This window comes from Canis lupus, chromosome 4 (genome assembly GCF_003254725.2).
Source record: "Canis lupus dingo isolate Sandy chromosome 4, ASM325472v2, whole genome shotgun sequence".
Taxonomy (NCBI): Eukaryota; Metazoa; Chordata; class Mammalia; order Carnivora; family Canidae; genus Canis; species Canis lupus.
The window spans coordinates 72,368,125-72,512,303 of record NC_064246.1 but is presented as its reverse complement, the minus strand read 5'-3'; the positions used below and the strand labels follow the sequence as shown (position 1 = coordinate 72,512,303).

The following is a 144,179-nucleotide window of genomic DNA, read 5'->3' as shown; positions in this document are numbered from 1 at the left end:
GATATGTTTTATTTTAGCTCTCAGGTTCTAGCACCCAATTCTCTGTCAAATCCCTTAATGAAGAAAATACAAAAATACTTAAAAATATAATAGTGAAATTCCTACTTAAATAAACAATGAATTTAAAAAAAAAAAATAAGTAAAGGGTTGCAGAACTTCTACCGTGAGCTGAAATGAAATCTCATGAACCAAATTACTCTCCCATCTGAAACAACTAAAAAGCCAGATAAAATGTATGGCACAATGGTTTTCAAGACATTAAACAGCAGGTTATGAAAGACAATGAACACTAAAAGAGGAGGAACAAATGAAATGAATCTACAATTGTCCCGCCTTACTATGTAGAGAAGTTTCCAGGATGTGGAAGAGGAAGGAAAAATTAGATGGAGCCAGCATCATCCCTGAGTTGAAGAGACAGAGCTGAGACTCTGAAGAGACCAAAATGGCTGAGTTTGTATGGGAGTCCTGGAAAGAGCAGAGTTTATAGATAGCTCTTGAGATCTGCAGATAGTCCACGACAAGTCTTTAGTTGAGTGGTGAGCAATATTTGTATGTCAGGAAATGACCTGAGGGAGGCTGAGGTCAGGGGAGTGGGGATATTCAATGAGATTAGAATGAACAATAGCCAAAGGTCGTACATTGCCAAAAAACAGTTCCTGGTTCCACAAACCAGAGTAAAAAACTTCATAATTCAGGGTTATCAGCATATATTCAAAAGTTTTACCTTAGTAATGGAGGAAAATTAGCCCTAGACTAAAAGCTGTTCTGGTCCTGCCCAACAAAATCTAAAAGTAAGACCCAAAAGGATCATAATGTTAGATTAGTAAGCTTAAGATAATAGAAAGTATTCAAAAAGAAAAACAGAAGAGACTGAAGATAAAGAAGAATAGAGCATCAGTGAGATCTAGGACAACTTCAAGTGGTCTGTTATATAGATAATTGGAGTTCCTGAAGTAGGAAGAGGAATAATAATAATAATAATAATAATAATAATAATAGAAATAATGGTCAGAAATTTAATGAAAACTATAAACTCACAGATCTAAGAAATTCAACAAAATCCAAGTAGAAACAAATGAACTAAAGCACATCATAATTAGATTGTATTAATAAAAAGATTCCAATGGTAGAGAAAAAATCTTAAAAGCATGTAGGAAGGTCATTATGTGGCCTATTATTAAGGTCATAATATGTAAAAAAAAAAAAAAAAGAAAGAAAAAAACCCACAAAGATAATTTACCAGATAATTATAGCACACTCCTAATGAAAAGAAGGCAAGTTAGAAGAACTAGAGCACATATTCAAAGTACCGAAATGGAATTCTATACCCAGCAAAAATATCTTTTTAAAAAAATGTGAAATAGGGATGCTTGGGTGGCTCAGTGGTTGAGTGTCTGCGTTTGGCTTAGGGTGTGATGCTGGGGTTCAGGAAATGAGTCCCACATAAGGCTCCCCACAGGGGGGCTGCTTCTCCCTCTGCCTATGTTTCTGCCTCTCTGTCTCTCCTGAATAAATAAATTAAATATTTAAAATAAATAAAAATTAAAATGTGAAATAATGGAGTGGCTGGATGGCTCATTCCTTAAGTGTCTGACTTGTGATTTTGGCTTAATCATGATCTTTTGGGTAATGGAAATGAGCCCCCAATTGGGGTCCACATTCAGCACTGAGTCTGCTTGGGATTCTCTGCCTCTCTCTCTCTGCCCCTCCCCCTGCTTGTTTTCTCTCTCTCTCTCTGAAATAAACAAAATCTTTTTTTAATGTAAAATAATTGTTTTTTTATAGATATAAAAGCCAAAAGAAGACATTGCCAGCAGACCATAACTATAAAAAATATCAAATAAAGTGATTCAAGCACATTGAAAATTTTATAGAACAAATTTTCCAAATCTATCATTATAATTGCAGATTTCAATATCTATCTCTCAATGATAATATCTATCCTCAATCATTCTACTAGGAAAAGTGGACAGAAAATCAGTTAAGATACAGACATCTTGGGCAGCCCCGGTGGTGAAGCAGTTTAGCACCGCCTGCAGCCCAGGGTGTGATCCTGGAGACCTGGGATTGGGTCCCGTGTTAGGCTCCCTGCATGGAGCCTGCTTCTCCCTCTGCCTATGTCTCTGCCTCTCTCTCTCTCTCAATCTCTCTCTCTCTCTCTCTCTCTTCCTCTCTCTCTGTCTCTCATGAATGAATAAATAAAATCTTAAAAAGAAAAAAAGATACAGAATATCTTGAACAACACTATCAGCTTGTTTTCTAGAACATTCCACACAACAACAGAATATGTATTCTTTTCAATTTCACACAGAACATAGACCACATTCTGAGCAGTAAAACAAATCTGTGTGAAATTTAAGAGGACCCATGTCATACAAAGTATTTCTCTGACCACCATGGAATTAAATTAGAAACCAATAACTCCAAGGTACCTGGAAAATTCCCAAATATTTGGAAAGTAAGTAATATACATTTTTGGCAGTTTTATTTAGGTATAATTGACACAAAATTGTATATATTTAAGGCATCTAAGTAATAAACTTCCAAATAACTTACGGGTCAAAAAGAAACCAAAAGAGAAATTAAAAAGTATTCTAAAATGAAGAAAAGGAAAACAATATCAAAACATGTGGGATGCAGCTAAAGCAGTACTTGGAGATAAATGTACAGTAGTTACTACCTATATTAGAATGAAAAAAGTTCTCAAATCAATGACTTCAGCTTCCACTTTAAGAAATTTTAAAGAGAAAAGCAAATTAAACCAAGTAATTAAAGTAGAAGGAAGGAAGGAATAAATATCAGAGCAAAAATCAATGAACAGAAACCAGGAAAACAATAGAGAAACCAATAAAACCAATACTGAGAATCTCAGTAAAATTGAAGAACTTTTAAACAGAATTATCAGGGGAAGAAAACAGAGAAAACAAAAATTAATAATATTAATTATGATAATTATATTTGAAATGACAGAGATGACTGTACCTTAAATACTACAAATATTAAAAGAATTATAAGAAAATATTAAAAGTAACTTTATGCCAATAAATTTAACAGTTTTTAAATAGACACATTCTTTGAAAGTTACAAACTTGACGGGATGAGCACTGGGTATTATTCTTTATGTTGGTAAATTGAACACCAATAAAAAATTAATTTATTAAAAAAAAGAAAGTTACAAACTAACAAAGTTCACTCAACATAGCTCTTTTTCATGGCACCTCAGAAGTAGTGGGCATGGTGGGCTGCTTTAGGGTGAAGCTGAATATCTCTTTCCCAGCTACTGGCTGCCAGGAACTCATAGAAGGGGACAACAAATGCAAATTTATGAGAAGCTTATGACCACAGAAGTCACTGCTGATGCTCTGGGTGAAGAACGGAAGGGTCGTATGGTCCCAGTCAGTGGTGGGAATGACAGATGAGGCTTCCCCATGACACAGGGTGTCTTGACCCACGGCCATGTTTGCCTGCCACCATGTAAGAGGTATTCCTGTTGCAGACCAAGGAGAACTGAAGAAAGAAAGCACAAATCTGTTCCAGGTTGCACTAAAGATGTTGATCTTAGTTTTATCAGCTTGGTTATTGTAAAAAAGAATGGGGAGAGGGATACTCCTGGACTCACTGATATTACCATGCCTTGTTACCTGAAACCCAAAAGAGCTAACAGAAGCTGCAAACTTTTCAATCTCTCTAAAAAAAACTGTGTCCACCCCTTATGTTGTGAGAAAGCCCCTGAACAAAAATCTAGAACCAAAACATGCAAGATTCAACATCTTGTTACTCCCTGAATCCTGCAACACAAACGTCAGCATGCTGCTCTGAAAAAATAGCATATTAAAAAAAAAAAAAAAAAAAAAAAAGGAAGAGACTTCAAATATGCAAAAATTTTGGCCAAGAGAATGAAGCCAAAGAAAAACACCAGGAACAGACTGCCAAGAGATGGAGGCTGCTCTCTCTGGAAGCTTCTACCTCTAAGTCTTAGTCCAGCTAAAAATGAGATTTTTCTAAGAGTAACAAATATATAAGATCAGGGCACCTGGGTGGCTCAGTAGGTTAAGCATCTGCCTTTGGCTCAGGTCATGATCCCAGGGTTCTGGTATCAAGTCCAGCATCAGGCTCCTTGCTCAACAGGGAACCTGCTTCTCCCTCTCCCCCTCCCCCTGCTTGGGCTCTCTCTCTCTGTCAGATAAATACATTAAAAATCTTTAAAAAAAATACATAAGATCAGATATATTTTAAAAAATTCACTCAATGTAGATAAATCTCAAAATAATTAGAGTAAAAGGAGCCAGACAAAAAAGAGTATACATGTGTGATTCCCTTTATATAAATTTCTGGAAGATGAAAACAAATCTAATATGAAAGAAAGCAGATCTGTGGTTGCCTAGAGTGTGGGAATGGTGTGGGCAGGGGCCAGGAAGAGGGGAGAGGGATCGGTTACAAAGGGGCGAGAGGAATCTCTTCCAGGTGAGGAGTATGTTCATTCTCTTGATTATAGTATAAGTTCATGGGCATCTACATATGTCTACACTTGTCAAATTGTATATCTTAAATAGGTACAGTTTATTTTATGCCAATAGGTAAACCATTTTTATCAATGAAACGGAGTTTGTTTTTTCTGAACGGTTGTTCTACAAATCTCAGTTCAATCCACCTGTTTTTAACGATTGACTTGGAAGGATCAGCCAGCTCTCTTGAAAGGGACCCTCTTGAAACAGGGGGGTCTGAGCCTGTCCTAGGCACATTTATGTGCAGCGCACAGAATTCTGTTCTGAAGACAGAATAGGGAGAGAAGCTGGAAGGGAGAGAAAGAGGGAGCTTATGGGCAGCAGGCCTTGCTGGCACCACCAGTAGAGCTACCAACACAAAAACCCTGCCTTGCTTGCCTATCCTCTCCCCAGGCAATACACAGGGTGCAAAGTAAGTAAAATCAATTTTCCTTACTTCTGGCCTGACATGAGTATTCACTGGCCTGGAGCAGGAGAGCTTGTTGCAGCTAGCTCGCTAGTTACACCGTCCTGGCAGGCAACAAGCTCAGCCAACTCCATTCCAAGTTACTGCGACCTGGGTAAGCCCTCAAGGGCATTGCTTGGGGCCTTGCTATAAGGCAGGCCAAAGATTTAGATTTTTTTATTTTTTTCAAGCTGGGGAACTCCCCTGAGGGGATCCGCTCTGGTGCCTGGAGTACACAGTGAAGTTTTGTTTGATCTATTAAGGCAATTGAGATGTTGTAACTCATTTGCAACTGATTTGATTTTACTCCAAAAGTAAACTCCAGCCTAGACTTGGCTCTGGGTCCTGGAAATCGGGAGAACCGTATGTGGGTAAAAAGTAAAAAGAGGTCTAATGGGCAACTGAGCAAAGAGCTCCAGGTCTCTCTGCATAGGAATATTTTAATTACTTTAGAAGCCCCGCCTCCCCCCACCCACTGGTCACCGGGGGTGTTTCCTTCCACCGGGGTGGGGAACAGAGCTGCTGGGAATGCTGCTGGGGCTCCCAGAAATGCCACCACAGTTACCCTTGGCAATCCTTTATTGTGCAATGCCCTTTCTCAGGAAGATGAATACAAGCTGTACATACCAAGTGTCAATCACACACTCAGCTACCACCGGTCTCATTAGGCAGACGCTGAAAGGACCCCAGGGAAAAATAATGCCACGGAATCTGGAGTTCAGGGAAGAAGGGAGCAAGGGAAAGAAACTTCCTGCGCTGGTGGAAGTCACTTCCAGGCAAACAACCTGACGCCTGGTACAGTACATTTCCCTGCCTCCCTGAGAGCAAGGGCTATTTTAAATTCCATCTCTGTGACAGCCTGTTGGTCAGTAAAAGCCCTCAAGTGGAAGCCACAGGCGCAGACACCTGCAATAGGTAGAGGTCTCCCCTGCGGGACAGGACATCACTTGCTTGTCTTGGAACAGACGGTGCATCTGTGGAAAGCATGATGCACCAGGGTTTTTTGGTTTTGTTTTAAATCTACCTTTTAGGAGAGAAAAACATCATTTTCCTTCTACCCGTCTGAGTTCTTAGCTGAGACGCCTGTGATGAAAGAGAGAGTAACAGGAGAAAAACGGAAGATTATTAACATAGAGACCTTATGTCATCCTGGGAGGTAGCCAAGGAAAAGGAGTCCCTTCCAGAGGTAGCTTTAGAATTCGGGATCAAATGCCATCTTAATACGGAAAGAGGAGGGAGGGAAGCAGGCCTGTGAGGGGAGAGTAAATGATTTGGAGGAAAGATGAATGGGCCCTTAGAAGAATAAACAGGAAAGGTATGAAAGCTTGTGACAAACTCTGTCTGGGGGTGGCACCAACTGCTAGTCTCTCCTGGGATGAAACCCCATCTTCCCGGTTGATGACATTCCCAGGGAAGGAGGGGCTTGAGGACAACGGAGCTCCTTTCGCACAGCCTGGCTTCTGGCAGATGAGGGGAAACCAGGAAAGCCTGTTCCTGCATTTACTGTTTTTCAAGTGCTTACAGCTCAAAATCAGTCTGACAAAACATATTGGGATGGCATGTCCTGAACGCCTACTGTGATTTCTGCTGCCCTTCAGCCTAGAATTAGTTGTGAAACCTTGTGCAAGTCACTTTACCCCCCTGAGACTCTGTTTCTCCATCTGTAAAACGAGATTACACTCTAGTTTCCCGGCCTGACAGTCATATTAAAAAGGAAACCACAGGCCCAAAATGATGTCACTTAGGTTAAGACCGCAAGTCACTAAACCAAGACTTTATACCTAACCTAACTCCAGTTTCAACCTCCCAGAAATGTCCGTTTTAACCCATCTGCATGGAATTTCCTGGTGAATATTAGAAAATTTACTCGTAGACCCTTCAGCTCCCCTTAGGAGGGCAAACTTGCCAAAGCAATGCATTCCTTGTTAATATACTCCTTTCTCCTTCCCCTTATGCCCTCCCTCTGCCTCAAAAACCTTTCTTTTGCTCAGGTCAGTGGAGCTCCCCTCTACTTGCTTGACGGGATGCTGCTGAATTAATTCATGAATCATTTAATAGAGCCAATTAGATCCTCAGACTCCCTTGCTTGAATTTTGGTTTCTAAAAGACTTGGGGGTGGCAATAGGATCCAAAGTGAACTTTCGACAGCATTCAGGGACAAGAGACAAACATGATGCCCTGCAAAGCCTTTTGAGTTCCCTTGTGCACCCTCTCTGAGACCCATCAGTGACTCCCTGTTGATTTGAGCTCTACTCTTTCTGCATTCAAGCTACCAACCTAACTGACTTCCCAGTCCATGGTTACGGGCCCAGGGTAGACAGATAGGAGGCTCTAACAGAGCACCTGTCATTAGCCCTTGGTTCAGTCCACATTCCATACTGGGGAATCCCTCTCCCAGTTCCCACCTAGATTCCACATTTACTGGCATTTACTGCTTTAGTCCTTTCCCCATTTCCATTTCCAGTCCAGTCTGGATTAATGGTGTCTGCTGACATAGTCTCTGCTGGGAATTGTGGGTGGTACCCACGGCCTTCTCTCAGTCAGGCCACAATGACATCTTCAGGTACACACATTTGTCTGTCTTGTTTTCTGTCAATAAAGCCTGAGCTAATGGGATCCTTAAATTCTCAAGAGTCCAGTGCACCACCTTTCTGCATACCTGCTTATCTCATGTCCAAAAACTGACGCAGGGAGCTGTGAGTATCTATAAAGATGGCAAAATTTTGCTAAGAACAAACTAAAATTACAATGACCATTATGGGAAATATTCCAATTAGACAATATCATTCATTTGAGAAGTACACTTGAAAGAAAGGGTTCCCAAACTAAACTGAATGGGATACCTAGTTGAATTGGCAAGCAAGTGCCTCCAAAACGTTTCAGAATTCCAAAATAGTTTGATTGAAAGATTCCTTGCAAAAGGCTAATGAAAAATTAAAGAGGTAGGAAGAATCTAAAAGACTCTAAAACTGACATGACACCTACTAGTCTACTCTCTCCTCATTTGAATACTCATTCTCAAGAACCTCTAGGCATTCACGTTTATTCCCACATATTAATGGAACATCCACTATGGGATTGGCAGTAAGGTTAAGAATTGGGGGTATAACAATTAAATAAGACGCTTCTTCCCTTCCAGGGGCTAGGAGTGACATAGGTATAAATAGTTGACTATATACAACTGTTAAGTTCTAAAATGGAGTAAAGAATCATATACCTTGGGAATAAGGGAAGAGAGAGTAGTTAATATTGTCTAAAAGTTCAGTAAAGGGAAAGTGAAGAAAGGAGTTACATTTGAGCCAAAACTTGAGAAGGCTGGGGCAATGTCTACCAGATTGGAAAGGAAGGCAGAGGTGTTCTAAGTACCAAGAGAACAAGGGCAGAAGCTGGGAGGTATAAAGGTGTATGGGGGGGTGGATATATGTTGGGTTGAATGACTCCAAAGGGTTGAACCCCTCCCACAAGGAAATGTGGACACCTTATCACCATTCTGTGGAAACTTTTCAAAGGCCAGGGAGGTTAGGTGAGGGAGGAACTCACAGACCATTTCTTTCCTAGCAGAATCAGCAATCAGCTGGATTGCTGACACCTGTGATCTAGATATTTTAATGATCTCTTACCGTCCACAGGTCCTGTGAGGGGTGAGAAGCCTGGCCATGAGTGAAAAGTTTTATAGAGAATATCCTCCCCTTTTCTTTACCTTGGAGCAAGGGGAAGGTTTCAGGTGACTAGTTTTCTACAGGTTGTTAAGTTAGACATCATGAATTTGGTGTCATTTGGGAATCCCTGCAGTAAAGATATCTATGAAAAATGGGGTAGAAATAAAATGTTTATCAATTGTGGAAGAGAGTGCTGCATGAAAAAGACAGGACTCAAGTTCACCATGAAGTGTGAGTGGGATGAGCAAGTTCACCCAGCGGAGTAGATAGTCTGTGGAGGTCAACAAGAGACATGTTGAAAGAGTGTGTGAAACTGGCCTCCAGTGAACAGACTTCTATGTCCAGGACAAGGCTCGTGTTAGCAAGACTATTTATGAAGTATTTATACCTGATATGTGCATGGAGGAGGCTTCTGAGCTTTGGGTAGTGATTATTCTGATGAATGGAGAGCTGAGAGTCTCTGATTATGTGTGCACTCTCAACTCCTGGGTTCTTATGAAGTGGCCTTCATATCATTTTCATGATAAGCAGACTCATTTGATACCCATCAGACTCTTCTTCACAATCAAAGGTTCTGGAGTTTAGGGTCAGAATGAGTTGAGGAAAAAATGGCATGAAGCCTGCCATCAGTAGCTGAAGCCAGCAGGCATTTTATCATCCCTGTGCCATGTGCAATGGCTTTTCCCAAGTGTTTTTTTTTTTTTTTTTAATCTGTGTTTGCTTCCACCTCATGGGACAATCTGTTCAGTCACCAGAAGGGATACCTTCAAAGAGTTTTCTTGGATAAAGTCCACTCATGTGGTCAACGGTGACCTCATCTTACTGCTCCAGGGTCCCTGGTTTGGGACTTGATATCTTGAGTTCCTGTGTGAATGGGAAGCAGAGAGGCCTTTCTTTTTAATGCCTCTCATTTTGGAACACATCAGAAACCACCAGTTAGCTTGTTAAATGTTTTTCCAGATTTTTTTTCATTCTTAAATAATTTAGCCCATTGCCCTGCTTATTGTCAAGAGTCATTAAAGACAGCCAACTGCTTATATTCTTTTCACAAACAAACACAAAGTGGGAGGTTTGAGGAGGTACAGGGTGGGGAGAGGAGGGCTTTTCACTTTGCTGACACAAAGTTTGGAACTGTAGAGAAAGAAGAATAGAAAATACTAGTTCAGATTTTCCTAAACTAAATTGCAAATCTGATGTTTCTACCAGTGACCATAATGCTCATCTCATGGAAATGGTCACATTTCTCTTTCTTAGCTATTTCTTCAAATTCAAAACTGTACTGAGAGGACTCTATATCCCCCCATGTTATTTATTCTCTAAAAGAAGGTTCCCAGGCTGACTCCCATGACTCCCTGGAGGAGAAGCCATGTGCCAGGGCATCTTTCTCCTGCCAGCTATGGATGCCAGTCCAAACCCCTCAACTACTCACATCCTTCCCCAGTAACTCAATGACTTGTGCAGATTGTTTGAATAGCAGCTAAGGGGGTAGATGGGAAGGGTGTGAAGGGGTTGGGAGCAGGTCTCTTGTTAGGGCCTCAGAGAGTAAGGCTGCGCATGGGACCAGACCTGCTTCCAGAACAGGCCCCTGCTGCCAGAAACAACTCATTCCCTGAAGAGCCTCTGACTCATGCTTCTAATAGGACTATTATGGTTTCCTGGCTGCAAAGTGGTCCTTTCGAAATGCAGGGGTTTTTTTCTTTTTGAAATTTGAATTCTGAGTTGCCTGTGTAGATTAATTCCCCTCTTTCATGCTCTCACAGTGCTTTTTGAAGCTCTCTTCACAACATCCCTTTGCCTGACTAGATTTTAAACTTTACATATGCAAGGACTGGTGTCTGCTCCATATGCTATGGTATGTCCAGGAGCTGGAATAGTAAATGGAGCATGGAGGCACATGAAAATTGTTTTTTGAATGAGTGAATGAAAAAAATGGTATGTTTTGCCTATGCAGCCCTACCAAGGAAGAAAAGATTTTAAGAGGCATTAGACCTCCCTAAACAATAGCAGGAGGACAACTAAGGAACATGTTCTGGAATCTCACTAGGCTCTTATTTGGGATACAATTTAACAAATACAATCATCTGGCTTCTGTGCTATAGGAGAATAGAAGGAATTTGGAGCAGGGAGGCAAGGTCCTGCTAGAGAGAGGTGATTCTTAACAGAAAAAGGGAACAGGCTATAAAAGGCAGGCCAAATTTCAGCTAAGTGGAGGAGTGTGAGGTTATTAATTAAAGGGGTCTCTCACCCTACAAACTTCATAAGCACTGAGATCATGTCTACATTAAACTAAAATTTAATAATTGTACTGGCAGCAGCAATGTTCAGTTATCTGGGAAGTTTACTTATGTGAAGTAGTTTATTTCTAAATGCTTCTGGGTCTCTGAAGTATTATTAGCATTGTTTTATCACATTGGTTTTATTTCTTCGAATCCTTTAGAAAATTGACCACTTTTCTTTGACCAGGGTAATAATAATTATATCCTATTTCATTTCAACTTCACACAATATAAGACAAGATGTCCCTCATAGGCTTGGGCCAGCCTCGTGAGGAGGAGACTCTTCTAATTCATAAAGTGTCTTTATATCAGCAATTTCCTTCAATCAGAAACAAAAAAGAAAAAGTCGAGAGAGAAAACAATGACAAGCTATGCACAGGGTACAGAGATGCTAAAAAGTACAGTTCTCGTTTTGACAAAACTAACAAAGCAATAGAAATTTCTGGTGATTTCACAGGAGACAAAAGCAGAGATGTGCAGCCTGAAAGAAGGAGAGGAGCTTTTAATCAGATAATGGGGTTTTGGGTATTTGCCAACAGAAGCTGTGATCCTTCCAAAACCCTTTTTATATTCATGCCACATTGAGCAATATTTGCTTCAGATTTCTAGGTAAGGAGAAAACATTGCATGACTCAAGTCATAAAAAAGGTATCCCTATTCCAGAATTTAATTTTTGAGGGCATACATGGGTTTCTCTTGGTCTGCGCTATTCTAAGCAGGCACCAGGTTGTCTAGCTTTGCAAGATGCCATCATTTAACACCTGGAGGAAAATACATGCCAAGCACTAACAATGTAATGTGAAATATCTAGAAGTAGTTAAAAAATATTATTAAAAAAGGACTTAAAGGAAAAGGTGAGAAGAATGAAAAAGGAAAGATGAACTCCCTACCACTCAGTTTGTTTATTTATTTTAATTCCAGTATAATTAACATACAGTGTTACATTAGTGTCAGGTGTACAATATAGTGATTCAACAGTTCCGTACATTCCTTAGCACTCATCATGATAAGTGTGCTCCTAATCCCCTTCAACTCTTTCACCCATCCCCCCCACCTACCTCCCCTTGGGTAGCCATTAGTTTGTTCTCTACAGTTAAGAGTCTCTTTCTTAGTTTGCTTCTCTCTTTTTTCCCCCTGTGATCATTTGTTTTGTTTCGAAAATTCCACATGCCTGAAATTGTATGGCATTTATCTTTCTCTGACTGACCTATTTCACTTAGCATTTGTACCCTCTAGCTCCCTCCATGTTGTTTTCAAATGGTAAGATTTCATTCTTTTTTATGGATGAATACTATTCCATTGTGTATATATGACATCTTCTTTATCCATTCATCTATTGATGGACACTTGGTTACTTCCATAATTTGGCTGTGTAAATAATGCTGCAATAAACATTGGGCTGCATGCATCCCTTTGAATTAGTATTTTTGTATTCTCTGAGTAAATACCCAGTAGTACAATTATTGGATCATAGGGTAGTTCTATTTTTAACTTTTTGAGGGACCTCCATACAGTTTTCCACAGTGGCTGCACCAGTTTGCATTCCCACCGGTAGTGCAAGAGGGTTCCCCTTTCTCCACATCCTCACTGACATCTGTACTTCTTGTGTTTTTGATTTTAGCCATTCTGACAGGTGTGAGGTGATATCTCATTGTGGTTTTGATTTGTATTTCCCTGATGATGAGGGATATTGAGCATCCTTTCATATGTCTGTTGGCCATCTGTCTGTCTTTGGAGAAATGTTTATTCATGTCTTCTGCCCATTTTTAAATTGGATTATTTGTTTTTTGGGTGTTGAGTTGTATAAATTCTTTATATATTTTGGATACTAACTCTTCATGGATACATCATTTGCAAATGCCTTCTTCCATTCAGTAGGTTGCCTTTTATCCATTTATCTTTTGATAGACATTCAGGTTGTTAACACATTTTAGGTATTGTGAATAATGCTGCTGCAAACATGCATATGCAAAAGTCTCTTTGAGATCCTGCTTTCAGTTCTTTTGGGTATATACTTACAAGTGGAATTGCTGGATCATAGAGTAATTCTATTTTTAATTTTATGAGGAACTGCCATCCTGTTTTCCCCAGCACTACATCATCTTACATCCCACCAACAGTGTGTGGGGTTCCAATTATTTCACATCTTCCCCAACACTAATTTTTTGGGTTTTGTCATGGTAGCTACCCATTAGTATGAGGTGATATCTCATTGTAGTTTCGACCTACTTTTCTCTCTTGTGTTTATGAGCCATTTGTATATCTTCTTTGGAGGACTATTCATGTCCTTTGTCCATTTTTAAATTGAGTTGCTTGTTTTGTGTTAAGTTTTAAAGTTCTCTGTATATTCTGGATATTACCCTTATTAGATTTAATTTGCAAATATTTTCTTCCATTCTGTGGGTTGTCTTTTTACTCTGTTGATAGTATCTTTTAATGAACAAATTTAATAAATTTTTATGAAGTCCAATTTATTTTTCCTTCTGTTACCCATGCTTTGGTATTGTCAAATCCAGTGTTGTGAAGCTCTAGCCCTACATTTGTTATTTTTCTAGTACCTCAGATTATAAAGTTAGGTTGTTGATTTGTGAACTTTCTTGTCTTTTAATGTAAGCAGTTATAGCCATAAATTTCCCGTTAGCAATGCTTTCACTGTGTCTTGCAAATTTTGGTATTTTGCGTATTTCTTTTCATTCATCTCTAAGCATTACTTTATTTCCCTTGTGATGTCTTCCTTGATCCATTTGTTAAGAGAGCATTCTTTAATTTCCACAAATTTGTGAATTTGCCAGTTTTCCTTCTATTATTCATTTATCTCTAAATTCATCCTGTTGTGGTCGAGGAGATACCTTGTATGATATCTATCCTTGTATCTATTTATTTAGTATTGAGATATATTTGAGGTATAATGTGTTATTAGTTTCAAGTGTACAACATGATGATTTGATATTTGTGTATATTGAGGAATGATCACCGCAAGTTTAGTTATGAATTTTTTTTCTTGTGATGAGAACATTAAAGCGGACTCTTTCAAATATATAATACAATATAGCAACTTTCAAACACAATATAGTACTATTAACTATAGACATCATGCTGTACATTACATCCCCAGGACTTATTTATTTTGTAACTGGAAATTTGTGGCTTTGAGCACCTTCACCCATTTTGCCCATACCCCCACCCTCTGCCTCTGGCAAGCACAGTCAGTTCTCTGTGTCTACGAGTAGTGTTTTGTTCTGTTTTGTTTCACATATAAAGATCATATAGTATGAATGAATTTTTTCATTTCATCTGTTTTGTCAAATTTATGGAATCTAAATTGTTCATAATATTTCCTAATTAGCTTTTTAATAGCTGTAATGTCTCTAGCTAGAGAGTTATCCATTTTACTCTTTCAAAGAAAGAGTAGACTTTAGGGGCACCTGGGTGGCTTAGTTGGTGAAGTGTCTGACTTTTGATATCAGCTCAGGTCACAATCTCAGTGTCTTGAGATTGAGTTCTTCATTGAGCTCTGTGCTGAGCATGGCGCCTGCATAGTATTCTTTCTCTGCTCCTCTGGCCACCTCTCTCTCTCTCAAAAAGACAAACAAAAAACAAAGAAACAGACTTTTTTTGTCGATTTTTCCGTTATTTTTCTATTAGCAGTGTCATTAATTTCTGCTCTTAGCTTTAATATTTCTTTCCTTCTACTTTGGATTTAGTTTGCTCTCCTTTTCTTGACTTAAAGTTAAAGCTTTGCACATTGACTTTAGATGTTTCTTAAAAAAGAATTATTTAAACAATTAATATTGTTTAAATTACCTTGTAAGACTGTTTTAGCTTCATCCAACAAATTTTGTTATTTTTTCATTTTAATTCAGCTAAAAATATTTTCTAATTCCTATTGTGATTTATTCTTTTATCCATGGATTTAGAAATGTATTGTTAATTCTAAACATTTGAGTATTTTTCATATATCTTCCTTTATTGGCTTCTAATTATTTCCATTATGGCCACAGATATTACTCTGTATGATCTTAATACTTTTCATTTTATTGAGATTTATTTTATAGTATAGTATATGGTCTTTCTTTATAAACGTTCCACATGGGCTGAAAAGAGTACATATTCCCAAATTGTTAGGCATAGTGTTCTATAAATATTAGGTCAAGTTGGTTTGTAGTGTTTTCAGCTCCATTATATCCTTAATGACTTTTGTTTAATTGTTCAATCAATATTTATGTTTTTCTCTGAAACAAAAAAGTATTTATCCGGTTGCTTAAAGCTACTTTAAATAGATTTGGAACACATTACTAATCCTTTTTACATTGATTTTTACCATTTCAGTTTCCTGAGCTATGCACTGTTTTTTTTTTTAAAGATTTATTTATTTATTTATTCATGAGAGACACAGAGAGAAAGAGGCAGAGACACAGGCCGAGGGAGAAGCAGGCTCAATGCAGGGAGCCCAACATGGGACTCGATCCCAGGTCCCTAGGATCAGGCCCTGGGCTGAAGGCGACGCTAAACTGCTGAGCTAACTGGGCTGCCCCTATGCACTGTTTTGATCCCTCACTTACAGGGCTAGATTTCATCATTAAGTAGTATTTTTGGAAGATATGGGGCTTTAAAAAATTCTTTATTTAAATTCAATTTAGTTAACATGTAGTGTTTATTATTAGTTTCAGGAGTAGAATTAGCCACTCATCAGTTGCGTATAACACCCAGTGCTCATTACATCGTGTCTTCCCTAATGCCCATCATCTAATTATCCCTTTCCCTCATCCACCACCCCTCCAGCAACCCTCAGTTTGTTTCCCAGAGTTCAGTATTTTTAAAGAATCCTAAGATTTTACATGGTTGAAAATTTCTATTTGTGTTTTTTAAGCTTGTCTATCTTGGACATACTCTTTAGAACTAGGTCACATTATTCCAATATCTTCTGGAATTAAATTTTCTAGGTACAAGTCTGGGGTCATCCTGAATTTTTGCCCTTATGTATGACATTTTTCCTGTTCAGAAGTCTTCCTTTATTTATTTTTTAAATTTACATATTTTATTATGAAATGTGGTCAACACACAAATACCTTTATTCCTGAAATTTAATAGTTTAACCAAACTATGTCATGATGTCATGTGTCAATTTCACCTGGTATGTAGTATGCACTTTCCAGTTTATAGATTCTGTTCTTTTTTCATTCAAGGGGAATATCATGTGATTATACATTTCTTTTTTTTATTTTAATTAATTAATTAATTAATTTTTAAAAATGATTTTATTTATTTATTCACGACAGACACACACACACACACACACAGAGGCAGAGACACAGGCAGAGGGAGAAGCAGGCTCCATGCAGGGAGCCCGACATGGGACTCGATCCTGGGACTCCAGGATCACACCCTGGACCGAAGACAGTGCTAAACCGCTGGGCCACCAGGGCTGCCCCCCCCCCTTTTTTTTTTAAGATTTTATTTATTTATTCATGAGAGACACACAGAAAAAGAAGCAGATGGAGAGACAGGCTCCATGCAAGGAGCCCGATATGGGATTCAATCCAGGGACTCCAGGACCACACTCTGGGCCAAAGCAGGCACTAAACTGCTGAGCCACCCAGGGATCCCCTGATTATACATTCCTGAATACATTTTTCCCCACTATTGTTTCTTTTTCCTTTGAGGATGCAAATATATTTAGGATGAATTGTCTTTGTCCCCCCCCATCATGTTGTCTTCATTCCTTTCATTTCTTTTTTCTTATATACTTACTTTTTTTATCTTAAGACACCCCTTCACACTATTAATTTAAAATTCAGGCATATAAAAAAAAATAAAATTCAGGCTTATCTATTTCATCCTTTGCCAGACCTTGGTTACTTATCTGATATAAATGGGGAGGGTTTTTGGGTATTTTTAATGTTTTTTATTATACTGCATCTCCTTTTCCATGCCATGTTGTTATCTTGTTTATATATTCTTATTTTACTGAAGTAATGTTTTTATTCAGTTCTTCTATGGTACACACTCTAAGAGAACCTGCTTCTGTTTCTTGAGTTCTAGTCCACTTTAAGTAATTCATTTGTCTTTTACATGTATATTCTTTTATCTTCTTTTTGCTGTAGCTCTATATAGCTTCTATTTAATTTCTTTTAATCTTGCTTATGCCTGGGAAGCTTTTGTTCAAACCTCTATTTTCTGTAATATAGCATGAGACTTGACACATATTCTATTTATAGCAGATGCTTTTAATACCCCACCCCATGTCACCTTCTCTCACCTGAGTATACCTGCAGCTGCAGACAGCTCCTAGCATGCTGACAGCTTCCTTTCTCAAGCACCTACATTTCTTCTCTTCACTGCCAAAAGGCCTATTTTGATAATATGGGAGTTTGCTTGCTTATATACAAGCACACCCCAGAAGTGTGGGTGGAATTATGAGTCTGGGGGAAGCTTCTAACTGATAAGGTGGGAGTCACTGGATAAATGGTCATCAGAAAGTATCAACCACAGAGAATATACTGAATAATGGACATGAGAACTCAGCCCTTAGAGATCAGTCTGTCCTCAGCCACCATACTGCTTACACAATGGGTCCATGAAGAGTGTAGCAATGATGTCAGTCATAGATGCTCTATGGGCCCAACTGTTGTTGTAGTCTCTCTCACTTAGGCTGATCTAGTAATTGCCATTTCTCAGTGTCCCACATTTAGCACAGAAAATAGTGTTGAGCACTTGATCTGATACTATCATTCAAGGATACTAACCAGCTTGTTGGTGGCAAGTTGATTCCATTGGGCCCCTTCTACCCTAGAGGAAAAGTAATTCTTTCTACTTGAGATTGATAAGTATCCTGGGTAGAGGTTTACTATCTCTGCCTACAAAGTCTTGGCCAACCCCTAACCGAAAGTAGAATTTCTGAATTCCTGATATAAGATCTTGCTTAACATTGCCTTGGATCAAGGGACGCAGACATTTGCTTTACTATAAGGGCCATGACCATGGAATCCATTCATCCTACCATATATTACATCACCTGGGAGCTGCTGGCATGATAAAAAGTTGGAATGTCCTCTTAAAGGCACAGACAAGGCTCCAGCTTTGAGAATAACACTTTCAAAGGTCAAAGTATGTTTACACGGTACTTTGTTCCCAGTACACTATCATGTGGTGCTTTATCTTTGGTAACTAAAATACAGGAGTGGAACCAAGGGGTGGAAATTGAACTGACTGCCTTCACTCTCACTCTCACTGTCCCAATTAGGGAGTTTTTATTTCCTATTCCTACAATGTTAGGGTCTACAGAATTAAAGATCGTGGTCTCCAAGGAGGTAACACTTCTACCAGGGGACACAATTAGGGTTCCACTAAATCTAAAGTCATGACTGTTGCTTTCATGTCAATAGACTATAAGACTAAAAAAGTGGGAATCTAACATCTTTGTTGTAACAGTGGTCATGGTCTGAAATCAGTTAGATCCATCAGGGAGCCTCTGATAATTCTCTGCCTGAAGGAAGAGCAGTTTCAGCAACTGAGGATGACAAGGTCAAAGGGTACCATGGATTCAAACATCTCAAAGACAAAAATCTGCATTGTCTCAAGGAAAAGCAACCTAAGATGGCAAAAGTTGTGACTGAGTGGAAGATGAAACTAGAATGGGTGCAAGGGGAAGAAGAAAATAAAACCAGTTGCTTTGGGTCTAGATGAAGCCAAAGGGACTTCAGGTTTCCCCCCCATTAATTCTCTTAGCTAAAGCAGCAGGGACTTCAGCTTTTAGCCTTAAGCATCATTAAGATAGTAGAATCAGTGTGGGGCATGAGCAGATCTGGAACTACTAAGGGTGACTATGGCAAATGCTGCTGATTGCATTTCCTTTTTCCCTTTGACCCATGACAGTTCACCTGCTACTGTTTGGGGCCAGTTGATGCCTTCAATGCCCTAGTCTTCTTGTCCTTCAGTGGGACAATTCTGAGGTGCATTCAACAGGATTTCTCAGGAGATCCCAAGATATTAAGCCTCAGTTGCCTATAGCAGTAATCTGATCAATCCCATTGCTCCTCCAGACTATCTACCTGAAGATGGGGAAGCTAGAGCATTTACTGACCCCACTGTACTTTGTGCTGAATTGGCTGAAGGTTGCCCTTGGGGGAATGAAATTCCTGTTCCCACAGACTGCACTAGCCTGTCCCATGAAGGTCCTGGGCAGAATGCAGAAGGGCTCAAATGCAGGAAGACTATGCAGTAAGCATGAGATGGCATACCACCGGTGCAAGGCAAGTCTGAGCCCTCCACAACTGTCCTCAGCAGCTACAAGTGAAATCAGAGGTGGGCCAAGGCTATAATTCTCTCATCAGAGCCATCTGCTACACATGCTTCCTTCCTCTCCCTGCCTGTCACTACTTCCAATCTCTCTCCTTGCTTCACATCACAGTGTAATCTATTCAGAATGAGAGCCCTCATCATCAAGTATATATGTTGGTGAGGATGTAAGTTGATATAGCCACTATTCAAAATGGCATGGCGGTTCCTAAAACAATTAAAAATAGAACTACCGTGTGATCCAGCAATCCCACTTCTGTGTATATATCTGAAGGACACAAAATCACTATTATACTAAGCTATCTGCACCCCCATGTTCATTGCAGCATTATTTACAATAGCTAAGACATGGAAACAACCTAAGTGTCTATTGATAGATGACTGGATAAAGAAAATGTGGTATGTATATACAATGAGTTAGTATTCAGTCATTTAAAAAAAAATTGTGACAACATGGATATACCCTGAGGGTATTATGGTTATGCTAAGTGAAATAAGCTAGACAGACAAAGACAAACACTATATTCACTTATGTGTGGAATCTGCAAAAAAGCAAACTCAGAGATACTAGGAACAGAATGATGGTTGCCAGAGGTGGGGAGTTGGAGGATAGGAGAACTCGGTGAAGGTAGTCAAAAGGTACAAACTTCCAGTTATAAGATAAATTAATTCTGGAGATGTAAAATGTAGCATGCTGACTATAATTAATAATACTGTATTGTTTAGTTGAACATGGCTAAGAGGGTACATCTTAAAAGTACTCATCACAAGAGAAAAAATTTGCAACTATGTGAGGTGATGGATTTTAACTAAGTTTATTGTGATAATCATTTTACTGTATACACATATATCAAATCATTAAACTTAGATAATGTTATATGTCAATTATATCTCAGTAAGACTAGAAAAAAATAGAAAAGAAGGGAAAAGTCAGCTAATGCTCCATTGACTTAGTTTATCCGGGTAGCAGCGGCAGGTAGTGTAATTTGGATTATGTCCCTGATTATAAAGTCACAGGTGAAAAATCCATCCCACCCTGATATCCTTAAAGAGAGACATTTATCTCCAGCTCAAACTAGCCAAAGTTGGTTCGATGGTGTGGAATGAAGAACGTTGACTGATGGAATTCCATGATACTGGACAAACGGCATTTTGATAGTATGATAGTTTAATGTTATTACAAGGAATTAAGACCAGATAGGCAGAAGCAATAACTATGAACTTTAAAATAATCTATGTAGGACCAAGTACTGAGTTCTACATGAAACATTCAAAATGGGAATTTTGTTTCTTTCTACTAAGAGTCTGAAAACTCGAAGGTGGCCTGATTGCTGTATAAATATAGAAGGGAGGTTTTTGGGCCCAGGGCCAGGGAAAGTTTTTCTATGAAATCATTTCTGCCCTTACAATTTTGGCTCCTTGTAGCTCAGATCAATTGTTTTATTTATCAGTATGTGCCAGGTATACCGCACAAAAGGTAAAATGCAGCAAAACAAATCAAAGCAGAATGGCTCTCCTTCGCGGACAAGGAATGACTTTCCATAGGGAATTACTTTCTGGGGATTAAAACTGATTTCCTATGAGCTCAGAGTTCCAGAGAGCAACCAAAAGTGGATTTTATTAACCCTATAAATCTGTTAAAAAATAAAATTCAGCCAAGCAAATCTGACGATCTAACTGGTTTTATTTAATGATTCAAGAATCAAGGCAGCATCCCGTCCAGCATGTAGAGGGAGCTCATTGAAAGAAAGTTTTTTAAGGCAGAGAGGGGGCATAACGAAAAGAAGAAAGACATTTATTAGCAAGAAATGCATTGTTTAGGCAAAGTTGCCCTTCTAAGGGGAGCTGAAGGGGTCTATCAGTGCATTTTCTCGTATTGACCAGGAAATTCCATGCTGACTGGTTAAAGGTTGCATTCCTAGGTGGTTGAAACTGGAGGGGAGTTAGGTATTAAGTCTTGGTTTACTAACCTGTGGGCCTTATATACACCATTTTGGGTGTGTGGTCTTCTTTTTTAACAATTCCCTTCTTTCGATCAGACTCTCCGCTTAATTCAGAGATGTGATAAAATTTTAAGACATTAGCACCCCTCTCAGCTACCACCCTGTTTTTGGAGACTTTTGTTTTTGTTTTTTAAATTTTTATTTATTTATGATAGTCACAGAGAGAAAGAGAGAGAGAGAGAGGCAGAGACACAGGCAGAGGGAGAAGCAGGCTCCACGCACCGGGAGCCCGATGTGGGATTCGATCCTGGGTCTCCAGGATCGCGCCCTGGGCAAAAGGCAGGCGCTAAACCGCTGCGCCACCCAGGGATCCCTTGCAGACTTTTTGATCCTTGGGGTGGCATTCACAGGTCATGAGGTTTTTGCTTTACCTCTGTAATATCCACGGGTTATGACCTTAGGTTCCCATTTTTAAGGTGGTCACCCTCTGTGTTCCTTTTTTAATTCTAATCTCAGGGTGATCATTTGCTTTGTGATTAGCAGCTGTGAATATCCACGTAAAGCTTTTGAGAAAATATAATATGCCAGGGAGGTTATTATGATTACTATAAGCAAGAGAACTCCCAGTGTTTGGAGTACACTTTGAAACTGTGGTCCCCAACAACCAAACCAAACAGAAATCAAGTAAGTCAAAGAAAGATCCTGTGGAAAGAGCCACCTTTTTAAGCCTAATGACTTGTTTTGTGCTTTTATAAAATTGAGTTTTGATTTCCCGACAAGTGTTAATCTAGGTTGAGCAGGTGGTGTTGGCCACAGCACAGAAAACTCCCTTGTTCAGCTTGAAGATAATTAAGAGCTATTTATTATCAAGAACAACTTTGGCCAGAGAGCCTATTTTAGTTGGACAACTATTGCTTTAGCAGCAAATTCTGTAATAACTTTAAGAATGAAGGCGAGATTCTTGATCATAGCCTTACTTACATTTACCCTTAGCCAGGAAGGTAGGGACCTGCCAAAAGGAGTAAATCCTAATCCATGAAAGCTTCCTGGAACATCCTTTTTAACTCGACAATGTGAATTTAGAGGAGTTGGCCAATAAGAGTGTTATTTTGCTTGTGAAAAGTTAGGGGGAACAGTTAGATTTTTTTTCCTTAGCCTGAAATAAAATGTTCTAAATTCCAGGGGTTACCCCCATCCACCCTTAGCAATGGCTTGGGAGATAAAGATGAGGCATTATCTTTCTAGGCCAGAGTAAAAGAAAGAGAAGAAGGAGAAAAAAATAATTCATGTTCATTTAAACTATGATGTCTTGATGTGTCATCTTGGGCAGAAATAGTCTGCCTCAATGTCAGCTACTTCTCTTCCTGGTCAATTCGATTTGGAGGTCTCTGTATAGGACACAGTGCCACAGGGAGCCTTCTTTAGCTGTGTGATGTGAACCCAGGGCTTGATACCTTCTAGCTGTAAGATGTCAGTGGTCAGCAGCACTTGGTAAGTTCCTTTTCAGTGGGATTTGAGAACTGATTTTCTCTGATGATGTTTCTAAAATACCTAATCACCAGGCTCTAAATTGTGGATCAACAGAATCCTTTGAACTGGGACTCAGGAGGACTTATTTCACCTGCTGATCACAGGCTTTAGCATAAGGCATTAGATTTATTTGAAAGAGAGAGAGAGAGAGAGAGAAAGGGTGAGCAGGGGGAGGGTCAGAGGGAGAGAGAATCCTCAAGCAGACTCCCTGCTGAGCATGGAGCCAGACTCTGGGCTTGATCCTGGGATTTCACGACCATGACCTGAGCTGAAATCAAGAGTCAGTTGCTCAAATGACTGAGCCCCTGGGAAGGGCAGAGGGAAAAGGAGAAGCAGACTCCTCCCTGAGTAGGCACCTGCTGTGGGGCTGGATCCCAGGACCCAGACAGACATTGTGACCTGAGAAGGCACGTGCTTACCTGACTGAGCTACCCAGGCACCCCTTTTCGAGTATTTTAAATTGCTCTGTCCTTATAAGCACTTGTCTTCAAACCTACTAAATACAACTCTTTTACAAATTAATTTTAGCAATACCATCTGGAGGTGGAATGATAACTCAGATTTATAACATATACACAAACACACAGATGCAAAGATCTTATAGTTACTAATATTTGTAGAGAAGATTTTTAAGATTTGTTTTTGTCCCTGAAATTAATCTTAAGGGGACTGTGCTTTTTGCAGTTTGTATTTTAAAAAGGCCTCTTTCCCTTTTTTTCTTTCAGGCTCAGATGATTGTGGGCTGTGTTTACATTGCAGACATGATAAGATGTTTAACTTCAAGGGAACAAGGAAAGAATACAAGTTGCTGTAAGGAGGTTTCCCAAGGCCAATAACTTACTAACATTTGAGTTGAACAAGGAAAATAGATGGTAAGAAATAGATGGATTGGGATTGGTAAGAAATAGATGAATTTTGAGTTGCCTCTAGAACTGATTTTTATTTTATCAAAGATTTGTAAGATAAGGACAGTTGCTCCCATTTCTTCAAAGAATTGGGTTGTAACTTAAATGACATCATAGGTTGATCTACCTTTCCTACTACATCAACCTCAATTTGTTTCTTTCCCTCTGGGGACATAGTTTCAATTTTGAATATTTTTGGCAGTATTGAATAACCTCCCCCACCCCTTGGGTATAAGACAGGTCCCCAAAGGAGGTGCAAAGTATATTACCTTCCTGAAATCCAGAGTCACTACCAAAAACAGTCAAAAGAAAGAACCAACAACTGGGGTTGTCCCAGGTGGGCAGAAAGCCAAGCCCAGTTACGCAAAATGAGAGGAACAAGAAAGCAATAGATATCTCTGGGATAGTGATGTAGGCTGGCTGGGCCTGAGGTCCCAGAAAGGGTTCCACAAGACCAACCAAAAGGGTCCTTGGCTTCGAGAGGGACAGAAATGAAACTCAGGCAGAGTGGAAGTGAGAACAGAATTTACTGAATAGTGTAAGTGATACAGCATAGCGGACAAAGCATCTGGGAGATCACAAAGGAAAGGAGAGAGAGTCTTATTTTTACTTGAGGTCTGGGGATTTTATTGAGGATGGTGGTCTGGTGTATGTGTCCTCTCAGGCATCCAGGAACTGGTCAAAAGAAAGACAAGTGCTCAGGTGTCCTCTATATGTCACTTATGTCCTTCCTGGAGCCAGGGGTCTTGGTGTCAAGGTGTCAGTGGTCTTGGGAAAGGGTACATGATGTCACTCCTAGATGTTATCTGGAAGACTCCAAAGCAATCATTAACTCTTTTACAAAAGAGTTATAAAGAGGACATATATTATCTGAACTGTAAGTCTTGTGAAAAGTGGGGGTGCACCTATGGGGGACTCTCCTATGAAGGTGGATAGAGGGGTGTCTGTAAGGCCATTGACTTGGAGGAATTTTTTTTTAAAGATTTTTATTTATTTGAGAGAGAAAAAGAGGACAAACAGGAAGTGGCAGAGGGAGAGGGAGAAGCAGGCTCCCCACTGAGCAGGAAGCCAGATGAGGGACTCCATCCCAGCCGCTTAACTGACTGAGCCACCCAGGTGCCCCAATGTGGAGGAAGGAGTTTTGTTTACAGTTGGGTGGAAAATTTTCAGAGTGGAAAAATAATGGACTCGGGTGCTACACTGTCCCCCACAGGGGGAAGCCCAGCCCAGAGCAATATTATGCTGTTTCTGATGCTGGCTAGTGACCCCTCCAGCTCTCCCAATCAGCAAATTATTTCTTCTTATCACAGCTCTGACACTCACTTCTGGTTATGCTTCCTCTGCAGATCTACAGCAGACATACTTCTCCAGCTTTATTTTTGTGAACTCTCTCTGCACAAGCCAAGTGCTTGCCTGCTACCCTTGAGTGTGAGGTTCCTTATCTGATAACCCTACCTGTAGCACTGTTGCATGGAGGAAAATGGAAAGTATATGTAAAAAGTGTTCTGAACCAGAAATATCAAACAATAATGCAAACAAAAGAAACTTTAAGTACATATTTTACAGTAAAATGTATTTCTAATCAAAATTAGTCATGATGCAAAAATAACTCACAGAATGTGAATGCAAAGGAGTCAGGAATATATCTGTGAGTGACAAAATAGATCAAGAAAATTGTAACAATACAAGTATGATTTTAAAAATACACTGGACTGAGAAGTTGCTGAATATTACCAATCATCAAAAGAAAAAAACAAAAACTTTTCTCCTTTATTCCATGCTTAGACACCTATTATTCTCTCAAATCCAATGTGTTCAAAACCGAACTCAGAATCTCTTTCCCAAATACTTCCAAACTAACTTGTTTCTAAAATTCTTATATTCCTTCTCTTGACAATGCCACTGCTATCCATCAGTCTCTCAAGCCTGGGAGACTCATCCTAACTCTTCTCCAGCCCTATTCCATCTGCCCACCTGCCACCTAAGCTAATCCAAGTCCTGTGGAGTCTGTCCTAAAATAGCTTGTGTTATTTCTCTCCTTTTATACAAATTCATTGCCCCTACTTTCAGGGTCTTACCATTTGTCACCTGTTCTGCTTCAATCGTGTCCCATTAGATCTTCTGTCTACAATTCATCCTCCATAATGCTACTAGAGAGAGCTTTCAAGGATATTAACCTTACATGCCACTTAATACTATTCTATGGCTTATAATTCAGATAAAAGATTGAATCCCTTAACATGTCATTCAAATTCTTTTATGATTTAGCCCCTACTTCTCTTTCAAATTATACTTCTGTGCTCCTTTACATATCTTCTACTTAGAAAACCTCAGACCTTCTCAAGGTGAGCTTCATCCTGAGTGTACCATAGCAGTGTACGCTCACCTTAATTAGAGCATCTGTCTCACACATTGTCATCCTCCTTCCAGTTAAGTATCCTCCCTGCCAAACTACACACTCTTGGCTTATCACCTAAAATTTTTACATGAGGATATTAAGTAGAAATCTCATTCCCTCCTCATCTAGGCAGGAAGCTCATGAGTGAAGTGTTAAAAAGTAGAAGAGAATGAGAATGGGAATGGAGGAATGAGGAAGAGGTCAGTCCTGACTTTGGAAGAAGAAAAAAGCGAGCCTTGTAGCCCCTACTGCTGGATGAAGAAAGTAAAATACCATACCCAGGATAAGCTTGACCACATGACCTCAACAAGGAACAAGGAATTTAACCCCTGATATGAGTCATCTTAAAACAAAAGAGACAGCAAGTCTTCTCATCAAGACATTTGGGAAAGGCAACTGACCAGAAGAGCCTTTGCCTGATGGATACAGACAAATCCCACAACACAAATGTTTCACAGTGAATTATGTCTTGACCACATGCCAACAGGTGATTGCATTGGAAGAACAGCTTTTTGTTTTGTTTTTTTAAGAGTTCTTAAAATGTTCTCATCACTGAAACTCCAAGGGCAGATAAACATTTCAAAGTCAACACTGGCCCAAATAGAGTAAAAACAGATCACAAGAACAATAATGCTTGGTAAATTAAACCAGTTAAATTTAGGTCTCTCCACACAAACATCCTCATCATTGGTCTCAACATCTAATCAATCTCAAGTTTATACCATAAAACATAGGACATTCTAAAATTCTACTTCTTTAGGTAAGAGACTTACACAAAGAAAATTATTTTATCCATGTACTGTGAAAAAGTACGCCTACCTCTTCATAGTGTCTCACCTCCCATGCCAAGAGAAAAAAAACCCAAGGAGTCATAACTGTTTTCATGATGGAAGAAAACTGGAAACCATGAGAATTCCATCCACTGATGAGCGCCAGGATCTGCAGCAGTTGCTGCTGATGAAGTGTCTGTGGAAAGCAAGTGGTGAATACTGAGATACAATACTTGGTTATTGCTGCAATAGTGGTGACTCATGATATCTGTGTTTGCCACCAATCCTCTGAAGAAAGAGACCTTGATACCAATGCACAGCTATGCCATGAGCCTGGCAAGTGTTTTGTCACGGTGGAGTATAGAAAAGTTGAAAGATAGGTTAAGGTCAGCAGGACTCACTACACAAGGGTACACTTACTAGTTACTGGGCTTATTCTAAAAGATCATACATAGCTGTTTTTCAGAGGTATGTCCACAGTGCAAAGGAGGATATCACATCTATCAGCACTCCTCATCGTGCATCTTGCAGACTTGTGCCAATCTGTGAAATGTTTGTGGCTAAACCACCATGAGACATATTGGAGTATGCATTTAGAAACCTTGATAGCAATTTGAGGCAGCCATAACACTCAAGTATATAATTATAAACTCAGCTTATAATATAGCAAATGGAGCAGTTCGGGGGCTGTTGATTCTGTTGAACTGCATGTGGCATGAGCTACAGTCTAGTGATGAAATAGGCTCAGGTTGACACATGAAATATTTTAAGGTTAAGTTTGCCAAGTGTAACCCAAATACTTATACAAGTCATTTAAAATCTTTAAAAAAATTTATAACATTGTCCTATTTCAAGTGTTAATTATATATATGTATGCTATATTTTTCCTTTATTAGGTAAATTAGGGAATAATATTTGTATTACCACTTTCATATCTGATATTGGCAAGGTAGCTTGTGTTTTCTGTAGATAATTCAGGAAAAAAATTATTTGAAAACAACCATTTGAAGGGTCCGGAGAACAATCACAAGCTGTAGAAACTGGATGTTAGTCAACCTTTGAAAGAGAACTGAATTTTTAAAAATTGTTTTTGTATAGATTTTTGCCTAAGGGTACTCCCCAGTCCTTACAAGCCTAAAGCAACTACAACATAAGCAGAAAGTCCCAGTCTTATTTGTTTGAGGAATCAGAGTATGGAATTCAAAGAAAGGTTAATAAATTGAATAAGGAGGGGTCAATACAAGTCACCCAATATAAAAAGAGCAAAAAAATATTGAAAGAAGACAAAAAGGAGAGGAGGGGGTAAAGGCAAAAAGATTTGAAAAGAAGAAATAAAACAATCCCCATAAGTTGTTAAGTTGGAAGCTGTTAGGAAGCTACAAAACTATGAAAACTAGTATGTGATTTATTCAAAATCACAGGATAAAAAGTCAATACTTAAAAATCTATTGTATAGGATTTTTATTACTAACAGCAAACAATTTAAAAAATCAACCTTAAGAAAACTCAATTCACAATTGCATCAAAAAACATAAAATACTTAAGAATACATTTAGCAAAATGTATAAAACCTTTACACTCAAAACCACAAAATATACTGAGATAAAAATTAAAGACCTAAATGAATGGAGAGATATACCATGTTCATGGACTGAAAAACTCAGTATTATTAAAATTGATCTATAGATTGACAGCAATTCCAGTTACAATTTCTGCAGGAATTTTTATAGACATTGATAAGATAATTCTAAATGTATATGGAAAATGAGAAAAAAACTAGTATAATCAAAATAATCTTTTTAAAAAACCACAAAGTTGGAGGACTTATGCTATCTCATTTTAAGATTTTCTATAATGTTACAACAATCAAGACATTATGATAATAGCATAAAGATAAACAAATATCAGTGCGGAAAAAAAGTCCAGAACTATACTTACACAATTAATTGACTTTCAACATGGACACCAAAGCAATGCAATGAGAACAAAAGGAAAGCCTTTCAACACAACTACTAAAACAACTAGGCATATGCATGAAGGAGAAATGATCCTTAACTCCTATTTGTCATTTACAAAAATTAATTTGATATAGATCATAGACCTGACAATAAAAACTAAAACTATAAAGCTTCTAGGAGGATCTAGGAGAGTATCTTCATGACCTTGCATATGAAGTTCTAAAGCAGGTAAAACTAGATTATGGTGGTTTTTAAAAATCAGAAAGAAAAGAAAAACCACCTTTGAGGATGTGTATTGCAGGAGGGACTTATGTGCTGTGAAAGGGCAAGAAGAAACTCACTGGAGTGAGTGAAATGCTCTTTACCTTTGCAAGGATTGTCACACATATATATCCATTTGAAAATCCCATCACATTGTACTTTTGAGATTCTACACTTCAATATCTGTAATATTTGCCCAATAAAACTGTAAATGTATATTAAACTCTAGCTAATAAATTTGCTTTTCATAGTGATATGGTTGAGCAATTCTGAAGCTACTTTCTGTATATTCTAGGCATGAATGAATGAGTAATTATGCTTTAAACATATAGAGAGGGAGAACACTAGAACGTATCCTGTGGTGTTGGATTGAATTGGAAGTATCAGCATGAATTCATGGCTCTATACCCATATATACAGAGAGTGAGCAAGAAACTCATATATGTACATGCTTGTGCATACACATGTGTAGATGTATGCATGTGCATCTGTGTGTAGTTGCACAATCACTGAGAGGGTTTATAAGCAATGACTCACATGTAACAAGAAGCACAGCTAGTTATCAGATTGTGGTCTACAAATGCCACTCTTTACTAAAAAGACAGGGATGAGAAAAGACTGATTGCAGGCTTGAAGCAGTAGGAGGACAGGATGATCCTGTAATACCTCATGCTGAAAATTAAGGAAATGCTTAAAGAATAAGAGATCATACCAAAAGAACAAGAAGCCAGCTAGCTTGGAAGAGCCCCATTGGTCAAATCTGGGAGAATTGATAAAATCAACTGATGTTAAATATAGTGGGTAAAAATTGGATTTGTATGACCTCCAATTAATTCTTACAAAATGTATCTATGCCTTCAGGGGAGAGATCTGATGGACACCAACTTATCCAAATGATCTAAGTCAGTATCACTAATATTGGGACAAATTGACACTCAGGGCCTTCAGATGTGATGCTCTGAGAAGGAATATCATGTTATCCCTGCAAAAATGCATGGCCTGAAATTCATCATACCCGAACTGAGGGACCTTCTACAAAACAGCCAGCTTGTTCTCTTAAAAAATGTCAAGGTTAAGTAAAATGAAGATAAACTGAGGACGTATTTCAGACTGAAGGATACCAAAGAGACTTGACAACTGTTGCCATATGCGGTAACTGGATTGGATCCTGGATGGGAAGAAAACAGCTACAAAGGATATTATTGAGACAAGAGATGAACTCCAGATATGAATTATAGCTTATGGTGTTATATTTATGTTAAGTTTCCTGAATTCAATATCCTTATTATCAGTAAAAACATGTGAAATGATTTCAAAGAAAAGGGGCATGGTGTCTTAAACTTAAACTGAAATGGTTCATAAAGATTTTGTGTACATAAATACACTGATATGGGAGTGAGAAAGAGAAAAGGGAAAAAGCATTAAAGTAAGTGGAGCAAAACAGAAATGTGAAGTAATACTGCAGCCCCTTAGCATCCAAATAAAAACCTGACAAATAATTAAAATTATCTAATTATTTTGGAATATTAAGTGACAAAAAAAACTGTTATTCTTTTATTGGAGAACTTGTAAATTATTTCCAAAGACAAAATTCTTTCAGGGCACGAGGGTGGCTCAGCCAGTTGAGTGGCCAGCTCCTGGTTTCAGCTCAGGTCAGGATCTCCCGGTCCTGGGACTGAGCCCCAAGCCTGGCTCCCACTCAGCAGGGAATCTGCTTGAGGATTCAGTCTCCCTTTCTCTCTGTCCCTACCCTCCTTGCTTGCATGCTGTGCTCTCTCTCTCGCTCGCTCGCTCTCTCTCTCTTTCTCTCTGAAATAAATGGATAAATCTTTTTTTTAAATAAATAAAATTCTTTCTTAAAAAGTTAAAATTAATGTATCTGAGTATATTAGAATAAACTAAGTCTTGACTTTAATTACCTAAACATTAAAAACAATGAAAGTGACATAATAACCCATCACTGATATTTTTGTGAAGAATTTTTTAAGTGTTCAATTATCATTTTTAATTTTCTCATAAATTTGCCTTCAATATTATTCATAGTTGAATTCTATGATTAATAAATTTGACATTTGTGACAACTTACACTGACCCCTTTCTTCTGACCATATTTTTATCCAAGAAACTCCTCTCTCTACTGAGCATTCTATGAGCAGCTCTGAGCAAAATCTGCTAAACAGAGCCTATTCTCAGATTTTAATTTTTTAAATTAAGATCTGTTCATAGTTCAACCCACATATTTTTATAGGTACTTTATTTTTTACTCCAGAATACATTCTTCAACAAATATTTTTGTAAGATAAAATTCATTTTAAAAGGTGTTTTTCAATGATTTTTCTAAATAGTTCATCAAACTTAGATTATATAAAATCACAGGTCTTCTCAATTTCAATCCATTCCAGAGTAGAATATACACTTACCAAATTAAAATCAAAAGATCTTTATCAAAAGATTCTATTCCACATGTTAAGCTATTTCACCATCAGAGTTCTCATTAATTAATGGTTTGCTCTTCCCTTGTTTTTATGTAGATAAATATCAATATTTCCCTGTTTGTAAGCTTTGATTTTTAATAATTGCAGTTTACTATAAACTAGAAAAGCTAAAGATCTTGGCTATTCCCAATAATTTGGTTAAATATTTCCAACTGATTTTGGATAAAATGCAGCCAAAACTTAGAGAAATTCTTCCCCATGATTGACACGTAAGTTGATTTTCTAAGTAATTCTTCAAAACTCCCAAACATTTATAAAACTCAATTGATGATGCATGGCCAAGAGAAAATACATACTGCTAAGCTGAATTTTCTGCTTTTCAACATTAGCTTCACTGCACATGCAAAATTGTAATTCAGTTCCTCTGTGTATACACATAAACACTTGTAAAATTTAACCACTATCAGTTTCTATTTCAATTAGTAAAATACTGAAATTTGATTGAATGCAATTAGGAGTTGTGTATGCACCAAAATCAATTCTCATTATATTTCTGCTCCACAGATGTCTTAATTAGAACATGGTTTTCATCATGGTGCTATGCTCTGCCAAAACATGTATTCATAATATCACCACAGCAACAAATAATTTCACCTTCAATATTAAATTTTTACTACATTTATCACAGTATTTACCATTATATCAGATATTCTATCTTCAACAGATAAACTTATGAAGGCTTTACTTTGATTTCATGAGTTGTCAGATGGAAAAAAAAATTGTCATGAACTGGAATTAACATGACTGATTTCTGATTTGAAATATCTGATGACCCTGACAAAAACTGGAGTTATTTAACTGTTTTTAAAACTCTTCTACTGCTGATAGAGCCACCACTTTAACATTGCTTTGTAAATACACAAGAGATCTTGAAATCAAAAACGATTGAAATTAATTTAGAAGAGACATTTGATCTAAAAGTCACACTTCAAAGAGTGATGTGTAAACACACCTTTCTGCAACTACACATGTTAAATTGTTTTCTTTGGACACAATCCTCTTGAAATAATTCCTAACTTTGAAGTAGGTGCTATTGCTTCTTCAGCAGATGTGTGCCCCTGTTTTTCATGTGTTTAATGACATCACTAAACCCTGGATGTCAACAAACATTTTGTGTAAGTTTTATATTCATCATCAACAAAACTGAGAAATGAACATTCAGGACCTTATTTTTCATTAAATATACTCTTTCAGGTTCTTGGGTTTTGTTTGTTTTGTTGTTGCTTTTGTTTTTTAGCTTGTTGCTGCTGAAAGTACTTATTGCAAAATTTTTAAATAGAGTTCCTAAGTAACAAATGACAAAACCATGTTAGCAGGAGAGTTTATACTATTTTTCTGTATATCTATCTGTGTCAAGACTGTTCAACTTTTACATCCAGTACATATTTTGCATACACCTAGCTTGTAATTTCCTGTGTTTCCCACTGATGGGCAATCTCATGACTTTGTGAATCTCCCTGGCCATGGCACATATCTGAGCATATGCCACTGGTGGACACTGGCCAACAGAGGCAACCACTTGTCAAAGGGTAAAAGGAGTTAGCTCAGGTGTGGAAGCATTTCCTTTCAACAGCTAACTACTTGCATGCTATTCTTGAAAAGGAAGGGTTAATTACATAACTTCCAAAAACAATTGGGAAGAGACAGGACTTTTCATTATTCCTCTTTCAGATTTAGCCACATGTTAAAATAAAAACTCTGTTCACTGCACTTGTGTCTTACCTGTGACCATGGCAGAAGCTAAAAGCACAAGGTGGGATTGGGGGGCGGGGGGAGCACAAGATGGAGAGCTACTCCATTAGTTTTCTAGGCTGCAGAACAAATTTTCCTCATCCATAAAACAAAAATAAGAATAGATCTACTCATGAAGTTGTTGTGAGATATAAAGGAGTTAATACATATAGATACACCCGGGTCAAGGAAACTGTTTTTATCAGAATTAGGTGTTATCATTAGAATTACTACTGCTTTCAAGGGAAAAAACCAACACACCACTCCTATGATTCCTTCAGTAAATCCTTGTTGATGAAATTGTTAGAAACCAACATATTTTCCAGATCCTTCTCTAACATGAATGCTCTCTTACCGTTCTATTTGCCGGTTCCTCCCTGCGGTTGCAGATAATATGTCTATTGCTGCAACCACAGCGATTAGATTTCATGGGCAGCCGTGTTATATATTTGTTGGTCCATATTAAACTTCAATCTAAAAGTAAAAAGAAAGAAAACCAAAATATATTTTACACAAACTGTTATTAAGCCATAGTTTCTCCATTTCAAACAGCTGGTTCTGTGAGGATACATTCAGAATTTCCCATCTGTCTCCATTTTATCTAGTCTTGTTAGTTTCAGTCCATAGCTCTATTTCTTCTGAGATATTTTTCTGATCGTCTAAATTATTAGCTTTGGATTCTTTGTCACTAAGCATATAGGTTTGGATTCAAATAGTTCTAGGTTTAAATACCAGCTCTACCTTTCATTAACTATGTGGACTTGGGCAATTTCAGCCTAAGTCTCAGCTTTCTCATCTGTCCAGTGGGAATAATAATAAATATTTTGTTTCACAGGAATAAGAATAAATATTTTATATCACACAAATAAATAAATAGCACAAATAAATAAATAAATGTATTTCCTTGAGATGACCAAATGACAGCATAGCTGGTGTATCCCTCAATATTTTATTATGGAAATAAAATATTGCTATAACATGATAGTTACAACTATATAATATTAACATTAAGGTTTTTTATTTAGTATTTATTATAATAATAAAATATTACTTTGGAAAATGATTCAACAGGATAAGAATGAACTCCGACATCTCAGTAGAGACCTCCTTCCATGTAGGCATATGACTATTTAACAGTTGCAAACTGACCTATCCACCAATTTTAAAACCCTACCAGTAAGAAATGAGATTACTTTGTTAAAACAGTAAACACAAATTTTGGCTGGTTTTTTGTGCTCACGTCTTTCTTTTTTTATGTTTTTGATGCATTATTTTTTGTGCCTTATTCCCATTTTATTCTTTGATTCTTTACGTATGTCCAAATCAGCAAGTCCACCCCAGGAAGTGAGTTATGGGGTGTCTTCAGCTGAGCACCATAAATAAGCATAGAGGGGAGCATCATGGACACATAGAGGTTCAGGTTGCACTTGATATGATGACTTTTCTGGCAGCAGTTCACATTCACTGAATACCTTCTAAGAACCAGATCCTTAATAAGAACTTCATTGTTCTTACCATGTGCCAAGTAGTCTTCTCAGGACCTCACATGTACAAGCCTCTAATCCTATAACAATCTACAGTTGATACTACTATTATCTCATTTTACAAATGAGGAAACTGAGTCCCAGGAAGGTTAAGTTCTTGCCCAAGTGGTGGAACTGGATCACAAAACCAGAAAGTGTGGTACCAGAGTCCATGTTTTTAACTGCTAGCTATGCTACAACTCCACTTGTATGAGACTGTACTGCCTTACCCAGTTATCTAACCAGGCACCTCCACAACCCTGGAGGGAGCATGCTGGGAAAGAAATCTGCTGCCATTGAGAGCATGTATACAAACACTTTCTGAGATAACACATCCCAAATGCTGCAAATGCAGCAAATGCTCTTCTGACCAAAAAAGCTGCTTATTTCAACTCCACACACAGGGTGGACATTCCATACATGTGGAGGTAACAGTCATGGCATTGCTTTGTTTGTAGATTCCCTCTCCTGTCCTGGTGCCTTGTGAAGTTCCCCTCTAATATCCTGCATTGTCTCTCACTCTGAGCTCACTTTCTCTCTCTTCTGCATTGCTTTCAAAGCACCCTACTCCAAAATAAATCCCCCCCCCCACCTTTCTCCCTCCTTCTCAGTCCGGGTAGACTTTGAGGGATGGCAGGATGGAGGGAGCGTGGGGAAGTCACATTGAACCTTACACATTATGTCTGAATTCTGAACAAAGCACAGTGCTTCTCAGGGCATTTCTCTCTCATTGCACAATCCCAAACACCCAACCCAGCTGTCTGTTCACTATTGTTCTGGCAATCCCTACTTGGTTTATCTTTCCCTTGCCCTACATATATATATATATATATACACACACACCCTTTCATCACAGCTTTTCCCTTTGGAATACAACAAGGAGAATGGAGGTGGAGGAGTGATAACCACTATTTGTCACATTTTCCATGGTGCTAGGTAAACAGAACTTCATGAACAGCCACCCACTCCCAGACCCTGCCCTTCCTAAGTGCCCCTTCCCTACTGGCACTTGGGCCAAGTCCGACTGAGATGTAGTCAGCTGGCCCTGTCCCCCTTATACTTTGCTCCATTTTCTTTTCCTGTGAGCGCTTTTGCCACTACCACGCAGCATCAGGCCCTGTTCCAACAACTGCTCGTGGATGGTGCCCTTCTGCCAATGAGTACAATTCCCTGATGAATGCCAAAATCTTCCTTAAAAGTCTACTGGAGGAGTCTGCTCCTTAAGATTCCAGTTCATATCCTTCCTCCAGAACCACAGTAATGCTCTGGCACGTGCCAAATGCTCCAATACCCCAACTATACCCCTTCAGGGAAAAATACAATTCACACATTTAGGAAATGTAAACAAAGACTCTGAAAGATTAGTAACCAGAGGCGGAAAGAAAGGACCATCTTCTTCAGGGTCTGTTATACACCCCAGATCTACATGCATTATCTCCAGGTAACTATTTCTGCATCTACATACTGATGCTCACTACTATCAGGCAACTTGTCCTAGACCCTGGAGCTACCTGGCCACTCCAACTCCAAAGCCAGCATTTTTTTCACCAAACCAGGAAGCACACTCACCCCAGATCTCTCAGGAATAAAATCACTCCATCCATAGCTGATTAGCATTACTTCCATAGCTGCCTTTTCTCATCACTATTTAGAAGGTAATGACAATGTCTTGCTTATCTCCATAGTCAACTTCCTTTCTCTCATCTTGGAGTTTCTCAACAATATTTGCTTTATGGAGATGTTTTAAGACAGACAACTGTCTCATAGCAGGAAACCTTTCATTAATACTCAGGCTCATGAATAAAGGGGATTAGAGACAGCCTGCCTGTTTTCCTAGGTGATCTACTCCTCATCTGACCCACTCATTCAGCATCATTAAAAACAAAACATTCCCTCCTTTTGTTCTTCCATGAGATTCAGGAATAACCTCTATGATAGCATTTGTCACAGTGTGTTAATATCATTTTTTCCTTGTCCTATTTCCCTGCTAGAGTGGGAGCTCCTCAAGGACTGGAGACCATGGAATTCACCTCTGCAATGGATGAATGGTAGGTGCTAGATAAATGCTCCTTGAATAAATGAATGAACTGAAGATTGCATGAACTAAATTTTCCACTTGAAATAAGAAGTGGGGTAAGTTGATATTGGATACAAGATTGTCAGAGTCTAGATATGTAGGATGCTAGCATTTAAAGGAATTTTAGAAGTGAAGCCTAACTCCTCCATTTTACCCAAGAAGAAATCCAGGGAAATTGATTTGTCCAAAGTCACATACTTGGCCAGTGAACTGGATGTTGACCTCCGATCTTCCCAGTTCAATAAGTCCTAACCCTCTGAGAATTTGAAACAAGAGGAGGGAAGACAGAAATCTCCCAAAGGGCCTTTCTTTCTCCTTCAGCCCAGGCTCTTTTAGACGCCAGTCCCAAACTGCTATCCTTTCTCAGAAGCCTTATGTGAGGAGTCTGGGCTGAGATGGATGAAAGAAACTCTAACTCCACTGCTGCTCTGGTTCGTTTCCCCCAACTATTCCTTCTACTTTCAGGGATTTGCCTTCACAAGAAAGGCAGACAGCTTTATATTCAAGGGCCTTTCATCTCAAAATTATTTAAATAGAAAAAAATTTACTCAATATAAATGTCCAAAATAGGGCAACAGCTAAATAAGTCATGATACCGTTATACAATGACAAAATACAAAGTCATTGAAAAGTCATACTTTGGTAAAAATAATGAATTCATGCATGACATGAAAAAGTGTTAGCTCATAGTTAATGAGTGCTTACCAAATGTTAGGTACTAGCTAAGAGTATGACATTCACTATCTTATTTAGTCTTGATGGCAATCTCTGAAGGAGATATAACTCCATTCTACAGAGGAGTATATTGAGGTTCATGGAGATTAAGTAACTCATCCAAGATAACAAAACAAGTAAAAGCAGAGCTAAAAGTTTTAGAAACATTATTAGAATGATAGATTTTAAAGATTAGATGTACGATTTCATGCATTATATTATTATAGACATCTATTTTATTAAAAGGAAATACCATAGAAGTTAGTTTTCTAAAGACACGCAGTATCTTTCAAGTGTTTACAATGAATAAGTATTTCTCTTATTTGTTTGTCTTGTTCATTTATTTTAAGACACAAGAAAAGGGTTTTTTAAAGTATTGCTCTCAGAGAAATGGCAATACTTAATTAGAATTTGGGGGGGGGGGGGGGCGAAGGAAAGCAAGAAGGGATATCCTATAGAAAAAACAAGGGGAAAAGTCAAAGAGGCTGAGCTCCCTTGCTGCCCACACCGTACTCCTCAAGCTCTAGCTCAGGTCCTGCCTTTATCTGTGAGAGACTTCCCAACTCATGAAACTAAAGGAGGGAGACAGGAGCTGCTTGCCCCATATTACCAAGCACTCGCACACCTACCTTAGCCAGCTCCTAAAGATTTTCCCCAGAAGCACTCTGAATGAGAAATGCTGAAGTCTCCTATTCCATGCTGCATTTTTAAATCAAAGAGTAAGGACCCAGCACCCATCTCAGATCTCTTAGCTCTGAGAATTCATCCAGCCCCTGTACTCAGAATTTCACATATTGCACAAGGGGATTATGGAAGAGGCCAGGAAGGTCAGAGGTAGACAAAAGAGTCTCTTGCCCATTTTGTTCTCTGGGAATATGTGTGAAACAACTGTTTTTAGACAGTGTACAACCAGTATCAGAGAACTGTAGCCCCCAAGAGAAGGGAAACAAATGAAATTATTTTGATGATGACCCCTATGATATTTTTCTCTGGAGGCATTTACCAGACTCCAGGCCATGGAAGTGGAAAGCAAGCAGAGCACAGCGGTCTCACTGAGAAGAAGCGATCTGCAGTGAAGTTTACGTAAAGTGGCTGAAATTTGCAGGGCATGAAAACAGAACAATGCAGAGATATAGCTTTAGAGGTCAACATAGGGGTCTTTTTGAGTATTTGACTGAATACTAACTTTGTGCATGCACAGGGTAATACTAATCTTGTGCATGCTTAGGGCAAAAATACATGAGATCAATCAAAAAAAAGAAAAGAAAAGAAAAAAGAAAAAAACAGAAACTTCACTGAATACCCAAGATTTTTTTTTCACTGTGTCCTCCTTAATGCCCATCACTCCATCCCCCACCCCACTCTCCTCCAGTAACCCTGTTTGTTTCCTAGAGTTAAGAGTCTCTTATGGTTTCCCTACCTCTGTTTTTATCTTATTTTTTCCTCCCCTTCCCCTATGTTCATGTTTTGTCTCTTAAACTCTGCCTATGTGTGAAATCATATGGTATTTGTCTTTCTCTGACTTATTTTGCTGAACATAATATCCTCTAGTTCCATCTACATCGATGCAGATGGCAACATTTCATTCTTTTTGGTGGCTGAGTAATATTCATATTATATATATATATACATACATATATACATATATATGAATATATAGCTTAAGGCTATATCATCACATCCAAGATTCCTAGCCCCTGGTGTATGCATACCTCCCAGTTATTCAGACACTCATACTGTGAACTCCTAGTTGTTCGAATACTAATTTCAGACATATAGCTTAAGGATTTATTTATTTATTTATTTATTCATTCTCACACCATTTATTATTATTCCATTTATTTATTCCATTCATCTGTTGATGGACATCTGGGCCCTTTCCATATTTTGGCTATTGTGGACATTGCTGCTTTAGGGTGCAATGCCCCTTTGGATCACTATTTTTGTACCCTTTGGATAAATACTAGTGCAATTGCTGGGTTGTAGAGCAAAGCTCTCACCTTATGGGATCTCTGGGTGGCTCAGTGATTTAGCACCTGCCTTCGGGCTAGGGCGTGGTCCTGGAATTCCGGGATTGAGTCCCACATCAGGGTCCTGCATGGAGCCTGCTTCTCTCTCAGCCTCTCTCTCTCTCTCTCTCATGAATAAATAAATAAAATTTTAAAAAACTCCCACCTTATTGCTAAGGAGAATTCAGACCTCTAGCTTCCTTTCTTGCAATAGCATTTTTTCCATGATCCTCTATTTACATGACCAATGCTGTTTGCCTTGTCAGTCCTCATACTATGCAAACATTTCCATTCAATTTTTCCAGCTTCATCTTTTTATACTCATTGCTGCCGCTAATTGCTTAAGAAACTCATTAAGAACATCAAGGGTCTCTAGTGACATTTTCTGCAACAAACCTCGGCCAGGCTCTCAGAACTGCTCCTCACTGCTTTGTCCATCTGTAGTTGCTTAGTAGAATTCATAACTTCAATCTCAGATGCTTACCCCTTACTTTTCCTGTGTCTTCATTCATTCTCTTGCCTCCTGTGGTAGACATTTGTAGAGTTTTTTATTTCCAATATTGGAACTGTCTGTACACCTTCCTGTTTGGGGAATTTCCCATTGTGGTAGCAGACTTCTAAAATAGCCTCCAAGATTCCTAGCCCTTGGTGTACACATACCTTCCAGTTATTCAGATATGCATACTGGGAACTCCTAGTTATTCGAACACTAATTTCAGACGTAATTAAGTCCCCAGATCAGTTGACTTTAAAATAGGGAGATTACCCAGGTGAGCCTGACCTAATTACACTAGCTCTCTAAAACTGGGTCTAGAGATCAGAGACGGACTATCAGAGAGATTTGAAGCATAAGAGAAGGATTCAGTGAGAGAGAAATTCTCTGCTGGGGCTTTGATGATGGAAGGGATCACATGGCAAGAAATGCAGATAGATGGTCTCTTATCCCTGAGAGTGACCCTCAGCTGGCAGCCAGGAAACAGGGACCTCAGTATTATAACCACAAAGAACTGGATTTTTCTTCAAACACATGAGTTTGGCAGACAGCCTTAAGCTCTAGATGAGAATGAAATCTGACCAACACCTTGATTTGAGCTTCAGGACACCCTAAGCAGAGAACCCAAGGCTTCTTGCTTACAGAACTATGAGCTAATAAATGAGCGTCGTTTTAAGCCACTAAATTCATGGTAATTTGTTATGCATCAGGGGGAAAAAATGGCTATACCCATCTTTTATGTTTCAGTAAAAGAAATCAGTCTCTTGTAGGATGTGAGATTTGGCTCAGGTGTTGCCTCTGTTAAAAACAAAACAACAGGCCCAAAGTAGAATAACTTGTGCTAAGCCCCACGTTGGCAAACTCTCCCAGATTCGCCATCTAACTCAGGACTCACCTGATAGCAGGAGTTGGGTTAGCTGGGTCATCACCCGAAAGACCCTGCTGCTCCCTAAAGGAAAGTAATAACTTTGCAATAACCAACCTGCTTTTTTTGCCTCCTGTAACTCCTTGTTCCTGCTCCCTCCCACCTGTAAACGGCTCATTCTGTACTGCTCCCTGCCACTCCTTTCTGTCAACTGGACTGAATATTGCCCAATTTAAATCAGTTTTTTTGCTCAAACTCTTAAAATGTTTCATATGCCTCGGTTTATCTTTTAACAGTTTTAGTATCAGGCGAGGGAGCCGAGGAGACCCAAGGATCCCCCCAGGAGCAACAGAGCAACCAAACATAGGTACCTGTGCTGCCCCTTGAGCTGGCTGCTTCCTCGCTGCATCTGGAGGTGGGCTGGCTGGGAAACCGGCCAGGGTCAGACTGGGTCTTCTTTGAAACTGGTCCTGGTTGAGCTGGGTCCAACTTAAGAACCAGACTGGGTTCGAGATGAAAATGGCTCTGACTTAGAAACCAGACTGGAGAGGCTTATGCTAAGCCCTATGGCACCAAACTGAGAATTATAGTTTGTGGCCTCTGAGAAGAAGAATCTTAGTCAGGAATCACCTGATCAGCATGAGCCAAGGAAAGTAGCTTTGCAATAACCAACCTGCTTTTTTTGCCTCATATAACTTCTTTGTTCTGCTCCCTTCTAACTATAGAAGTCTCTCGTTTTGTGCAGCTCCTTGGAGCTCCTTTCTGTCTTGATCGATTGGATGATACCCATTCAAGCAGATTTTTGCTCATATAAACTCTTAAAATTGTTAATATGCCTCAGTTTATCTTTTAACACCTTTCAGATCCACTTGGGCCATACTCAAGAGCTAACAACCCTATAGGCGCAATGTTCTCGCCCCGCCCGTGGTGTTAGTGGCAGCTATTGAAAACCGAGTCTGGCACGTGGACATGGTGGCCACACAGGTGGCCCACTAATAATCAACAAGAAGAGCCAACATTCCCTAGTCTTTATCGTGAATAATCTGTGGCACTGAAACACATTGATTTTGTTCTTCATTCACTTGTTCAACGAACTTTCATTGACCACACCATATACTACTTTTTCCTAAGCATTGGTAATATAGTGGTTTTATTTATTTTAAAAAAGCAATTATTTATTTATTCATGAAAGATGGAGAGGGGCAGAGACATAGGAAGAGGGAGAAGCAGACTCCCTGCAGGGAGCCCAATCCAGGGCTTGATCCCAGGACCTGGGATCACACCTTGAGCCGAAGGCAGACGCTCAACCACTGAGCCACCCAGGTGTCCCAATATAGTGGTTTTTAAAACTAGCAGGGTTAGGGCCCTGTCCTCACAGAGCGCGGTAGCTTGAAACACGTCCACACATTTTTCACATTCCCCTCATGAAGCCCTGGAATATGACTGGCCCTAGTAACTCACTTCTAATGAACTGAATGCAGTAGAAATACCCGAGTGATGCAGTGATAAACAGCAACACAGCTTCTCCATGGCTCTCTCTGGGATGTGTGTTTGGACTCCGATCCCCGTGCTGTGAGGAAACCCAGGCCACACGGAGAGGTCACATAGAGATGTCCTGGCCGACAGGCCCAGCTGACGGCTCAGCTGATAGCCACTATCAACTACCAGACATCAGAGTTTTTGAGATAATTCCAGCCTCTGTCCTTGTCTGGCTATAAATGAATGAGAGACTCAGGGATAATCACCTAGCCAAGTCTAGTCGACCCTCAGAACCATAAAAGATAATAATAATAATAAATGACCTTTTTCGCCTACTTCATTCCACAAAGTTTGAAATGGTTTGTTTTGCAGCTATAGATGAGTTTACAGACTAGTGGAGGAATGAGTAAACAAACAATTATCAAAAATAAATAAATTTCATTATAAGGGTGCCATGAAACTCTTTTACTTGCCCACAAAATCTTACCCTACCCTAGCTCTTCTCTCCCCTCTTCCTGGCTTCCCTGTCCTTATTAATGGCATCACTGATGAAAACCAAGGCTGAAAATCTGGGGTCAGTCTTTTTTTTTTTTAAGATTTTATTTATTTATTCATGAAAAACACAGAGAGAGGGGCAGAGACACGGGCAGAGGGAGAAGCAGACTCCTCATGGGAGCCCAATGTGGGACTCGATCCCAGAACTGCGGGATCACACCCTGAGCCAAAGGCAGATGCTCAACCGCTGAGCCACCCAGGTGTCTCTGGGGTCAGTCTTGACCCATTTGCCTCACACCTGTACTCCATCGGTTCTCATATCCTGTTGATCCTAGTTCCAAAAATGCCTCCCAACTGGCTCTTAGTAATCTCACCATCACCAGGGCCCAGGTCAAGCCCTCAAAATCTTATCTCTGGTTTGTTAAAATGACTTCTCCAATTGCTCATTCACATCCTACCTATTCACTGCTATTCCATATGTTCTTAAAGCCCATCCCCTATCTTTCCCTCCCCTACTAAAGAAATCTGTGTATCTCTTCACTGCCTGAAAAATAGAGTATAAATGTCTCAAGCCCTTCATGAGCTGCTGCCAACCTATGCTCTGGCTTGGCTCTCCACACAATTCTTTTATTGCATGCTACACTCCAAATAATCTAGGCTTCTCAATATATTCCAAACAAATCCCCTCTTTGATGTCTCTAAGCTCTCTATCTCTCCACTGGAATTTTTTTTCCCTTACCAATGTGTACAAGAGTCTACCTCCTAGGATCTTCCCAGACTCCTATAGCAGTGATTATCACTAGCCTTATGGCTAGCTAACAATGACAGCGGTGGCTGGGATGGTTTGCAGCCCACTATCTCACACAATAGCAATTATGAGTTGTAGCTGAACACATGGCTAACCAGACACTACAGTTCCCACCCTTCTAATGCAGCTTGACACAATGACATGACTAAGTTCTGGCAAATGGAATGTAACAAGAGATAGTATGTGCCACTTCTGGGTTGTACCATTAAAAGGAATAAGTACACTCTCCCTGGCCCTCTCCTTTTCTTGTTGGCAGGGATGTGGTAAGAGCTGAGCCACCATCTAGGCCTTAGATATGAAGCTACTTGTTAAAATTGACAGAGATGTCCTTACAGCCCCAGACCCCCTAGCCTTAGACAGAGAAATAAACCTCTATTATACTATGCTGCTGAATTTGAGGTCAGTTTTTTTTCTACATCAGCTTAGTCTATGTCCTATCTAATATAATAGCTAATCTTTATATTGAAAGTTTATTGTGGGACAGGCACTGTGCATTACATCACTTAATTTTCACAATGATAATATATGGAAAATAATATTAGACATATGGAAACTGAAGCTCAGAAAAGGTTTGCCAGTTGCCTAAGGCCGCACAGCAAGTAGGCAATGGAGTTAGAGCTCAAGCCTAGACCAGTTGACTTCAGAAACTATACTTTTAATCACTATTTATCCCTTTACTCTGATCCACAGGCTTAACAGCACAGACAGACCTTGCTGAGGTTTGCCAAGTGTCCCCATAAACATTCAGAAACATGCTTTTTTTGTGTGTAATAGATACTCAGTAATTGTTTTCTGGGTAATTGATTGATTTTAGGAAAACAGACTTTTTGAAAGTTCCTAACTACAATAATAGGATTCAGTTAACTGTTTCTGGTTACCTGGAAACCCAGCATCCCTATTTAAATAGAACACTCTCCTCCCTGAAGAATACCATATATCGCATCACTTTGGCTGCATGTCTTAACCCATCCTACACAATCAGGGGAGAGCCCATATGAGTATAGCAGGCAGTTGGGGAAAGCATTCAGCTTGTTGCAGTTATCTCTATTTATTTACACAGCTGTTCTCCCCTTCGTTCAAGCAGAAGACTCTGGCCCAGAAATCAGAGATGGAAATAAAATTAGGGGGCTTTTTGAAGACTGCTGTGCAGTATCCTGCATCCTTGGGCTCTCAGCAGGGATGTGGGGTCCAGAGACTTTCAAAGTCTTCCTTTGTGCTGGGTTAAGGGTACTAGTACAAAGTGAATAGTGCTGGGAGCTTCGGGCTGTGGGAGAGGTTATTATAAAGTGCTGACATCCTGCTGTGAGGCCTGAATGTGTTCCCTTCTTCAGGGCTGTTATCTGGAGCCCTTGGGTAGAAAAGGGATAGAACAGAACGCCTTAACTGTCCTACGGTTGCCTCCAGCCCTCCCCTGGGAAGACTTTGAGCAATAAACACAAATCAAGAGGAAACTAAAGAATAATTTTTTAAAGGATCTTCAAACAGCCAGTCTTTATTTTTTCAAGTGGGGGGTACTAAAAGACGAAATTAGAGCCAACTTTCTTTCTAATTAAGTTCCATGGACCTCCCAAAATACTACACAGATGCTGTGATGAACATTAACAAGCTCTTAAGTGGAGTGTGTTTGAACTTGGTAGCACAAAGATAATGATTTTTTAAACTAAGAAGAAAAAAGAAAGAAAGAAAGAAAAAGAAAGAAAGAAAGAAAGAAAGAAAGAAAGAAAGAAAGAAAGAAAGAAAGGAAGGAAGGAAGGAAAGAGAAAACCATACACACACACACACACACACACACACACACACGGTCTGACCATAAAAGCCTGTTATAATCATGACTTGCATTAGTTTAGTTCTTTAGGAGGTTATGCAACAAAGTTGAATTCCTTTTCATCAGTACATTCAAAAATAAATTCATTCTTCTCTTTTGATTCCAGTAATGACATACATTTAAGATTATTCTTTCTCTTCCTAGGGTCACCTGCCCTATTAATACAATGATATAAAAGTAAGCATTATTTTGTTTCAGAGCATATGTTTGGGAATAAAGCCCCTGCCCTGGAATTCCACAGTCATGTGTCTCAAGTTGGAGCACAAGAGTTGGAGAGCTAAGGGGAACCAGAGGAACATGTGCATTAGGAGGGGTTCAGTGATCCTTGAAGAGACACGTTCCTCCAAAAGGCAGATCAGTGTTAGTGCAGCAAGATCTCTTGGGTAGTATAACAGGTGTAGGGTTGATAATTAGCCTTGTTTAATTCTAGCTACAAGTTCAGCAAATCCGAAAAGGTGCTGGGTCTTTCTCTTCCAGTTTTAAGATCCAAAGCAATAATCCTATAGACACCAGCAAGTCAAGGTCACGAAAAACACCCCATATAGAGAAACTATGTATGCAGGTTGGCATCACTTTGGGGTTAATTAATTTGAGGTGAGAGAATCAGAGCCAAACTGTGTAGCAGATGCCAAGAAAAGTAGATGATGCTGTCCTAAAACAAGGGCCACTGGAGAAAGTTAAACTCAGCGTTGAAATTGCAACTGGAAGCAGTTGGAGTTTGAACCAAGGATTTTTTGTCTGTGAGATTATATTAAAGATTATTTCTAAATCATTTTAATGAAGGAAAAAAACCCAGATCAAGGGAGAAATTTATAACTTATCATGTTTATGTTGGAGTAAGAGAATATTCCAAAATAAATAATGTAGGGGATTTGTTAAAGTCAAGAAAGACTGCATATGGAATGAACTGAGGTAGAAGATGAAGGCGTCTCTATATCACTTCTGGACATCTTTGTGTATTATGTCTCTCATCTTAAAAAGTGGAGCAATAATTAGCTCCTACCAGCACCAAATTATTAGAAGGGAAAGCTTCAGTTTCCTTTCCCATGGAGGGGTAACTTTCAAGGCCTCTTTCCTACTCCTACTGACTCCTGTTTCGTGTCGCCTGACAAATTTGGGAAAAATAAAATCAACCTTCTTGGTTCATACCTTTTTTTATTTTTTTATTTTGTTTTGTTTTTTTGGAAGTGAGCAGACTACAAGGAGCATTGGTTCCAAAGTCCTGCCTGAACAGCTCCCACCTCCAGAGGTTACCTTTGATTCAAGGTATCTGCCTCACTTACAAGTTTCTTTAGAGGTATATTTAGCTACTCAACTCACCCTTGGTCTTTAACAAAGGTTATATTTTCATTTCCCATAAGCCTAACTCTTTATGTTTTTTCTCAACTTGTTCAGAATGTGGACAAAGAAAATGCTATATATTAAGCTTGTGGGAAGTCCCAACAAATTATTAGATATTGGAATATATAAACTAATTTTAAAGTATACATAAAAATAAGCAAGAATAGTGGAGACAATTGTGAAAAACAAGAGTAGTAAAGGAAAAAAAAGTTTTTTATATTATAAAGCTACAGTAATTAAAACTTGGTATTGATACACTGAAGATGGAGACAGATCAATGGATCAGAGTAGAAAGGCAGGAACTATATGTGGAAATTTAATAGTTATAAAGATGGGATTTTAAATCAATGGAGAAAAGAAAGGTTATTTAATAAGTTGTGTTGGGAAAGCCATATGGAAAAAAATTAGGCTAGATCTTTTATGGAAGATAATTTCATGTTATTAAATATTTAAATTCAAAGAATGAAGTAATAAAAATTCAAGAACAATTCATTGCAGTCTTTTATAATCCTGCAGTGAGGAAACATTTTCTAAGTACTATAAAAACCTTCCCTAAACCACAAAAGGAAAGATTGATCATTTCAATTTTATAAAAATCAGAATTTATTTATAGCAAAACCCATAATAACCATAATCAAAAGACAAATGACAAACTGGTCAAAATATTAGAAATTTAAATCACAGAAGAAAAGCCAAAATTTCCTAATACATCTATTCTACAAATCAGCAAGAAAAGACTAACTATAGATAAAAAGGAAAAAAAATAGGAAATGACTCTTAAATATACGGAAAGATGCCTAGTATTGTCAACCAGAAGAAACACATAATTCTACAATGATTTGCCATTTTTTTGCCTATTAAAATTGGAAAAAATAAGAATCCACATAGAACAATGCATGGAGGACCAGCACTATCAATACAATATTGGTAGGAGTTATAAATTGATAATCCCCTACCAAGAATACTTCAATCATATCAATTACAAGTGTATGTATTCCTTTACCAATAAATTCCTTTTCTAGAATTGTGTTCTTTCAATATTGTGCATGCGTAAAATGACATATACAAAGTATTCGCTGCAGCACCATTTATAGCAGCAAAAGATTGAAAACCACTTAAATATTCACTATTAGGGAACTGATTATATAAATTATGATAGATTTCATTAGAATATAACCTCTATGAGGGAAAGAATTTGTTTTGTTCACTATTATATCAGAGCCTAGAAAAGTGCTTCACAAATAGTGTTTTTAATAAATATTTGTTGAATCTATACATACAATAGGATTCTAAGAAGTGAAAGAGAATAAAGAAATTTTTAAATGTAGGTATAGGATGATGTCCAAAATATATTGTAAGAGAAAAACAGGGGGACACCGGGGTGGTTAGGTGGTCAAGCGTCTGCCTTGGGCTCAGGGCGTGATCCAGTGTCCTGGGATCGAGTCCCACATTGGACCCCCCACAGGCCTTCCTTCTGCCTGTGTTTCTGCCTCTCTCTGTGTGTCTCTCATGAGTAAATAAATAAAATCTTTTTAAAAAAATAGGAAGGTGCAAACCAATGTGTATTATATGCCATTTTATGTGGATATAGTACATATATTTGCTTATATGTGCATAAATATTTCTATTTCTGAGTAGTCAATCTTTTCCTCATTTACCATATTTCCAGCAATTTTACTGAGGTATAATTGCTATATAATAATAAATATATGGGGGCACCAGGCTGGCTCAGTCAGTATAGCATGCCACTCTTGATCGCAGGGTGGTGAATTCAAGCCCCGCATTGGGGGCAGAATGAATCAAATTAAATTTTAAAATTAAATATATGTGTAAATAGACATCTCTATAAGGATACAAAAGAAACTAATGACACTGCCTCTAGAGAGGGAAATGAGCAATTAAGGCTGGGACTGGCTATGAGTAATGAAACTTTTTACAATAAAACATTTTATGTCTTTACATTTTCAACTGTGTAAATGTGCTGACTATTCAAAAGATAAATAAGTAAAATTGAAGATATTAAGAAATAAGAGTAGTTCACTATCTTGGTTGTGGTGATTGGTTTCCTGGATGTATACACTCGTCGAAATGTATCCAATTACATATTTTAATATGTAGAATTTATTACACAATAAATTCAGTTATAACTCAACAAAGCTTCTAAAAAATGGTACATAAGGAAAAGATTGATTATTCAATGAATGGTTTTGGAATATTTGGTTACCATTTAAGGAGAACAAATTAAAAACTTAGATCCTTACATCTATTGACCTTAAAGATAAAACAGCCAGTTATTTTACCAGCAAAAATGGGTTTATTTGGGAATAGCAGAGGAATTGCAATCCAAGACATGTAAACCATAGCAAACCAGAGGCAAGTCCAGAGGTAAAAGGAGAAGAAACTTACTTTAAAGAGAAAATGAGAGGGGCTGCTTTGAATGGAAGTCTATTAAAGGAAAGCCAAAATCTAGGGTGGTGATGGTTTCCCATTACTGAATTGTGGTATTTTCTTATTGGCTGAGCTTATTGCTGAGCAAGGAGAAATTCCACCCTCACACCCCCCCTCACTCACCCACCCTCCGCGCCTGCCTGCTGGAGTAGGAAAGTTGTCCTCTTCCTATTGGGGTCTGCAACTGTAGCAGGGCATGAGAGCTCCCTCTTTGGGCCTCCCAATTCTGTTTTATTTATTTTTATTTGTTTTAAAAGATTTTATTTATTTATTCATGAGAGACACAGAGAGAGAAGCAGAGACATAGGCAAAGGGAGAAGCAGGCTCCATGCAGAGAGCCTGATGTGGGACTCCATCTGGGACTCCAGGATCATGCCCTGGGCCGAAGGCAGATGCTCAACCACTGAGCCACCCAGGGTTCCCCCAACTCTGTTTTAAATAAGGTTTCCTTTATTCAGGTTCACACATCACAACAGACATAAAAATAAATCCCAATTGGTTAAAAGTGCTAGATAAAAAACAAAACTAAAACAGCATTAAAATGTTGGAAGAAGGGATCCCTGGGTGGCGCAGCGGTTTGGCGCCTGCCTTTGGCCCGGGGCACGATCCTGGAGACCCGGGATCGAATCCCACGTCAGGCTCCCGGTGCATGGAGCCTGCTTCTCCCTCTGCCTGTGTCTCTGCCTCTCTCTCTCTCTCTGTGACTATCATAAATAAATAAAAAAAATAAAAAAAAAAATAAAGCCATTTATGTTTAAAAAAAAAAAAAATGTTGGAAGAAGATGTTGGAGAGTATAGTACTTTTATACCTTTGTAGTGGGGAAGGTCTTTCCAGTAAATACCCAAAACCTGGAAGCCACGGAGAAAAAAGCAATAGCAGACTTCACTACCTAAAAATGTAAAACCTCAGAGGAGAAAAGATACTGTGAACAAAGAGAATTTCATTGACTAAATCCTCCAAGATATCCAGTAGAATATGATTACATTATCTTTAGGAGTTACGTGGTGCTAAGGAGTGAGAAGTATATGGAAAGAATGCTAAGACACAGTTTCAGAGACACCAGAGTTTCTCTGCCTTTCGGCACCATTGTCCCCTTTGGCGGTCTAATAAAGTCCCTCCTCAAAATAAAATAAAAATCATAAGTACATAAAATAAAATACAAAAGATTACAAAGGGTACCAATCATACTGAAATACAATTTTACGTGTTTGTGCTCATTTACCAACAATAAAAAAGATATAGTGTCAGATCTAAGAACTATGCACTTTCAAAGTAGTGAGAAGCATAGATAACATTTTTAGATATCTGAAATAATTGTATGGCAGTATAATAATATCTGTGATTATATCTGTGATTAAAAGTCAGGGTATGACTGATACGAGCATGATTTGTTGCCTATGTTCAAATGATTGAAGAAACTCCTGAATTTCAAGTTAAAGAATTAAATAGTAATAATTAAATAATTGATAATTTCAAGAATTAAAAGTTAATGCAAATAAAGTAATTTTTTTTTCCGCATCCAAGTTCACAGATCCCTAGGTTCTATCCACAGAAGACCCTTTGGAAGGCTCTTCAAACACTAGGTTCGGAATTCCAGCAAAAGACCTTGACACAAGCTCAAAAGATAAAGAAATGCAAAGTCCAATCAAGTGCTGTAGCTCCCTGTGGTCACTTAAAGACTCCAGCCTGACAGGAATGTAAAGAAATTCAACCCCTGGGAGCTGAGTTATGTGCCTACCCTACCCTCTACCCTCTAAATTCATGAAAGAGAGACTAAAGAGCACCTCAGCATGGCAGTCAGGGGGTGAGAACCCACACGGTGATGTCTGCAGTTTCGATATCACACCTTCCCAATATCTCTGGTCAATGTGCAATACTAATTAGTCGGAAATGTATAGCTGCAAAGATAATTCCAAAATACTCCTTTGGAAAAGCAACCTTGAAATTTGGATGATATAATTATTTCCAAAGTTAAGTATCTGTAATCCTGGGGAGATTTAGAATTACATAAAGAGACAATAGAAATCAAATCTATGGGACTCTATACCTGTGTTAAGTTGTTTTTGTTGTTGTTGTTTGAGTTTTTTTACAGAGGAAGGGAGAGGGGCAGGGGAAGAGGGAGGGAGGATCCCAAGCAGACTCCACACCCAGTGAGTTGTTGAATGGGGAGCTCTATCTCCCCACCCTGAGATCATGATCTGAACTGAAATCAAGAGTCAGACACTTAACCAACTGAGCCACCCAGGTGCCCCCATATATTTGTGTTAAGTTATAAAAGAATTTGTGGGGCAGCTCCGGCGGCTCAGCGGTTTAGCACCTGCCTTCAGCCCAGGGTGTGATCCTGGAGTCCCAGGATGGAGTCCCACATCAGGCTCCCTGCATGGAGCCTGCTTCTCCCTCGGCCTGTGTCTCTGCCTCTTTCTCTCTCTCTCTCTCTCTCTGTGTCTCTCACGAATAAATAAATAAAATATTTTAAAAAATAAAAGAATTTGTGATTATGTGATATTTTAAGTACTTGTAATGTTTAAGATAATTTGGTATATTAGACAACACTTCCCCTTTTTCTTCCCTTGCTTCACTGTCTCTCTTCCAATTTCTCCCTATATTTTCCATTTCTAGACATTGGAGACCCCACAGGGCCAGTCCTTGATTATCTTTTCTCTAGCTACATTCACACCCCTCGAGATGGCATTCATTCCTTTATTGTTGAAATGTACAATAGCTTTAAATCCTATCTAGATGTCGATAACACTAAGTTTAATTTCAAACCAGACCTTTCCCCTGAATTCCTTTATATCTAACAGCCTATTCAACATCTCCATTTAATTATCTCAAGTTTTGATTTCTTGCCCTGACCACACCCCACACAAATCTATTCCGGATCTTCCCCAAATAAGTGAATTACAACTACAGTCTTCCAGTTTCTCAGGCCAAAAACCTTGGTATCATCTTTTTTGAGCCAATAAATGCTTATAAAAATTTGGCTAACAATGTGAGGTAGAACGATAGAGATTCCATTAGATATAATTCTAGCTTTTGTAATGGCGTTTGGAGTACTAGCACATATAACATTAAACAAAATAACCTCAACTATTCAATTCTTAGTTATTCCATTCCATTTCAGTTATGAATCTTCTGTCTTCATGCACTCTCACGCACTCCCTTGGCATGCTTATGCAGACTGCTGCGCTGAATTCCATGTGTGTGACAAGTTCCAACTGTGGAATTCCATCTTTCTCTTTCTCTTAGATGTCACTGCCACCTGGACATCTCCACTTGGAGATCGGAGAGGATCCAGAACAGGACTCTTCATTCACTTACACCTAACCTGAGCCCTAGGCTCTCCATCCCATTTCAGTTTCTATTTACCTGCTTGCTCAAGCCTAAAACCTTAGTTCCATCCTTCACTACTCTCCTTCTTTCATACCCTTTGTCCAATTTGTCATTAAATCCAGACAGTTCTTCTTTCAAAATACATCCCCTAATGGGACCACTTCTCACCACCTCTCCAATTAGTGACCTTAATCTAAGCCACCATCATCTCTCATTGGGCTATTCCAATAGCTTTCTAACTAGTCTCCATCCTGCTAACCACTCTCCATCCAGCAGCCAGAGTCAGCCTTTTTAAAGACCATTCCACTCCTCTGCATGGAGCTAAGCCCTAGAGTGGCTTCCTGTCCCACTCAGAGTGAGGTCCAAAGCCCTTTCCAGAAGCAGTGAGTATTTATTTATACAGAATCTGTCTCCTTCCAACCAGAATGTAAAATCCATGAGAGTCAAAACCTCCTCTCCTTTTTTCACAGCCTTACAGTGCTGGGCACCAAGTAGGGACTCAACTGATGTTTGCATAAAGAGTGAACAAGCTGCTGAACGGGAAGGAAGGCTGGGAGTGTAAGGCAGTGTAGAAAGGCAACCCTAACAACTTTGTATATTTTGCTCTTTTGTGAAGAGAAGCTATTTTAAAGACCCAAGTCTTCAAACATCTTAAAGGAAAAACGTTTACTTAAATGTGTCAGCAAGACCAAGCTCAGTACAACACTGATGGGGCACTAGAATAAGAAAAATCCATAAGGCCCATGCTGGTGGAGCTGAGGAATCTGAAAATGCTAAGTCAACCTCAAGAGAAAGATCAGAAAGAAGCATTCATCTAGTCTACATTGCCTTTGTAATGAGAAATGAAAATCCCAGCTTTGGCCATAGCTTGTCCCTGTCCTTTTGAAGATGATCTCATCCACCCTCTCATTTGTTCTTTTCTTCTTTCTCACCCTAACCACACAAATCACATTATACAGTCATTGTGCATTTTTAAATCTCCAGACAGCTCCCAGCAACTCAAGACAAGCCTGTAGGAAGGATCTTCTTCCATAAAGCCCAATATCTCAAAGACTGCAATCTCATCAAGAAGATCCAAGAAAACAGTTCTAAAAGGCCAGAAAGGAAGCAATGAATTCTGTGTGATTAAAAATTAGGAAAACCAGATATTCCTGGTGGATGAAAGGCATGCCACCAAGGTATTTCCAGGATTGTCAGTAAATGCCTCCTGGAAGAGGGCCAGTCCCAGGAGGAGTAGGATTTGCTAACACTGGGCTATAGTTATGAGTCTGTAGTAAAAAAGTGCAAAAGGTAGTTAACCTGGGGTAAATTTACCCCTCACACACCTCCTTTCCCTAATCGCATCCCCTTACATTTTAACCATGAGGCTGGGATTGGACTGAGACCACATTTTAATCACTAAACTACTCCAGAACAATTGGCCTTATCCGGTGGCTTTAATGTCCTGGAAGATTTTGAAAACAGAACCAACAGCAAACATTCTGAGTCCTGGTATATTTAGTGGAGGAAGGACGCAAGTATAAGCAGCCCTAGAGGAAGGGGAAACTCTAGTCACTGTGTCAAGGGCGTGAGGAGTGAATTCTGTCTTAAATATTACATTTGAAGAACAAAGCAGACATCAAAAAGGGGATTCCAACAGATTGCCTAATAAAATTTTTCACTCTCTTCTATCTAGTAAAAACTGCTCTTTTCTTTTCTGGCTGCCTCATAAATGTTAGCAATGGTTATTCCTGGGTGAATATATTGTCACCAAGACACATCTTCCTGTCATGGAATAGAAGAAAACCAACATTTTGACCAGAGTGTGGTTTGGGGTGAGGGCAGGGGGTGAGAAGCATTCTGTTTCTGCTGATGGAGATCCCAGAATGTGGAAGAGTGTTGGCCACCAGGGGTGGCCACTCCCAATGGTGTCTTTGTTACATATGGATATATTCCTTTGGCTCATGAAGATTGAGTAGTTACTGGAAGGCCTTAGGGACTGATTTTATTGGTGGTAGTGTTATTGCTTGTTATGCCAGATTCTAGACAAAAAGGCTTTAGCATTCTACACCGTGCTATAGTACAAAACTATCTCTGATTTTGAAATCACACCTAAAGACTTTTTTTTTCAACCTAAGAAATGCTCTGACTGCATCGTCAAGAACGCAAGGTATGCAAGTCGTTTCTACTTTTATCCCACTTTCCTGCTTGTCCAAAGCATGGTGTACTCTATCTCTTTGGTCTTTTCTTTGCCCCTTGGCCATGTACAAAGAGCCAATCTGGAGTCTTTACTGGTCCCCTCACACCACTCTGTGTCTTTGTTCCTGCCCATTCCTCCACTTGGAATGTCTCTCCCAAGCTGTTCCTAACTTCGGGGAAAACTCACTCATCTTCAGAGTTCCTTTTGAAATGCTTTCTTCCATGAAACTCTTTTTCCCCCACAACTAGAATCAATCTCTCTTCTGTCTAAAGAAATTCATTTGTAATCTCCCATCGGGTTTCATTTTGTTCATGTATTTCATTGTGCATTTGCTTACCCCTACTGTATTGTAACATCCTTGAGGACTGCAACCATTTTGCCCCTCTCTGCGTGTTCTATCTTCCCCCCGGTGCCTTTAAACATGGTGGGAATTTGTAGAATTCTGAGAGCAGTATTTTCATTGGGAGCATTAGTTCCAGCAAAGAGGAATTGTATGGCCTTCAAGTGCCTGAGATTTGAATGCAAGTGGCCTGGGGTGGAATCTCAGTCCAACCACTTAACCAGTTTATGACCTTGGCTGGTAGCTAATTCTCTCTGAACCTCAATTCCTTCATTGGTAAAGTGGAAATAATAAAACTTAGTGACAATGGGGTTGTTGTGACAAGTAAATGAGGCAAATATAAAGCACTTGGCACAGTGCCTGGCACATAGAAAAGACTCAACTAATGGTAGCTATTTTTATTAGTAATAGTATTACCACTAGCAGAGCCCAAATAGTCTCACCTTATATTTAAATAAATTGGGAGGGATCCCTGGGTGGCGCAGCGGTTTGGCGCCTGCCTTTGGCCCAGGGCGTGATCCTGGAGACCCGGGATCAAATCCCACGTCGGGCTTCCGGTGCATGGAGCCTGCTTCTCCCTCTGCCTATGTCTCTGCCTCTCTCTTTCTCTCTCTGTGACTATCATAAATAAATAAAAATTTTAAAAAATAAATAAATAAATAAATAAATAAATAAATAAATAGGGAGAAAATGGGCTAGAGAGGGGAGATTTTGCTAGCTCTGCCAATTCCAAGGACTCCTCTATAAAGAGCAAGGACTCCTCTATAAAGAATAATCATTTTATAACAGGGCTGCCCAGAAGAAGTAGAATGTGAGTCACACGTATGTAATTTAAAATCTTTCTGCTAATCACATTAAAAGAAACAAAAAGAACAGATCAATTGATTTTAATATGTTTTATTTAACCCAATACCTAAAATATTATCATTACAATGTACAATCGGTATAAATAATTATTAATGAGATAGTGTACCATTTTTTTGGATCGAGTTTTCAAAAACTCAGTGTCTACTTTATCCTTATAGCACATCTCAATTTGCTCCAGCTGCATTTGAGTGTTCAATAGCTATGTGTCACCGGTGGCTACTGTATTGGAAAACAGAGATTTATAATACTGAATTTTAAGACATTGGCCTCACAAATGAATCAAATCACACAAGACTCTCACTGAATGTAATTGGGATTATGGACCACCATGTTTCTCTGAAAATGATTAGAACTGAGAGTAAACACTGGGTTTTGGTCTTAACTCTGACATTCACTTGGTAGATTTGGGTCAAACCATTCATTTTGCTGTGCTTCATTTCTCACATCTGCCCTGGGCCTTAGCTAGATCACAAAGCCATAAAAAATTTGACCAATCCCTCAGCCCAGTCTATCTCATCACCACCCAACCCCCTAGGCCTAATCCTGAAACCTGAAACACATATGCCCACACAGCTTACCTATGGTGGAATTTACTGGAATGAGTCAGTAAGATTTATTAGTTGAGGCATCACTAAGACTTGTGCTCTTAGAGTTTACTTTATGTGTTTTGCCATTTCCTCAGAGGTTATTCCAGCTTCGGAGAGCATTATTCTTAGAATTTGAGTACTTTGAATTACCTGATTCAGTCATTTCCACATCTGGCCCTGGGGACCCACTCAGTCCAGATGCTGTCAGTGAAGACAAGGGGGAGGCAGGAAGCCAGAGGAAGTGGCTCTGGGCTCCCTATCCCCACATTAGGCTAATACTTGATGTGCCACATTGCTGTTGATTTCGTCATGGAGATTTTATTTGAACAAAGGATTAAAAAAAAGTTTGAAACCCAGTCCTTGTCCCATCTTTCATTTGGAGGGGAGGACAACAATACCGTCAAGGCTCATACAACCCAACCCCAGTTTTAGTGCATTTTTCTTCACTGCCATATTATTTCCTTTCATTTCACCTATTGATATTAGGAGGTGTTTTGTTTTGTTTTGTTTTGTTTTGTTTTGTTTTGTTTTGTTTTAAGAACTGACTGGACTTCTGCAGTTCTAATAGAAACACCTTTTCACAACTGAGACCTGTTGACAGGAACAAACTGGTCACCCTGAGTTCATTTCACTTCAGCATGTGTGATCTAGTGTGAGGAAACAGCTGGGTGAGGAAGGAGGCTTGCCTTTGCTTCTTCTGTGACCTATAGGTGAACTGCCTCATCAGGCGACAGCAGTGCCCTTGCCCAGCCAAGGAAAATGGGATCCACGAGCATTCTGATGGCTTTCTTCCCTGGTCTTTCTACTCAGAATCAACCCATAGACACAGAATTAACAGAAGATAGGTGCACAGCACTAATCTTGAATGTATGTTTTAAAGCATAAAATAACTTTATTCTGACCTTACTCCAGACTGCTATAACAGCATCCAATGACCAAAAATGATTTCAGCAGCTAAGGTTGATTTGTGTTCAAGGCCCAGACAGTTTCCACCATTCACCCTGTTTTCTCAACTCAAAGCTGCATTTTCTCTTGCTTAAAAAATTTGCATATTTTCTCAGTGCCTGTTTCTGACTCACAATAAACAATGCCCAGACCTCCTGCCAAAAAAATGTCCAAATGCGAAATAGTTGCTATAATAGTCGTTTTTGTGATGGCAACTTTGAGCTGTGTGCTTTTAAATTATAATTACTTTTTTTTCCTTACAAAAGATGTGTATCTCTCTTGATTGCTGTAATTATGATTCTATACCAGCAAACAGTTATAAAAGATTCATGTCATCGCTGTGCTTCATAAAACCCGTGCCCTTCAATGAGCTTCCTTTGGTGACTGTTTATGTGTTTGTGTTTAATTTGTGGCAGAGAAATCTAATGAGAAGCCATTCATCATTGGGTGCATGTAAAAATTTGTGTCTTTAATTAAATAGGCAGAAGTGGATAAGGCAAGCCCATTATTGGCATGGCAAGATTTAGAAACAGAGAATGTTAGTAGGGAGAGCAACCTGAGAAAAATATCGTCCAACCTCATCCTATGGATGACATTCAAAATTGAGAGGGTGGAAACATGTGGTTTAGGGACTGAAAACATGTGGGAGCAAGAATGGGGGCCCAAGTTCAAAACCTGGCCCTCACCCTAAGGAACAATGACAGAAGCCAACCCAACTTCATCATTCATCCTTGTTTTCAGGGATGATGGATGGAATCCACAGATTGGTGAGGTACCGGGGGCTTACCTAAGGAAGCGAAAAGGGGGACCTTAAAATAGACCATGACATCTACCTCCCACCCATTCAATTAGAGCACCCCACTTAGATCTGCTTTACAGCATAATGACTGAAAAATAAATTCGTTGGCTTTTTTCCCCACATGTTAAAGTTTGATGTTTACTAATGTCCTTTCTCCAAGTCTCAGGATTGGAGATGGATAGATGTAAGCTCTTATACATGTGGCTGTGTTGTCCATTTAGTCATGTAGCAACTCTTCATTGAGGACCTTCTGTGTTGGTCATTGAGTATGCAGTAGTTGTATACACAGGCTCTGCTCTCAAAGAGCCCATAGTCTAGAAAGGGAAAGTTGCAGAACAGAGTGGAATCACTCTAGAGAGTTAAGCCCAGGGAGCCCTGGAAGCAGATAGGAGAGGCAATCCACCTGTCAGGGATTGGAGGAAGATGAGGAGAAAGAGGAAGAGGCTGAGGAGGAGGAAGAGAAGTTTAGGATTGATTTCCAGAAGAAATAACAGATGGTAGACCTTCCTTTTAATGTTCTTTACTTTCTTTTCTGTGTATCTTTAATAAAAGCTACCAGGAACTCCTTTTGGAAAAAAAATGAGAAACAAAAGTTCTTTTCTTTCTTTTTTAAAAAGAAAATATTTTTAAAGTAGGCTCCACACCTAACCTGGGGCTCAAACTCATGATCCCAAGATCAAGAGTTGCATGCTCTAACAACTGAGCCAGCCAGGCACCCCAAGAAACTAAAGTTTTCAGAATTGTGAACCCTTGTCACTTGCTGACTGTAATATTGGGAAAACTGCTTAATCCCTATGAAACTCCATATCAACAGCTGGATATACAGAACTAATGATAATAGAATGTACCTTAAAGCTTGGTCACAAAGATTAAATTAGATAATATGTGTGAAAAATCCTTATAAAACTATAAAGCACTATATAAATGTTCACTGTTATTCTTGCTAGCACTTAGCCAAAGGCTCTAATTCCAACTAACTTACATGATTTTTTTCAACTAAACCAAGATTTTGGTCTTTAGGAGGTTTGGCAACTGGGAGCAACTGGGAAAAAAAAAAGCCATTTCACAATATGTCACAATTAATAGCAATGGCAGTCATGAAATCTTCACTAAAAAGTGGGTTGTCTTTAGTTTGAGGATGAAGAAAATGTGTTCAATTTCTTAAACCACCATTATATCCAATCCTTAGCTACCTTGTGATTAAATGATTGGTATCATTTCTCACTGTTTGGGGATCTATTTTAAGGGCTCCTCTTTTTCTTATTCCCCCTTAGGTTGGGATTCTCCAGGCCTCTGCTCAACCCACTTGCTAAGGTCAAAACCTTAGAGTATGTTTAAGGAAACTAAAACAAGTGGACAGGCCAGTGACATGGGTAGTACACACCTCATCTGATGCAGGTGGTCTCACTCGAGGCCAGCCTATCCCTCAATATTGTGAGATGGTTATTTTCAACAGAAAATGCTCTTTTTAATGTGAGTGTGAGCTATGCCAATTGCTAAATTCTCCTCTGCCCCCTCCACTTCCTAACTCAAGTCCTCTTCACTTAAAGGATTTGCATCAACCCAAAATTTAAAATCATTCCTGTGCTTAAATCCTGTGCCACTGTCCTGCTTGGGAGTAGAGTTCAGGTTCTTTAATTTGGTGTTTTGGATCCTCTGTATATACAAATGTGAAGCCAGGGGACACCTGGGTGGCTCAGTGGTTGAGGATCTGCTTTGGCTCAGGGCGTGATCCTGGGGTCCTGGGATCAAGTCCCACATCAGGCTCCCCACAGGGAGCCTGCTTCTCCCTCTGCCCATGTCTCTGGCTCTCTCCGTGTGTCTCTTATGAATAAATAAATAAAATCTTTAAAAAAAAAAAAAAAAAAGTCTGAAGCCAGGCACAGCTCCTTCAAGGAGCTCTCAGTCTCATAGAGAGACCTGGTAAACTGGCCCCAGTACAGAGTTCCCATAACTCTCTGTAGGGTTCTCCCCTTACCCACTGCATAATAATTACAAATGTTGTGTTTGTGAGCTCCTTGAGGAAACGGACTGGCGTTTGGAGAGCAATGCTTGCTCAAGGTTTATTGAATGAATGAATGAATGAATGAATATGATAAAAGTTCATTATAATCTACCTCTAGAGCTGGGTTTTTCAGGCTTCATCTGGGTTTAAAATAAACCCAGTCGGTTAAAAAAATCCAACCAACCAGAATTCACTACAGATTTTTGCTATTATTGTTCTGTTTTTTACATTCAAGCTTGAGAAAAAAAATTCAAGACAAAATGAAAGACCAACCACCATAAGTTTTACTTCTATTCTTACTACATCTCTAGCATTTCCACCCAGGTTAAATCAGTGCCTGTTCATGTCCTCACATTCTATAATTTCCAAATTATAAAAGAGTTGACACTCCACAGGATGATCCTAAAATGTGAGCTATTTGAATAAAGAATAACAAAATCTCTCATGAAACATGAAATTAAAAATGAAAGTAGAAGACATTTGGTAAAGGTTAAAATATTTTCTAATCCATTTTCTTCTTCTAATTCCAGATGCCCTTATCTTGAATGCTGAAATTTAACTGTTCCGTATTATGTTCTAGCACTTACTCGTTAATCACAATCCTTCATACTTCAGACTAATGAATGGCAACAGTCCATTTAAGAATAGGTTAGATTTGGTAGTTGTTACAGTGACATTTTTTTCTCAAAAAATACAAAAGAATGTATGTACGGCATTCTTTATAATAATATGTTCATAGAGGATTCTTGGAAGATTTTTCAAAAGGAGAAGCATTTGCCCCACGTGGTTTTTGGTTTTGTTTTTGTTTTTGTTTTTTCACTCTGGCATACCAGAATTAATATGATTCCCTGGCTCTGTGTCTCCTCCCCAGAGTAGCTTTAAATGCAATCCGGCCTCTAGAGGCCTGTTCATAACGTCTTGATCTTTCACTTATTTTGTATTTCTATGAAGGAAAAAATGTTTTAACGCTTAAGGGTCTTATTTATGAAGTAAGGGAAAAGGTAGAAATGTGTGTTGAGTAAACCTAGGTTGCCCCAAGGGCATTATGTTATAGCTTTCCCAAAGAGAAAGTGGTCCTTAAAAAAAGGAATTCCCAATATTTCCTCCCAGACTAAAACCTTGTAATTCAGATGAACTCTGAACTGAGACTCTTTGCATCTCATTTTCTTATTAGGTTTTATTACAGCCAACAAAACTTTTAGTGGTGAATTAGTTCCCTTCTCAAGGGTACCCCAGACTCCCATAATGTCTGTGCAAACTAAAATAATGAAATGGTTTTTAACCAAGCCCTTGGGATTAGAAAAAGGAAAAAAGAAAGGCTGGGGGGCGGGGGGGCGGCCTTCTCATCTCTATGCTAACCAACATGTGGTTTTCTAGTCCTTTCTCTTGCCTGTGAAAAAACAGAATTTAAAAACGGAAACGCCACTTGGCTTGAAACTCCATTTAAAATCATTTAAAGATTTCTCTCCTAAGCTCTCATAAAATACAACTCACTTCCACAAGAAATATGGACAAATTAGTCTTAAGCCCATGGCTCAGATAGGATTTAGGGGAGTAAATAGATGCTTTCAAAGGTACTCATGGTGTTAAGAAATGACATCTGCTCCACGCACCTAGGTCAGAAGCACCAACATAAAAACAAATAGTTTTAACACAGAAGGGTGAAAAGCATTCTGTTTCATACTTTTACATTACGCCATTCATTTATAAGGGCTACTTAATGTCTACTATGTATCAGGCATAGGACTGGCTCTTGCCCTCAAAGAACTTATAATTCAGTCGAGAAGCCAAAACTTAACATGATTTTGAAAAGACAGGATTAGCAGAAGACAGAGTGTAATTAAGTGTGAAACGATGTGGCACAGATGCTAAGTGACCTAGCAGATCACAGAAAGAGAAAGATCGCTGAGGGCTGGGACTGTCAAGAGTAAATATTTTCAATAAACTCTTAAATACACCAAATTTTAAAGTTGGTATGATTTGTTAAACAAATGCTGCTCGTTTGTAATTTTAAATCATTTTCGTGATTCGCCATTCCTCTCCAACCAGTTGGGAAGGGCAGACACCAAACAGCTGAGGCTGGCAGGAGACCTACATCTTTAGACTCTCCCTGGGTTTGCTAATGAGGAAAGAAATATACTGTCTTGTTGGATGACAGAGAGAAGAGCTAAACAGATTTTGCATGGAGAATAGGAGATTTAATGAACAGGAAATACAGAATTCTGGCTGTAACTTTTGGTATGGGTTTTTGTTTCCATCAAACTTATCTCTTCATGCTAAGCAAGTTCTAAGTTTTGAAGCGGAGTCAGGCTTTTTTAAAAAAGAATTTTTTTTTCATTTTTAAAAATCTATGTTCACCATCTATTTTCCTTTATAAGAAAAGTGGACTAAAAAGAGCAGTGAGAATTTTCTAATTCCTAAAAACGATGGTGTGGGGGCTGCGGGGGTGTGTGTGGGATATTTAGCATCCTTTAAAGCTGCAGCATCTCTCTGTACAGCAACTTCTCTTTTGAAATCGCAAACCTTCGGCTGTGCAGTTGCCCTCTTGATCTTAAAATGCGTTTCTACTTTAAAGCTCAGCCAAGATCCCGGTGTCTGTGTGTGTCTTACCTTTCTAGTCTTTACAGTGAAGGCGCTTTGAGCCCAGTGAGATTTGTTATAAGAGTTTGAGCTGCTAACACAGAGGGCATGTCTCATCTTGTGTTTTGAGTAACTTTGGGCAAAGTTTGGGGAGTTGTAGTAAGCGTTCCTTTTTCCCCATACTTGTTGCGTTCTGAGTCTTCCCCCCCCCAAAGAAAAAAAAAAGTCACTGAACCACCCTCCCCACACCCCCCACCCCAACCCCCAATTCTAAAAAGCAGGATTCCTTCTAACAGCTGTACAACCAGCCAAAAGAGCACACTCGCGTGTTTCCCCGCAATAACGTGAGATCAGTGAATCCAGTCTTAGAAAGGTCTCCTTGGAGGCGTCCTAATCAAGACTTCCAGCTTTCTGGGAGTGCGTGCGCTTCATATTTTGCCCCTTCTGCCTTCCTGATGAAAGTGGACCGACAAAGCGTGGAAGCGGTCTCTAAGCAGCCAAACGCAAAGCCTGCAAGCACGCTCCGGCGAGCCGAGGTTAATCAATATTCCAGAAGCCTCGGGTTCGCCCCCTCCCTCCCCGCGGGGGTTTCGTGTCTCCCCACGCCCCCTTTCCCGGGCGCAGGCTCCGCCCCTTTTCTTAAGTCGCGCGGGCGGCAGGTCGCGGGTGCAGAGCGCTTGCACGGCCCGCTGGCGGCGGGGCCCGGCCGTCCCTGCAGCGCCGCGTCCCGCTCGCACCGCCGGGGCCCGAACACCCGGGCACAGTCGGCGAAGGTGAGTCTGACGCCCTGCACGCCCGCGGGGCCGCCCTGCCCGCTGCGCCTCTCCGCCACGTGGGGGGCGGGGGCGGGGGGGGTCCCTGGGGTCCCCGGGGTCCCCGGGCGAGCCGAAAAGCCGTAGCCGCGGTGCTAAAGTCCGCGTTGGTGACCTGAGGCTGCGAGCGCCTGGTGTCTGCGCCGCGTCCGCGCTGCACGCGGGGTGGAGTCGTTCGGGCTGGATGCGGGGTAGGTTGTGTGGTTCCGGAGCCCGCAAAGAACCGAGGCGGAGCGGCCTTAAAAAGTGACTGGAAAGGGACCCAGAGGTTAGTGAAAAAGAAAAAAGAAAAAGAAAAAGAAAAAAAATCTGGTCTCTCGTGTCACTCCTCCTTCCCCCCCACCTCCCCCCCCCCCCCCCCACTCCAAGCTTCTGATCTGCTGGGAAGTCTTAAGCAAGCTGTGGGTCGTGTGGTCGCTGACACCCCCCAACCCCCCAACCTGCAAGTTTATTGGAGTCGAAACTGCTAAGATGAGTGTTGTTTTCCACACTTGGACTTGTCTTCTGCTTCGCAGTTGCCTCCCCCGCAGACGCACACGCTGGCTGCTCTGCACACGCGTCCACAGGCATCACTGACTTTTACTTGGATTGATCACGGGAAAGATTATGGATCACGAATCTTACTAAAACGGGAGGAATCCTTTGGCTTTTTTCAGAACAACTCCTCTCCCCCAAGGAGAGATAGACGTATTAGAATAACCTAGGAGGACTTTAAAGAAACTAGAAACCCCACACTGTAAAGTTTGGAATGAAAATTGGATTCATCTCATCGGTTGTAGAGCAACATCCTAAATTTCGCAAAATCCCAAACTTTGAAATAGCCAGAAAGTCGCTGATGGTTTCTTCAGAAGGCTCTGATATGGTTGCCGCAAAGACGAATACTTACTTTCTACTTGTAGTAAAAATGGGGATGAATTACCATCCGGATAATGTATAGATGGGCTCGGGGAACTTTGCTTATTTCAGGGAAAAACATTTACAAAGGACCCTGCAAGGCAATCAAATATATTTCCGAAGCCCTGTGCATATTTTCTTCTCATTGCATTCTTTTCACAACTATACTTATTAACTGATATTACCATGTCTTTTCCTTAATGAGGAAAATCATTACTTTACTATATATAACAGAAAGCTCTGACGGTGAAATATCAATATCTTAATTCATTTTATTGACCTGGTTATGCCTTCACCATGTACACGACACAAAGCCATCAAGTAATTATTGAGCGCTTCCTGTGCATTCAATTCAATTAGACATTTATTGAGAGTGAACATTGTGCAAAAAGCACTTGGCTGGATTCGGGGGAAACGAGGGGGTGGGAGCTGCTCAGTCACGCTGGGCTCTGATGAACCCTTTTATAGGCTCCTTGGAATGGGAAAGGCAAATGTTTTTAAATAGAACACACGTTTCTGCTCGTAGATTCTTTTTTTAATTGCTCATATATTCTGAATTTATGCACATTTCTCACACATGGTCCAGTAAAATGTGCACATCCCAGCCTTGAAACCTGGCATTGCGGGCTCTCTAGCCCTTGAGTCCTACTCAGGTTATGCAGTGTGCCAACAGCTCGCCCTGCTGTGGGGCAGCACGGACTTCTCACCCCTGCAGGCTGTAACTCTTGTCTCTTCTCTCTCTGTCCTAGTTGTGTTCTCTAACACCAAAGACATCTGGCTTTCCGGGGGTGATTCCGAGACATTGAAGTGCAAAGAAGAGACTCTCCTAGAGAAATAAAATATGACTAAAAGTAATGAAGAAGAGCCCAGGACAGGGGGCAGGATGGAGAGGTTCCAGCGAGGAGTTCGTAAGCGCACACTCTTGGCCAAGAGGAAGGTGCAGAACATCACAAAGGAGGATGTTAAAAGTTACCTATTTCGGAATGCTTTCGTGCTGCTCACTGTCACTGCAGTCATTGTGGGTAAGTCACTTGATAACAACCAAAAAAAAAAAAAGAGTCTTGTTTTCTCTGGGGCATCTGACTGCCTAGGCATATTATCAGATGGACTGATTGTAGTATTCAAAATAACAGTCCCGGCTTTATCTGAAGTGGAAGATTCTTTCCTCCCATTAAATGACAGTCTGTTGGCATGTTTGAAGCAATATATATGGTAAACACATGGGAATCTGAAAGAAGCATCATTAGGCATTATGCAAATCAATTGATTGTGTGGAGAAGGGAAGCAAATCAAATGTTATCTTGTCTGGAGTAAGGATAAAAGAGTGATAATTTAATCATTAGGCCTGAGCAGTTAAATAACAGTAAAAACAAGCAGGCATGCTAGATTTGGCCCAAATGTAATCATTATGCGATGTCACTTTCACTTAAAACTAATTTATACAATTAGTACACCCAAAATGAGGTACAGGTTCCTAATAGTAATTATATTCTAACTGGTGCTGACTTGAAGTTGAACATCATGCCAGAGGAAGAGGCTGAGCCTTGTATATGTTTGCACTCCCCCACCCAGTGACTGGGAAAGGTAAATTGAGAAAAATGTTGACACAGATCTTTTTCATTCATTTCTTGCCATAAATAGCTACCCCTTTTCCTGAAACTTTTCAGCCTCTTACAAATGTAGCATTGTTAACAGCAATCTGTACTAATAAAACATTGTTTTGTTTGATTTATTGGTATCTGAAATCATCGTTTATTACCTATGGGTGGCATTAATCCTACTTTAAAATATAGCTGAAGAAACTACTTACTTGCAATTTTTTGCTGAACCAATATATAAACCATTAGGCCAATAAATGTATAAGCCAATGCCATGTTCTAAAAATTGTCTAACTTAACTTTCCAGTTATGTGACCCAAAAGGGGAAGGGGGGCATTTGTGTACAGTTTGAATTTGGAATTTGCCAAGATCTCCATCAAATATAAAGAGGTAATAACAATAAAAACTAAGAAAATTTTGTAGCCCATAACTATAATAACTTTATCCGAAAAACAATAGGGTTCCTAAAGTGTAGGCAAATAGAAATACAACAGGAGAATAGTTTGTCACAGGACTTTAAACATATTCCATTTCAACATCTTTTGCTCCTTTTTAGTAATTGTTGGTGATTGATGATTGCTCAACTAATTTTAGAGATGTTCAAAGAGAAAAGGTTCTGATTGACTCAGAGAAGCGACGGGCTTTTTTTAGTAGGTTCCCAGGTTGGCTTTTTTTTTTTTTTTTTTTTAAGATTTTATTTATTTGAGAGAGAGAGAGAGAAAGTGCACATGCAGGTTGGGGGAGGGGCAGAGGGAGAAGCTGACTCCCCACTGAGCAGCGAGCTCTTGCAGGACTCAATCCCAGGCTCAATCCCAGGACCCCAGGATCATGACCTGAGCCAAAGGCAGATGCTTAACCAACTGAGCTACCCAGGCACCCCAGATTCCCAGGTTTAAATACATTCCTGGGAAAAGTATTTCAGTGCTGTGTCATTGTCTTGTAAGTTGATGTAAAATGCTTGGATGACCGTCAAGCCAAACAGTAGCTGCTGCCACATAATAATAGCAAACATTTATATAGTACTACTCCAACTACTTTGTAGGTGTTTTGCCTATATTAGTTTACTTAATCCTCAGGCCTGTGCGTGAGTGGGTGGATATGATTCATACGATCTTAATTTTATGTCTGAGAATAGTGAACATGGAGAAATCAAGCAACTTGTCCAAAGTCATGCAGATACTAAATGTTACAGCTGAAAGTCAACTCAGGCTATCCAGGCCAGAGGCCATTCTCTTAACCAATTTGCCATCCTGTCTTTCTGCTCTGTGAACTAGTTGGCATCTTCTGAGAGGTACCAGGAAGAGAAATGCTGCATCTTGGTAGAGGCCAATTAGCAAGCAATGCTAGATACATTCACATAGCATTGTAATTTTACTATATGATTTACCTAGTTAAATCAGCAGAAAACTTATAATTCTCCTACAAATGATTAAGCCACATCCCTCTCATTCATTTGACAAATACTCATTTATTCTGCAGTCCTACCCCCATAATAATAGAGCTCAGTGCTCCTAGAGTATGTTTGGAAAAGATGCCGAAACGCTTATTCAAGATGGTGTTCTAAACACAAGAAGAGTTCCATTTCTAGAAATGTTTCAAAGAATAGAGGAAGGGAAAGTAATGAAACCTGCACATGGGAGGCAAACTGATGGAGAAGCAAGCTCTTAAGTGATTACAAAGACATCTCTAATAGAAGGAAGATAATGCCAAGATTTAATAGTCCATTTTCTCTATGAGTTCTGAGATCATTTCCTAGCCCAGTGAGGACTTTCCTAACATTTGAGAGAACTGCAGTGAGTTGGCTGAGCCGGGGTAGATAACTTGGCAGGATGTCCTCATGGTTGGCTTTACTAATGGAAACTGAAGAGGTAGAAGTAACAAGAAGTCACTAACAAAGAAGCACATAAAAAGAGCTCATTGACAGTCAGGGAGACCACTGCGTCTACACCAAAGACTTGGAATGGCAAATAGACAACTCAGGAACAGACTGAGAGAAAGAAGAACCCTCCAGTTATCTCTTGATATGTCTTCCATTGAGGGCCCAATGGAAACAAAGGCCCCATTTAGCTTGTCACTGGGTACCGTGTCTACATTAGCCCTAAAAGAATAATAAGAACATGTCTGGACTTCAACTCTCTAATCTGTTTGCTGCAGCATAAGAAAAAAGCTGAAAACATTCTAGCAAGGAAGGAGAAAAGTTAGTTTCCCCAAAGAGGAACTGAGAATAACCAAATTCTTAGGTTGTAATCTCTTTTAATAAAAAAATATATGTAAGTAAAAAAAAATCTATATATTGGGTGGATTTTTTGGTTCAATCTGTTTTGTTTGGTCTCTTTGAAATAAAATCAATGTGCATTTAGTATGTAGAAGTGGAAACTAGAAAAGTATTACAGAGGAGGAGTAGAAACACATGAATCCGTATATTCAGATTAAAGTAGAGAATTGTAAATATTTCAGTACCAATTTCTCTACAAGCACAGGCCTGGAGCCACTTGTGCAATTTGATGTCAGTTCTAACTGACATTTCTAATGTCATGTCTAAGCAAAGTCAAAGTCTGAATGTGCCATGCTGTGACAAATCCACCTAACGGGGGCAAATTAGCAACCTAAGAGAAGGCATGGCCAAGTGTTAAGTCCCTTTAAGAGGGTTCATTATTAAAGCCGTTAGATAAAGTGTCTCCCAGGGCTGTTGGAGGCATCTGTCTGACAAAAACCACACCGGGGAGAGTAGTTACTATCTTTCTCCCTCCAGGAAGCACTTTCTGGTTTCAGACTGTGGTAAGTGGGATGAGGGTGACCTTAGACATGTCGCTGAGAGACAGGGAAAGTCCTTCATCGTGGTCAAGTCACAGAATGCCCATCTTTCCATATCCAGGAAACAAATTGCACAATAAAATGAAAAATGAAATCTCAGGCTAAAAATTTTTGAAAAAATGGGTCATAAGACCAGCTGTAAGGGGAAGGAAACTACAAAGCATTGCGATAGAATTATTGATGGAGTTCACAAACACTGCAACTAGCATCTCTCTCTGCTGTGTGTCTACACACACACACATACACACACACACACACAACTTTTATGTTTGGTCTGTCCTTTATATGAGTTTGAGAAAAATTGGTGACTTCTCAGAAAAGAAAACATAGCAACTGGGGCACCTGGGTGGCTCAGTGCTTGAGCATCTGCCTTTGGCTCAGGTCATGATCGCGGGATCAAGTCTTGAGTCAGGCTCCCCTGCAGGGAGCCTGCTTCTCCCTCTGCCTATGTCTCTGCCTCTCTGTGTGTGTCTTTCATGAATAAATAAATAAAATATTTAAGAAGAAAGAAAGCATACTGACAACATGTGTATAAGGCATTTCCCATCATTCCCTAATACTCTTCAGCAATGAATGTAAATTGTGCTATAATATAATGCATTCAACAACATGAAGGAGATACGAGAAAGTGGCCACTGTGGCTGCCCCTGGGATAGGAGCTGGGGATCTGGTAATGGGATAGAAGGAATATGACTTTCCTCTAAATAAAGTTTTTGTATGGTTTGAAGGCTTTTTACCACATTCATATATTACCTACTATTATCTATTGTCTGCTCAATAAATGTGTGGTTTTATTTAAAGATTTAGTGCTATTCAGCAGTTTAACAAATACTAAATGTTGGGTGTCTGGCCTGTGCTATGCAACGGGGAGTCTCTGTCCACAGGTAGTTTTTAGTAGGAAAGATGAATAAAATGAGATGACAAGGGAGTAGACAAGGTTCAGAATAGACAAATGGTAACAGGCAGTTTCTAAATTATCTCTAACCTTTTTTAAGTGAGATCATATTATCCATACTGTTCTATATAGTATACGATTTTTGTGTTGATACTTTAGAAGTTCTGCTTTCTTAACAGCCATGTGGGCCTTAGATATACCATGTGGGGAAAAAAGAGTGTGGCTTCGGACAAAGGGTAGACGTGGATTTATATGCCAACTGTATGATTTAATAGCGGTGTGCTCCTGGAGGAGGCGTTTAACTGCTCTGAGCCTCGGTCTTCTCATCTATCATTACACATAGAATATACATTACAAACACTTAGACTGTGTGCCAAGCACTGTTGTAAGTGTTGTTAACACATTAGCTTTATTTAATTCTTGGAACAAGCCAGGGAGAGAGGTATTCTTATTCTCATTTCACAGATAAGGAACCAGCTCAGATATTTACCTACATCTGATGCATATTGACTGGGATTCAAATCCACCATTCTGGCCCTATGTTTATTCTCTCACCCACTGCACTCTTCCAAGTGCTGGTCCCTGCCCTTGGGGCATATCCATTCCCGTTTTAAGACATCAATTAGCTAAGGGTGTACACTGACCCAACAACAGGAGTGATGGAAAGGAGGGGTGAAGTTGAGACCTCAGTACCAGAAGTACTCCTGCACCCTGACAATTAATTGCATGTGAGCATTAGCAGAAGAGCTGGACTGCAGGCCGCCGGTCCAGTTTCTGACTTGGGTGCCTGTGGGTGGAGGTGCTACCGGTAAAGGTACAATAGAAGAAAAAGATTGGGACAAGAATGGGAGGGGTGATTTCAGTTTTCTGGATATGTTGATTTTGAGATGCAAATGCTACAACAGAGAGTGCAAGAGGCTCACTGTACATATCTTGAAGGTATTTGGATGTTGAGACTGAACAATAATCAATGAATCAGATTATCCTCCTGCATAAGCTACTCTGTAAGTAGACTATTCTCAGAACGCTGTTAACTCTAGGCCCTTCTTTATGCATGAAGCAAGGCCATAGTGGTATTCTGTGCCTTGCACACATACACAGTATCTAGCTGAGTCAGTTCAGTCAAAAGTTTATTGATGTGGTTAGCCATCGGCTGCTGCACTGAAATGATTGGCCATGGGACCAAAGGAGCCAACGGCTTGCGTTGGTGGTGCGGGCACTGTGTGCACCCATGCGGGCAGCTTCTCAGCTAACCAAGAGATGGGCATCTCACCCGTTGGACAACAGGAATCCCAAAGAATGGTGAACAATTTCCACACTGGGATTTATGGTTTCTTCAACACTTCCCGGAAATGAAGAGAGGGAGCTTCAGGAAGCTATGAGAAAAGGTGGCTTCTGGGATAGGCCCTCCCCTGGTGCTGTGGAGCTCAGCTCTTCAGAGAGGCTTCTGGAGACAGAGAGCTGGGAGGGAAGGGATGAGGCCTAATGAGCTCAGAAACAGTGGATTCACCATGCCCTGCTCTGGAGAAGGGACACAGAGATAGGATGTAGGGACTAGTGACTTTCCTCTGCTTTGTTTTCACCCCCAGGGAGCAGAAATACAGAAAAATTGTCAGGGACAGCAGTCACAACTACCTGATGTGTGCTCACAGCCCACTTGGATCCTGGCCCTCAATTTCATTCTCCAAAAGCATTCCAGGGAGCTGCCTCCTACTGTGGGGATTTCATCCAGTACAGTATTGGGGAGTGGATCAGAGGTATAGATTCTGGAGGCAGGCATTTTAGGTTTTATGTCCCAGTTCTGGAACTGAACCTCTGTTCCTCCATGTGTAAAATAGAATAATTGTAACACCTCTCTGCCAAGACTTATATCCCAGTTCTGCCGCTTACAATCATGTAACTTTTAATAGTTTCCTTAAGGGCTTGGCAGGTAGGATATCCATAGACCCTGTAAACCCCTCGTCTTTTGCTTGCGTCTTTGCTGGGGGCACCAAATGAAAATACACACTGATTTGATGATGCTGTCTGCTAGAGAATGGAGACCCAGGGATGTGGGGAGGCCAAGCCAGGAAGGGGAGAAGATGGTCACCTGGTTTAGGTCTAGGGTTTCGTTGGCTAGAGAAGAGAGCCAGGAAGACTTGTAAGAAGAGATTTAGTGGTTGTAAAGGGCTTTGAGAGGCAGAGATGAAAGGCTCCGAGTAAGAGATACCGTCATTATCTGTCCCTCACCCACCTGGCCTCCTGAGCCGAAGCAGAAAGTAATCCCCCAGCTCAGCCCTTATCTCAATCCAGAATGCTCAATGGAGGGCACGCCTGACGGGAGACATCTCTCTCGGGCAGAGGGTTGCTGAGAAAATGTTGTCAATAAATGTTTTAACCTGCTCCCTAGTGCATTTTTGTTTGTACCATGTGGGGCCAATCTGAGTTTGCAACCTCCCTGGTTTCTCCTTTTCTCCAGCATTTTGGGCTCTACTGCCCATTGCCTGCCACCCCTCTCAGAGTCGGGCAGGCTGGAGGGGTTCTGGAAACCTGGGAGGAGTGCTACTGGTTTCTAAGAGAGTTGAAGCCCGGGTAGAGGGCTTGAGGTATGGGGTACATCAAATACAGGGTAGAGGCTTGATATCATTCTAAGATGATCTCTGGATTTTATTTTGCTGTTTTCCTCCTGTTCATTCAGATAATGAGAAAAGTAAGCAGGCAACTCCAAATTTGTTTCTCTTTTGAGTAGGTTATCAAATCAGCAGGTGTGTTTGGAACAACGACCTGCAGTAATAATACCTTCCCGTGTTGCTGTGTTCCGGTTCACAGAGCCTTTGCCCGCCCAGTGCACTCTCTAGCAATGCGAGTCCAGGGCCAGCCAGCCTGGAATGCAGCTGAGAAAGCCCTGGGAGTCTAAAGGTCCTGGTTATAGACCCAGCTCTGCCATCAACTCACTTTATGATTCAGGACAAATCTCTGGGCCTCAACATTTCCTCATGAGCAAATCACATTTGGACTAATGTCTGCTTCCACCTCCAAAATTCTATCATTTGAAGTCTGATTTGCCTTTCCCCTAAAGCAGAATGTATGGAATAAAACACACCAGTGTTTTCTTTCTACCCCTTGACACAGTACAATTGCAGGCACCTTTATCCTATACAGTTAATCCAACCCATTCTAGCCAGGCTTTCCCATCAACAAGCAGCCACCTTCTCTCACATTCAATTCTTGAGGACCATCGTGTTCCCAAACTCTGGGTGCGATCGCCAGTGTTGGAGCATACAAATGAGGCATGCCTCTGCAGAAGCCACCTCCGCCCTGCAGCCTTCTGCCCATCTCTCATAAATCTGAGGAGGAAAGCTGTGAGTCTCTGTTTTTGCTATAGAGCCAACAAGGCAGTGAAGAGCCTACATTTTCTGGAAAAGGCAACTGGAATTTAAGCACTGTCTTTTCCAAGTTGTGCATTCCAGGTGTTAGAGTACTTGATATTTATGGAACACTGGGGTGCTATCATTCATCAACTATTTGGTCTGGCAGCGAGGTGAGCTGTGTCATTGCTGTGAGGTGAGGAAACACACGGAGCATTTCAGGGCACAAAGTTTAGCCATCGTGTGTCTGCCGAGTATAAAAATGAAGAGCTGTAGGTCAAAGCTTCAGTGCTATCGGAGTTGCTCAGCACTTACTCCCCAACCCAAGAATGTTTCCATCACTATGCCCAATCAGGAAAGGTCCCTGAGTGGTTTTGAACCCAAAAAAGAGAAGAATAAAACCCCCCAAAACTAGATAAAGGAAGATATTCCCTAGACAAATTAAGACAAGAGGGAGTAAGGCACTCCTTTTTTCCCTCCTGTGTATCATATCAAGGAGTCAAAGGTAAATTTAGGAGCAGCAAGTTAAAAGGCACCCTTAATTTTTGAGTTTCAAGACTGAGTGCCTATCTCCAGAAACGGCAGCTCCATTCTTCTTGTGCCCAAAGAGACTTCTCCAATTCTCCGACAATGATTCCAGGCCACGGACTGCTTCTGCTTCCCAGAGAGAAAACAATGGGCTATTAGCGAGAGACTTTCTATTCAGGATCTTGTAAGATGAAGCTCATTTGTCCCTAATGGAGATGGACAATCGCTGCCCTTCTCATCATGAAAAGACGGCCCCTGCTTTGAGATGCATCCCATCCCTTGAAATTTCATCTTAAAAGCAAGTAAGCCAAAACCCCAGGGATACATGTGCTTGCTGGTGCCTTCAGCTTGTTGATGAACGATGAATCAGGAAGGAAATTGTGAGTCTTTTAACAAAACCGCCTATGATCAGGGCTGTCCTCCTCCTTCTTCTTCTTCTTCTTCTTCTTCTTCTTCTTCTTCTTCTTCTTCTTCTTCTTCTTCTTCTTCTTCTTCTTCTTCATCTATTTTTGTCCTCTTGAGTTTGTTTTTTTAAGGCAAATGAAACAGTCGTATGAAAAAGCTGTGATTCCATAAACTTCCCAGGGCTTTGTCAGTTCTGCCTTTGCGATGCTTTACGCAGTATGATGGATGATGGAAGAGTATGTTACCCTTGCCTAGAGGTTTACAAGGTGGCTTCAGCGCTTTGGTGCACTAGTAACCCCAGGGGCTGATGCGTTGAAGCATATGTGATCCTATAATGATTGAGTTCAGAGTTTTTTCAGATTCACTTCCTTGTCTCCAGAAAAAAGAGAGGGGTTTGGTGAGAAAGTGATCCACTCACTAGAAATCTGAGCGCGACTAGTGACTTTCCCCTCCATGACCCAAATTAAGTAAACTTATTGTTAAAGCAAATCAAAGCAAGACTGAGGAGAAACTAACCCAGACCCAAGGGGACTTTTTAGAAAGATCTAAGCATCTAGCAGAAATAATGTGGATGGGAATTCAGTCAGATTTTTTTTTCAAGTTTTATTTTTATTTATTTAAGTAATTTCTACACCCATCGTGGGGCTTGAATTCACAACCCGGAGACCAAGAGTCACACACTCTTCTGACTGAGCCAGCCAGGCGCCCCAAATTCAATCAGACTTTAAAAAAAAGTGAGTCCTTTTTGTTTTTTGTTTGTTTGTTTGTTTTTGCTTATTTATTTTATTTTATTTATGAAGTACATTTACATTGCCCAAAATTTTAAAAAGTACTAAAGGATATTGTTGTCAGTTTCTTGTGTGCCTTGAGAATTATTTTATGAGTATAAAATAAACACATACCTATCCCTTTTTTTTTTTTAAAGATTTTTTTTTATTAATGATAGTCACAGAGAGAGAGAGAGAGAGAGAGAGAGAGGCGCAGAGACACAGGCAGAGGGAGAAGCAGGCTCCATGCACCGGGAGCCCGACATGGGATTCGATCCCGGGTCTCCAGGATCGCGCCCTGGGCCAAAGGCAGGCGCCAAACCGCTGCGCCACCCAGGGATCCCATACCTATCCCTTTTTATGCCTTTTGTATACAAATGCTGGCCTAGTCTGTATAACCTGCTTTACACCTTACCTTTTTAACTTTACGATAAACCTTAGACATCATTCCTTATTACCACATAAAGAGCCTCCTCGTTCTCTCTTGAGGGTACAGTATATGGGTGTACCATCATCTACCGAAGCAATTCCCAATTGAAGGGCACGTAAATTGTTTCCGACTTTTAGTATATTTGTTAAACGGTATAATGAATAATCCTGTGTGAAAGTTATTTCCACTAGGTAAAGTGTATCTGTGGGATACATCCCCAGAATTGAAACTGCATTGATAGTTTCTACTCAATCATACAATATTTTATTTTTTACTAGAAAGGAATGCAACAGGTGCTAATGATTTTAGTAGAATATTTTTTAAATGACAATGGATTGGACATTGAAAAGATTAAATTTGCCAATTTAATTGCCATCCCGCATAGCTTACACTAGTAGTGCAGTCTTAAGAAAAAAGCATCAGGCTTTTCAGAACTCCTAGGGTTCTTCTGATAGAGTTGTCTCCCAGAGTTGCATGCCATGTGGACTGGTCTGCATCAGTTACCCAGGGCTGGTTCTTCTGGGCACCACTGGTGGAAGGAGACTGGAGCAGGTATTTCCCACCTCCAGCAACAGGAAATACCAAAGGACAAAAGAGTGAGCCAAGCCAGGGCCCAAATCTCTGAAGGATGTGGGAACAGAGGAGTGGGGGAGGGTTGAAAGATCGCCTCACACAGTAGCTTCTCACCAGGAAATGCCTGGAAGTTTGGAGTGAAACCAAAGGGCAGGAGCAGCAAACCCCTTGGGCAGGTAAATTCACCATAACGCCTTGCCCTTCTTGTAAAAATAAACTAATGGAACTTATGTCCACCGGCTTCATCAGGCTTGCATGAGACAGACTTATGACTTCTCCAACTTGGGCTACAAGCTAGCCAAGTTCTAAAATAGAAACTTGTATTTGATCTCTCAAATAATTATTTATTGCCTACCTGCGGTAATAACTGTAATGGCCAAGTTGACGTATTTAAAAATGCTTTCATATGCCTTATCAAGGACTTTAGAATTCATGAGAAGAAACAAGATGAATTCATAATAAAGCAGCTAAGATTTATAATGCTTTGGGTTCACATGGTTCTTTTAAACTCAGAACCTTTAGGCAAGAACATTAAAGTTCAAGAGGATTTTAGATATTCCCCATTCTGATCTATCTCTTCCATTTTGTGGACCAAAAAGAAAAAAAAAAGAAAGAAAAAAAGAAAAGAAAAGAGAAAAGAAAAAGAAAAGAGAGGCCCAAAGAAATTATATGATTTGAAGACGTGTGCTGTGGAAATGGGCAGACCTCAGTTTGAAACCCCATTCCACCAACATCAGTCACTGGCCCTGTCACCTGGAAAAAGTGGCTTCCTCTTTCAAGGGTTCATCCTCCTCATCTGTAAGATGGTGATATTAAATCCTGTAGGTTTGATATGAAGATTCAGTCTTTAAGTAAAGTACCTACTGGCATCATTTGCTGGCAGCGTCAGACCCAGAACCTCATCTCGGAAATTTTGGTCCATGATCTTTCTATAGCCTCACACCCACTGTCCCTCATACTCAAAAAAAATCAAGCCTTGTGGGAGAAACAGGAAATCAGGAGCTATCACTTCTAGTCTGGGAATCTAAAAGGCTAAGCAGTATGAGAAATCGTAGTTCAGTTGAGATCCAGCTTCACAGATCAGGAGAGAGAAATCAGGGTTTGGAAGAAGGGGTGTTCCTGGGGGTAAGCTGCTGTGCTCACAGAACACGGTGGGGAACAGGATTTACTGTCAAGCACAGAGCAAAGTGATTCCTCCATTTGGTAAATGGGTAAATGTGTTCAACAGCAGCGGGGGAACAGGCACTGCTGGGCACGGGTCATCTGAAAGAGAATTCACTCATTCTGTTTGGTCACTCATATATACTGTAGGTGCAATATACTGAGCACCTACTACATGTCAGGAACAATTTCTGGGGCTTCATACATATCAACAAAAACAAACACCTCAGGGAAAAAAATCTTCATCTCCTGGAACTTTTATTTGAGGAGGCAAAGACAACAATAAGCAGCAAGCACAAGAAATTAGAAAATTATGTTGTATTTTGGAAGGTGATAAGAACTCCTGAAACAAAGCCAGCTAAGGGAGAAGAAGTTCAAGGTAGGTTTCAATAAGAAGATGACATTTGAGCTAAGCCTGGAAGGAAACCTGGGCATCTCTGAGAAGAGTGTCCCAGGCAGAAAGCAGAGCCAGCAACAGGACCATAAAGCGGGGTCATGTCTGATGGTGAAATAACATCAAGGAGGCAAATATTGAAACAGAGCAGGTGGCAGAGTAGGGGGTAAGTTCGAAATATGGTGAGGCTAGGGAAGCAGGCCAGGTGCAGCCCTCACGTGACTTTGGGCTTTTGCTCCATGTGAGATGAAGAGCTGTGAGGGGTCAGAGAAGAACAACACTCTGGGTTTTTTTAAAGTGCCCCTCTGGGTATCATGTCGGGAGGAGGCTGTAGGTTACGGCAAAGTAGAAGCAGGGAAACCAGTAGGAAGACCATGCAAAAGGTCCAGGGTGACATGATGAATGTTCGAGCAGCCTTCCTTTATAAATTAGCAGAAAAAAAAAAAATAGTGAGGCATAGGAAAGGTCACATGAAGAGTTCAAGGCAGGGCTAGAACTACAATCCCAACATCATTCATTTGCCGAACATCTACAGAGCATCTTCTCTATGCATGTGTCTTCACCGCACTAGAAGCAGCTTGATAAAGAGGCCTAGAGACCTTTGCATGTTAGACCCCAGCTGCCCAGCGCAGCTCATTTGTTGAGTCTGAGTGGGACCCGTGACCTGCTTCTAACCAATAGAATGTGGCAAAGGCAATGGATTCATTCCTGTGATTTTGTTGCCTAATTGGATCATTGTAGCCTTGAGACAAAGTAGTGTTGGTCTTTTATTGTCATTATTGTTGCTACATAAATGAAAAGATCCTACCTGGGAAATAGTAGTATTTTGTTGAGTAAAACCAGTATATGCTGTCAATGAAAATTTTGAAATCATTGTTTTCTTTGAGCCATCTTGCATGTGAGTAGACAGCATGGTACCCTTTCTAGCTAAAGATGTGCAGGCCAAGCTCATTCTGGGTAGGAGTTTGAATGTCCTCTGACTGGTTTGCAGTGTCAATGTTTGCAGAGCTAGTTGGCTCATCCTGGGTGGATGTTTGGTAGTTTTCATATGGTGGTCCCAAAATGTAAAGTTTTCCTTTCAAGACCAGGGCCACTATTACTTTTAGATTCCCTCTTGGCATCTGAGCATTTTGGGGGCATGATCTCCCTTTCTGGAGAATTTTGCATTGTGAGTAATAATTCTAGAAAGCTTTGGTCTGCATATCTGTTCGTGACAGTTTGGAGAGGGGGTGGGGAACTTGGGTAAAATTTTACTATTTCAAACTCCTAACATTTATCAAAAGTCCAAATTTTACTTCATCTTGTACCTCATTTTTCTACTTTTAAATATTTTCTGGCTTCTTGATATTTTCCATAATTTTATCAGATTAAATATGGGCCAAATTCTCAAAATAAGTCTTTAGCTTTTAACTTGCTACGCATGTCTGGCTTTCAAAAGGAAGCCTTTCGTGGTGTGTTCTTACTGAGGCCCTAGTGTACAAGTTGTGTCTTCGTCTAGAAAAGCGAAGTGATATTTAATCTTCCAAAGAAGTGTTTGTTGTATAGACTCTCTAGGGGAAACAGTGAACCCCGAAGGACTCATTTCTTGAGCTTTTTGTACTAGGAGAAAGTCTTTAAACAAAAATGCATCTTTGTTTATAGCATTCAACACAGTTCATTTTGATCACTTTAAATGTTCTAGCTAAAATATTTCCTAGATTCCAAAAATCCTGTAAAATACCAAAACAGGAATGATTTAAGACTGTTGACTTAGACTGAACAATCCAGATTGAATTGTGACATCTGTGTATCATATAATGTCACCGAGATGCAAACTACAAAGTTTGCTTCAGCTGTAACAAATCCCATGGGGAGGTTATTCGGATTTTTATCGCTGTTTTTGCAGAGTAATCAATAATAAAAGATCTGTTCTTTTGCATTAAAGATCTGGTGGCCATAAAGGTTTTTATTAGCTCTAGGAACCTCAATCAATGCGCATCAAGAACATGCAGAGTCCTCAGCTCTGCAGAGCCCCTGAGTGAGCAGCTTTACCAACAGTGAAGAAGGCCACCCCCGCCCTGCTGCCTCTAATGGGTCTGAAGGGCAGAGTAGAGGGCTCTGAAATGTGAGGATGTTTCAGGGAACACTGTTTTCATTGCCGGGCTGTGTAATCAGAAACCTGAACTGCTTACCCCGAAAAAGCAGTCTTCGCATTCAGAGCATTTGCTCCTCTTGATTTGACACTGACAGCTGGCTGACCTTACCACACTGACCTCACCTCTAATGCTGTCTGGCAGAGCAAAAGCCAAAGAAAAATGTCTCTTGTTTATTCATTCAACAAATGAATTGGAAAGAAAAGCTGGATGTTGACTTCATTAAGTAAAATCAACAAAACCTTTGCCCCACTCAGACTCTATATTAAACTAATTTGAAATGGAATGAAAAGGTAGGCAAAATGTAGTATATTGACTTGGGATCTTCAAATTAGTACCATGACTGTTGAGAGGCCAGGAGTACAGCATAGGAGGTGAGGGTCCAGGCTCTGGAGCTGGACAGCCTGAGTGTGAAGTCGACCTCAGCCATTCACCAGGCATTAAGGGAAGCAGCTTGACCCTTCTCTGCATTGACTGTGGCCACAACCTGTACCAGCTGTGACGTTTTGGCACACCTGGTACCTACCTACTTTTTCAATGATTCCGGTTCTTCATCTCTGAGATGTAGGCAATACTAGTCCTGGCTTCCATGGTTCTGTGAGGCAATGTGCTCATGAGGCCTTGGCATCTTGCGAATACTCAATGACGGCTGGCTATTGTCATTAAACATGAGAACCTGAAGCATGTTTTCCCTTAATGTCCTTTCTGGCTTTGCTACTGATTGTTTCCAAGGATTAAAACGTGTGAAGTGGAGTGAAGAGGCAAGCTATTTTAATTGATAAGTTTTGTTTAAGTTTAGGTAAGTCATTCCATCAGAAGGGAATTGGTGGAACCGTTTTTAAACAGTGACTTAGAACTATGATAAACATATTGTGAGATCCTCAACAAGTAAAGGGACCTGTGAGGGGTTCCAACATTGATGGGTGCCTCTAGGACATCTCTAGAAGATCCAAGATTATTACTCAAGTGCTTCCAGAGTTCAGGTGTTAAATATGCTGAAGAGTCAGGAGCCTAGTTTATTTGAGAACTGTACTCAGGCCCAGACAACAAGGACATGTCTGTGTTTGAGACACATTAGAATGTGGTAGAAAGAGCTCTGGGTTTTCTTTAAAATTCCCAACTCAACTCCTTACTAATTCTGTAGACTTGAGCAAGTTAACTAGCTTCTGAGCATCCATCAGTGTATTCGTTTTTTAAAATAGACATGGTAATATCTACCTCATAAAGTTGTGATAAGGATCATGCCACCATTTAGCTCATTAAAGGCTCAATAAATATTCCCCTTCCCAACATAATCTCCTCTGTCCTAGGAGTAGAAATGGCTTACTTGGTAAACCCAGAGAAAGGAAAGAGACCGAAGCTTCGTCAGGTGCAAAACTGATTCAAAGAGTAGTTGCAATGTGCTATCCCTCTAAATAACTCTTCCCTTCAAAGCTTTTGACCTGAAACTATCCCTTATGAAGAAATAAATGACTCCCGTTTACTGTTCTACTATAAAGAATAGCTTTAAGAAAATGTGGGCTCCATATTGGAGAATGTAAAGAAACTGAGACATTCTAGAGTAGCTGATGCCAGGATTATGCTTCCAAGCAAGAAACTTGTTGACTGGAAAAAACAAGAAAACTATCACCACCTGTTTAGACTTTGCCTCCTGGCTGTTTTTCTGCTGCTCTGTTAGACATCTACCTGGTGGATTGGAGTCAAGAGACATCACTCACTACTAGGCTGGCCCACTTACCTTCCTAAGACCTAGATGAAAATTGGTGGCACTTAGTAAATAAGGGATTTGATGGAGGGAGAGGAGATACATGGAGCCCCCAAAGAGAGTCTGGATACAGCTGTGTGGCTATAGAGAGAAGAATAAAGTCAGTGTTGGCAAGGATTAGACTTTGGGAAACGGGATCTAATGCACCTAGTATTTAGAAAGAACAATCCCTTCCTTCATATACACTGGCTTGTCTCTTGCTCCTAGAATCTGTATCATTGGATGAGCAGCTGTTCTACCCTTTTTTAAATGATAACTTAAATAATTTAAATGTCTTAAACAACTTAAGAAATTTAATTAACAAATAGCTTCTGGACTACTGGGGATCCCACCCATTCTTGGAAACAGTGTTGTATTTGAGTAAATACATTTTTAACAACAAACAACCATCTTAGAAATGAACTCGTGAAACGAAGCCTGGTCTTAAAATTGTTATTTGGGAGATATCTAAAATTCCCAATATCTTGATATGGTCAAATTCCAGATGGCCAAAATGAGTTTCTTGTGTTTATTGTACACATTTTATTTTGTAATTGAATGATAAGTATTTAAATGCATTTAAATAAAGATCAGAAGACAATCAATTCCAGTGAAATTATATTTGATTAGTAGTAAGGTTTATAAATATTTATTTACTTACTCATTATAAGATGAAGCAGTTATTTCAGTGGGACTTGGCCTTTATACAACAAGCAAGAAAGAACTAGATATTACCAGCACTTTTTATAATTCCCATGTGCTGAGGATGATGCTGTGTTGAATAATGCACACTGAAAATTAGAATTAAATGCCTTACCCCAAACCAAGTTCCAGGAAGATTAAAGCTTCAGTATTTTAAAACAAAACAAGCAATCAAAGAAAGAAAAATGAATTAAAGATGTATCAAACTTGGGAGGAGGAGGGAAATTAAAGTTTATAACTTAAAGAAATCACCTAATAAAAAAAGAGGCGCAGACCTTATTTTACAAAAATGCAAAACACCTGTATATTTTAGAGTACTAACATATGGCCAGAAAATTAGAAAAATAGAGCAACTATTTTACTTATAGGCAAAGGGTAATTATCTTTATTATGCAAAGAATTTATAACCAAATACATACCCCCCCACACACACACATAAACTCTTCAAATTATTAGGAGGTAGTAAATGCTTGGAGAGTATACAATTAGCAGAAATGGTCAACATCATTAGATGTTAAGTAAATTGAAAAGAAATAAAAAATACGCACTATTAACTCATCACATTCACAGATTGTTTTAACGATTTTTTATGATAATTCAGGTCCTAGAGGTAGAGAGAATACTAAAGCCTTCTCATCCACTAACAAAGCATTAAATCGAGGGGCCAAACCACTGGGAAAACAATTTAGTAGCATCAATCATGGTAGTCAGAGTCTTCAATGCACTAGTTTCCTTTCTCTAAATTGGACTAAAAAAATATTCCTAGTTATAAAACAACCTTCAAGGATCCCTGGGTGGCGCAGCGGTTTAGTGCCTGCCTTTGGCCCAGGGCCCGATCCTGGAGACCCGGGATCGAATCCCACGTCAGGCTCCCGGTGCATGGAGCCTGCTTCTCCCTCTGCCTGTGTCTCTGCCTCTCTCTCTCTCTCTCTGTGACTATCATAAATAAAAAATAAAAAAATAAAACAACCTTCATACATTCATCATGGTGTTCATCATGAAAGTGAAGAAATGCTAACCAACCTAACTGTTCAAGAATAAAGGAAGTGAAAAAAAAAAAAGAACAAAGGAAGTGTTCAGTAAATTGGTACAAACATTGGATCTGATATCATGAGGCTAAAAGTGATGCTTATGGTGACTACATATGGAAAAGTATATTCTGGGCGATTTCCGTGTGTTTAGCTCTACGTGAGAACATTCTGAAAAGAAACTCACAGAAGCGCTCACAGTGGTTGGCCTGGCTCTACTGGAGAGGTAGGAAGTTTGTGAGATCCTCAAGAATGTGAGCTCTGAGTCTAAATGCCTAGGTTTAAATCCCAGCTCCGTCACTCGAGTTGCTTTTTGACTGTGGTGTTTGAATAGTTGCTGGAATCTGGCAAGTTCGAAGTTCACTGTAATTAGATTTCTCCATCAGTACATTGTGGTAAAATAGTACGTACCTCCAGGGGGTTTTGTGAGGATTAAATATACCAACACAAGTAAAGCACTGACAAGGCTTGGCGTATGATAAGAGCTCAGTAAGCATTAGCTATTTGCTGTTTAAGTGATAAAACCAATAGAGGCAGGCTCTTGCCTTTTCCTGTGTTTTCCAAATCACCTTTTCTCTTGAGCATAGTATTGTTGCATTGCGATAAATATTTTCCTAAAAGTCCTAAAAACTGGATCAGCCAGATTTTCTAGTCACATAGATTCAGACTCTTAGTTTGAATATCACAGTATATAATCAAAGAATGGATACTTCATGGTTACTGAGACCTAAGATATGAAATTGGCTTTGCTGTGACAACTGATGTGAACTTCGTGTCTCATTTCCTAAGAGAAGAAACCTATTTCATGAGAAGTTAGGCTACTCGGTTTTCTTAACGAACTGCTTGCTTCCTCTGGAAAAAGTTATGTCTACCCAGCATTCTCTCCCTCTTCCCCAAACTCTAGCTTCTAAATAGCTCAGTATTTCTCTCTTAACTCACGTGTTTTTAAGTAATAGCAGGGGTAGAAATTTTGAAAATATTTACAGTAATGGAATAAGTAAATTTTCTTGGGCAAGGAAAGCAAATTAGGGAAAGGAAAGAAGGAGTCTGTTTATTTAATATTTTTGTTGGCTGCCAAACACTCCAAAAGCTATCGTGCATAATTTAATTTATAGATGAAGTTATTTTTTAAAATATATTTTAAAGTTCCAGGAGCAAAAGGAAAAATAAGAGGGGAAAAATTTTTGGTAAAAAAAAGTCTCTGCTCCTCTTGGAGTCTTCTTTTGCCAGCAACTAACAAGTCTGTACAATACAGTTGCCAAGGTAATATCAAGACCATGTAGTCAGAACACATGGTGTGCAGACAGGGGGATGATGAAAATGGATTAACAATGTGAGCAAGAGGAATTTTTTTAATTGGAAAAAAATAAAATTACGCTCCCTGAATAAGTGGTTATGCTAGTAGTCCTAATATCTGTTGTTACAAAGGAAATCCATTACAATAAGGGTGGTTTTTCTTTTCTATTTTGTCTTGCTCGTGGAGACATGATTTGTCTCCTAGGTGTGCCCCTATCTTTATAACTCTGTACTGAGCCATGTCAAAATGGGTTCTACTGCTTTCAAGTTAGACACAGAAAATTTTCATTTGCTAAAGCCAGTAACATTTTTTTCTCTGAGTCCTTCTGAAAGCCCTGATTCAATCAGACCCTTCCAGACAATGACCAAAGTGTGACGCACACCCCTTTGCTCCTAAAGCAGCACAAATATTTGCTGCTTAAATAAATATACTCATGTCAGACAGGAGGGACTACCCGCCAAATACTTCATTTTCCTAGGATTATTCAGTCTTTAAAAAGACTCCATTTCTCTCCTTTTTGTTCTCCCTTCAGGTACAATCCTTGGATTTACCCTGCGACCATACAGAATGAGCTACCGGGAGGTCAAGTACTTCTCTTTTCCTGGGGAACTCCTGATGAGGATGTTACAGATGCTGGTGTTACCACTTATCATCTCCAGTCTTGTCACAGGTACCACATGCAGATGGGTTTTTTTTAATGTGTGCTTATTGCAAAAGATCGCTTAGAAAAGCAAATGCTTTAGGTTTCTGCTGGATGCATGCTCTGTTCTAGAAAAAAAAAAAGTCTCTTCAAAATGATGGAAAGGAGGCTTTAGTAATGCATGAATGATTATGACTCTCATATTTGACCAATCACAAGAGGAAACGGATTTAAACCGCCACGTAATCTGGTCTGCCTCACTACGAAAGAGGCACTCTGCTAAACACTACACAACCAGCCTTCTCTGACCACAGCGATACAGTTGACAACAGCGTACAACAGGTCTGTTTTCTCACCCTCTTATCCCACCCAGATAACATCTGGTTGGACAGCCTATTAGCTATTGATGCAAGAATGCTTGTTCTCAGAGCCACCAGGACTTGAGCGGGAGCCTTCCTGGAAGCCTCAGCAAGAGGTAATGCCCACAACACACTCACCAACTCTGCTGCCACCAACACTTTATCTTTTCCTGGTGAACCCGCATGACTTCATTTCCTTCTCCAGTTGTCCCCCACCCCCGTTACCTTTTACGCTGGTGGGAGAAGGGGGAGGGGGAGGGGGATTTCCCCATCTGGATATTTTGTCAGTTGACACTTGGATTCTCAACGAGCGGAAGCTTTGCAGGGTAGGATCTATTTTCTGTGACAGTAAGGTTGCAGTTGACTCCTGCCCGGGGAAATGCTTCAAGAGTCCTTGGTACATGTGACTGGTGAATACAAATGGAGCCAAGAAGTTGCAAAAAATAAAAAAATTTAAAAAGTTACTATACCTTCCTTCCTGCCCACTCTTCTCTTTCCCCACAGCACACCTCTGACATGAAGGAAGAATGTCCATAGACACTGTCCCAGCAGGATGGTTTCTGGGTTTGTAGCTAAAGCCCAGAATTCAGGTACTACTGACCCTGTTCTTTTTCCAGCCTTGTCTCACTGTCCCTCCTTGGACACATCACTCCACCTCTATGGGAGCTGGCTCTGAGCATCTTTTCCCCTCCCAGGGAGTTCTCAAGGATACTTATAATCTCTTTGCAAGATCTCTGTGTAGTAAGAACTTCATAGCACAACTCAAAAGTCATGGGGCAAGATTCTGACTACTGCATGCCTGGGGGGGCTAGCCTTACCTGGACAGGAACTATTTCAGCCTTTCCCTCCAATGCCTTGCGGATCTCTACTGGCTTCCACTTGTTCAGGTCTTTAAACAAGTGATTGCCTGCACACAAGTCTCCCATTGGAGGAGGAATTACCCATAAAACCATCATGTAGGCAGGATGATTGGGGTGCTTGTTTCTGAAGTGTCCTGGCCGATTGCTGACCAGGGGTAATCATAGCAGCCCCAGCTCTTATCACAGAAGCTAGGTTAATGCTGATGTGAGCTTACATTCTCATTTTATTATCCTCATGTTAACATTTTTCTGGGAAGCAAATTCTTGCAATAGCTCTGAGAGGACAGAACTGACGCCCATGCGCCATTTTATTTAGTGGGGCAGGACAGCCCTCATCCCCATCCCTACTGGCTGGCATTTGACTTGAGCCACTACAGTCTTCCCTGGACAGAAACTTGAGGGGTTCTGGATTCATTTATACTGTCTCTTCAAGGGTGGCACCAGGGTTTAGGTTTCTGCCTCCTGGGAATTGTGCTAAAAACCCACCGTGTCACTTTTTCTAAGAGGAAAGCCCTCATTTGGTACAATTAGAGAAAATATTACTTCCCCCTAATACTTACTTGACAATTACTTCAACATCAGGCTTTTCCTGATGTTTTCTAATACTTAGTACACCAACTATTTTGAAGGAAAACAAGCTTTCATTGAATAATTTTGCAGGAAAAAAAAAAACACTATCCCTTCACATGGTTGAAAAGAAATTTGTTGGTAAACTGTGGGAAAACTAGCAACATTTACAATATTGAAAGGAATTATAAGCTGCAAGCAACCAATATAAAATGAACTTTTAAAATGTCACCTAATTACAAGTTGGGGTTGCTGCCGCTTAGGACCATGAAAAGAGTCTCAGCCCTTTCCCGGGACTGTGTTGAGACAAGGGGCATAATTTAGTTTGCCAAAGATCTTGGTGTTGATCTCAAAGGAGTGATTTCCAAGTTACAAGGTAATTTGGATACTTGTGATCAATAACAATGAATGATTGATTCGATAAGACTTTCCTTTAGGCTTTTAAATACAATGAATCCAAACCAATAAGGGGCCAGGGGTATGACCCAAAGGGAATGAGGAGAGGGAACCTCTGCAGATTACATACATCCCTGGAGGACTTCCATGTGCGTTGGGAGATGTTAGAGGATGTGGAGAACGCATTGGAGAATGTGTTGCCTAGGGAGGGAACAAAGTTAGGTCCGTTATTTTAGAATGGAAAGGCAAACTCAAATACCTCTTGTGGCCAGGCAAGTGATGGTGATACATGAAGCTGCCCTTTCACGCTATTTGTTGTTTTCTTACTTTGATAGAGGTATGGATACAGAGAAATAGTTTTCTTTTTTTTTTAAGAGATTCTATTTATTTATTTATTCATGAGAGACACAGAGAGATAGAGAGAGAGGCAGAGACACAGGCAGAGGGAGAAGCAGGCTCCAAGCAGGGAGCCTGACGTGGGACTTGATCCTGGGTCTCCAGGATCAGGCCCCGGGCTGAAGGCGGCGATAAACGGTTGAGCCACCCAGGCTGCCCAAGAAATAGTTTTTTTTGACGAGAGAAGTAACAGGAAGAAGTGTGATGATAGGTGGAAAGTGACCCAGCTACAGAGCAGTGTAGACAAGAGACACAATTTTTGCCATGTGTCCATAAGGCCTAAATCTGATGTTTCAAGAGAGTCCAGAAACCTAAAAATTTTCAAGAACCTCAGGGCTCTTCCATGTTGTTACAATTGGCTGAGCAAAACACTACAAGCCAGACAAAGCTGATCTGTAGACCAGGAGGGCTACCAACATAGGAATGCAGGTTTGAATGTGGGTGCTATTAATTGTAAGGGACGCACTGCCAACCAGGTCCACCCATAGAGCTATCACTGGGTTCCCCTTTTGGCCTATTCAAATGTTGACAGCTCCATGCATGCCAAAAGCATGATATTACTCAGCGTGATATTACTGAACACCACATTTATTGCCACTTAAGCAAATAGCCATTGGAAACTTCTCTCCATCTTCTGGACCACATTGTGTCATAGCTGTGCTGATCTTTCCTGCACCCGATGGGAACACCAGCATCAGAACTCTGGGGTCATGCTCCCCTAGAAATAGTTCTCGGTGGGAAAATATTTGACAGGCTTAATGCTTTTAAGGCAGAAGGCCCAGAATTTCTACAGACAGAAAACTGAAATGCCTGAAGCCCTTTGTGCATTTGTTGGGTGAGGTATTTTGTTTTAAAAGATTCTGTACATTTAGTTGTATTAAAGTCATATTTAAACTCAGAAATCTGAGGCACCTGGGTGGCTCAGGTCGTGATCCCAGGGTCCTGGGATTGAGTCTCCCATCAGGCTCCTCCCAGGGAACTTGCTTTTCCCTCTGCCTATGCCTCTGCCTCTGTGTGTGTGTGTCTCTCATAAACAAATAAATAAATAAATAAATAAATAAATAAATAAATAAATAAATAAATAAAATCTTTTAAAAACTAAAAATAAAGTTCAGAAATCTAAGTTAGGTTTTCTTTCTTGAAACATCCACGTTTGTGAATTGTGGCTTTAAAGCTCCAATAAGCCATGTCTCCTCTTCCCAAATTTGATATTCCAATCTTTCCAAATATCCTTGGTGTGTATTAGCATTCCAGAGCTGCCAGAGAGAAGCTGGGAGCAAGCCTAATGGCTGGATTTGTACTCAAGTACCTGTGTTTTTGAACAAGAAGAGCAAGTCTGTGCCAACACACCACACCATAAAATAAAGGTTTGGCGCCAATTTCTATTGATTTGGTCAGCATAGGCAGCCAAACTAGATATTTCATGCCAGAAATATGAGTTGGTTTGGCTGGCTTAGCCTGATTAAGTTCACTAGATAATAATTAAACTCCATTTCAGGTTGTGCTTTGTAGACATAACTATCACTTCCCCCTTCATCTTTTCAGAAAACTAGTACTTTCTTCTTTTCTCATCTAACTGTGCATTCCTCCTCAATCGCTTACCTCAAACTGTGTCTCCTGTTTTCTGAAAGTGGGGAGCATCACTTTACAAATGATCTCTGTGGAGTTGAGTATAGTGTAAATAAAAGGGGAGTGGTGAGGGAATGTCAACAGCAAGAAAGTGGCATCAGTGTGTGAGGCCTATGGTAGAGCACGCTCGAGCTGAATCATAAAATGGATGAAGTTTATCTTCTAACATTCATTCGTTCATTAACAGCTATTTTTTGAGCTCTTACTTTGTCAGACACTGAGCTAGGCACAAAAGATACATGAATACAAAGATATGGCCCTCAAGAAGATATATGTTGTGTAGAGAGAAAGAGCTTCCCAGCATCTCTGAAATCACACAATATTTTAAGCAAATCCTAATTCCAATGATGAGAGAGTAAGGCTGGGCCTCTCTTAGGTGACCTCTTGTTAGATGACCACAGGCTGAACTCCTCTGGGCCAATGGTTTGTTGCAGTTAATACAATAGCTGGCCCAAATCCAGCCAGTAGGAGCAGAGCGTTGGGTCCAAGTCACTGTTCATATCCTGTCATATGACATCTGGGGGACTGGGTTCAATTCTGGGAGTGGGGTACAAGGAAGGGCATGATTTCACATCTGACTTTTCAAGTCATGGCATCTCCATCCCAAAGTTATATGGATACTGCCCCATTCTCATTTACTTAGAATGTTCTTGAAATCAACATACTTTTCTTCCAATGCTTTAAAATCATTACAGAAAGTTCCTGTTACTTGTTTGGTGAAGGATATAATAAATCACAATGTAATAAAATTCTGGATTGCTACTATTGCCTGGGAAAGGTTTTGAGAGCCTGAGACCTGTGCTGTCATTTAGAAAGGTGCCTAATTGGGGAGGACAGGGTGTTAGTGAGGTGTTAAATGCATTTTAGTACCATAATAAGACTTATCTTTCCTGTAATACAAGAACTGAAAGAGAATTGAAGAGAATGACTTTCTCGCTCTGTGACTTAATATTAATTGAGAAGCGGCATCTGTCCCACCAGAATAAGTAAATACCACTGTATTGACCCCACTTTGGAAACACTGCTCTGCTCCAACTAGCCTTACAATTTCTCCTCCAAGTCATCGTCCAGCTTCTACCTAAACATTCCCAAGGGCAAAAGATCTTTGGATGCCATCTGTCCTTGAAAAACTAACAATTCTTTCTGTATCCAAAATCAATCAAACAATTGTTTTTAAACCCAGAAGCATAACATTACCTGCCTCCTCCATGTGACAAGCTCTGTGACATGCCCCATATTCTTTAGGCAGCTTCCTTCCAAATCTGTTGGCTAGTGTATTTGGTGGGATGTAGAACTTGCCTATAGGTAAAGCCAGTAAGCTGCCATCACCAACAAGGGGTCTTTTGCCTGAGAAAATAAAAACGATAAATGTTGTACCTTGAAGTATATCCCTTTGGCTTCAGAGAAATGGCAGTTACAATAAGAATAATCTAAGGTTTTGTCATTTCTTTTAACATGAAAAGGCAAAATGAGCTAGGCAATTCCTAATCAATTACTTGGACATGTGAAGGGCTTATTAAGGGCTTGCAAAAATGAAAGCCAAAATCACTTAAGAAAATTTTAATATTTTGGGACGCCTGGGTGGCTCAGCAGTTGAGTGTCTCCCTTTGGCCCAGGGTGTGATCCTGGAGTCCTGGGATGGAGTCCCACATCCGGTTCCCTGCATGGAGCCTGCTTCTCTGCCTATGTCTCTGCCTCTCTCTCTCAATCTGTGTCTCTCATGAATAAACAAAATCTTTTAAAACTTTTTTTTAATATTTTAAGCTATTGATTGTCATGGCTCTGGAGTATAGCTAAGGCCTATTTGAAATACTCCAGGCATTTATGTATGAGAAAAGGGACTACAGATTTCCCCCTTTACCCCATGCATACATTTTATAGAAGAAACAAAAGTATCTATCTTAGAGGGGGAGGAGGTTTTCTGGGCCTCCCTTCCATTGTCTGTAAAATGAAGGTGATACATATGTTGTGAGGCTGTATGCCTGGCACATAGCATGTGCTCAATTAGTGGAAGCTTCGTGCAGTAACGTAACATCAGTAAGAGCTGTCCTGGTGATTCACTCTGTATAAATCAGAGTTCTAGAGTGAGAGGAGACAGCTTCAGTTCAGAGGCATGGCACTAAGCCTCCAGATTGCCTCTGTCTTGTGTGTCTGTGATCCTTGAAGTGATCACTTTCCTATCAAAGGTAAATTTAAGAAGCCATGAAATTAATCAAATAACAACATGGGAGCCAAAGAGAATTCCTTCCTTACCACTGGAGGGGATTGGTTTCTTCCCCTGGAGCATGGGATGTGATTACCTTATCACAGCTGCATAATTCTAAATATTTTCCTTGGTTATACAACTCCACAGCCTTTCCTGAGTCTCAGGCCCAGTGTGTGGGACCCTGGGATCCCCAAGGCTGCGGATTCCACGGGCTGTTAGCAGAGCCTTTCCCGCAACCAAAACTTTAGACAAACACAGTCTGTCTCAACACACAGTCTTCATGGTGGCCTGGAAACAAGCCAGCCAGAAAGAAGTTTCAACCCCGCTCATTTGAAGCCAATAGGCTGGTCCTGCTTTATTTTCTCTCTCAAGCTGCTCAGAAACATGGAAAGGGAGGCAAGTTATGTCCATCTGGGGAAGGAGGTGGAAGGTCCATATAGTGGGAAGACCCATCTATGGGGTAGAGATCACCTGGCTTTTCTTTTTTTACTTCTCTCTCTCTCTCTCTCTCTCTCTCTCTTTTTCATCATACTGAAAGAAAATCTGGGTAATGTTTTTTTTTTATTTTATTTTAAAAAAATTTTAGCGGATTTTGGGTTTTGTTGAGATGTAGACAAAATCTTTTAAATCTAGCTACCTCAGACAAAGTCTGCCTTTCTGTTACAGACAACTTCATTCAGGAAATATTTGTAGAGACTTTTCATGGGCCAGCCACTTTTCTAGGAGCTGAGGACACCCCAGTGAGGAAGACAAGAACCCCTGACCTCAAGGAATTCCAAGTCTGATTGGCAGAGAGGCCTGTGAAAGCAGTAGGACAAAGTAGTGGTGACCCAGGCAGGATGAGCCCAGTGGGAAACAAAATATGCAAGGAGCGATGTGACCGTCCCTTTTCCGGACCCTCCAGTGTTCAGGAAACTAGTGCTCCCTAGCAGGAAACAGCTCTATTAGCGGGAGAGAAGGAGCATCTGTTGTGGTTGTTCCTCATTGTTTTCCTCACACCTGACTCTTTCCCTGTTAAATGCGGTAAGAGCCAGCCCAGGGGTAGGGTGAGTTTCCCAGCAAAAATCTCTCTCTCTCTCTCACACACACACACACACACACCCCAGGAAATATAGCCTCACAGATGGGAAGTCTGAGAGAAGAGTCTCCTGAGAAGGTTTCCCACCATGGAAACTTCCACTTTCACAAAGAGAGCGAGGACAAGACCTGAGGCTCTCCTAGCTGGAAAGCACGCAGAGGTGAAACAGTGCAGCCTGGCACCCACAGCAGGAACCCCCCCTCCACACCCCTGGAAGGTGACTGCCACCTGAAGACATTCCACTCTGGGGATGGCCCAAACTGTTGAGAAGTTTGTCTTCCAGCAAGGCCCTACCAGTGATCCTTATCGTGCCATATGGAGCAAAGGAGGATGATGGTTTTTCCAGAGATTCAAAAGACACCTAAACACAAGCTAAGTGTCCCCATTCTTCTGGGCCCCTCACCACCCTGATTGCCCTCCCTTGTACCTCACTCCCAGAACTGAACCCAGTGCTCCAGATGTCACATGATGGGATCGGGACAGTGATCTGGACCCAACTCTCTACTCACACTGGCTGGGTTTGGGCCAGCTGTTGTATCAGCTACAACAAACCATCGGCCCAGAGGAATTCAGCCCATGGTCACCTAACCCCTCGGAACTGAATGTTTGTGAAAACATGTTTGTGGTAAAAATGGAACAGTTCTTGAGCTGAAAGATCAGAGGCCACAAACTCAAGGATCTCTGTCAGATGCAACTTTCCAAAAGGGTTGGGCCTGCACGAGTTGGGAACTCTTATCTGTAAATTGCAGAAGCTTCAAGTTAGCCTGCCTGTGGTTTTGATCAATTCTGGTTTGTAGGAAATTTTTGAAAGTTCCATTTAAAAAAAAAAAAATTTAAAGAAAGAAATTTTAAAGTCTTCCTTAAAAATTAAATCATTCACTCAGAAAGATAAATCCCTCCCCCCTTAGACTACCAATTTGATAATTTCCTTCAAACCACTGTGGAACTATAGATCTGAGGGAGGTGTTGGGAATAGAGGGGTTTTTTATGTTGATGCCATAATAGCTTCCAGGAGAGTAAGTTACCTGATGAATTCTGACTGGAGGTTTATGCTCAAGGACTGGGTGCAGGCTGAGGGTAGGGGGTGCTTCTACAGTGAGATACCATCTTATGCACCTCTCACTTCTGGAGTTCACGTTGTGAGAGTCTGTACTGTCCCATTCATGTTAATTACATGACATGGGACATAGTGCTGAAGCATCACCTCTCCTCCCCCCTCCCTAAATTCTTCAGTCAATTGGTCCGAAATGGGGGCTTAGGAATTGATGTTTCTCTGTAGTTCTCCAGGTGATTTTACTGTGCATCAAAGTTAAGGACCACCACCTTACAGTTCTTCTAGAATCGTTCTTTGGTCAGATCCTTATTAGTTCAGATACCTCCTCTTCCAGAAAGCTTTCTTGGCTTTTCCCTCACCCCTACTAATACATACTCTCGAAGGCATAGCATTATTTATTCCATATGATTTTAGTAAAAATCATTAAAAAATGAATGCTTACCATTTGTATGAGCAAAACAATATAGAAATATGTAGAGCAAAACATGAGTGCACCCAGTCTATTGATTCTGATTTGAATGGACTTCTGCTAGGAGAACCACTTACCCTGAAAATGATTGGGAACGTGTAGCCATTAGAAAACATTTGTCTGGGAATGCCTATGTGGCTCAATCAGTTAAGCATCCAACTCTTGATTTTGGCTCGGGTCATGATCTCAGGGTCATGAGATCAAGCCCCATGTGGGGCTCCATGCTGGGCGTGGAGTCTGCTTGTCCCTCTTCTTCCGCTCCTCCCCTCGCTCTCACTCGCTCTTGCTCTCTCTAAACAAATAAGTAAATAAAACGAGTTTTACCAACAGAAAGCCTCATACATGTACACATACACACATACTTAGAGAAAGGGAGAGTTTCTATAGCCAGACAAGGCTTTCTGTGACAATGTCATGGATTGTATGTCCCCAGGGCATACTGAGTATCCCGTCATCCCTTTGCTCACTGTTTAGAGAGCATCTCATGATAAGCAGAAGGGAGGTTTTGGGGTGGTATTACTTTCTGTTGGAGGACTGACCTGCTGGGAAATCCAGCGACTTCTGAATCTGGGTAGAATCTAGGTTTTTAGGTTTTAAACTTCTTTTTAGCTTCCTCCTGAAGAAGATGTTTGTATCATGTCAGATCCCCAGGCTACCAGCCAGTGCACTACCCATGATGCACTTATTTTATGAACCCATCAATATCTACAATACCAGTGTAACACTGTTTTCAAATGTTCATTTTTAAAACTTCCTTATGTGGGGAAACCTCATGTGGTTTTGCCATCTGTGTATTATGTATGTATGTCTGTATTTACATATGTATTTATTTTAAACAATTGCTTGAGTTTCTACCTGAGTTTTTCTCAGAGAAAATTCCCTTAAATTACTAAGGGGTTTACCTTTCATAAGGTGTTGGAGGAAAGATGGCCAGTGTCTGAGTTCTTTGATTCTGGAGATAAGCAAACAAGTCAGAAAGGATTATTGGCTAATGTTTTAGGAAGTATTTCATAAGACAATCAAGATGACTGTAGGTCTCTTAGATCCAGCCTGCTAAAACATCCATATTACCTAAACTTATCAGTACTTTCCAGCAAAAATATCTGTATATATACACACACACAGTCTTGTTTCATCTGTAGTATCTCTACGCTGCCTCCCTGACCTACACTCTGTCCCACTACTGGATTATTTTGAGGCAAATGCCAGATACTTCATTATATTTCTAAAGGCAAAGGAAACATAAGAGAGGTAAAATATTTTAAGATGATTTTGACATATTTTATGTTTCTTTAATGTCCTATGCCACCTGCCAACACATACACACATACCCCAAGAGCTGTCAATTACTTGAAGAAAGTTTTGTCAACCAAGCTCTTCACTTTCTTTCCATTTATGGTACAAACTTCTCTATCTGTGCTTTTACATTGATTACCAAAGCTCTTCTGTAGCTAGAGCATGGTATGTCTTTAATAGGAGATGATGCAATAGATGTTTATGCTATGAAATTTGGGGGCACAATTTTCATGATAGCATAATATGAGTGCGTGTATGTGCACACATAGCTCTGTTTGTTTATTCTTTTTTCCACGGTTCTTCTACCTCAGAAAAGTCTGTTAGTGCCACAACTGTTGGTAACTCTTTTAATTTACAACTTTTCCAGAATTTGCTTCTATTCCTGATTATTTCTAGGTAAGCTGTAATATGAATGCAATGTTCTCAAGGGTGTTTGTGCTAAGAGGCAAAGTTTCATTATTTTAAAGCTATCTACCAAAAAGTATGTCATAGAATTTTCCCCAGTTATAACATAGGGTTATATACAAGAAAAAACATCCTTCATATCAGGAGACCTAACCTGCACACTAAGTATTTAAGAAAAAAATGGAAGCATTAGCAGCTTCTATACTGGAATCTTGGCATTTATTTTTTTAATTTTAGAATTGAATTTGGAAGTCTTTTCTTGGGATGTATGCTTAATATCTGCAAGCATTCGTTTGGCATGGTCCCCAAACACATTTTTAGAGCCATGCAATATAGTAGTTCTTAGTCATATTTAGAAATAACAAAACAAAAATTCTTAACACTTTTATGGGTACAATAAAAAATGTGTACATATTAAATTATGTATGATATAGGAGCACATTTACTATAGGACAATATGGCTCTCATGCAGTGTAAAGGCAAAACTAGAAACATATTTCCATGTATAAGCTATTAACCTAAGCATGATTGACAATTTTAAGTTCTCTAATATCATTTAGGTATAGTGCAAGCCTACTTATCTGCTAGCATTCAGATCAGTAGTAGTTTAAGAAGTTTCTTAAAAGGCCTTAAGAAAAATTTATAGTGGGGACATCTGGGTGCTTTTAGTCAGTTAAGTGTCCAACTCTCAATTTCAGCTCAGGTCATGATCTCAGGGTCATGAGATCAAGTCCCACGTGGGGCTCTGTGCTGGGCATAGAGCCTGCTTTAAGATTCTCTCTCCCTTTCCCTCCACCCCTACCCCTACCCCGCATGCACTCTCTTAAAAAAAAAAAAAGAAAAAAATTTATGATGGAAAATTTTTAAATTGAGAGAATTCAATCTGTTGACTTCATTCATTGCTTTTCCCTCTGAATTGAGCAGCCAGTATCATTTGATTTTAGCAGAAAACATTTGGGTTTAGCTTACAGAACACACATGTTCAATGGGAACATGGCTTGAAGTCTATATATAACTTCCTATTAAATAAGCATCTCAACAGTAGCTTAACAACTACCAAGTGAGATCAAGTGTCTGGGAAGGGCTGCACACATCACAAAAGAATGCTTTCCTTATGTGAAAGAGTGTTACGTAACAACATATATCAGACTTTCAACTGCTAGAGACCCTTGCTGAAAAACGTGGCCATCCACCACTAACTTCCCTTTGTTCCTTAGAATGATAGACATCAGGGGCCCCTGATTGGCCCAGTTGTTCAGTTGGTGGAGTATGCAACTCTTGATCTTGGGATCATGAGTTTGAGCCCCACTTTGGTATAGGGATTCATAAATAAATAAATAAATAAATAAATAAATAAATAAATAAAATTATAGAAGCCATTTTACTGTAGAGGGAGGGGTTATTTTATTTCTATGAAGCCTCTAAAATTATTCATTGGTATTGATAGATTTAGGTTTATTTCAAGATAGCACTTTTTTTAAAGATTTTATTAAGTAATTTCTTTAATTTTTTAAGTAATTTCTACACCCACCATGGGGCTCAAACTCACAAACCCAAGATCAGCAGGCACATGTTTTACTGACTGAGCCAGCCAGGCACCCTTATAAAGGTGGTTTGTTTTGATTTACTGGGATTTTCTGTTTGTTTCTAAGTAAACTCTATACCCGACACAGGGCTTGAACTCATGACCCCCAAGATCAAGAGTCACTACCAACTGAGCCAGCCAGGTACCCCCTTCAAGAAGGCACTTATTTTTTAATAGTTTTATTGAGATATAATTGACATGCATGCAATTTACCCATATTATATGCATAATTCAATGGCTTTGGGTGCATTCAGAGTTGTGCATCCACCACCACAATCCATTTTAAAACATTTCACCACCCCAGGAAGAAACCCAAGACTCCTTTGCCATCATTCCCTAATTACCTCATTTCCCTAGCCCTAGGAAACATCAATCTATTTTCTTTCTCTACAATCTGTCTATGCAAGACATTTCATATACTGGAATTTTACAATATATGGTCCTTTGTGACAGGTTTCTCTCACTTGGCATGTTTTCAAGGTTCATCCATGTTGTCATACATCTTAGTATTTCATTCCCTTTTAATGGCCATGTAATATTCCATCATATGGATATACCACTTTGTATTTATCCATTTATTAGTTGGTGGATATTTGAGTTGTTCACTTTTTTTTTGCTATAATGAATAATTTTGCTATGAAAATGTATGGGAATATGTTTTTTATCTTTCTCGGGTACATACCTTGAAGCGGAATTGCTGAATCATATGGTAACTCTGCTTAATCTTTTGAAGAACTACCAGACTGCTTCCCGGAGTAGTTGCACTATTTTACAGCCCCTCCAGCAGTATATGAGGTTTCAAATTACTCCACATTCTTTTCAGCACTTGCTGTTTTCTTCTTCTTCTTCTTCTTTTTCTTCTTCTTCTTCTTCTTCTTCTTCTTCTTCTTCTTCTTCTTCTTCTTCTTCTTTCTTCTTCTTCTTCTTCTTTTTGCTTTTGCTTTTACCTGTAAAAATCTATGTTTTAGCTACAACGTTTCAAGTCATAAGATATGTAGTCTATAATTGTGCATTTTCATCTCAAAAATAGTAAAATTCAACTATTCAGTCTTTGGCTATATTAAAATATTATTGAAATACTTTAAAACATATGTACACTAATCAATTATAACTTTTTGCAACATTAAAATATAATATGTTAATTTCTTGAGTTATAGTGAATAAAAAATAAGGTTAATTTAAAAAATAAACCAGGGGCTCTTGAGTGGCTCAGTCAGTTAAGAGTCTGCCTTTGGCTCAGGTCATGATCTCAGGTCCTGGGATCAAGCCCCACCTTGAGCTCCCTGCTCAGCAAGGAGCCTGCTTCTCCCTCTCCCTCTGTCTGATGCTCTACCTACTTGGGCATGTGCGCATTCTCTCTGTGTCAAATGAATAAATCTAAAGTTCATTTTTAAATAAATAAATAAAAATAAAAAATAAGCCAGGTGACACAACAATGTGAATATACTTAACACTACTGAACTGTACATTTAAAAGAGTTAAGGTGGTAAATTTTATGTCATATGATTTTTAACACAATTTTAAAAAAATTTTTAGATAAGGGAGGCGTAACATTTTAATGTCAATTTTTTTGGAAGAGGCATTCTGTACCATTGCTCATCATTCTAACCTATCACAGAAATTTTACACAGAGTTTCAACAAACATCATACACTGCTTGAATCATAGAGCTTTCACCTGATGCCTGGATTTCACTTTTGGAAATGTGTGGTATAGATACTTGGGTTAGCCAGAACTTAAGTTCTCAGGGCAGTAGTCAGATGATCTCTCTAACTTGACACATCTTCAGCTATCCCTGTGGTTGCCTTGAGAGGTCACTGGGGGTAAGGCTGGGGAAGACACAGACTGAGGCAAGAAAACCTCTAGATGGATATAGCCAGGTTCCCCAAATCAAGGAACGTGGATGCCAAGACTGGAGTGTTGATACTGGAGTGGGAAGTAGATTTTATGAGCTGCCTCAGTGGCCTGGTACATCTTGATTTATGGAATGGCCCCGTGCCCCAGTGGTGAAAATTCTTTTCAGATCTTTTACAATACTATTGGATTATGTATTTCCTATCATTCTTTTTATCATGAGCTATAATTCCAGGTCAATTATTTTCAATTCAGAAAGTAAATGTTTGCTTTCCTTAGGTGTCTGCATTTGGGTGATTACAAGAGCCCCTCAAGTTGTGATTTTAAGACACTCCCTTGTTTAAAGCACTAGTAAGTCATTAAATCCAAATCTTAACTCTGCATCTTTGAAGAATGACTTCTACTGCCTTTTGACCACCAGTGAGAGCCAAAGTAAAGTTTGCCAACTGGCCATTCTGTTAATTTGAGGACTGTTTCATTCAGTTTCCATCTCATTTCTTGAATTCCCAGCAGCAAGTTTTACTTTTACTTGATGAGCTAATTTGTCATGATCCTGATTATTGCTAACTTTTATGCCTGAATAGGACTACGACCCAAACAATTTCTTGTGTTGATGTTGACATCCTTTTACAGAAGTAGACATAATGTACTAATTATGTCATTCCTTTGTGTTCATTAAGGAAAACCCCAAAGACTCTTTGGTATAAGTTAAATTTAAGCCATTGAACACTTCTTTAAAACAAAACTAGATTATTAATGGAAAACTAAAGATGGTTGGGTCTTTTGAAGATGCTATCAAGGAGCGCAACATGGGTGCTGCTGCCAGACACAGGATAGATTTTTGGTCTAACCAAGGGAGCTCTGGAATTTTAAAAAACACCAATAGAGTATTACATGAAGTATCCTTGATAACAAGGGCTGGATTTTTTCTACTAAAATTGGCTTCCTCTGTTTATTTTACTGTTTCAGATTATCCTCTCTGTTTTGAAATCCCCACAAGGGGCATGAGATTAAAACCCTCGAAAAAATAAACAAAATATCCCAAGCTTTTTGGAAATATAAATGTGAGACATTGTGCAGTAGTGTCTGACCCCTGTGGTTGGACAAAACCACACTCTGGTATGTGGGTCGGCTGTATTCTTCAGCCCCGTGATTTGCGTTTGGTGGCTCAGAGCCAGAGTGTCCTCTCTAAATGCAAGCTGCATGAAGGGAGACAGTGTGTCTCCACTTTGATTAGGCTTTGCAGTCAAGGTCCCAGGAGGTGCCCCCTAGCATAATGCTGTGCAGCAGTTTGACCATGTTGACAAAGACAACTTAACCTCCCTACTGGGAAAGGGGAATTGGATGTTAGAAGTAAAACAATTTGTGGCTTCATATTTGTGGTCTCTTTAAGGACAAAATTCTACTGAGTGGTTCTGAAGTCTTTGAAAGCTTTGGATTTCAATATTTCTTCTTGGCCAGAAATAGAAGTTACATTACTTACAGATAATGCTCGAAGAGGGATTTTTGAGGAAGGAAAGAAAGATTCCTTGAAACTTTGCAGGTACAAGTAATTCCTGCCTCAGTGGAGTAAAAATAATGTCTATGGGGAAATTAGAGAAAAGGGCAGAAATTTAAAAGTACGATATATCCACTCCATGTCATGGTACTGTTGGGATATAAGAGTTAGGGATAAAATTGGTCCCATGGGATGTTTCTTGTTGAAATCATCTCTGTCCACAGCCCAAAATGTATCTCTTCTAATAAAATACACATCCCATATGACACTGCGTTCTAGAATACATATTTGTGAGAGTTATAATAGAATTAGACTCCCCCAAATCATACTCACACGGGAGATGCAAAGAAAGCTTCATGATTCTGCTTGACTAAGCTTTAATTTTCATTTGTCTTCAATTATCCCATTGGAAATGTGTAGTTCTTCCTTAGTCATTTCAAGTAAGAATCTAATTTGATCATTTTCCTCTTAAAATATTTTATGAGTCCTGTGAGTACTCAGCAAACACTCACTGTTAACCAATTTCTATTTTCAGCCACATGCTGGTCATTATGCAACTTATCAAGAGGACTTGAATAAAATAATTTAATTATTTTTAATGTACAAAAGGCAAAAATTAGCTGCCATGAATTTCTCTGGAGCAAGACATACTAGATCTTTCCAAATAAATTTTTTCATTTTTTACATTCAATCAAGATACACTCAAATGCAAATGTATCTTTGTTAAGTAAACATTTTCTTTGTCATTTGGAATTCCCAGCTTTGCTCAAAAAAGAGTGAGAGAGAGGAACAGAGATCAAATATATTAAAGTGAATTTAATCAATTTTACTTTGGTACATTATTCCTGCCAATCTACCCATTGGTCTACTTAACACGAAAGAATACATATAAAAGTTAAGATTAAACCAACGATTCTTTCATGGAAAGAGGTTTTTGTCAGCACCAGAAAAAGGCAGATTATGGTCAAATTTTCTAACAAACGTCCAAAATCTAATCATCCATTTTATTTTATTTTTACAACTGAAATCCTTTTTTGAGAAAAGGCAGCAGTGACAACCATTATATGCTTTAGAAGAGAAGAGTTTCTTTTATCACAATTTATCACAGAATTTTGTTCTTTTTAATTTATCCCAGCCGTTACATGGAGGAGGATAAACTGGGCTCTGAGAACTCTAAGTTTGTAGTGAGCATTTAGAGTCCTGTTATTTGAATCACTATTATTTTCTATAGCATTATAGAATTAGGATTAAACTGTTCTGCATTTCTGTGTGATCACTTAGAATTTTCTTTTAATTAAGGCATTAATCCACTTCAAATTTACCATTTGGTTTGTATTTGTCCTTTTTTTATGTTGAGGACCAAATGCATAGATGTGCAAGAAATAGTACTTTATTCTTGTAAATACCATCCCATTATTGTTACCCAGGGCAATATACACGTTTAATGCAATCCCTATCAAAATACCATGGACTTTCTTCAGAGAGTTAGAACAAATTATTTTAAGATTTGTGTGGAATCAGAAAAGACCCCGAATAGCCAGGGGAATTTTAAAAAAGAAAACCATATCTGGGGGCATCACAATGCCAGATTTCAGGTTGTACTACAAAGCTGTGGTCATCAAGACAGTGTGGTACTGGCACAAAGACATATAGATCAGTGGAACAGAATAGAGAATCCATTATTAAGCTTTTAAAGAGTATTGTACCATCTCCATGTTGAAATAAAAGTTTAAAAGATTTGTATGTTTGATTTTTTTTTTACCTACACGTAGGACTATGCCACTCTGAGCAATACATATTTTTAAGTTTCAAAAATTTAACTCAGAAACTTTTCAAGGAATTTTGAGATTTGTGTCAATAAAATGTTTTTATGATGACTAAAATAATTTGGAACACGATTCTTAAACTAATTTGAGCCTGCAAAATCTACCATTGTTGGTGCCATAATTAATCAGGTCTTTGAACAACCTCCAGTTGTATTCTGTACCATATCTCATCTCTTGCTGTCTCCCCTTCTGTACAGTATGAGAGTTTGGCTTTTACAACCTTTGGTTACCCTTGGAAGGTATTTACAGTTTCTACAGTTTCTACAGTTTCTACAGGCTTTGTTCACAATCACAGTGTTCTTGGATGAACCCCTTGTCCTTCTTATGACACAGAGCTACTGATACCAGCTTCCCACATGTACAGTTAGTTGAAATGCACATTCATAAAGTGCAGCCTCATCAGGAAAGCAGCTTGTAAAGAATTTCTTTAAGCATGAGCTTGCCCGGCATGTTACTGGTCTTTTACAGATGGTGATTCTCTCTCTTTTTCCTTTCAACTGCATACATTGTCGAAAGACTCAATGTCAAAAGTGCAGGATTTGAGCTCATGACTCCAACTACATAAATGACCTGTGGTTCACAGGTTCCTAAGATTTCAGTAGAAGAAAAAATATATGAAAACAAAAAAACCATTCAAAAGAAACACCGCAAATCTACACTTTTATACTACATACAGTGAACGGCCCTGATTGTACAGTTCAGTTATTATAGTCCTTATGCATGTTTAAAAGTCACCAAGTCAATCCTAAATGAATGAGTTTGTCTGATTAGGTCATGGGTAAAGTAGTTTCTGGTATTTTGTTATCTCTATCATGAAAAATAGGCAATGGGCTTAAATTCCTATTTGAGGGATTCTCAAAGAAAAAAAACAATCCTATCTCTTCTGTTGGTTCATAAGAATCAAGATTGAAAAGTGACATAAGGAGCAGGGCTCTCGTCTTCCTGTAGCATGTTATTTGTTAAAAAGAAAGATATTCCTATCTCTTGCAAGAACTTCATTCCAACAGATTTGTACTAAAACAATTTCTAACTGTTGAAAGATCAAGGTATAGTTCACTTTGAGAAAATATCCCAAAGAAAAGTCCAGATCAAAGGTCTTCAAAATTTGTCCAGTCCCAACATGCTTGAGGGATAAAAAAATCACTCTTCTTAGTAATTAATAGTAACTAATATAATGTGTTTTTCTTTTTTTCTTTCTTTTTTTTTTTTTCTTTTGGTGTGAGGAGAGCAGAAGGAGCTATATAAACTTGTGGAGTTTAAAAGGAACCTAAAGACTATGAGGGAGAGGAGAGAAACTGAGTGGGGAAAAATTAGAGAGGAAGAAAAACCATGAGAAACTCCTAACTGGGAAACAAACAAAGGGTTGGGGAAGGGGAGGAGAGTAGAGGATGGGGTGACTAAGGATGGGGCACTAAGGAGGGCACTTGGGATGAGAACTGGACATTATACTACATGTTGGCAAATTGAATTTAAGTAAAAAAAAATTGTAAAAAAATAAAATAAAAATTACCAAAAAAATAAAATAAAAGGACCCTGAAGATTTTCTGATACCCCAATACTCCTTTCCCTCCTATCCCAACCCTTGAGAAAGCTATGCCTTTCCAATTGAGAATAACTGTGCATTTTCCAAAAGTAATGAAGTATAAAATGTTCCACTGTGGATTGCTTTAGAGCATTTAAAATTTAACTTAAACTTTTAGGATCATTGATTTCACTTTCAATTTCTTTTCAGAAATAAAACTGCTAGGCAAACGTGGAAGTCGAGTCCAGGAATATCAGTCTACCTTACTGTATTTATCTGGGGCACACAACTCTTAGTGTAGAGGCAGGTGGGGAAATAATATTAAATAAATGTTAGGGGAACTTGTTCTTTCTTTCTACCTTGACCTCTAGCTCTGGGATGAGAGTAGGAAAGCCTTCTCTCCTTGATACAGTATCAGGACTGTCCATAGTGTAAGGTAAAGTCTGGTTTCTATTGGAGTCATTTATCTCTAAAAAGAGAATTCTTTTCCCTAAACATAGTCATAATTCTCATTATCATTTGTTTAAAAATTAACAATAATCATCTGATCTGTTTTCAAATATCCCCATTTCTTTTCTCCTTCTTTTTTAGTTTGTTGATTTGAACCAAGCCACATCATACATTGGATTTGCTTTGTGTTTTTAAATCTCTTAATCGGTTCTCTCTCTCTCACTCTCTCTCTCTGTCTCACACTTGTCTTTTACAATTTGTTGAAGAGACCAGATTGTTTGTCATGTAAAATTAGCTTTCCATGATCTGAATTTGTTTGACATCTTTCTGTGTCCCTCAAACCCTGGTTTCAGGTCAAGAGATTCACAAACAGATAAAAGCACTAGAAGTCTGTAGCAGAAAGAGGCGTTGAAGGGAATTGGTGACCACAACTTTTAGGAGCTGGTAAAACTCAGTTGGCCAGAGAACATTGAGTTAGGCAGGGCTACCCTTTGAGGATGCAATTCTTTCATTCCTTTCAAAATGGACATGAGCTATAGAATGAGTCACAACTACGTAACTACAACTATATGCAAAATAAGCTTAAAGGCCCAAGTTAAGACTTCATAATTCTAAGTTCTCCTCCTAGCCTTAAAAAGGCCCACGGGTGCCTTCCAAGTTACTAATATAGAGAGAGAGTGGGGAGGGGGTCAAAGAGAGAGGGAGAGAGAGAATCCCAAGCAGGATCCACCCCCATCAGGGAGCCCAACAAAGGTCTTGATCCCGCAACCCTGAGATTATGACCTGAGCTGAAATCAAGAGTGGACATTTAACCAACTGAGCCACTTGAGCATCCCAAGTTATTATGATTTAAAAGTGCTGGTTCATTATTAGGAAGATAGTGAGTTCATATAGAATAAATTTACTCCTGGTGAAAGAATATAAATACAGAAGGGGAACTGAGCGATTTTAATTTGGAAAGAGCAGAAAAACTATTATAAAGGGCTCTTGTTCTTATTGTTTTATCAAAATGAAATGTAGAAACCAGAAGCTAAGCCAGAAACTAAGTCTTCTCCTTCGGCTCCTCCTCCCTGCCCCAGGCCTATTGATTCTACTTCCTTAACTCTGACTTTTGACCCAGACCTCTGTCCCCACCCTAGTCCAACAGTCTTCATCTAATCTACAGGAACAGTCCTCCTGCTTAATCCCGTACCTACTTTTTTACGTGAAGACTCTACAGTCTAACTAGAATTCAACTCTGAGCTTACCCCTCACATTGCTTTTGGGATAAAGATCAAACTTGTGAGTGTCTTTTGTGGCTCCTGCTTATCCGTGCCGTCTCATTCTCACGCCTGATTGACTCCTCTCTGGCCTCTTCACCTGAGACTCTCCCTCACCTTCAGGCCTTACCTGGGATGTCACTTCCTCCAGGAAACCTCTCGTGCCCTGGCAGTGTAACCAGGTGGCCCCACTGCCAATGCCCACTGTTAAGTTTGGTGCGAGCAAGGAACCATTTAGTTTGGTACTCCAACCCCAGAGGCTGGCAACAATCATTTTCTGAGATCCCAGAGTGTTTTCTGTTATTTTAGAAAGTCTCATGGAAGCCTCTACTTTCGTGTAAAACAGGATTATGCACTGCATAACATTTTTTGGAGATGTTGACATAGGAGGGAAGAAGGGTCAAAATTCCAAGGTGACCGAGCTGTTCCTGAAACTTATAGACACTCAAGGAAGCAGTGTCAGAACAGAAAAGCCAACATTTGGACTCTTGACAGAGAAATATTGTACCCTACTGCCAACTTTTCCAGTTGGCTTTTTTCGTTCTTTCTTTTCTTTTAAACAGGCAGAGTGTTTTGCCATGCTATTCCTGGAAAGATTCACTGATTCAATCTTTCAGTGAACATTTAGTGGAGTGCCTGCTAAAGTCATGACATGCCACATTCTGCCCTAGGACATGAGAGTGTGTGTCGTTAAAACAGTGAGCATTACGTGAGAGTTTTCTGGTTGCCAGCTAGTTTGCTTCCCTGATAGGCATTTCCGGCTGTGAGGAAAAGATTTATTTTGGCACCCCCAGCTCCAACTGGTATGCACACACACGCGCGCGCACACACACTGCATATTCTCTCCCTCAGTACTTAAGATCATCTATTTTGAAAGCTGGGAAATTAAGTTTACGCTACAGCAGAATAGCTGGCTCTGGCAACTTCCAAGGGGAGAAAGGGCATCTTTCCCTCCCCTGGAACTGAGTACAACGGCTTAAAAATAGAACAATGTGTGTTTGGTGTTTTCTTTTCATCCTCTGCATCAATAACAGGTGTCCAGTTGCAGACACAAAGAGCTAGATTCACGTCTTCTGCACGCCTCTGGAGAGTTCCCAGAGTTACCCAGGGTGCAAAACGGGGCCTGAAATATTCACTGAAAAGAAAGTAACTCAATATAGCTACGTGTTACCAACACTGCTGGGTCACATGGCTTCATTATTCTCCTCCCAGAGTGACTCTGTGAGTAAATGCACAGTGGGAAAAACTGTCACCAAAAACTGTTCTCAGGACCTGGCAAATGAAATAAAGTTGAAAAACCTCTGCAAGCTGAATCAGAGAAACTGACACCGCTACTGCGAGTTGCGGCCTTGGAAATGGATAGGATCCTGAAAATCGCGGTGCTTCCACCGCAGAGCATAGGCTCAGCCTCATAAACCGAATGTGACAAGCCAGACTGGTGTGCTAGCTTAGGTTTCGGGGCCCTTTCTGAGATGGACTGCCTAAACTGTTTTATGAGGCCTCGGAAGCGCTGACCTCAGGGGCGCTGTCGACTGGCCGCGTGCTGGGGGTCGCGGCCAGTCCGTGGTCGGGAACCGTGTTGCCCAGTGAGTAGGTCACACCCAGACTCACGGCCTGAGCGTGGCATCCCCCGCAAGCCCGCTTCTTGGCAGCTGCTTGCAATTCTTTCACGGTCTCTCTCCCTGAGCGAATGGTTCATAATAGATTTGAACAGATGCTAGGTGTTTGGCAGCGTGGTGAGGGGTACTGGTTTTCAAAATTCGGGTTATTTCATGTCTCATAATTAGAATTTCAACAGCCCGTATGCCTTCGATGTGTTCCAGCGTTCACATAAATACCTAACCCCTGACTCCACGTTTACCCCTCACGAGTTCTCCTAACCCGTTTATTGGTTCTGACAACGTAACCGCTAAAGCCTTGGCTCTCGAAGGCCCATCTGCTCAGCGTGTACAGGCAGCTCTGATCGGGCGCTGAAATTGCTCCTTTTCTCAAAATGTGCTTTTCAGGTTGTCCCTGACAACAAAGTTAAGTGTTGCCAGGACTCCCCGGGTCCCCTTCCCCGGGGCTCCTCTCTTCTTCTGCCGCCCACCCATCCCTTCTTTCAGCCCCTGTCTGAGGCCCCCCAGCACTGCCCTGCCTGCCCTGGGAGCACGGAGCGCAAGCACGAGGTTGTATTCCCATCTGTCGTCCTGGGCCTGGCATACAGTAAGTGTTCAATCAATTTTTTTAAAAGATTTTATTTATTCACGAGAGACACACAGACAGAGGCAGAGACACAGACAGAGGGAGAAGCAGGCCCCATGCGGGACTCGATCCTGGCGCCCCAGGATCGTGACCTGAGCCGCAGGCAGACATTCAAGCACCCAGCCACCCAGGCGTCCCAGTGTTCAGTGACTTTACCTCAAGAAGTCAAGGATGGTCAGCTCAGACAAGGGAAAATGTTGCGGTTTTCTTATCAATCTGCGTTCAGGGTAGCCTCTGCCCCTGCAGGGAGGTGCGGGTGGGGGGCTCGTGTGCTCCTGCAGGGGCCACTAGGGGCACACAGAAAATCATGCATAGGGAAAGTCCACAGTGAGTGGGGCAGGCCGGTGGAGACGGTCTCGGGCTTCTGAACACCGGGCGGTGGAGGAAGGGGCGTGTGTGTGTCTCCTGGGCACGGATTCCCAGGGGGCGGTTTATGCCACGTGCCCCTCATCTTTGCATAGGGTATCTCCCTACTTGAACTGTGTTACATTTCTACTCATTTGAGAGTCACTCCTCAGGTGTTCTGGAGGCATCCGCACCTGCTGCTGGCTCGGTGGGGCCATCGGGACGCTCCCCCGGGGGGTGTGCACTGCCCCGTGTCCCCTAGTCCCGGGCCAGTCGTGCCCAGATTCCAGACCCTGGCTCTCCTCCTCTGCAAAGACGCAGTGTTTACACTCAAGACTTGAAGAGGAGCCAGCTGAGTAGCGCAGGGCCTCTGATCCAAGAAGAGGGGGCGCCCTCTGGCTCTCGATTCGAGCGCTGATCACTGTTTGGTCGAACACACACTGGAGCTACCCTACTCGTTTCTGTACGGGTGGTGGTACTGACAGCAGTGGGGGGCGGGGAATGGGGAGCTGCTTTGGCCTTAACTGCTTATTCATGGAGTGGAAACAGTGGCAGTGATTGTAATAGAAGTATCTGCTGCCTGTGCCACATGGGGGGCCCCAAAGGTCGTGGAGAGGTGGTTGTGGGCATGCCTCATGGGAATTGTAGACCCTCGGCTAACGTTAGTGACTGCGGCCACACCGATTCTGCTGCAATACTAGGACCATCAACTTCGAAGCCTTTCTGGCTTCCTTGCTGGGAAGTGCCAGGTTCAAGGCCCTTCCTTGCTTGTGCGTGTAGGGCCTGCCCAGAGAGGATCATTTCCTCAGTGTTGGCCCAAACTGCGCCTCTCCGTTGTCACTGGTATAGCCAGTTTCAGAGTCCCGTGGCATGTAACCTCACCTCCTTTCAACTGACTTGCTGCTTCCTACATCCCGCCCACTGCAGCTTATCCATGTTTCTGAATAAGAAAAACTGCTTGTGAGTGAGCCTGAGTAAGCAACTGAAGTCACTATATTTTCTATGTTAGAGTAAAAAACCCGCTTGTCGAGAAGTTCCCGACCTTCCAAGATTAGGAAAACGTGACTTGTTATAAACTTAGTTTCACATTGGTGTGCTATAGCAAAGCTTTAGACTGTGTTGCATTAGCAGAAGGCCTGGTGAAGCTCTCATTCTGCTTTAGCCTCACACTAACCAGTGGTGTCATTTTGTACATCACATGTACAAATCTTGGTTTCTTGGCCTCACTCTCCAAACCTGGAGGTCCTTAAGCCATGACTTAGCCCCAGTTTTAGACATTTAATTTTGGCTCTTTTGATAATAGATTTGGTTTCCAAGGTTGTTTGCAGATTCCCTGTGGGATTATGTTCTCTACAATCAAGTTTCCATAGCATTAAGATGTGTGCAAATTACAGGCATTGCTACATGGTTTACTCAGCCTGGGACAGAGCCTGGCACATGGTAACTCCTCAATAATTAGCTAAATAATCTGTGGCTTACATCTGAAAGCTGAAAATGTATGAGATCATTGGCATCATCATTCAAATCATGTTTACTCTCACCGTGAAGTGATAAAATGATCATCTGGATTGCAGATTTATTTATTCTTTGGTTGGTCAGTGACTTTTTTTATTTTACCTGCCATAATAATGGCTGGCAGTTAGTGAGTATAAAAGGCATGTTAAGCATTGAACACACATGCTTGTTATCCCTTCCTACAGAATCGTTCTTACAGTCTCCATTTCATAGACAAGGAACTTCCTCAAGGTTTCCTTGCTAGCAAGGACCTGACACTGTGTTCAAATCCAGATCTGTTTGTCACTAAAGCTTTCTGCAGTGCCATGCAGCCCCTAATGTAGTAGCGCAGACTCTAGGTTTGCCCTGGATCAGCTTATAATGCTAAAGTGCACCTATTGCCTTAATTTTATTGCTTAGGGTAAAGTCTTCTCTCCACAAGAACTAAATATTTTCCACAATTTTCCCATTTTTGTGCACTTAACTTTTTATGTCATGTGTGGTTGAACATTTGATTATTTGGTGAGAATATGACTTGTCTCCTCCACAAGAGAGTTCCTTGGGACTAGGAACTACTGTTCACGCGTCTGCATCCCAGCACTGCCTGCAGCGATGGGTTTGTGTTGTAGTAGATGTTACATAAATAACTCATTGATTTGCGGGTTCACTACACGTGCGTAGTCTCACCTGCTGAATTTGCAGACTATGTCAGTCATCATTCAACAAGTATCTGTTGAGTCCCTACTGCGATAGCCACTGGGCATATAGCAATCAATATAGGCCATCATGTATATTTATAATTGAAGGACTATAACCTGCAAAATCACAAGCTGATGTGTTATCGTGGAAGTAGTAAAAGCAAAGATGTGAATTAAAGGCATATCCTGAAATAAGGAACTTTTCAATGATCAGTAGAGCACAACCAGAATTTTTTCCAGTGAACTCTCCCATGATCTTCTCTGAAGCTTAAAATATTTATTGTTATTTCCTTCTCATATGAATAACTTATGTTTGTATTAATTCTTGATGCATTTATGTCTTTACTCAAATGACACTTCATTCCCGTTTAGTAGAAAAAGATGTTTATCAGTGTATACCTTTCTGGACTGATAAACACTGATTCTTTTAGGAAGAGAGTTATTTCCAAAAGTTATGAAGTCGGGCTTACTGTAGTCCCACGAAACAGTTTGTTCTGTTTACTACAAGGAATCTTTATATTGTGAAAATACTCCCTTCCTGTTACAACATTTAGCTGTGGAATTCCTGTTACTATTTGTTTCGGTTATTCTCAAAAGTTTTGAGTCTTCTGTGATACTTTTGACAATAAAATAGGACCTAATAAAACAGCAAAGTCAATTTGAAACTGACTGAACATTTACATCTAAAGAGTGTTTAAGGCACCTAGTGACATACACTGTTGTGCTTTTTTAAAGCCCTGTCCTGTTCATATTTTTATCAAAAAACTTACAGACCTAGAAGGTACCTACATCAGATTTTCATATGACATAAGCCCCAAAAGAATGGCTTCTACCACATATGCCTAAGATCATGATTCAAAATGACTTCAATTGGCTGCAGTGCTGGATGGAAACCAACAAAATGAAGATGAGTGGGGATAAATGTATATTTCTGCTTTTAGACTCAAAAGGCAATTGCGCAATTACAGGATGGGGAGAGACTGAGCTTGGCACAAGTTCATGTGACTAAAAGCTTAATGTGAACCAACAGAAGGATGTGGTGGCTAAAAAAAAAAAGAATGAATATAGTCAGTTATAATTATTAATAGTTCACTGTACTCCGCACTGGTCACACAGCCTCAGGAGTAGTTTGTTAATTCCAAGCACATTCAGGAGTGACTTTGACAAAGCTAAGTAGCTACTAAGAGAGTGTTGAATCCAATCCAAGACACATTTCCTGGGCTCCTGTTTGGGGCATACAACATGCTAACTGATGTGGGGAATAAAGATATGAAGAGACATTGCCAGTCTATCACCTCAGGGGGTTGAACATGTAGACGGAGAGCCAGACAGGTACGTACATGACTATAAAACAAAGCAGACTATGAAGCCAAGAAGCACAAAGAAAGGGCTATGGAAATGCAAGGGCTGGACCAAGGGTAAGATTTCCACAGGAAATGAGAATGAGGGCAGAGGAAACCTTAAAAACAAGGATGTAGAGACAGGAAAACTCAACGCTCAGCTAGAGAACACTGAGTATACCAAGTCACCTAGAAGAATGGGGTAGGCCTTAGCAGGCAATAAAGCTGGACAAAGAAGGTTTGGACCAGAGCAAGAGGGTACTGGCTGGTAGGCAGTGGGAGGGATTACAGGTTGGCCAACATCTGGAAATAACAATGCATGAGGATCAGTTGAAGAAATGTTGAGTCTTTAGTCTGGAGAAAAGAAGACCAATGTCTCTGGTAAATGTGAACCAGACTCACTTTGTGTTCTTCCAGAAGGAAAATTTTATCTCAGGAGAAAAGGGTTATAAGGAACCAGATTTTGCTTCTTTCTGAGCACCATGTTTTATTTTTTTTTTAAGATTTTATTTAATTATTAGAGATGGGGGTTGGGGGAGGCAGAGACACAGGCCAGGGGAGAAGCAGGCTCCATGCAGAGAGCCTGACGTGGGACTCAATCCTGGGTCTCCAGGATCACACCCTGGGCTGAAGGTGGCACTAAACGGCTAAGCCACCAGGGCTGCCCAGCACCATGTTTTAAAATTCAAAGCACCCCAACAATGACAAGCTGGCCGAGGAGGCAGTGAGTGCCATCTTGGTTGGGCTCAGAGAAAGTTTGATAACAGATACTCTAACGGGAATGGGCATGGGGCAAGGAAATGCTTGCAACTTCACCGAGAGACATGTGAGTTCTAGGAATTAGCCAAGGCCTTTGCAGTGTGAAACTATCCATGGCTGAGTGTTCTTTCTTTCTTCTTTGATTTAAGATATCCAATAGTATATCAACTTCTGAATAAAGCCCACATGTTAAAACTCACCAGGTCATTGAGATGTCAGACTAATTCTAGCACAGACTGCTCAGTGCTTTGACAGTAGCCACTCATTATCAGTGCTTTGCTTTTCAACACATGCATGATTCTTTTTGGCTGAGATGGATAGCATCCTTTCAAATAATGAATTTGACAGATTTTGGTCAGAATTCCCCATTAGGTGAATCAAATGCAAGTGAAAAATTGATATAAGTCCAGGCAAAGACTTTATTTTACAGGGAATCTCCAGTGCTGTCAATGTAGGGATTAAGCAGGAGTTCTGGGGGCAGAAAGACTTGAGTTCACATACCAGCAATGCCACTTATGAGCTGTGTGATCCTGAGCAAGTGATTTAATCTACCTGTTTCCTAATCTGTAAATGGAGGTTGAACATTGTTACCCAACCTTGCAGGTTATCTGGGAAGATTTAATGAGATAGTGTGCCCAGCAGATTGCCTAGCTGGGTGGAGTCTGATTTTACTGATTGAGTCCTCATATTTTACAGTCATGTTCCTAGGACCCCTTCAGAGCTAAAAATATATTTATTAAAAAAAAAAAAAAAAAACACCGTCATCCTCTTGGCTAACTTACAAGTGCCAGATATTATACTCAGGCATCACATGTTAAACTCATTTAATCCTCAGAACGACCCTTTGAAGGGTTATTATTATTATCCCTCATTTCCTGAGACACTGAGAGGTTACATATCTTGACCAGTCACAAGCTAATAAGTGAGGAAGCCAGGATTCAAACTGAGCAAACTCTAGAGTTTATTACAACTATTTCTTTCCAATACGTCGTACCACCAAATGTCCTTGTTTTCCTCCCAATTCCATTCCAAATCACTCTGCTGGATGATCTTAGGCATTTTATTTGTTCAGAAGTATTACACAAAAATATACGTTAAAATCTTACATATTCTACTGAATACATGAGGGCCCTATCAATCATGTCTTTGGCCAGAGCGTTGAGAAATTCCTTCAAAGAAGTTGAATGAATGTGTGAATAAGTGAAACAATTGTAATTATGGAAGCCGTGACTATAGCCACTTTCAAAAGAAGCAAGTTACCCATAATACAACTTCACTACCTTGCTGCCTCTTTCCATGATTTGTGATGGGGCTCTGGTGGCCGTTTGAATCATTCACTTGATATCATCCATTTGAATTCAGTTTTACACTCTGTTTTCATTTACTTTATTTATAAATCTTTTTTTAAAGATTTTATTTATTTATTCACAAGAGACACAGAGAGAGGGAGGCAGAGACATAGAAGGAGAAACAGGCTCCACGCAGGAAGCCCGAAGTGGGACTCGATCCTGGGACTCCGGGACCACGCCCTGAGCCAAAGGCAGACACTCAACTGCTGAGCCATCCAGGTGTCCCTATTTATAAATCTTTTATCTGATATCCCTTTTTGACAACAACGTCCCTAGATCATCCCCTCTCTCTCTCTCTTTCTCTCTTTTCTTTTCTTTTTTGCCATCTGATGTTAATAGATTTTACTCAAGACCCATCCAGTAGTTGTGTTTTTTCTGAACGCTGGTGACTACATTGTTATCCACCCTATCCCCATTTTCCAAGGTAAAGAATAATTTTTGCAATCCAGTCCATGCAACATCAGTCTCGATTCAACCAAACACCATTTGCACTTCCTATCTCTGCCACTTTCCTGGATCCCTGAAGTCTATTCAGGATAAGTAGAGTTAGATGGAAGGGACTGCCCATAATTTGCTTTGGAGAACTTATGGGAATTTCTAAATACCCCTTGAAAAAAAGCATCAATATATGAAACTGGGCAGCACATAGAACCTATGTACGTAGGTATTACAAAACTAAGGTCGGATAGGCAGAAACAGCTCCCTTCTGGAGAAGGGAAAAGCAGCAAAAGTCTTGCACCACTACTGGTGGAATATACCAGGCATAACTCAGTTCCATTGTCACCCTTGGCCCCAGGGGGCAAAAATGCAACTTTTCCTGTTTCAGGGAGAGAATGTTCTCTTACTACACTTCAGGCAGAGGTAAAGGAAGCCAACCAAGTCTAGAGTTTGCGACAGTCTCTTTCACTCAGTGAAGTGATACAGCTTTATTGTTCGGGCCAGGTAGCTGGGAGCATAATCTCCCACTCCCTGGGTGCGACTATTCCTTTATAGATTAGATAAGAACAACTGATGAAGTTTTAAATGCTGAGAAAATTAATCAGAACTGAAAAGGGGTGTGTTGGCCACAGCCCAAGAAATATGCTGACTGAGATAAAAGCACCCACTGAACTTTTCTCTGTTCCACGCTTCTCTGCTTGGTGGTCTCCCTTCCTTGTCTTTCCCTCTCCCCTCTCCTCCCGTCATTCTCTCAACCCCAGCTCTGACCCCAAAGACTTCGTTTTGCATGCTCTCCTAACTGGCTAGAACCGTGGACTGAAGTTTTTTAAAATTTGTTCTTGTATATTGTATAGAAGATCCTATATCCTGGATTAAATTTAAGGAATAGCCAAAGTGAACACATTTTATTCTCAGTTATTTCTTTTTTTATGTAAGAAGTATATCTTTTTATTTCTTTGAAGAAGATACATATTCAGTAATTCCATTTTTTTGAAAGAGTTTATTTATTTGAGAGAGAGTGCAGAGTGAGGGAAAGAGTATGAAGAGGGGAAAGGAGAAGGCGAAACAGGCTCCCTGACCTGAGACTCCACCCCAGGACCCTGGGATCATGGCCTGAGCCAAAAGCAGACGCTTAACCCACTGAGCCACCCCAGGTGCCCCAGATCTTTTTAAAATATGTTAATTTCAATTTCAAGCAACAAACTTAACCTCAGTCCATTTCCAAGTTCTCAGATTGGCTTATGGATCCAGAATCTCTGAATGGCAAGCAATCGGGGTGGGTGTTGGGTCGCAACCACAGGTATGGCACCTTTGGTCCCGTAGGAATCTCTGCTGCTTCTCAGCCTCATTTCAGGACAGACTCCTCTCTCAGCTGTTCTTCTGGGAATCGGGGTCAGATCGAATTGGTTTTTAATGTCCATATGTTGCTTTCAATTTCTATGAGGCTTTCAATTCCTTTTCTTCTGTGAGGGACAGGCCTTCCTTGGGAAGAAAGAGAACCCCTTGAGTCTGACATGTTCTGTAGTCAGCTTGAGATGCCTTTTCATTAACTTTGGACAAGTCTGGCCCAGTTGTGGAATTCAGTCCTGCTCAGCCTTCTGCCAGCTGGGAAACGTGCCGTCTCGACCATCATCTTCCTAAGAAAGTTGCGTGGGACCCAGAACGTAGAGATGCTTCCCACCGCAAGTAACTCAATCCAAAGTAGAGGGCTGCTCGAGAAATTGCAAATTACTCATCCAGTGCTTGGTTGTAAATCACAATTCTTTGGGGGAAAAGACAGAGGCAGCTGGAGCTCTGGCCCTCAAAGAACTTCTTCACCTTAAACTGAAGCATTTTGCTGCTCCCCACACACACTCTTTCTGCCATGAGTGATGTCACCTACTTTCCCCAGTCACATGGGTGGTCCTGGTGGGTGCTGGCTGATGGCCAACTGCGTGTTGGCACATCTTTCCACGTGACAAAGGTCTCTCTTCTCAAAGCCAAGCCTCACAGGTATAACCAAGAGTGGCTCTGATCAGCCCCTCATCTCCATGGCCCAGCCCACGCTTTTTCTTTTAGCCACTGTTTTCTATGGTCCTGGGTTTCTAAATCTTGGCGAGAGGACAGTCATTCCTTTGTGCTCCGCTGTTACAATGAGGTAACCGAAGAAAGGGTCTTGGTCTGAGGCTGTCAGCTGTTACTAATCACTACTCCCCAGCTCATCATGGGTCCCGCTCGCCTCTCCCTCTTGCTCTGCTTAGCACACATAAAGAAGATGAATTACTCCCTGGTTCCTCTTCAGAAAAGCATATTGTGCAGCACATTCCAATACTGTGAGCAAAGGATGGGCTAATGTGAAGGGTAAATGGGTATCTAAATCACCTCTCAGTGGGTCTTGCGCCGGCAGCTGTGTGCCTGTGAGAAGTGAATCTCAGAGCTGGCTCCTTGGAGGTCTTCTTGAGACCTTGCTGAGAGAGAGGAAGTCCCCATGCTGGGTCCCCTGGCAGATCACGTCACTGGAACGGTTGCAAGGCTGTGCTGGGCTGTAATGAGAGTCTGTTGGATGGTTAAGACCAGTGTAGAGAAAAGCAAACTTGACCACTCAGAGGACCTCACCAGCTGGTAACCCAAGGGAAACATTCTCCACCCCAAAGGTCAAGGAGGCCACTGGATGTGACTTTTTCTGCCACTAATAATATTGCCTGCTCCCCAGGGATGTTTCTATTTAACAGTCTTTCAAAATAGAATGTTTCCCTTTTGCCTTTCCATACTTCATTTTACTAGTGAACAGTAGAACTCAAAGAAAGACTTCTGTTGACAGTTTTAAGGTCAAATTTAAAAATCAATTTGCCTGACAAATTATACACTATCACAAGCAATAAATTCATAAAGAAGCTTCCTTGTCATTCTCATGCAATATAACCTCATAAAACTAAATGGTATTTTAGGCGAATGAAATATCAAGTTTTGTGACATCATAAATAGCTATACGGGAAGGAAATTTTCACCGAGGTGAAAACCCCTGTGAAGATACTTGTGATTTAATTGACTGTGAATTCCACAAAATTGTTCTCAGCTGCTTATGGAAATTGTTTAACTCTTCTTCGCTAAGAATCACTGATTAAAGTAAATACCTCTTTGCTCAAAATTGCATGAAGAGAATCTGTTCTCAAACTTTTTCCCTCGTTACAGTGTCTGCAGAATTTCTGTTCAACTCAACTGACCAGATATTAGACATCAGCACCCTCATTTCGTTGGTTTCCACTAGCAAAATGAAATAAATTCTTGGGTGCTGTGAGCAGCTCAAGGTCCTAGGAAGCAAGGATGAAAAGGAGAGACCATAGCTCAGGGTTCCTTTTTAAAGCCCCTACTATTAACTGAATGCAGCTATCTACCACTGTTTGCAGACTATTTTTTTTTTTGCTAGAACCTACAAATAAAATACAAATGTATTCGTATCTGGATACCCCCTCCAAAAAAAGGAAAAAGAAAGAAAGGGGAAAAAATACAAATGTATTTTACATTGTGACCCAGCCATACACATACATACACACAGCTGAAAAAAGTTTCACGAAATAATACTTAAGCCTTGCCACAGGTGATAGATACCCTTTAATATTTTCTATTTTGTTCTCTTTCGTTAATAGAAAAAATATCAGTCATAACCCACTGAAGTGATTTCATGACCTGCATCATAAGCACGTGCTAGACCCCATCCCTCTCTTCCATTCCCTTCTGCGTGTTAGCTTTCTACTTATTCAGTCATTGTTCTGTTACCAGGTGGACAGATAAGACTTTAGCAGTTACTTATATAGGCTCATCTACAAGAGTGCATCATGGTAGTAAAAGAGGGAAGATAATACAGGAGTGGGAGAGAGAGAAGAATGGGAAGGAGGGAAGGTGCTCCTGGTGGTGAATAGTAGAGGCTTACAAGCCTTCTGTCTCCGGGACCATACCAGGGACACCCTGCTGTGAGTGATGGCTGAGGTGGAGGGCGGGACCAGTTCTGGAAATGAAGCTCAAAGTGATGCTGAGTCACTCTTTCCCGCTAGAGCTGTCTCATTCTTCAAGAGAATGAACTTCACAATTTTGGATTAATTGGGGGAAGAGCAACTAAAACTGGTGAATTAGAATTTCAGAGTATTTTAAGCAAAAGCAACTTTACTACTTGTAATTCGCAGTAGCCTAATCTAAATGTTTAAAAAAAAAAATGTGGCCTCTCCCCAGCATAACAACAAAAACAGTGATAAGAATGACTATTCAGCATATATTTATGGGGTCCCTTCCTGCGCAGGTGCCAGTCTAGCCACTGAGGCTACATCAGTGAATAAAGTACGTGGTTCTGCAATTCTGGCTTTAAAATTCTAGTAGGAGGAGACATATAATGATCATAACTAGCATTTATCAAGAATTTGCTTTGTCTAGATTCTTTATGTAAGTTTTCCCTAAGCAGTATAAATATTATTAGCTTCTTGTCTGGATGAAATGGAGGCTTACAGAAGGCAAATAGTACTTAGTGAATAGCTTGTTTATTACTTTTCTGCTTCATTAATAATGACAGCTAACATTTGTGGAATCCTTACCATGTGCCAAGCACTATGCTAAGTGCTTGCTGTACAGAAGTCCCTTTAATGCCAGTGAAAAGCCGGTGAGGGAGCTGTCAGTATTCCCATACTACAGATGAGGAAACTGGCTTATAGAGAAGTGGAATCCAGGTAGTCTTAGCTCAGAGCCTAAACTCTCAATCACTGAGCTGTAATTAAAAAAAAAAAAAAAAAGGAATATGCTTCCAAAAATGGCTGAGACCGTAAATAGTTTGAACTGTTGTCTTTTAGATTAAGTTCTGAGGCTATCTCCTGCTTCAAAATTGTGGTTCAAAATTGTGACACAATCATTAGCAACCGTTTCTATCTAACTTTTTAAAGATTCTTCTGTTCCAGAACCCATAGAATTATAAAACTGTACTTTTTTACAATCTAGTCTATAAAGGGGCTGGAAGAAAACATTTTAGTGAAGGAAAACATAATATAGTTTTAGATAGATTTAAAATGATTTATTTTATGCTCTCACACACACACCCCACCTCCCTCCCGTTCCTCTGAGCTTTTCGACCCTTTTTCACTCTCCCCTTTCTGAGGATTTCAATGTGCCCTGGCTCCAGCAGTGGCAGTAGCTTTAGGATACGAGAGATCATTTTTCAATCTGTAAATAAGAAGATTATTGTATTTTTAGAATTCAGCTTCCCTTAAAAAAAAAATCAGCACTTATAGTCAAATGAATATGGTACATGCTGGAACCCATCCTTGATTTCCTTGTTGTAAGTTTGCCCATCTTGAAATTCTAGGAGGATGGAGAACAGGCGGCTTTCATTACATGAGTATTTGAGAAGGCCATTGTGGAGAAGGAGTGCCTCTAAAATAAAACAAAAACTGAAACAGACAGTATTCTTGAGTCAGAGTTGCCATCTCCCCTTTTCTGTTCTTTCTGGGCCTAGTCCAGTGGCCCTGGAAGAACAATGAAACACCATGAGAATGAGTAGAAAAACAATTCATCACAGAAGGCTTCTTCCTTAAATTTCAATTTTCAAAACCAGAGACAGGAATTATTGGGGGAGAGTATAGTCAGATGCATGAATGGATAAGACATAGATTTTTAGCAGATAGGAGAATAAAATCCATGCAAATAATAGAGCCTTGAGAACCTGATCTTATTTATATGTTTCCTTTTATACTTGGCTGAATACATATTTCATTTATCCAAGAAGTCATACCAAATATTGTACCAAAAGAAATCTAATTTACAATACAGACTTACAGAGATCCGCATACATATTTATGAAACGCTCCCTCCCCACTCCATCCCTACAAAAAAACCACAAAAAAAAAAAAACCCACAAATGTGGTGCATATTTGTTAATGCCACACTGATTACCAAAAGACTGTTTTTATAAATAAAGAAGTAAATGCATATTTACCTATTTGCATTAAGAAACTCTCTTCCTTCCTCTCTCTTCAGAGTGAGTGCTGCCTAAAATAACCAGGTTTCCTGAGCAAAGTCTTCATCTTTTACATTCTAAAAAATGTCTGTTTAATCTCTTTTACATGCTTAACTCATTGGTGAATATGTAATAGGTTTGCAGAAATGATGGATGGATTGCTTTCTTGTTGACTGGTTCTTCATGGGTTGGTTTTTAAAAAAGAAAATAAGATTCATATACATACAGCCACCAAGTGTCCATGATCCTCCATGTTCCATTAGAACATGCTCTCGGCTGTTTTTCTAGAAATGATGAGAAATTTGTACTAATTGATTAATATTCTAGCTAATCTTTCCGCTGACCAGTGTAATGCACTTCCTCTTAAGGTAGAGAATGCTGAGTAAAGTGCTAGAGTTTTTCCACAGTTACCTACCTCCATGGAATTTTCTTCCAGCCAGTTGGCTTATCTCAACATCAAACCCAAATGGAGGAGAGTTAGAGCACACTAGCATGAATAACAAGGAAATGAAATGTGGGTGACTCCAAGCTTGTCCATTAAAAGAGAGGTATAGGGAAAAGGATGATCCCTTTGGAGTGTGGGTTCAAAATCTGCCACTGCCGTTATGAGCTGTGCAACACTGGACAAGTTACTTAACTTCTCTGACTTTCTGTTTATTCACCTTCAAAATGGTATCAATGACATCTACAACCTACAGTTGTCATGAAATTAGATGAATATGTGTCCCTGATTGGGGGTAGGATTTTGTGAGTTAGTGAACTAGCACAAAAGTTAACTCAAAATATATAAAACATATAAATACAACAAACTTGTCATTATGATTGGACGACCAGTCGTGGTACTTGTAGCAATTGTACAATATAGTATTTCTTGGGTTTCAAGAGGGTCTCAATTCTGATGGCAGCTTATTTTCATAATAAAGATGTCAAGATGTCTTAAATGGATCTGGTTTAGCTAAACCTAGATTAAATGAAGAAAAAGAGACCAGTCGAGATCATTATCTTTACTGCTTGCTCTGGAATGTGTTTCTCAAATGTATGTTTAGACAAACGTGTAGTTGTGTAACACCCTCCCATCAGTACCTACATACCCAAGTAACTTCATGTCTCCCTTGCTCTGATGCCCTTTTCTTCCATGTATTTTGAAGTGACAAGGCTCACTTAAAATTTTCCCTTCCCTGTATTTAGAGCACTTCCTGACGAAATTCCCTTTTCTACAGTGATTTAGTACTTTACCCTTGTCCCCGAACACTCCGACATTTGTGTGTACTCTGTGGTGTAGAGCTTTGTTTTGGATTTTATGAGTCTGGGGAACAGATATGGTCACCAAGTTTGGGAAAGGGACAGGATTATTAGGTTGTGTCTTCTGAGCTGATCCTCCATTTTCCTGGTTCTACCAGTATCAGGGCCATTCTCTTTCAGGTCCTGTGTCTGGCAGATTATCCACAGCCATCCTGCTCTTACCCTGACAGTCCATGACCTTGTTCCTGGTGGGTCCCTTTGGTTTTACTAGCCTGTCTCAGAGAAAAGGGGAGTTGTCAGAGTTGGCAGGTGGTGAGGAGGGGATGGAGGACCAGGAGTGGAGGTGGGCAGGCAGCTCATGTGGGATACCAGGACCCCTTCTTGGGAAAGGACCTATGTGGAGAATTGACTCACGAAGATACTCCACCCCCACCACCCACATCCCCACACCCCTCCTTCCTTGGGTGAAATAATAGCAGCTGTTGCTTTATTCTTTTCCAAAGAAAAGGGGTCAATATGTAGAGGTTGGTGAGGCCTCTCATTTGACTATCAATTCTCTTTCTGGGCTCACTGCTAAAAAAAAATTTTAAAAAAAATGCCTTGGTGGTTGTCTTCAGCTATTCCAGAATTTAAAAGTATAGAGAAAGTACTTTCACATTGGTTTTCATTTTTTAAATTAAAAAAAGAAATCCTATAAGTAAGACTCTTCATTTCTTCCAGTTGATAGTCTTGTAGCTGTGGACCGAGATAACCCCCCTCATCCCTGCCTGCCCCTGTGGTGGGAGGGAGGGAGATTTAAGCCTCCTCCTTTGTTTGCCACATTGGTTTCCAGTGCTCTGCCTTGACCACTTAGCGCTCTCTCTGAATAGCTATAGGTCGGGAGTAGTGGGCAGGAGCATCAGAGAAGAGTTGGCATGAGAACGGAACAGAACCACAGAATAGAAGGCAAGAGGGAAAGAAAGCATCTTGGAGGAAGAAAATACTGCTGCCTGGTACCCCCCAGCAGAGATATCCGGCCTATTGTGCCCACACCACTTGTCGCCGAAGAATTTCAGGCTTCAGTGGTGACAAGCTCAGGCAATAATGGGAAAGAGAGTGGGCCCCTTCTGAGAGAAATTATTGCAAGTGCAGAAAGCCAAGATATTTGAGATGTGATTCAGACCTGCGGATGAAAATGGGGGGTTGGGACATTTGACTGCAAACAGATTAGCACATTTTAAGGTTGGCGAAGTGTTGAAGTGGCACCATCCCAATAAATGGATACTTAGCCCTGGGTTTCAAGAGTAAAAGTAGCTAAGTTCATGCATGAAAGCCAAAATTGGCCTCCTTGCTTGTGGGAACTGCATTTGGTCCCCTCAGGGGCAGAAAGTATTTGAAAATTAGTAGTATAAGAGCAAAGTTCAAGTTCCCACTCCATTCTACTTGGTATTGACTAAGACCTGAGACAATCACTTAAGTGTTTTTTAATCTGCATTGTTGGTTGTTAAAATAAGAACATGGCAGGTACTAAGTAAGTGCTTATTATGAAAATTATGAATGATATGATTCAAATATAAATGAAATTATGGGAATTACCATTATATCACATTTTTTGGGCAAACCTAGCCCAATCATGGATACTATTTTTTTCAATACTATACCTTATTCTAAATATGTCGGTTATGAACAGTCACTATCTAAAGATTAAATCACTATTAGAATCTGATACTGATCACTGGAATACAGTATAACCTTTTAATACATTTATAAAAACACAATTTTAAATAAAGAAAATAGTCCCCTTTGTTATGACTGGATTATACTATAATCAGATTTTGGTGTTTTCATGAGATTAGGGAGGAGAAAGGAGAAAAGTGAAGAAATATCTAATGAAGCAGAAGAGCCCATATTATTATAATTTAATCTTTTGAAGGTTTTGTATCCTTTCCAATTTTTTACCATCCCAAGAGACGTTAAGATATGTTCCATTTGCTAGAGCAGGAAGGGAAATCTTGAAAGTCACACCTCCTTTTTTACCTAGGATAACACCTCGCCTGAGGTAGACTTTGAAGATGTCCTGAAAACGAGGGGGCGAAGATGTTTAACATGAGATGAGGTACTCCATGCCCAGGGGAGAAGGTGGAAAGATAAGAAGAATCCCACCAAAAAAGAGAATTTTTTTTTAATTTAGTTGAGAAGAAACAAAACCACAGAGAAACTATTTGAGAACTTTGGCTTTATAACCAATGTCTAACTTAAATGCAAATTGAAGATAAGTTGTGAGATGATCCGAATAATGGCTTAAATTTTGCCTACAAACATAAAAAAAAAAAGACTCACAAGCACACATATAAAATAATAGGTCTTTTAACAATTTAATGCCAGTTAATCCATGTGAGTCACCACAGTGACTTGAGATATGCTCAGGTTACCTTGCCAGAAATTTTTCTTAAATATCTCTTCATCTACAGATACATACACACCACTCACTATTTACACTCATAGCTTCCCCAACCAGTAAGAATTTGATTGCCCTTTCAAATCATTAGAGAGCCATGTGAACTCAACTCTTGAGACAGAAAACAAGTGATCAGGTGTTTGCTGACAAGGCTGTTGACTAGCCATTCTTTGGCTTTTTCCCTTCACCTCTTATGATGCCCTGATGAAATCTGATGCCAAGTTCTCGTAACTTGTGTAAAATCCCATTGCTGGGTGGAATGAGGGTAGGGGGGTGTAGAAGGAATTACTTTCCCTTTACCTTTCTCTGGAGAATTCCTTGGACTGACTTCCTGAAAATTTCCTTCTGTTTGCCTTCACCAGGGATGGCGGCCCTAGATAGTAAGGCATCAGGGAAGATGGGAATGCGAGCGGTAGTCTATTACATGACTACGACCATCATTGCCGTGGTGATTGGCATAATCATTGTCATCATCATCCATCCCGGGAAGGGCACAAAGGAAAACATGCACAGAGAAGGCAAAATTGTACAAGTGACAGCTGCAGACGCCTTCCTGGACTTGATCAGGTATGTCCTTGCAAGCCCATACCTTTGGGTATATGTTGACCACTCAGCCCCTCTCTTTGGGGAGCTCATCAAACTGCAGAACAGGTATCTAACTGAACCAGCCTCACTGGGCTTGAAACGAAGGTCTCATCTTTACTTTTTCTAGCAGAAATTAAAGGTTTTATTTTCTGATCTCCTGGGAAAGAGGTGAGAAGAGCAAAGAGAGGATATAGATTTTGAGTGCCTTGCTTTTAGGATTCAGAATCTGACCCACTCAGTTCTCTCAGCTTTGCAGCTTACCTTGGAATATTAATAAGTCTTATCCTACTGTTCTCAAGTCTTGCTGTTTAAAGCTAGTTTTTATTCAACTATAGCCTGTTGATTGGACTCTTCTAATTTAAAACCTGTCATCTGTATCATCACCTGTTATACACAACTTCTGTCCAGAAAGGACTTTAAAGATCATCTGGTCATTCCTGTCCTAAGGTTTTCCTTTTATATTCTTTATGAAGAAAGGATTTGGCAAACCAGCAGTAAAAGATTAAAGGATGGCTTCTTTAGCATTGTTTTGGGTATAAACCATACACTGATGGCAAATGAGTTTTATCCAATACTTGAAACAGACTTGACTGTAGAGTCATCTCACATGGAACCATGAAGTAAACCAAGGTTTGATCCTGGCACCTTCCTGCTTGCTCTCTCTTCACACCTGCCCTTGCATCAGTCAGGTCCTGGCAGGAAGCGTATCGCATATTCCAAAGGATCAGTAAAAAAGGTTGGTAAAGGTACAGGCGGGGTTAAGGGAACCTACAAGGGATGGTGAGGCACCACCAACATAGGAAGCTGTTTTCTTGTCATCCCCAGTTCTGAGGGGCAAAGGAAGGAATGCAGGAAGAGCTGTGGTCTTGGGAAAGAGCCATATGATAACAACAACAGCTCTAATTTAGATGGAGAGAGTTGCTGTCCACCCTGTCAAAGAGAGAGGTGAAGAATACATACAACCACTTCTCTCTCTCTTGCTACCCTGTGATCTGCTAATACATCCCACTGGACAAACCCGAAAAGGAAGCCAGAAGGCAAGAAAGCCCACATGCTACAACCTAAGGGGTTAGCCTCCCAGTGCACAGAGCAGGCTAGAGAGTGCATCTAGAAGGGCAAATGGAATATATCCCAGCACACAGGCCTCTAGATTTCTCACCTGCTCAGCATTCCTCCACCATGTAGCCTTCCCAGCCTGTCCTCCCAAAACCAAGTCCTTCCCTCCCTTCTGTACAATTTCCTTACAAAGTGACTGGTTTGCCAATCCTAGATGCCTACTCTAGATGTTCCCCCATTGATCATCTGAAAGAAACTACCCCTAGGGACTTGATTTCACATGCCATCTCAAGGGACGGGTCTGTGGCAAGTAGATTCAAGAGAGATTTGAGGAAAAAGGCTGTCTTCAGAAGCACTTCTGTTTCTACCATGAATGACTTTGTCTCATCTATATAGAATAAGCACAACCCAGGCCTGTAGAGCCTCTTCTTGAAAACCCTTTTTAGGGAGTTAATCACAATTACCTGACGGTAAGAAGCCACCCTATAACATTATTTCATATCAAGTTGTCCCCCAATAGCTATGATTTTATTTAGTTCATAAAATTAATTAAGGCTTTTCACCATTTTTTCATGAACTTTACCATCAGCTAGGTTAGGTTAGGAGGATCTTATTAAATTCTCTTTCTGTATAATTTCTACTCTTTGCTTGAAGAATCGGGATCTTGTCATTCTAAGTCCAGTTGATCCATCAGAGTGCTATGTATTTCTGCCTCTCCTTGCTCTAGTGGTAGGTGTATGAGTAGCCTATCCCTGCCAGTCAGTTGGCTTGAGCATTTTTCCTGAAATCTCCTGAACTCACATTTCTATCAGGATTTATGGAAACAGACCCATAGAGCATAGATAGGAAGGAAAAGGAAACAGGATGGTCTAGGCAGTAAGAAGAAAGGGACAGACAAGAGTTGATGACCTAAAAATATGACTTGGATAGCACACAACTGCTGGATAGTTTATTCCCAATCTCTTCAAGAGATAAATCTCAGAGACCTAAATGGGTATAGTGACTTGGCCAAGTTCACACAGCTATTTAGAGACTCCTCAGCTAGATTGTGGCCCCTTGAACCCTGCCATGAACTCAAACACTGCTCTGAGAGAGTGACAATCCTTGCCACATGGACCACAAGTTTAAATTTTGTGGGACATTTCCCCATTGGTCACCAACGAGGCTCAAAATCTCCAGCAATTCCAAGTCAATATCTCATCCCCCATGTGGCCTTTGGGAAGATTTTGTGGAGAACACAATTGCACAGTCTGACCTTGACATTTGATTCAAAACATTTGGTCCCTAGACATGGAACAATATCAAACTGGCCACTATTAAATAATGCCTCAGTTAACCAGAATGTTTATAACCAAAGGTGTTTCCATATTCTCACTTTGGTTATTCCTGGGATCAGGATTTGATGATATACTGACAAATTTTTAAATCCCACTGTCTGACAGAAGGACAGACTTCTCTGAAAAAATATGAACTACGTGGGCCCCACAGAAGGATGACCATATGTCCCATTTCAAGTTGTAAAATCTACCAAAATCTTTTTATCCATTTGCCACTTAGTTCAATACAATCTTTACCTTAGACACAATGAAAAAGTATTTAAGAAGCAAATTTATTATTTGAGAAACTTTTCAAGTGACCATTATTTTCTTTGCAGGAATATGTTCCCTCCAAATCTGGTGGAAGCTTGCTTTAAACAGGTAAACACTCTATAGCCACTAATGCATTTTTGAAATTCCTCTTTGGCATACCAAACAGTGGGACCCTCTTGTTTATTCTATTTTTTTTTCCATTTCTCTGCAATAGGAAACACTCTTTTGCCAACCAGATGGAAAGCACTAGGGTTTTCTGGAGAATTTGCAGCGGGTGGGGAGGTCTTACCTTATATTAAAGGCTTATTAGTTGCCAGATACTATGTAAGTCTTGCATACAAATAGCTCCTTGAGTCTCTGTTAATAATTAAGAAGGCCAATCAGGACACTCCCTCCCTCTCTGTGCCCCCACATTCCACACACAAGAGCCCACCAAGCAAACAAACTCCAGTAGACACATTTACAACTTGTTTTAAAGATTAGGGAGAGGATTCAAGTTTCTGGGTTTAATTAAAAAAAATCAATGGATTGGTTTTGAAAAGTCTACTAAGAGCCTTGTGGATTCTAAAGGATGAACCATATCAGAAATGGCATCATCATTTCTTGAATGCCTACTATATGCCAAACACTAATGTTATATCTGGTCCTCACATGAATGGGATGGGTATAATTGTCTTCATTTCTTTTTTTTTTTAAGATTTTATTTATTTATTTATTTGAGAGAGAGAGAGAGAGAGTGAGTGAGAGAGAGCATAAGCTGAGGGGCAGCAGAGAGATAGGAGCAGACTTCCCACTGAACAGGGAGCTGGACACAGGACTTGATCCCAGGACTCCAGGATCATGATCTGAGCTGAAGGCAGACACTCAACTGACTGAGTCACCCAGGTGCCCCATTGTCTTTCTTTCATTGATGAGGCAACTCATATATTATAATTCAGAAGGAATATTTAATAGGCACAAGATTTCATGAGTAATAAATGGTAGATCCAGAATTCAGATCCATTGTGTTGACTCCAAATTTTATCTTCTTTCTGCTCTCTGCTTCCTGGAGAGGGATGAGACACCCGCGTAGAGGCTATAGTGATCTCCAGTTTCTTTTAGCCTACATCCAGGCAATTCTTGGCTCTCTGTTATGGGTACAAATATACTTTACAGTTAAGGGGTAAAGTTCATTCTAACTTCATCTGAATAAAAAAGCTTTGTTGCCCAAAAGATTAAAAGGAAAACAGTTAGACATTCTAGGTTAAATAATGGTGTCACTTCATCCTAGTTATAAATCCCTAACCCTTCTGCTTAGAATCTGTAAAACAAACAAAATAAAACCCCAACCCTGTGGAGGACTAAGTTTTACACATACAAGTCGCCCTTTGGTTTCCCTCCTCTCTTTTTTAAATTTTTATTGACTATTTTTAATAGCTAATGCATGTACACACTGCAAAATTCAAACAGAATCCCTTCTTTAAAAAAAAAAGTCTAAGAAGCCAAAATCGAACTTTCTTTATTCAAAACCAGCAATAACCATAAATAATATACCCCTTTCAATCCAACCAGCCAACCCCAGCACCATGGGGCTGACTATTCCAGTTAGTCAGCTGGCACTGGGCAACATCAAAAATGCTGATTTCTACCAGCACTGGGAAAAGTGCTGACTCGAGCAGATTTATTGTATTTGGTTTTGGATTGCATTTACAGGATTTTGAAAGGGAAGCAAATGTATCCTCCCAGATCTATTTGTCTTAGACCAGAATGCAAATGAGGTTTCAATTTCTGTAGGCTACAAACCGTGTCCAAGGGGAAAGAGTTGAAGCCATAGGAAAGGCTAATCAGGATTGGAAATCTACCCTAGATAATCCATAAAATGCATAAGCATCCCAATGAAATAGAGATTTGAGAATTGATTGGAACAGGAGACCAAAACGGGCCAATTTCTTTGTTACTTAGAACTACCAACGGTATCAATGATTCTTCAGGGATGTGTCCACATTACTGACAGCTGGCTATATTTGAAACTAGTGGTTTCCCATCAGACAAAAAAGTCTCCCATTCGCTCTTGGTCGAGAAATGGCCCAGCACTTCGTGTACAGCTGTGCTTTCTTCCCCTAGACTGTAGGTCCGGTCAATATCCGTACATTATTACTCTCTGATCCTTTACCACTATCAACATAAAGGCCAGGAATTCTGCTCTCATTAAAATCATAGATGGATGGGCTTAATTGTTTTATATGGTCACAGTCATATACACGGCATCTTCTGTCTGGGACATCTATACAGAAGTTGTTGGGAAAAGACCCTACCTTGAATAAGAAGAGAAATTCCTTTATTGACTTGAGAATTGGCTTGTCATCCTCAACTATTAATCAAGCATCTATTCTTAAGAAGTGATACAAAAAAAAAAAGAATACTATCAGAAATGCCTTAAAACTATTGTTTTGGGATTTTTAAATTTTTTGTAAACATAATTAAGTTTTTTGTTTTAATTCCAGCATAGTTAATATACAGTGTTATATTAATTTCAGGTATACCATATAGTGACACAACAGTTCTATGTGTTATTCAGTGCTCATCATAAGTGTGCTGTTTAATCCCCATCATCTATTGACCCCCCACCTCCCATCCCCCCACCCCTCCTCTGGTCCAACTGTTTGTTCTCTATAACTAAGAGTCTATTTCTTGATTAACCTCTCTCTCTTTCTCTTTTTCCTTTGTTGTGTTTCTTAAATTTCACATAAGTAAAATCATATGGTATCTTTCTCTGCCTGACTTTTTTCACCTAGCATTGTACTCTTTAGATCCATTCATGTCATTGCAAATGGCAAGATTTCATTCTTTTTATGACTGAATAATATTCCGTTGTATAATATACCACATCTTCTATTGATGGACACTTGGGCTGCTTCCATAATTTGGTTATTATAAATAATGCTGCTATAAACATAGGGGTGTATAGGGGATTTTTAAATTTTTAGTATTCACTGAAATCTCCAGCTAAGTCTAGTCTCCACAGGCCTTTGTTACTGAGCACCATTAGCCAACCTTAGTGTACTTTACAATTTTAAAAATTTACTTTAAAATTTATAAGATATTCTCATATATTCTGCTTAATTTGGTCACTACAACAGCCCTGTGAGGTAGAACCACTGTGGCCATTTCTGCTTCACCAACGTAAATAAGACCAAAATGACATTTGGTGATTTGTCCATGATCCTATAGCATGATCCTATAGAAAGTAAAGGGACTGTTGTGAATATTTAGATTTACAGTTTTTTAAAAGCCCATTATAACCATTTTATTAGGGTTTCAGAAGACAGCAAAAGCACATGTGTACGTTTAGTTCAGCACCTTCAACCACATACCTCTTTCTTGTTATGATTTGTTTTGTATTTGAATGTATGTGTGTCCCTGCTGAAGAAGTAGTAGAGGTTTATCACACATTAGATAGATGATAGATAACTTCTATAATACTATCCTCTGAGTACAAGGTAATGTATGTAATTATAGAAAATTTGGACAATAGAAAAGTAGAAGAAAACAAAAATCACCTTTAATCCTTGTTGTGCCTTTTCTTTTTAAGTTTAAAACCAACTATGAGAAGAGAAGCTTTAAAGTGCCCATCCAGTCCAATGAGACGCTCATGGCTGCCGTGATAAACAATGTGTCGGAAGCCATGGAGACTCTTACAAGGATCACGGAGGAGTTGATCCCAGTTCCAGGGTCTGTGAATGGGGTCAATGCCCTGGGACTAGTTGTCTTCTCCATGTGCTTTGGACTTGTGATTGGAAACATGAAAGAGCAAGGGCAAGCCTTGAGAGAATTCTTTGATTCTCTTAATGAAGCCATCATGAGATTGGTAGCAGTGATAATGTGGTACGTATTTCTATTTGCTATATATGCTGTATACAGATGTTTATTGCCATCAACATGTGTTCTGTACTGAGGGAGACGCCACCAGGCAGGATGGCCAATTGCAACCATCTCACTTGGGTAAGCACAAGAAAATCAATGGTTTTCTGGGCCTGTAGTGGCCTCGAACCCATCTGCAAGCCACTCTCAATAAGTTTGCCTCCTTGTTTTTGAAACGTGTCCACTTCTTTACTCCAGTGCTGGTGGGATCCCATTCCTTAGTTCTTCATTTTATAACTATTTAGTTATTCATTCAATATCTATTTATTAGGTGCCAACTGTATATGGAGCACACAATGGCACACACTCTGGACGTAGCAGTGAAGAAAACAGACAAGGATGTCCTAGAACTTATATTCTTTTAAGGGACATAGAAAATAAACAAATCAACCAAATGCCTCAGTAACAAGCATTGTGAAGAAATAAAGACAGCAGCAGATTTTATTTTATGTGATGTGATAAAAAGTGACTATGAAGGAAACGCAAAATTTGCCCGGAATGATGCACAAAGGCCTCTGAGGAGGTGACTTTTTTTTTTTGCTAAGATCTGAGTGACCAGGAGAAACTAGCAACACACAGTGCCAACAGAAGAGAATTCACAGTAGAGGGAAAAGCAAATGTAGAGGCCCCTTGACCATCAGAAGAAGTGAGATCTCCTCTCGTCCGCTAGGAAAGAAATGTAAAATGGCAGTCCTGCTGCCTGCCTGAAGGACTCGTGGGAAGTGTTAAAGAATGCCAATCCACAATTTATAACAAAACTTCCCTGAAATAAAGCTGAGAGTAGGACACAAAGGAAAAGATTAAATCTGCAGAAGAACATTGATTGACCTTGGAAAGTAAATTCTCACCAGCTGGGAGAGAGCCCTTTGATTGGTTTAGGCCTCGTGTGGGGGTTACTTTTCCTTTATCCTTTATTTCTAACCCAGACTCCTTCTTGGCCCTGGAGGGAGGAAGGCATCCATTTCTAAGAAAAGCACCCCCCAACGTGATTAAAAATGTCCTTTGTCTTTATTGCCACCAAAGTCCGGAGAAATCTATTTTTCAGGAGCTTGTACGAGGTGGATATGAACTTGGGCTTGAAGACTGATCAGAATGTGGTCTCCACAGGAACCCTGGGTTGAAGTCCTGGGGCCTCTCCTTTGAAATCCTGGCAGAGCTGAAAGTGGACATTTATCTTCATATTATTAAAATGCCTCCACCTTTCACCCCTTTTATGAAAGAAGCCCATTCAAGGCTGCTGAATGAACCTCACATGTAGCTTTCAAACTGTACATTCGCCTGCACATTCAACATTGAGTTATTACTTTTCTGAAAACAGGTACTTTTATAATTTCCTGGCCTGTGTTTGAAAGGACTTTTAAAAGAAGCATTGTATTTTTCAACTTGAAATAAGACCTGCACAGTTCCCAGCAGACCCTTCCTAAGGGCGATTGGCCCCTCTGTTTTTAGGAACGTGAGTTTGGTTGTAGTTTACTGAGCCCATCAGACAAAGAGTTGAAAATGGGGCAGAGGGACCTTTATGCAACAAAGTTGTTATACGTATGAGTTATTTTGTGTCTCAGTTGTTCATTCTTGCCAGCCTGCAGGGGGAAGATCACAAATGTCAGCAGCAGCCTGTGAGTGATAATTACTTAATTAGAGCACCTATAACCTGATTGTGGTAGTACATACCTGCACATTATTAATTTTAATAGCTTTGAATTTATTATTTGGTTGACTTCAGTCTATGGCAATGATACTAGTTTTCCATTCGCACTGTAACATAAAATTTATTCTCAGGGTAAATTTATTTAAGAGTTGATTTGAAGACTAATACTAAGTAATACTGTAAGTGGTGCATAATGTAGGAAAATATAATAAAAATGGACTTTGGTTAAGAGAGATGACTGGAAATCTAAAACACTGAAATGGCATTGTGTGCATCTTGCTTTAACTTGGAAAGTAGGCCCTGACGTGGGAGATGCTCCCAAAACTCTGGATATTATTCATTGGATTCCAGCTGTTCAGAGTCCTTAGAAGGAGAACAAAAGGCAGGGGGAGTTGGGTGGCATCTGAGGACCACAGAAGTGACCCAGGTGGGGTGAAAGGAGGGTGATCTAAAAAAAGAGGTGGGTAAAAAAAAAAAAAAATCCTCTGAACCTGTCTTTTTTTCATAGGTTCAGGAGGAAAAAAAAATGTGACCTAGAGAAATTCTGAGAGGAAAGCCTTATTGTGTGTTCTTTATATTTAAAAAATAAATAAATAAATAAATAAATAAATAAATAAATAAATAAATAAATAAATAAATAAAAAACTTGACAGTTCTGCAAGTTCTAATGGTATCCTGGACACAGAAAGTTTGGAAATCAACTCTCTTGTCGTGTTTTCTTGTCACTTGATAGTTTCTGTGGAGTAGCTCATTGGCAATCAGACTTCCAACTGTGCATGTGTTGCTTCTACATAGGTACGCCCCTCTGGGCATCCTCTTCCTGATTGCAGGGAAAATTGTTGAGATGGAAGACATGGGAGTGATTGGGGGGCAGCTTGCCATGTACACAGTGACAGTCATTGTCGGCCTGCTCATTCACGCGGTCATCGTCCTGCCCCTCCTCTACTTCTTGGTAACACGGAAAAACCCTTGGGTTTTTATCGGAGGGTTGCTGCAAGCACTCATCACAGCTCTCGGAACCTCCTCCAGGTATGTATGTACATATATGTGGCTTACTCCTATCAGAAAATGTATCTCAAACTTAACTCTGATCCAGTGTCTTGGTATGGGTGTTGAGGAGGGGGAGGGAGATGGTCCTGGGTTTTAAACTTCCAGGCATGTGAATTGGCATTTTCACTTAGGTGCTAATTAGACCTCATTGGGATTCAAGGAATGGTTGGCTATAGACCCTCTTGGGAGACAAGTGGAAATCAGCTGTTCCTTTCCTTCCCACCGTCATCTTTCTCTTCCAGTTGACCTGTGCCTGAGGGAAAGATGGCAGAGTCACTCAGCACAGGCTGTGGAGATAGGGGGATAATCACAAGTGATGCCTCACAGAACAACCCAGCAGCGGGAGAGCTACCAAATAACCCAGTGACGGGACCCACGCTGTTTTATCCCTGTTCCCCTTTTTATACAAGTGCTCACTTAGTTCCCTTTAAGTTAGGACAAAGGAGAGGAAGGAACTCTGTCCAAAATACCAAAGACAGAGTCATGGTCTAAAGGATCTGGATGGTCAGCTGACACACTTTTTTTTTTTTTTTTTTTTTTTTTAAACATTGACAGTTCTGCTACCCTACCCATCACATTCAAGTGCTTGGAAGAGAACAATGGCGTGGACAAACGTGTCACCAGATTCGTGCTCCCAGTGGGTGCCACCATTAACATGGATGGGACCGCACTCTATGAGGCTTTGGCTGCCATTTTCATCGCTCAAGTTAACAATTTTGAACTGAACTTTGGACAGATTATTACGATCAGGTATGAAGAAAATTCTGCACAACAGTTTCTTAAGAATGCCTTTAAATGATGAGTCGGTGATCAAGGAGTGGCTGAAGAAACTGGTGGGAAAGGGGATCAACCATAAGCAGGAGGTTGGGGTTTGTGGCAGTAGCTTTATTCTTTATATTTAGATATTTTTATTCATTTTTTTAAAATTACAGATGTATGCATTTATTAATAATAAAATTCTAATAATATGGAAATGTAGAAGATAAAAAATGTAACTTCCCTGCCACCATCATCCCCCATCTTTCTATAGGTCACCACTGTTACTGTTTGGGGTATAAAGATCTTTCCTTCCTTTAGGAAGTACACAAACTTTTTTTTGAAATTAATGGAATCATGCCATACATACTGCTTGTCAGTGGATTGACTTATTTATCAATATACCATCAATAAAACATTTAGCTCTTTCCTTTTAAAATCTACAGAATACATAGTATGGATATCTCTTTTTTTAAAATGCTAGATTAGGGGTGCCTGGGTGGCTCATTTGGTAAAGTGTCTGCCTTTGGCTCAGGTCATGATCCCAGGGTCCTGGGATAGAGCCCTGCATCTTGCTCTCCGCTTAGCAAGGAGCCTGCTTCTCCCTCTCCTTCTCTCTGCCACTCTGCCTACTTGTGCTTTGTCAAATAAATAAAATCTTTTTAAAAATGTTAGATTAAAAAAAAATGTTAGATTATACTTCAGTTTTAAAATGTTAGCTTTTAGGATTCCTGGGTGACCCAGCGGTTGAGCGTCTGCCTTGGGCCCAGGGTATGATCCTGGAGACCCATTATCGAGTCCCACATCAGTCTCCCTGCATGGAGCCTGCTTCTCCCTCTGCCTGTGTCTCTGCCTCTCTCTCTCTCTCTCTCTTTCTGTGTCTCTCATGAATAAATAAATAAAATCTTTTAAAAATTTAAAAAAATAAAATGTTAGCTTTTATTGTCAATATTAAAAAATTTAAATACACTTGAAAAACTGGATTAACGTGTTCTCTTGGGTTAATTTTTAGGCAGTATAAAGTAGAGGAAAGACCGCGTTGACAAATAGGTTGAATATTTTATTTCTGTGGACTATTTTTTTTAACTATTTTATTTGAGGTGTCTAGTGAAAAGTAATTATCCTTTCTATACCCTCCCCTAATTTTTTACTTTCCTTCTCCAGAGGCAACCACTGTTGCTGGCTAATTTCTTTTATATTCTTCTGGAGATAGCCAGCACATATCCATGTGTATATGCTATTATAATCCTGTTTTTGCTTGCTGAAAGTCCATTATGCACAACAGACCTATACGTGTGTAAGGGAGAATTTAAGCCTCACAAGCCAGATCAGACTCTGCTCTTCATTGCATGTGTGTGTGTGTGTGTGTGTGTTAATTATTATTAACAATTTATTTTGGATATCAAAATAAGTCAGATTTTTTTCACAACTTTTTATTATAAAAATTATCTTACAAATGGGAAAGTTGAAATAATATGACAACAAATATCTACCTAGATCCAACAATTATTAACATTTTACCATTTTTGCTTCTTTCTTTCTCGGCCTTCATTACATTTTACATACTTAGTCCTGCATCTCCTGAGAATAAGGATCATTTTTTACATAACCACAATAGTAAGAATCTTTAAAATACTTCCAGAATATCTAATCTATACCCAAATTTCCCCCAGTTGCCCCCAAAAAATGTCTTTTATAACTTTTTCCCCTAGACCAAGATAAAATCCAGATTTATGGCTTGCATTTGGTTTTTATGTCACTTTAGTCTATTTTTAATCTCCATTAATTCCCCTACTTTGTGTGTGAGTGTGTGTGTGTGTACACATATATGTTTATCTAGAAATAAGTTATCTTAGACTCCGTATATATGTTTTGAGTTATTGGAAAATAATAATAGCTATAGGATTCATTACGATTAAAAAAAAAAATGAAACTGATCACAGCCAGATGCGACTGGCCTGGGGGTTCTGGGAGCCCTGAGCACAGTCTATCTCTGGGGCTGGAAGAGCAATATTTTAGCTCACCATAACCTATTCTTGGGCATACCTTGGCATACTGGTTGAAAAGCTCTGAGTAATGAAAAAGGCTCTGTTGCATGTAAGTCAGTAAAATATTATAATAATGATAAGAGTGACTCTGTCTCTCATGTGGTGCAGCTCTGCTCCACAAAACCCTCAAGGCTGGTAGGTGTTTTATATGGTGTAAGGGACCAAGGCTTTGATTCCACCATTCCTGAGTATTACCCTCATCCACGCAGTCCAGGATGGCCTATCACCACCTTCAAATCTTAGCCAGTGGGAAGCAGAGGGGGGCATAGCCTGCAAGGTGCTTGATCACTTTCATCCATATCTCATTGGCAGAACTTAGTCTAAGCTCCAAGGGAGCCTGGGAAATGTGGTCTTCACTCTGGACAGCCAGATAAACATTCTAGTACCATAGAAGAGGAACAATATAAGGGAACCATAACAGTCTCTTCTACAGACCTACTTTTATTAATTCCACTTTATATCTAGGTAATATTTTACTATGTATAAAACATTTTCACAATCTCGAATCAGCCTATATCAAATAGGTATTTAACAGAGTCCTAGACTGGTTGTGTGCCTTACAAATTGGGTCTATACTACCTCCATAAAAAATGTTTATGGTGGTACAGAACTTTGTTCATAAATCCTTTTGCTTTGGAATTAATAAATTTGATTTTTTTTCTGACCACACTAATCATACAAGTTCAGTATCTTTACAATCTTCTACTTGCATAGAAGAATTGTAGGAAACAAACTGTTATTGTAACTATACAGTATTTTAGACTTTATAAAATAATTTCACGTATGTGAAAAATATCTGTAGCCATCAATTTCTTCATTTAAAAACAGCTATAATAATAGGACCAATTTCCTAAGGGTTATCATGAGGATCAAATGAGATAAGCCATTCTTGGTATATCAGATGGCACCTAATAAGCCCCTGGTAAATATTAATATTATTGTTAGCTCAGTGGTTTTTTACAGCCTCATTTAAATTTGTCTAAAGCATAGCCTCTTCTGTTAACTTGTCCAGTCAGACATCACCGCCCCCGTGCATAGTGTGCAGGGAATACTCTCTGGGGGGAACGTGTACAAATGTTTTATGTTTTGGAACTCCTTTTAACAGCATCACAGCCACAGCTGCCAGTATTGGAGCAGCTGGGATTCCTCAGGCTGGCCTGGTCACCATGGTCATTGTGCTGACGTCTGTGGGCCTGCCCACCGATGACATCACGCTCATTATCGCCGTGGACTGGTTCCTGTGAGTATGCTTGGACTGCCTTCCGGCTCGCTGTCACAAGCCCCCCCTCTGTTATTCCAGGGTACCAGCTTGGCACACCTGCCAAAAGGGCTCCACCAAGAGGGGCAGCGTGGCCTGTGATTAAATTGTCCTCACCGCCTAAGCCCTGCCCTTATCTAGAAATCAAGCCCAAAACACCAAGTGCACTCAGGCCCTTATCAGCCAGGGGGAGGGGGAAAAGGGGCACATCTGGCAACTACACTTCTCACCCCATAAAGCCATTCAGCGATTGGGAAACTGTCTGTCTGCAAAGCCAACATAAGTCAGCAAGGCATTTTCTGAATTGCACAACACATCCCCACAGAGGCCAGAACAGAGCTACAGCCTCACATGCTGGCTCAGGCCCTCCTTGTGCTTCCCATTCCAATGGCGTAATGCAGTGCACATGTTCCCATCTGAGCCCAGCAGGGAGAAGGGCAGACATGCAGGGGGAAGAGAACTAGTATCATTAAGTAGAATTGACTTTTGGCTCTGGGGAAAGTTCCAAGAGAGGTACCCTCTGTACCCTCAGACCCTAATTTCAGGGGTTCATCTCTCTTCCATGGTCCCCTTGCCCCTCTAGCTGACATCTCTTCTCTCATAAATCCCCTTTCACTTGCAAAAAAGGTTTCTCCAGGATGCCCAAAGTGAATGCCTAGAAGGATACAGAGGGTGCTGCAGTCAACTGTATGTTGCCTTCACTAGAAGGATGATGAAGAGTTGATGGGTGTGCTCAAGGCACAGTAAGCGGGAGGAGGGTAATCCATTGAGAGCATGAGTCTCACAGTTACTCGGATCTGTGTTTGCGTCCCAGCCCTGTGTGACATTGGGCAGGTTCCCCAGCCATCCTGGTTTCTTCCTCTGTAAAATGGAGATGAGAATGCCATCCACCTCCCAGTGGTGCCACGAGGATTATGTGCAATGATACATGACAAACAGCCCACTCTTGGGTCCCACAGTCAGCACTCAACTACCATGAGCACTTTTATAGTATAAAGCTGTGGGTCTCAAAGCTTTTAGCCTAAGGATCCTCTACACTTAAAAATTATTGAGGGCCCTAAAAGCATTTATCCATGTGAATTGTGTCTATCAATATTTATCATATTAGGAAAACAGAAATTTTTTAAATGTTAAATTCATTAGAGGTTACAATAACAGATTCATCACATCTTAACATAAATAATATTTTTGTGAAAATAAAAATCATTTGCCAAACCAAAAATTTAGGGGAAAGTGATGCCATTTTACATTTTTTGGGTATCTCCTTAGTGTCTGGCTTAATACAAGACAGCTGGGGTCTCCTAGTGGCTTCTGCACTCCATCTGTCCTGGTATCTTCTGTGTTGTGTTGTAGTCTTTGCAGAACCCTGCCCAGGCATTCACGAAAAAATGAGAATGAAAAGGGCCAATACCATCTTAGCATTATTATGAAAATAGTTTTGATCTCAGGGGTCTCTGGATCACGCTTTGAGAACTACTGGTATAAAAGAAGGTGAATTGTAGGAAGGAGAGGCAAACAGAAATTTTAAATGGAAGGAGAAAGGGAGGGATCATTGCCCACGGTGGGTAGGCACCCGGACTAGTAACCAACAGTGGTCATCTCTGTGTCCGTAGAACTTTTAGTAACGACTGTTATGAGCATTATGTGACCATTATGTGATGTTGCACCCAGCCGAATTTTAAAAGCTGCCTCTAAAATTTAGCAGCCGGTTCAAAATAGGAGTTGACATTGCATGATGTTCACAGGAGCCCCGTGTTTCTGCCCCCCACACCCCCACCCGCACCCCCACCCGCAGGGACCGCCTCCGCACCACCACCAACGTGCTGGGAGACTCCCTCGGAGCCGGCATCGTGGAGCACTTGTCCCGACACGAACTGAAGAACCGGGACATCGAGATGGGTAATTCCGTGATCGAAGAGAATGAAATGAAGAAACCCTATCAGCTGATTGCCCAGGAAAGCGAGACTGAGAAACCCACTGACAGTGAAACCAAGATGTAGACTAGCACCAGAACGGTTTTCTGGAGCAGCAGGTGTTCGCAAACCACTGTAAAATGTTTCCAGCTGTTACAACTCATTCTCTCCGGGAAGCCCCTTACCTCCCTTTTCCTGTACTCTGATAGGATTGGGAAGTAATCGTCCAAAACCAAGGGGGGATTTTGCGAGTCAGATCAGATCTTGCGAGTTTACGTGGCACACAGAACTGCAAATGTGATTTTTTTTTTAATAAGCTGAAGAGTCAAACGAATAGTAGGCTTAAAGCATGCTTTTAAATCAACTTTCAAAATTTAAAAATCCTTCAGAATGCAATTCAGTTTTAGTATCAAAACAACTTGATAAACTACAATCAGTTATCAATGGAAGAGTAGAAGGGTTTTTTTCCCCCGTCTCTCTTCTGATTTGTGTCCTGATACAAATACTAGCAGGCCACTATGAATACACACCTAGCACAGCTGTGAGGAGCCACATAAAGTGAAATTTCCAAGTGGCCGGAGGCAACTTAATCTCATTTCTAGGCCTCAGTGTTCTCATCTGTAAAATGGGTGAGTTCCCTGGATGCCTTTATGGTCTCTTCTAGCCCAAACATCCTGTGACACCATAGAAGAGCCTGCCCTCTATTCCCCCTTGGAACATCCTGTAGCAAGTATCATTCATGGGACTTTCAAAAAGGATACTTACTGGGAATGAACTTTTCTAAGTAGGGGAGGGATGGCTGTATGGTTTACCAGGTCCTGTGTCCAATGTCAGTTATGCGAGTCACCAAGCTGGAGGCCATTCCAGGAGTGGAATTATTCATGAAACTCTGCTGAGTTTTCCCAATGGGAGGAAAGTATTCCCTTCTTTCCTGCCCTTCCCAAACGGAAGGGACTGCTCTGGGAAGGATTCTCCCACCACTCCTCAACTGACCATAGACTTTTAGAAAGTAAAATGTAAGACTAGCAACTAGCAAGGGTGCTCATAGTCTTACTACAGAACACTAAAGAGCCAGGTAGGAAAGAGTGGAGCATGGTTGACAATATAGAGAGGATTTTTAAAACACCACGCTTATAGATCATCTTTAAGGACGAATTTAAAATAGAGAGGTTCATTTTGTTTAACCTGAAATACTTTTTGTCTTCAGTTCAAAATCATCCCCCAAGGAAGTCTGCTTATCAAAATACAAGGTCACTTCTCATATCTATTTTGAAGAAGTCAAATGAATGAGCTCTCTCTCTCCCTCTCTCTCAATAGAGGTCCAGGAGCTGGGTGGGTGGTCTCTTATTTGAAAAGGTTTTTGACTATAATCAAAAGTTCTTAGGATGAGAGAAACAAGATATTTCTTTGTGTTGGAATTCCACTTCCCAAATCATTGAAAGCCTTTAGCTGGAATTGGGTTCAGTTTTATTTTGTTTGTGTCCCTGAGAGAAATGGTAGAAGATGAATCAGTATAGAGACGCTGTCAATGTGGTTCCAAGAGAAAACCAGCAGGGGCATTAGTTTCAGGCGAGGCAGCTCCCAGGTTTAGAGGAGATTAATTTTTTTACCCCCTAAGGAGTATTCACTCAAAGACATGGACTGGGAGCTGTCAGTACCAGCTGTGCTTGAGTTTCTGACCGAAAATGGTGAAGAATGGACTTAATTATGCTAACAGATTGAAAATCTAGACATACACTCTCCAATACACAATTAGAGACGTTTTCTATATAGATCATGAGCGTTACATGTGTACAAAAAAAAGTTAACGTTAGGCTGTGGTGAAGTAACCGTTTAATGCCGAGGCTCTATTTGGGAAATACATTACAAAAGTTAATATCCGTGGCTGTCATCTCATGACACCAGTAGAGCAAAAATTAATCACGTCAAATTAATTCTGTTATACAGTGTGATCTTTTTTTTTTATACTAACCATTTCTTATGGAAAGCAAGTCCTCTTGGACGATCCTCTCTCCAGCCCATCACAGGCTCTGTATACGCATGCACCCAGTGTGGACTGAGAAGCATTACTTTGTAGATGTATTTTCAATAAAGAAAAGAAATTAGTTTTACATTATAATTTTGTACGTTGTTATTCTTCTCCCTGAAGGAAAATCAATTTTCCACTCGTGGAAGTGTTGTAGTGAGCTCAGGGCAATGCTGGGGAAGGATGCCACACAGATTTGTTTAGATGGTTTGAGGTGAAATCTTGGAAGGACCAGCGGGGGGAGCCAGTTACAAAAATATAAGTAAGGACACAGTGCTCTCCCCGCCCAACTGGAAGGGGAGCCTGGAGACAGGAGTTGGTGAGGGAAGCACTTTGCTATAATGGCTGCACTTACTTGTCCACATAAATTTCTCAGATAAATTGAATCATTTCCATGTGGGGATTAGAAGCGTAATGCCACCATTGGTTCTTCCAAAAAAAAAGTAATTTCCTGTCTGGCCTTCAAATTAGGTAGATTTATCTAGGTGATTACTACTGCCATTTGTAGAAAGAGCTGAATAAGATCTCAAGGGATGTTTCAGAAGCAGCCCCGGTGCTAGCGAACCCTTCTTTCTATTCATAAAGAACAACTTTTGGACTACTGCTTTCTCCCCTCAGGCTTTTTAATAAAGAATTGACAGATGATAATATGGAATGCCCAGGTTGAAGTTGTGTCTCAAGACTCTTTAATCTGACCCTCTACCTGTCACCTGTAGGTAACAGTCGAGGAGAGACCCCAAAGTAGAATCTGTAACCTCTTAGGTCATCCATGTGAAGACTTCAAGGAGTTTGCGTGGCCCTTGAAATTGGAGGCAAAGATTTTGTGCATTTGCTTTTCTCTGGGGTAGAAATTTTAATTTCTGTTTCTCTGAAGGAATTTTTAATTTTATTAACTTTTCTTACTGGAAAAAATATACAACTTTATCGCAGGACTGTGAGAGACCTAGATGAATGGAGATACGTGCAATATTCTTGGATAGAAAGATTTCGTTATCATAATGAAATTAATTCTCACCAAAATGATCTTTAGATTCACTCATATACTCTTCAGATTCCGAAAATACCGTTCAGAGAAAAACAGTATTCTGCAAAAGGAAAACGACTGGGAAGAGGAAAGTTAACACAAATGTCAGGGTAGCCTGAAGGATCTTTTGACCAAAAAATTTACAAATCACTGTTTGATCAGTACAGCCTTTTTTTCAAGGCATCTGTGATATTCAAATTAGTTAGTTGGGGAAGTGGAAGGACACCGCTCACAGCCTGAGGGAACCAAACTAGCTCTGGCCACCTTGAGGGGACCCATATCTGGACACCTGTGGGACATTCTGGACACAGAAGCATTCAGGGAAGTGCCACAAAAGATCAGCCCACCGTTAGGAAGTGCTTCCTAGAGCAGTCACCGAGCTTTTCCTCACTTCTGCAGCCTCAGCTGGAGTTTGCACCTCCCCCTCCCCCCCGCCCCGCGGGCCTGAGAAGCTGGTCTGCGGCCCGTGGGAGGTCTGCGGAGATGCCGTTGCATCATCTCGGTGGAGGCCAGAGCCACTGGGTCAAGGTGTCACCGCGTGGCCTGTTTGGAAGGCGGGGGGGGGGGGGGGGGGGGGGGGTGCGGCGCAGAAGATGATGGCGAAGGGAACAGAGCTGCTCACAAACTTAAGATTGTCCAGACTTTTTAAAAACGTCTCTTTTAAGTAAATACATTTCTAACCAAATTGCACAAAATCGTTCGCTCCTGCGCTTTGGGGAGCTGGGGGCCTGCGCGCTGCCGGCCTCCGAGTCATCCCTTCAGCAGCACAGGCTCCCCCCAGCGGGATCCCCTTTCCCCGAGTTAAATAGTTTCAGGCTCCAAATAAAATGCTTTTTCTGCAAGCCTTTATTCACGCACACCGTGTCGAAAACAGAGATTCTGGTGCTAATTGCGCGGGTCTGCAGGGAGCTCGGAGGAAGCCCTCCCGCTGGACGGGCGGGGGGCGGGGCGCTCCTTCCCGGCCGCGGGGCCCCCGACCCGGGGCTGCTGCCAATCATGCGGCCTCCGCTCCCGCGCGGGTGGTCCCGGCCGCGGGCGACAAGGCGCAGCTCTGTGCGGTCCGCTCGCGGAGGCCAGGCCGGGCGGGGCGGGGGGGCCCGAATGAACGAGCCGACGGCCGGGGAGCGAGGCGGGCGGACCGCAGCCGCCGGGAGGAGGGAGCGCGGGGCGCGACAGCCGCGCCCGCCGCCAGGGGGCGCCCGAGCGGTCGGCGGGCCCGGGGCGCGACCCGATGCCCCCGCGGGGAGGAG

At 40.3% G+C, this 144,179-nt stretch overlaps 1 protein-coding gene across 1 annotated transcript; it reads left to right on the top strand.

Moving 5' to 3' along the window:
- The first annotated feature begins 63,518 nt into the window (after positions 1–63,518).
- On the top strand, positions 63,519–141,998 carry SLC1A3 (solute carrier family 1 member 3). Its single transcript, XM_025436217.3, has 10 exons — positions 63,519–63,660; positions 65,343–65,615; positions 84,941–85,078; positions 124,439–124,643; positions 127,372–127,414; positions 130,878–131,170; positions 133,650–133,883; positions 134,460–134,654; positions 137,814–137,948; positions 139,762–141,998. Exons 2-10 carry the CDS (start codon positions 65,435–65,437, stop codon positions 139,964–139,966), a joined length of 1,629 nt encoding a protein of 542 aa, XP_025292002.1. The 5' UTR covers positions 63,519–63,660; positions 65,343–65,434; the 3' UTR covers positions 139,967–141,998.
- Positions 141,999–144,179: the final 2,181 nt, after the last annotated feature.

Excerpts from the sequence above, each read along its gene's own strand:
- SLC1A3 (XM_025436217.3), top strand. The coding sequence starts at position 65,435 with ATGACTAAAAGTAATGAAGAAGAGCCCAGGACAGGGGGCAGGATGGAG. Across the intron at positions 85,079-124,438 it reads CATCTCCAGTCTTGTCACAG|GGATGGCGGCCCTAGATAGT; the intron begins GTACCACATGCA and ends TGCCTTCACCAG. Across the intron at positions 131,171-133,649 it reads TTGGTAGCAGTGATAATGTG|GTACGCCCCTCTGGGCATCC; the intron begins GTACGTATTTCT and ends GCTTCTACATAG.